Here is a 129373-nt window from a genome sequence, read left to right as displayed (position 1 = left end):
TCACTGCCCTTCTGACCCTGTGCATGTAATTTTTTTGTAGAAGGAAACAGATCAAATTGTAGGAGTTAGGAAGCAAATGCCTGAGGTTGAATACACTCTGTATTTGGTATCTGCTGGATGTTAGGAAATGGGTTTTTTTTTTGTTTGTTTTGTTTTTGTTTTTGAGACAGAGTTTTGCTCTTGCTGCCCAGGCTGGAGTGCAATGGCGCGATCTGGACTCACTGCAACCTCTGCCTCCTGGGTTCAAGCGATTCTCCTGTCTCAGCCTCCTGAGTAGCTGGGATTACAGGCATGCGCGACCATGTGTGGCTAATTTGGTATTTTTAGTAGAGACAGGGTTTCTCCACGTTGGTCGGGCTGGTCTCGAGCTCCCAACCTCAGGTGATCCACCTGCCTTTGGCCTCCCAAAGTGCTGGGATTACAGGTGTGAGCCACCTCGCCCAGCCAGGAAATGGTTTTGTTGTGGACTTCTATTTTAGTCCCCCACCCCCAGGAAGCATAATCCCTCTAACTGCCTGGACGGCTCCCATCCTGTTTATGAAACTCCAGGGAGGGAACCATCAGTCCCGTTTCAATCTATAGATTGGTGCGAAAGTAACTGTGGTTTTGGCCATTGCTTTCAATGGCAAAATCTGCAATTACTTTTGCACCAACCTTAATAGGGTTCCTAATTGTTAGGATGTATTGCAAGATACCATAGTGGCATAGCCCAGATGGGGCAAACAGAATATGTATGGTTTGTTTCCTGACTCTGAGCAGTCAGCAGTTGATGCACAGAACTCTGCACGCCCCTCCTCCTACACTGTTTATTTGGGTTCAAGTATTCCTACTGAAACACTAATTTAAATCCTTTAATTTCTACTGGTTGACCCTGATGATGTCTGTGATGTTTAGACTTTTGTGTCAGCTTGGCTAGCCTGCAGTACGCAGTTTTTTTTGTTTGTTTGTTTTTGTTTTTTAACAGAATCTTGCCCTGTCGTCCAGGCTGGAGTGTAGTGGCACAATCTCAGCTCACTGCAACTTCTGCCTCCCGGGTTCAAGCAATTCTCCTGCCTCAGCCTCCCGAGTAGCTGAGATTACAGGTGCGTGCCACCACACCCGGCTAATTTTTGTATTTTCAGTAGAGATGGGATTTCACCATGTTGGCCAGGCTGGTCTTGAACTCCTGACCTCAGGTGATCCACCCGCCTCAGCCTCCCAGGCGTGAGCCACTGGGCCTGGCCCAGTACCCAGTTGTTTAATCAAATGCTAGCCTAGGTGTTGCTGTGACAGTATTTCGTAGACATAGTTAACATCTATAATCAGTTGACTTTAGATAAAGGAGATGAATGGCGATAACCTGGGTGGGCCCGAGCTAATCAGTTGAAGGCCTTAAGAACATAAACAGGTTTCCTGTAGAAGAAATTCTGCCTTAAGACTGCAGCATCGAATCCTCTCTAAGCTTCCAAACTTCCAGCCTGCCCTACAGATTTGGGACTTGCCAGCCTATGCAATTGCATGAGTCAATTTCTTTACTCCTCCCGCCCGTTTTTTTTTTTTTTTGAAACAGAGTCTCGCTCTGTTGCCCAGGCTAGAGTGCAGTGGCACAATCTCGGCTCACTGCAACCTCCGCCTTCCGGGTTCAAGCGATTCTTGTGCCTCAGCCTCCCAAGTAGCTGGGATTACAGGCGTGCGCCACCATGCCCAGCTAATTTTTGTGTTTTTAGTAGAGATGGGGTTTCCCCATACTGGCCAGGCTGGTCTTGAACTCCTGACCTCATGCAATCCACCCGCCTCTGCCTCCTAAAGTGTTGGGATGACAGGTGTGAGCCACCGTGCCCAGCCCGATTTCTTGAAATCCATCACTTTCCTATTCATTCTGTTTCCCTGGAGAGTGCTAACTGTCCCCTTATCCTATGCCACAGATTTACTCTTCTGAGCCTTTCACTTATTTGATACTCGGTGAATTATATGAACACTAACTATGGGCTGGGCCCCATCTTGTCCAATAATTTCCCCTCTGCATATAAGCCCAGACTCAATTTAAGATCCCTAAAACATGCATCAGTGCCCAGATGTCCTTAGTGGAGCTAGGGTTTCAGGCTATTGAAGATGTTAGGAAGGGAGGACAGAAACCAAACACAGTAAGTTCTCAACACAGAATTCAGAATTTCTCTCTTATTCTATATGATTGATCTTCTGACCAAATATACAAACACATTTTGTGACAAAATATGAACACTTTTGGAGATTAAGTGCTCAACCAGTGGGGTTGCTTCATATATCATTATCTGTAGCCTCACTCCCTCAATGATTTTTCTTTTTTTTTTTTTTTTTTTTTGAGACAGGGTGTTGCTCTGTCACCCAGGCTGGAGTGCAGTGGCAGGATCTCGGCTCACTGCAACCTCTGCCTCCCGGGTTCAAGCGATTCTCCTGCCTCAACCTCCCGAGTAGCTGAGACTACGGGCATATGCCACCATGCCTGTCTAATTTTTTTTTTTTTTTTTATATTTAGTAGAGAGGGGGTTTCACCATGTTGGCCAGGCTGGTTTTGAACTCCTGACCTCAAATGATCTGCCTGCCTCGGCCTCCCAAAGTGCTGAGGTTACAGGCGTGAGCCACCGCGCCCAGCCATATACTCTTAAGTTTGGTTGAAGTTTGTTTATATATTGTTAGGTTACAGTTTGCCACATAAGGAGGCAGCTTTAGGCCAAATTTCACTTGATTTAAGCAAATGGTTTTCTCAATGCTTCAGTGAGGTGAGGGCAGAAAGGCCTGAACGCTTGATGTGTCAGGAGGGAAATGTCTTCACTAACGTAGAACCACCTGAAATTTCAATGGATCACATCTGAGAAATGAATCTGAGGATGAGTTGAAATCAAATATATAAAGTCAACTAGGAGTGACGACAAAATGCTGATCCTTGATGTTTCATAAATGCTTTCATATATACCAGGGAACTATTATTATCTCTATTTTAGAGTAAAAAAGTGGGTGTTCAGAGTGGTTAATCGTTTTATGAAGTCATGTAGCTCGTAAGTGGCAGAGCTGGGATTTGACCCCAGGCACTTTCATCCCAAGTCTATGTTTGTAGTCGGTGACTTACGGTCCCCAAAAGATACGTTCACGTCCCAACCTCTGGAACCTACCAGTGTGACCTTATTTGGAAAAAGGGTCTTTGCATATGTCATCAAGTGAAGAATCTCAAGATGAGAGTATCATTAATTACCTGGTGGGCCTTAAATCCAATAATAAGTATCCTTATGAGATAAAAAAGAGGAGAAGACACAGATACACAGAGTAGAAGGCCATGTGAAGATGGAGGCAGAGATTGGAGTGTTGCAGCCATAAGCCACCGAAGGCCTGCAGCCACCAGGCGCTGGAAGAGACCAGCAAGGATCCTTCCCCAGAGCCTCCAGAGGGAATGTGGCCCCACCGATACCTTGATTTTGAACTTCTGGCCTCCAGCACTGTGAGAGAATAACCCACGAGTGTGTGGTGGTTTGTGCTGGCAGACACAGGAAGCTAATACCGTGCTCGTTAGTTCTACATGGCCCCACTTCCTCCAGAGCTACGTGGGCCTTCCCTATTAGTTGATGTTCATCAGTTCTATTGCACAAAGCTGAAGTTGTCCAACAACAGCACTCAAATCCCACACATCCTCAGGGGACCTTGAGGGTTCTAGGCTCTCTAAGGTAAGGTGCCAGTTAGGGAGGACAGAATCCAAAAACAGTGAGTTCGTTTTTTTCTTTTCTTTTTCTTTTTTTTTTGAGAGGGAGTTTCACTCTTATTGCCTGGCTGAAGTGCAATGGAGCGATCTCGACTCACTGCAAACTCCGCCTCCTGGGTTCAAGCGATTCTCCTGCCTCAGCCTCCTGAGTAGCTGGGATTACAGGCATGTGTCACCACTCCAGGCTAATTTTGTATTTTTAGTAGAGATGGGGTTTCACCATGTTGGCCAGGATGGTCTCCAACTCCTGACCTCAGGTGATCCGCCTGCTTTGGCCTCCCAAAGTGCTGGGATTACAGGCATGAGCCACTGCACCCGGCCAACAATGAATTACTAATACAGAACCCAGAACTTCTCTCCCATTCTGTACTCTCCTCTAACCATATAAACAAAAATTAATATGCAAAACGTTTGTGGTGGGGCGCGGTGGCTCACGCCTGTAATCCCAGCACTTTGGGAGGCTGAGGCAGGTGGATCACGAGGTCAGGAGTTCAAGACCAGCCTGGCCAAGATGGTGAAACCCCGTCGCTACTAAAAATACAAAAAATTAGCCAGGCGCAGTGGCAAGCTCCTGTAATCCCAGCTACTCCAGAGGCTGAGGCAGGGCAGAGGTTGAAGTGAGCCGAGATTGCGCCACTGCAATCCAGCCTGGGTGACAGAGTGAGACTGTCACACACAAAAAAACAAAAAACAAAACAACAAACAAACATTTGCATCTGAAAGAAATCTGCAGACTTTTGTGTCATTTTCATTGATATTTCTCTCAGGTTCATCAATCTTGCCAGAAAATCTGCAGAATCTGCAGATATTCTTGCTAGAGAAGCCACAGTGAGTGTGAAGGTTTTAGCCAGGGATGGGAGGAAGGAAAAGCAGTCCTGGGGACATTCTTCGCCCCAGGGGACCGGTGATGCTCCATTAAGTGGCACTTGCAGATCAAGTTCTGTTTCTGCTTCGAACAGAATGTTCAGGCACCCAAGAGATAGAATAAAGTGCTGAACTCTGTTCTTCACATCATTAACCTTACTGACCTTCAGGTAATTCCCATCCATACACAGAGTCCTACAGATTTTTGAGATCCAAAAGGTTATTTTACTATTGTCTTACCAAATTTATAGGAGTCTTGTCTTCAGCATTAGGTAGCAGCTATGTGAATCTTCCAGGGGTAAAGGTCCACAGGGATTCTCCCACAATCCCTTCCTGGATGCCACAAACACAGCATGTCCCTCTCCCCGCAATCCCTGCACCTTCCAGGCAACATTTAATGCACTTTTTTTTTTTTTTTTTTTTTTTTTTGAGACAGTCTCATCCAGGCTGGAGTGCAGTGGTGCGATCTCAGCTCACTGCAACCTCCGCCTCCTGGGTACAAGTGATTCTTCTGCCTCAGCCTCTTGAGTAGCTGGGACTAATAGGCACATGCCACCACGCCTGTCTAATTTTTGTATTTTTAGTAGAGATGGGGTTTCACCATATTGGCCAGGCTGGTCTCCAACTCCTGACCTTGCGATCTGCCCACCTTGGCCTCCCAAAGTGCTGGGATTACAGGCATGAGCCACCGCGCCTGGCTTTTTTTTTGAGACAGAGTCTCACCCAGGCTGGAGTGCAGTGGCACGATCTTGGTTCACTGCAACCTCTGCCTCCCAGGTTCAAGTGATTCTCCCACCTCAGCCTCCCGAGTAGCTGGGACTACAGGCGCCCTTCACCATGCCCGGCTAATCTTTGTATTTTTAGTAGAGACGGGGTTTCACCATGTTGTCCAGGCTGGTCTCTAACTCCTGGACTCAAGTGATCCACCTGCCTCGGCCTCCCAGCGTGCTGGGATTACAGGTGTGAGCCACCGCGCCTGGCCTAATATCACCACTATCTAATTAATTCCAGAACATTTTCATCATCTCCCCCGAAAAACTCCCCACCCATTAGCAGTCACCCTCCGTCCCCCCAGGGCCTGGCAGCCACGAGTCTCCTTTCTGTCTGTGTGGATGTGTCTGTTCTGGACATTGCATATGAGTGGAATCGTGCACTCTGTGGCTTTCATGTCTGGCTTCCTTCACTCAGCGTGACGTTTTCCAGGCTCATCCGTGGGGTGGCAAACGGCAGAGCTGCATTCCTTTCCACGGCTGAGTTATCCTCTGTTGGATGGATAAGGCCGCACTTTGTTTGGACATCTAGGTTGTTTCTGCTTTGGGGCTGTTATGAATAATACTGCTATGAACACTCATGTACAGATTTTTGTGTGGATATATCATTTCTCTTGGGTATATACCTAGGAATGGGATAGTTGGGTTATAGGGTAATGCTATGTTTAACTTTCTCAGGAATTGCTAACCTGTTTTCCAAAATGTCTGACACTTTTATGACTTAACTGCTTGGTTCCTGAGTTTACTATGATGGGTAAAGAATATTCCTGGCCAGGCATGGAGGCTCATGCCTATAATCCTAGCACTTTGGGAGGCCGAGGCAGGTGGATCACTTGAGGTTAGGAGTTCGAGACCAGCCTGGCCAACATGGTGAAACCCCATCTCTACTAAAAATATAGAAATTAGCTGGGCACGGTGGTGCACGCCTGTAGTCTCAGCTACTCGGGAGGCTGAGGCAGGAGAATCGCTTGAACCCAGGAGGCAGAGGCTGCAGTGAGCTGAGGGCAATGGAGTGAGACTCTCTCTCAAAAAAGAAAAAAAAAAGAATATTCACGAGAAGGACACTTGGAGAAGTACCCAGCACAGTGCCCGGCTCACACTGTGTGCTCTACATTAGCTATGATTATCATCAGTTAGGGCTAGAAAAATTGTTATTATGAGTCTGAAAAGCCAGATCAACCATCAAGGGGTACTGTGAAAACTGAATGAGTTGACTGGGCACAGTGGATTACACACCTGTAATCCCAGAACTTTGGGAGGCCAAGGTGGGAGGATTGCTTTAGCCCAGGAGTTGGAGATGAGACTGGGCAACATAGTGAGACCCCATCTCATTTAAAAAAAATTTTTTTTTTTTTTTTTTTTTAATTTTTTTGCATACAAAAACAATAAACATTTTCTAAAAATACATACAAACAAAAAGATGCGTATCAAACATATTAGGAAGGTTGCACATGGGAAGTCGGGGAATAGAAATGGGGGTGGGAGTTAAAATAAATGAGAGAGGGACTTTATATGGATCAGTGATAATAACTCAATCCTCTATTTGACAAAGAAGAGGGAGAAGGAAGAGGAAGAAAAAGAAAGTGGGATAAAGGATCAGAAAGGGAGGAAAATAGAGAAAATTAGAGTATGACTCCGGGGTAGACCTGTTTTGTTGTCATTGAGTTGGTTGGTTGGTTTGTCTGTTGTATTCTTCATGTTTCGCCAAGTTGGCCAGACTGGTCTCGAACTCCTAGCCCAAAGTGATCAACCCGCCTCGCCCCCCAGAGTGCCGGGACCACAGGCGTGAGCCACCACGTCCAGCCCCCACATTGCTTCTGGCCTCCGTGGTAGACCTCCCAGACGGAGCGGCCAGGCAGAGGAGCTCCTCACTTCTACCCAGACACGGGGCGGCCGGGCAGAGGGGCTCCTCACTTCCCAGACGGGGCGGCCAGGCAGAGACGCTCCTCACTTCTTCCCAGACGATAGGTGGCCGGGCAGAGGCGCTCCTCACTTCCCAGACGATGGGTGGTCGGGCAGAGGCGATCCCCGCTTCCCAGACGATGGGTGGCCGGGCAGAGGCGCTCCTCACTTCCCAGACGATGGGCGGCCGGGCAGAGGCGCTCCTCACCTCCCAGACGATGGGTGGCCGGGCAGAGGCACTCCTCACTTCCCAGATGGGGCAGCCGGGCAGAGGCACTCCTCACTTCCCAGATGGGGCAGCCGGGCAGAGGCGCTCCTCACTTTCCAGACGATGGGTGGCCGGGCAGAGGCGCTCCTCACCTCCCAGACGATGGGTGGCCGGGCAGAGGCGCTCCTCCCCTCCCAGACGGGGCAGCCGGGCAGAGGCGCTCCTCACTTCTTCCCGGACGGGGCGGCCGGGCAGAGGCGCTCCTCACTTCTTCCCGACGGGGCGGCCGGGCAGAGGCGCTCCTCACTTCTTCCCGGACGGGGCGGCCGGGCAGAGGCGGTCCTCACTTCTTCCCAGACGGGGCGGCCAGGCAGAGGCGCTCCTCACTTCCCAGACGGTGGGTGGCCGGGCAGAGGCGCTCCTCACTTCCCAGACGATGGGTGGCTGGGCAGAGGCGTTCCTCACTTCTTCCCGGATGGGGCGGCTGGGCAGAGGCCCTCCTCATTTCTTCCCGGACGGGGCGGCCGGGCAGAGGCGCTCCTCACTTCCCAGACGGGGCGGCCGGGCAGAGGCGCTCCTCACTTCTTCCCGGACGGGGCACCCGGGCAGAGGCGCTCCTCACTTCTTCCCGGACGGGGCGCCCGGGCAGAGGCGCTCCTCACTTCTTCCCGGACGGGGCGGCCGGGCAGAGGCGCTCCTCACTTCCTCCCGGACGGGGCGGCCGGGCACAGGCGCTCCTCACTTCCCAGACGGTGGGTGGCCGGGCAGAGGCGCTCCTCACTTCCCAGACGGGGCGGCCGGGCAGAGGCGCTCCTCACTTCCCAGACGGGGTGGCCGGGCAGAGGCGCTCCTCACTTCCCAGACGATGGGTGGCTGGGCAGAGGCGCTCCTCACTTCCCAGACGGGGCGGCCGGGCAGAGGCGCTCCTCACTTCTTCCCGGACGGGGCGGCCGGGCAGAGGCGCTCCTCACTTCCCAGACGGGGCGGCCGGGTAGAGGCGCTCCTCACTTCTTCCCGGACGGGGCGGCCGGGCAGAGGCGCTCCTCACTTCCCAGACGGGGCGGCCGGGTAGAGGCGCTCCTCACTTCTTCCCGGACGGGGCGGCCGGGCAGAGGCGCTCCTCACTTCCCAGACGGGGCGGCCGGGCAGAGGCGCTCCTCACTTCTTCCCGGACGGGGCGGCCGGGCAGAGGCGCTCCTCACTTCCTCCTGGACGGGGAAGCCGGGCAGAGGCGCTCCTCACCTCCTAGACGATGGGAGGCCGGGCAGAGGCGCTCCTCACTTCCCAGACGATGGGTGGCCGGGCAGAGGCGCTCCTCACTTCCCAGACGGGGCGGCCGGGCAGAGGCGCTCCTCACTTCCCAGACGGGGCAGCCGGGCAGAGGCGCTCCTCACTTCCCAGACGATGGGTGGCCGGGCAGAGGCGCTCCTCACTTCCCAGACGATGGGTGGCCGGGCAGAGGCGCTCCTCACTTCCCAGACGGTGGGTGGCCGGGCAGAGGCGCTCCTCACTTCCCAGACGGTGGGTGGCCGGGCAGAGGCGCTCCTCATTTCCCAGACGGTGGGTGGCCGGGCAGAGGCGCTCCTCACTTCCCAGACGGTGGGTGGCCGGGCAGAGGCGCTCCTCACTTCCCAGACGGTGGGTGGCCGGGCAGAGGCGCTCCTCACTTCTTCCCGGACAGGGCGGCCGGGCAGAGGCGCTCCTCACTTCTTCCCGGACGGGGCGGCCGGGCAGAGGCGCTCCTCACTTCTTCCCGGACGGGGCGGCCGGGCAGAGGCGCTCCTCACTTCTTCCCGGACGGGGCGCCCGGGCAGAGGCGCTCCTCACTTCTTCCCGGACGGGGCGGCCGGGCAGAGGCGCTCCTCACTTCTTCCCGGACGGGGTGGCCGGGCAGAGGCGCTGCTCACTTCCCAGATGGGGCGGCCGGGCAGAGGCACTCCTCACTTCCCAGACGGGGCGGCCGGGCAGAGGCGCTCCTCATTTCCCAGACGGGGCTGCCGGGCAGAGGTGCTCCTCACTTCCCAGACGGTGGGTGGCCGGGCAGAGGCGCTCCTCACTTCCCAGACGATGGGTGGCCGGGCAGAGGCGCTCCTCACTTCTTCCCGGATGGGGCGCCCGGGCAGAGGCGCTCCTCATTTCTTCCCGGACGGGGCGGCCGGGCAGAGACGCTCCTCACTTCCCAGACGGGGCGGCCGGGCAGAGGCACTCCTCACTTCTTCCCGGACGGGGCGGCCGGGCAGAGGCGCTCCTCACTTCTTCCCGGACGGGGCGGCCGGGCAGAGGCGCTCCTCACTTCTTCCCGGACGGGGCGGCCGGGCAGAGGCGCTCCTCACTTCCTCCCGGACGGGGCGGCCAGGCAGAGGCGCTCCTCACCTCCCAGACAATGGGAGGCCGGGCAGAGGCGCTCCTCACTTCCCAGACGATGGGTGGCCGGGCAGAGGCGCTCCTCACTTCCCAGACGGGGCGGCCGGGCAGAGGCGCTCCTCACTTCCCAGCCAGGGTGGCCGGGCAGAGGCGCTCCTCACTTCCCAGACGGTGGGTGGCCGGGCAGAGGCGCTCCTCACTTCCCAGACGGTGGGTGGCCGGGCAGAGGCGCTCCTCACTTCCCAGACGGGGCGGCCGGGCAGAGGCGCTCCTCACTTCCCAGACGGGGCGGCCGGGCAGAGGTGCTCCTCACCTCCCAGACGGGGTGGCCGGGCAGAGGTGCTCCCCACCTTCCAGATGGGGCGGCGGCCGGGCGGGGGCTGCAATCCCAGCACCCTGGCAGGCCAAGGCAGGCGGCCGGGGGGTAGAGGCCGCCGCGAGGCCAGACCACGCCACCGCACTCCAGCCCGGGCAACACCGAGCACTGGGTGAGCGAGACTCCGTCTGTAGTCCCAGTACCTCGGGAGGCTGAGGCGGGCAGAGCACTTGGCGTCAGGAGCTGGCAACCAGCGTGGCCAAGATGGCGAACGCGTGCCTGCATCCAAAGGAGAAAAGGCAGGCAGCGGTGGCGCGCGCCGGCAGTCCGAGGCAGTCCGTCGCGGGCAGCAGCAAGCCGAGTAGATTGTAGTGTGGGCCAGAGAGGGAAAGAAAGAAAGAAAGAAAGAAAGAAAGAAAGAAAGAAAGAAAGAAAGAAAGAAAGAAAGAAAGAAAGAAAGAAAGAAAGAAAGAAAGAAAGAAAGAAAGAAAGAAAGAAAGAAAGAAAGAAAGAAAGAAAGAAAGGAAAGGAAGGAAGGAAGGAAGGAAGGAAGGAAGGAAGGAAGGAAGGAAGAATTTTTATATAAAAAAATTAAATTAAATTAAAAAACTGAATGAATTAATGCCAGGAGTGATAGTACCTGTTACACACTGAGCACTTAATAAAATTAGCTGTTATGATTGACAGGCATTTGACCAGTTAAGAGCATACAGTCAAGAGACAGAATGAACCCTGGTACTGCCAGTTACTGGCTGTGTGTCCATGGGCAGGTCACATAACATCTCTGGGCCTCAGCTTCCCTTTCTGTATGATGGTCATAATGACAGTACCTCCCTCACAGGACGACTGCACCAGTTGATAAACATAGACATGTAGGCCAGGCACGGTGGCTCGTGCCTGTGATCCTAGCACTTTGGGAAGCTGAGGTAGGCAGATTACTTGAGATCAGGAGTCCGTGTCCAGCCTGGCCAACATAGAGAAACCCTATCTCTACTAAAAGTACCAAAATTAGCTGGGGGTGATTGGGGGCGCCTGTAATCCCAGCTACTTGGGAGGCTGAGGCACAAGAATCATTTGAACCTGGGAGGCAGAGGTTGCAGTAAGCTGAGATTGTGCCACTGCACTCCAGCCTGGGCGACAGAGACTCCATCTTAAAGAAACACAAACATTGCGTAGTGACTACTACATACTAAGTGTTATATAAGTACCAGCTCTTAGCAGCATTATATTTTTCGTTATGTGACTTTCAGAAAACCGTGGCCCAAGCTTATCTCTTTAGAAGCTCTGGGCCCATTTCTGTCTGAGACAGGCATGCTTATGCCCATTTTGTAGATGAAGAAACTGAGATTCAGGGAAAGGAAGTGTCACAGCCAGAAAGTGGAGGTGGGAGTCCAAAGGCTTTGCTCTGAACCCCCTGATCCTGACTTGTGGGAGCCTTCTCTGGTAGGAAAGAGAGTCCTTTTGTCCTCTCTCTCTCTCTTTTTTTTTTTTTGGTGGGAGGATAGAGCAGAGTCTTGCTCTGTTGCCCAGGCTGGAGTACAGTGGTGCAATCTTGGCTCAGTGCAAACTCCGCCTCCCGGTTTCAAGCAATTCTCCTGCCTCAGCCTCCCAAGTAGCTGGGATTACAGGTGCCCACCACCACGCCCGGCTAATTTTTGTATTTTTAGTAGAGGTGGGGTTTCACCATGTTGGCCAGGCTGCTCTAGAAATCCTGGGCTCAAGTGATCCTCCTGCCTTGGCCTCCCAAAGTGCTGGGATTACTGGTGCGAGCCACTGTGCTGGGCCAACAAGATCGCTTCTTGGCATAGCAAAACAACAAGCATTCAGAGAAAGCATGCTTCTCCAAAAAGCTCTAAAGTTGCTTAATAAGCCTTCATGCTTTATCCATAATTCTGGTCTAAACTTTAATTCTTCTTGAAGTTTTCACACTCTTCTTCAAACATGGGTATCTATGGGTATCCCCACTCCCTTACTCCTCGTATGAAGTGTTATTTGTATGGAAGATTTCGAGAAGGCTGGGACTTCATGGATGTGACTCATATAATTAACATCAGCAATGAGGGAACTTTGTTGTCTCAAATAACCAAACCAAGGGAAAGGTGGAGGTAGAATTCCAGATAACCGGATTCAGAAGCATCTGCTTCATTCTCTCCTACTGCGTGTGGGCTTTTGGCTCATGGCAGAGAACAAGGCTTAAGCGTCTTCCTTTGATCTCCTGAAACTTGAGGTAACAGAAAAGTCTTCCCTTACCTCCATCATCAGTTAGAAGAGTCATGACTCTAGCTGGATCATGAGTCCATACCCAGGGGGGACAGGTTCATATGCTATGTCCTGAGTCAACTTCCAGTTCTGTGGTCTGAGCGTCTGTAAGTCACTGCTGAAGTTGAACATGCTTGAGCTTGGGGGGCTGGGGCGGGTTTTATAAGCATAGGGTAATGAAGTGTGATCTGATTGGATCTTGCAGTGAGGTGATGCCAGGAGGCATGATCTGATTGGATCCTGTGATGGGGTGATAACAGGGCTTGATCTGATTGGATCCTGGATCTTGCCTTGTAGGCTGAATGTTTAATTCAGTCCCCACTCCTCAGTCTGCTCCTCGGTCTTAGCACTTAGGCTCCCCGTGAGGCTACATAGTTGGTTCATCTGGGGATGCCCAGGTTATGGGACTTTCAACCTGGCGGCCCATGGCAACGGGAAAACAACTCACAACTTGGTTATATAAAAGTTAAGCCAGTCTGGTGTGGTTACATTTAGTTTTGAAAATGAATCTAGCTCTCATAAATGACATACACACTTAAAAAATGTAGCTGGGCGCAGTGGCTCACGCCTATAATCCCAGCACTTCGGGAGGCTGAGGCAGGAGAATCTCTTGAGCCCATGAATTTGAGACCAGCCTGGGAAACATAGCGACCTCATCTCCACACAAAAATTTAAAACATTAGCTGGGAGTCGTGGTGCATGTCTGTCATTCCAGCTACTGGGGAGGCTGAGGTGGGAGAATCGCTTGAGCCTGGGAGGTCAAGGTTGCAGTGAACCATGATCACACCATTTCGCTCCAGCCTGGGCGACAGAGCAAGACTCTGTCTCAAAAGCATGTATATTAGTGGTTAGACCAGTGGTATATCCGTATAATTGCATGTTACTCAGACAAACTAAGGAATGAAGCACTGATACACGCTACAATGTGGACGAATCTGAAAAACATGCTGAGTGAAAGAAGTCAGGAGCCAAGGGCCATCCATTTATTTATTTAGAGACAGAGTCTCGCTCTGTCGCCCAAGCTGGAGTGCAATGGTGTGATCTCAGCTCACTGCAATCTCCGCCTCCTGGGTTCAAGTGATTCTCCTGCCTCAGCCTCCCGAGTAGCTGGGATTACAGGCGCCCACCACCATGCCTGGCTAATTTTTGTATTTTTAGTACAGGTGGGATTTCTCCATGTTGGTCAGGCTGGTCTCGAACTCCCGACCTCAGGTGATCCGCCTGCCTCAACCTCCCAAAGTGCTGGGATTACAGGCATGAGCCACTGCGCCCGGCCGTATAATTCCATTTATATAAAATATTCAGAATCATCAACTTTATGGAGACAGAAAGTAGATTAGTTTTTGCCAGGGGCTGGGAGGGAGGAAGAATGGGTAGTGATTACTTAATGGGTACGGGGTGATGAGGTTTGGGAACTAGATAGAAGTGATGGTTGCATAACACTTTGTACTAAATGCTACTGAATTGTGCATTTAAAAATGGCTAAATACGGCCGGGCGCGGTGGCTCACGCCTGTAATCCCAGCACTTTGGGAGGCCGAGGTGGGTGGATCATGAGGTCATGAGATTGAGACCATCCTGGCTAACACGGTGAAACCTAGTCTCTACTAAAAATACAAAAAATTAGACGGGCGTGGTGGTGGGCGCCTGTAATCCTAGCTACTCCTGTAAACCCAGGAGGCGGAGCTTGCAGTGAGCCGAGATTGTGCCACTGGACGCCAGCCTGGGCGACAGAGCGAGACTCCGTCTCAAAAAAAAAAAAAGGTTAATTGCATCTTATGTGAACTTAAAATCAAAAAAAAATTTCAAATGCATATTCTACTTCATTTAAAAAAGTTTAAAATCGTCTGAGGGGAAGCTTGAAGTTTTCTGAGAATTTAGTTAACCTGCCGAAGATTATACTGTTAGCAATTTATCAGGATCTTGTTTTTAAATGGCAGGAAAGGTGATGAATTTGTTAATTACACTGACTTAATAATACCACATAGTAAACATACAGCAAAACATCACGTTATACCCCACAAATAGATGCAGTTACTATTTGTCATCAGGATCTTGATTTGAATGCAAGTTCTTCCCTACAAATGCCCTACTGGCTCCCCACCCCATCACCGTCAGTATTGTCTTAATCACCTTTGAGCTTTGGCTGCACCTTTTTTCTTCTTCTTTTTTTCTCTGAGATGGAGTCATGCTCTGTGGCCCAGGCTGGAGTGCACTGGCATGATCTCGGCTCATTGCAACCTCCGCCTCCCGGGTTCAAGCGGTTCTCCTGCCTCAGCCTCCTGAGTAGCTGGGATTACAGGCGCCCACCACCACGCCCAGCTAAATTTTGTACTTTTAGTAGAGACGGGGTTTCACCATGTTGGCCAGGCTGGTCTCGAACTCCTGACTTCAAGTGATCTGCCCACCTCAGCCTCCCAAAGTGTTGGGATTACAGGCATGAGCCACTGCGCCTGGCCATGGCTGTGCCTTTTTTCAATAAAAGGAGTAATCAACATGGAAAAGAGATCAAATCTTTATTGATCAGAATGGTCAGGATTGGAAAGGATAGAATTATATTTGGAGAGGAAGCTGATGAATATGTGACTTCTGTCTCTTCAAGAACACCAAGAGGTATCTAAGTACTGTGGAGGAAAAAGAAGCGTTAGAATGATGTCATAGTTTTTCACCCTGCAAAGATCCGTATCACAGTCTGTCTTTCACCCTGATAGACAATTGCTTTTCCTGCCTGATGGGAGATCTGGTCTATTCCCAAGAACTAAATAGCATGGGTAAATGGGTCAGGAGAAGGGCGGAGGAGCATGAAAGATCAGTGGCCTCAGAAGGGTATAAGTATTTCTCTTTGACTTTCAAATTAAATATACAATTACGGATTATTTTTATGACCACATTGCTAGTATTTGAAAAAAAATGTAGCAAATTGATTATTTTCAGCATTAAGAAAGTTGTTAAAAATGGACAGTCTCAGCTGGGCGTGGTGGCTCACGCCTGTAATCTCAGCACTTTGAGAGGCCGAGGCTGGTGGATCATCTGAGGTCAGGAGTTCAAGACCATCCTGGCCAACATGGTGAAACCCCATCTCTACTAAAAATATAAAATTAGCCAGGCGTGGTGGCACGCGCCTGTAATCCCAGCTACTTTGGAGGCTGAGGCAGGAGAATTGCTTGAATCCGGAAGGGGGAGGTTGCAGTGAGCCGAGATCATGCCATTGCACTGCAGCTGGGGCAACAAGAGTGAAACTCATCTCAAAACAAAAAAATAAAATAAATAAAAATAAAAAAACACAAAAACCCGAAATGCCCCACAGGAACCTTTGTCTCTGTGCCACTGATGTTATGAATAATGACTCCAAAGATGTTTCTGAATAAATGGCTCTGAGTTCTGACAAGTGCATCATGCTGTTGGGAAGGAATGAATACTGACTTTAACCACCACTGACCCTGGCTTCTGTGCGGGGCTTCATCCCTTAGAGGCTGATGGGCTAAGACATTCAGGCTTGCCATGTCCATTTCCATATACATAAAATGGCAGTTTTGATGGGGAGAGAGGTCATGAGTGAGACACTTATAATAGAGCTTATAGCAGGGGCTCATTGAATGGTGCCTATTCGTGAGTGGTCTTTGAATAACATCTCGTTAAGGCGATGGGATTTGACACCTGGGTTTGGACAGAGCCCAAGACTCTGAAGCCTGTTTCCTCATTGGCATATGGGCGTGATGATTCCTCTAGTCCCTTTCTGAGGTCATGGCGCAGGTTAAATGAGGTGCTGTGCAGGAATTACTCAGCGTGGTGGCCAGAGTTTATTGTGATCAATCAAATCCTCACTAAATAACACAGGGCATGAGGGTGCGTGGACTCTCCCATGTCTCCTGACTCTGCTTTTCTCCTTCTCTTGTGTTTTTCTTTTCTTTTCTTTTTTTTTTAGAAGGAGTCTCACTCTGTTGCCCAGGCTGGAGTGCAGTGGCGCAATCTTGGCTCACTGCAAGCTCTGCCTCCTGGGTTCACGCCATTCTCCTGCCTCAGCCTCCTGAGTAGCTGGGACTACAGGCGCCCGCCACCACGCCCGGCTAATTTTTTTTTGTATTGGTAGTAGAGACGGGGTGATTTTTTTGAGACAGAGTCTCACTCTGTCACCCAGGCTGGAGTGCAGTACCATCATGCCCACTCAGCTAATATTTATTTATTTAGAGACAGAGTCTTGCTCTCTTGTCCAGGCTGGAGTGCAACGGCACGATCTCGGCTCACTGCAACCTCCACCTCTGGAGTTCAAGCGATTCTCCTGTCTCAGCCTCCTGAGTAGCTGGGATTACAGGCGCCCACCACCACGCCTGGCTAATTTTTGTATTTTTAGTAGAGACGGGGTTTCACTGTGTTAGGCAGGATGGTCTCAATCTCCTGACCTCGTGATCCGCCCGCCTTGGCCTCCCAAAGTGCTGGGATTACAGGAATGAGCCGCTGCACCCAGCCCTTTTTTTTGTTTTTTAAATTTTTTTGTAGACATGGGGGTCTCACTATATTGCCCAGGCTGGTCTCCAACTTCTGGACTCAAGTGATCCTCTCACATTGGCCTCCCAAAGTGCTGGGATTGCTGGTGTGAACCCCCCGTGCCTGGCCTCTTTTCAATGGAAACTAAACTTATTTCTTCACCAGCCTGGGATCAAGGACTGATCATCCAAGCCAGAGGTCAGAGGTCTTTTTAGCAGGGTCCAGTGGCCAACTGTAACCCAACCCACTGTCAGTGTTTGTACAGCCCATGCCATGAGCTAATGATTTTCTCATTTTTAAATGGTTGGCCAAAAAAAAAAAAAAAAAGAACAGGCAACTAATACTTTTCCATACCTAAAAATTATATGAGATCCAAATCTCAGGATACATAAATAAAATATTATTGGACCAGGTACAGTGGCTCACACCTATAATCTCAGCAATTTGGAAGGCTGAGGTGGGAGGATCACTTGAACCCAGAAATTCAAGACCAGCCTGGGCAACACAGTGAGACCCCTGTCTCTAAAAATAAAAAAATTAGCCAAAGATGTTTCCATCTTTGTTGTAAATTTTTGTTGACGAACACAAGCTGTGTATGGCATGCGACTGTGGTCCCAGCTACTTGGGAGGCTGAGGTGGGAGGATTGCTTGAGCCTGGGAGGTTGAGGCTGCGGTGAGCTGTGATTGAACCACTACACTCCAGCCTGGGTAACTGAGTGAGTCCCTGTTTTTAAAAAAATATTGGAACACAGCCACATTTATTATTTTTCTTATTTTTCTTATTTTTTTTTTTTTCTGAGATGGAGTCTTGCTCTGTTGCCCATGCTGGAGTGTGGCGGCGCAATCTCGGCTCACTGCAACCTCTGCCTCCGGGGTTCAAGTGATTCCCCTGCCTCAGCCTCCTGAGTAGCTGTGACTACAGGTGCATGCCACCATACCCAGCTAATTTTTGCATTTTTGGTAGAGATGGGGTTTCACCATGTTGGCCAGGCTGGTCTTGAACACCTGACCTCAGGCAATCCTACTGCCTCAGCCTCCCAAAGCACTGCGATTACAGGCGTGAGCCACCACACCAGGCCTTTTCATTTATTTTTGTATTGCTTCTGGCTGCTTCTGTGCCGCAATGGCAGAGTTGAGTATTTGTGACAGAGACCACATGACCTGCTCAGCCTGAGGTATTTACTATTAGGCTCTTCACAGGAAATGTTTGGCAACTTTTGGTCTAAGCCATTACCAGTTAATCTAGGCTGCAAGTTCCCCACTCCCTCACTCCAGAGGATTCTCATTTTAAGAGATCTATACGGGGCCGGGCACGGTGGCTCATGCCTGTAATCCCAGCACTTTGGGAGGCCGAGGTGGGTGGATCACCTGAGGTCAGGAGTTCCAGACCAGCCTGACCAACATGGAGAAACCCCATCTGTACTAAAAATACAAAATTAGCCGGGCGTGGTGGTGCATGCCTATAATCCCAGCTACTCAGGAGGCTGTGGCATGAGAATCACTTGAACCCAGGAGGTGGATGTTGCGGTGAGCCAAGATTGCGCCATTGCACTCCAGCCTGGGCAACAAGAGCGAAACTCCGTCTCCAAAAAAAAAAAAAATTCTATAGGATCCCCCATTCCACCGTTCCCCAACCAGCTTACTTCTGAGGAGAACATTGCTTCCATTTCTTATCTTTATTGTAATTTTTTGTCAATGAACACCAACTCCGATTCAAAATATAGCCTTCCTTGGTGCAATTGTGAATGACTTTTTGTCTGAAGAAGAAGGGGAAGACACACTGAGGAGGATCTGCAGGGAACATGGGGGCAGAGGAAGAATTAGGAACATAAACAGTTTCTAAGAAATTGTTTAATTTTTAATTTATGTGGGTACCTAGTAGGCGTATATATTTATGGAGTATGTGGGATACTTTGATACAGACATACAATGCATAGTAATCACATCAGAGTGAATGGGGTATCCATCATCCCAAGCATTTGTCCTTTGTGTTACAGACAATCCAGTCACACTTTTAGTTATTTCAAAATGTATAAATTGTTATTGACTACAGTCACCCTACTGTGCCATCAAATACTAGATCTTATTTATTCTTTTATTTATTTATTTATTTATTTATTTATTTATTTATTTATTTATTTTTTGGAGATAGAGTTTCCCTCTTGTTGCCCAGGCTGGAGTGCAGTGGCACGATCTTGGCTCACCGCAACCTCTGCCTCCCACGTTCAAGTGATTCTCCTGCCTCAGCCTCCCGAGTAGCTGGGATTACAGGCGCCGCCACCATGCCCAGCTAATTTTTGTATTTTAGTAGAGATGGAGTTGCACTATGTTGGCTAGGCTGGTCTTGAACTCCTGACCTCAGGTGATCCACACACCTGGGCCTCCCAAAGTGCTGGGATTACAGGTGTGAGCCACCGAGCCCGGCCTATATCTTATTTATTCTTTCTAATTATTTATTTTACCCATTAGTCATTCTTCACTTCCCCACCCCATTCTGCCTTCCCAGCCTCTCATGACCGTCCTTCTACTCTCTGTCTCCATGAATTCAATTGTTTTAATTTTTAGCTCCCACAAATAAGTGAGAACATGAGAAGTTTCTTTCTGTGCCTGGCTTATTTAACTTGACAAAATGACCTCCAGCTCCATTCATGTTGTCTCAAATGACAGGATCTCATTCTTTTTTATGGCTGAATACTACTCCATTATGCATATGTACCACATTTTCTTTATCCTTTTGTGTGTTGACAGGCACTTGGGTTGCTTCTAAATCTTGGCTATTGAGAACAGTGCTGCAATAAATATGGGAGTGCAGATGTCTCTTTAACATTTGAGTTTCCTTTCTTTTGGGAATGTACCCAGGAGTGGGATTGCTGGATCATATTGAGGCTGTAGAACAGGGATTTAGGGTAACCAAGGGTTAAGGTATAAGTAAAAGAACAGCAGGTGCAGCCAGTTCTAGGCAAGATTAGGCAGCATCCAGGCCACATCCTCACTCCTATGATAACAAGACAGAAGTCTCCACTCCAGCCTCTGATTGACTGTGGGCCAGGTCTCCACTTCAGCCTCTGATTGGTCGTGGGCAAATCCCTTATAAGGTGTAACCAATTGGAGGCATCTAAAGGGGACCTAGGGGTGTTACCTAATTCTTCTAGCCTAATGAAAACCCTAGAGAACATTGTAATTGGTGTGCTTGAGCCTGTTGCTCAAGCCAGCTCCCACTCTGTGGAGTGTACTTTTGCTTCAATAAATCTGTGCTTTCATTACTCTGTTCTTTTGTTGCTTTGTCTTTTGTTTCTTCATTCTTTTGTTGCTTTGTGCGTTTTGTTCGATTCTTTGTTCAACACGCCAAGAACCTGGACAACTGACCATCAAGACCTTCCATCTGGTAACAGTATGGCAGCTCTGTTTTCAGTTTTTTGAGGAAACTCCAAACTGTTCTCCATAGTGGTTGTACTAACTCACATTTCCTGAGAGGCTTTGTTTGCTTGTTTGTTTGTTTGTTTGTTTGTTTTTGAAATGGAATCTTGCTCTGTCACCAGGCTGGAGTGCAGTGGCGCGATCTTGGCTCACTGTAACCTCCGAGTCCCGGGTTCAAGCCATTCTCCGGCCTCAGCCTCCCGAGTAGCTGTGACTACAGGCGCACACCACCATGCCCAGATAATTTTTGTATTTTTAGTAGAGACGGGGTTTCACTATGTTGGCCAGGATGGTCTTGATCTCTTGACCTTGTGATCCACTTGCCTCGGCCTCCCAAAATGCTGGGATTACAGGTATGAGCCACTGTGCCCGGCCTTCCTGAGAGTTTTAAGTGTAATCATTGATGAACTAACAGCACACCATGCTACTTTTTATGTTTTTTGAGACCGAGTCTCACTCTATCACCCAGGTTGGAGTGCAGTGGCGTGATCTCGGCTCACTGCAACCTCCTCCTCTTGGGTTCAAGAGATTCTCCTACCTCAGCCTCCCAAGTAGCTGGGATTACAGGTGTGCACCACCACACCTGGCTAATTTTTGTATTTTTAGTAGAGTTGGGGCTTTACCATGTTGGCCAGGCTGGCCTCGAACTCCTGACCTCAGGTGATCCATCCACCTCGGCCTCCCAAAGTGCTGGGATTACAGGTGTGAGCCACACTCGGCCAAACCATGGTTTTTTGACCACACTGAGCTATTTTCAAAGCAATTAAAATTTTATAAAAGAGTAAGGATTTGAACTCAAGTCTGTCTGACACCAAAACCCATGTAGCCAGCTGCTATTAAGTACTTCTTGGGTCCTGGGCATCTAGGACAGTCCAACCCAGGATACTTACCCAGCCCCGTGCAGTAGCGCCACCTGCCTTGGAATTCCTTGTCAAGAGAACACCAGTCAAAGTCACTGTGGGTGGAGATGCAGCTGTAGTGGGTGACATCACCATAGGTAAATGGGAAGACACAGGGTTCACGGGAGATCACTGGAAAAGAAAAGACACGCTGGGCCGGGCATGGCGGCTCACGCCTGTAATCCCAGCACTTTGGGAGGCTGAGGTGGGTGGATCACGAGGTCAGGAGTTCAAGACCAGCCTGGCCAAGATGGTGAAACCCCGTCTCTACTAAAAATACAAAAATTAGCTGGACGTGGTGGCAGGCACCTGTCATCCCAGCTACTCAGGAGGCTGAGGAAGATAATTCCTTGAACCCAGGAGGCAGAGGTTGCAGTGAGACGAGATCGTACTGCTGCACTCCAGCCTGGGCAATAGAGCAAGACTCTGTCTCAAAAAAAAAAAAAAAAAAAAAAAAAAAGACACGCTGAATGTAGGGCCAGCTTACAAAGTGATTTTTTTATTTTATTTTATTTTTATTTTTGAGACAGGATCTAGCTCTGTTGCCCAGGCTGGAGTGCAATGGTGCAATCATGGCTCACTGCAGCCTCAAACTCCTAGGCTCAAGTGATCCTCCTGCCTCAGGCTCCCAAGTAGCTGGGACTACAGGTGGGTACTACCACACCTGGCTAATATTTATATGTTTTGTAGAGACGGGGTTTTGCCATGTTGCCCAGGCTGGTCTCGAACTCCTGGACTCAGGGAATCCATCCATCTCGGCAAAGTGCTGGGATGATAGGCATGAGCCACTGCACCCGGCCGGACAAAGGGAATTGACTTTCAAATGTCCATCTCGATGATCTGCACCGTGCTTCTCATAGATCCCCCCATATCTGCATGTATTAGGTTGCAACAAAAGTAATTGCAGTTTTTGCCACTGAAAGTAATGACAGCGAGCTGGTCTCACTAACTGCCTTTCTTGTGTGTGGTGGAAGATACAAGTGAAGATCAAAGGAAGCCTAATTCAACCCAGGGCTGGAAGCAGGCTGGAGTTGCTGGCTTCCTTTTCATGGAAGTCCTCTAGCAACTACGCACCTGATTTCCCTAAGCCAAAACTCTGGAGTCTTTTTTTCTTTTTCTTTTTAGAGACAGGAGAGGAATGGAGATGTGGTAATCACGGGCACATGGAGAAGTCATGATGAGAAAGTGGACAAGCATTTTGTTCTAATCTTTTTTTTTTTTTTTTTTGAGACAGAGTCTCGCTGTTGCCCAGTGAGACGCTGTTGGTCTCGATCTCCTGACCTCGTGATCTGCCCACCTCGGACTCCCAAAGTGCTGGGATTACAGGCGTGAACCACCGCACCCGGCCTCTTTTTTTTTTTTTTTTTTTTTTCAATTTAAAGAGACAGGATCTCACTCTGTCCCTCAGGCTGGAGTGCAGTGGCACGATCACAGCTCACTGCTGCCTCAGACTCCTGGGATTAAGCGATCCTCCCGTTTCAGCCTCCTCAGTAGCCAGAATTACAGGTGTGTGCCACCACACCTGGCTAATTTTTTTACTTTTTGTAAAGGCAAGGTCTTGCTATGTTGCCCAGGTTGGTCTTGAACTCCTGGGCTCAAGTGTTCCTCCTGCTTCAATCTCCCAAAGTGCTGGGATTACAGGCACAAGCCACTGCACCCAGCTTATAAATTTACTAAAAATTGTTGAATGGTACACTTTAAAATGGATGAATTTTATGGAATGTAGATTGTACCTCGATAAGGCTGTTCAATTTATCAAACAAACAAGCAAACAATAAAAACTACCAATGCTTTTTTCAGAAGTTTAATTCATAGAAGTAGAGAGTAGAATGGTGGTTACTGGAGGCTGTCGGGATGGCTGGGGGCTAGGGAGATGTTAAGGCTGATAGAGTTTCAGTTAGATAGGAGGAATAAGTTTTAGAGATCTATTCCACAGCATGGTGACTGTTAAATTTCAAAATTGCTAAAGATTAGATTTTGTTTTATTATTTATTTGTTTTTAGCTGGAGTCTCGCTCTGTTGTCCAGGCTGGAGTGCAATGGCATGATCTCTGCTTACTGCAACCTCCGCCTCCCAGGTTCCAATGATTCTCCTGTCTGTCTCCCGAGTAGCTGGGATTACAGGTGCACTCCACTATGCCCGGCTAATTTTTGTATTTTTAGTAGAGACAGTTTCACCATGTTGGCCAGGCTGCTCTTGAACTCCTGACCTCAGGTGATCTGCCCACCTTGGCCTCCCAAAGTGCTGGGATTACAGGCGTGAGCCACCACGCCCGGCTGAAAAATTTGATTTTAAATGTTCTGACCATAAAAAAATAAGTATGTGAGGTGATGGATGTGTTACTCAACCTGATTTAACCATTCCTCAGTGTAAAAATACATCACAATATCCAATTCTACCCCACAAATATATACGATTATTATTTGTTAATTAAAAATAAAATAAAATAATGAACAAACAAAAAGCTGCTGCACAAATGCTGATGTTAGTTGCAATGGAGAAGACAGCAGTTTTTGGAGGGGAAAGGGAGGAAATCTTGGATAGCGAAGTGAACTGGATCTTGAAACATGATTTGGCTGCTGTGACCACGGAGAGCCTTTTTTTTTTTTTTTTTTTTTTTTTTTGAGACAGGATCTCACTCTGTTGCCCTGGCTGGAGTGCAGAGGCGTGATCACGGCTCACTGCAGCCTCAACTCCTGGGCTCAAGTGATCCTCCCACCTCAGCCTCATGAGTAGCTGGGATTACAGTTTCTCACCACAACACCTCGGCAATTTTTGTGTTTTTAGTAGAAATAGGGTCTTGCTATGTTGCCCAGGCTGGTCTTGAACTCTCGGGCTCAAGTGATTCTCCCGCCTTGGTCTCTCAAAGTACTGGAATTACAGGCATGAGTCCCCATACCTGGCAATGGAGAGCCTTTCATGCCACAAGAACAGCAGAGGAAAGGGTGAGATGGCGAGAAAGTGCAAGGGACTTTAGGAATATAATATTGCTTAAGGGGTGGGGCTAGCATGTGAGACGCTAACAAATTAAGAGATGGTCTCCTTACCTTGAGTCGGAGGCTGCAAATGCGCAATCAGTTCTGAAAGAGTAAAAAAAGGATAACATTTAGATCACCTCCTAAGTTACTCTATTCCCAGAGTAATGGCTGTGAAAAGTACCTCAACATTCACGCAGCCAACTGTTCTGTTATAAAACGCCTACAATATCATACCCATGAACACTTCTAATTTGGAGATTGTGCGTCTACTCACAAAAGCCCATTTATTTATTTTATTTTATTTTTTTATTTTTTTGAGATGGATCTCGGCTCACTGCAACCTCCGCCTCCTGGGTTCCAGTGATTCTTGTGCCTCAGCCTCCCGAGTAGCTGGGATTATGGGTGCTGACCATCAAACCCAGCTAATATTTGTATTTTTAGTAAAGATGGGGTTTCACCATCTTGGCCAGGCTGGTCTCGAACTCCTGACCTCAAGTGATCCTCCTGCCTCGGCCTCCCAAAGTGCTGGGATTACAGGCGTGAGCCACTGCACCCGGCCTGAAAGCCCATTTATTCAGACAAGGAACTCTGAGCATTCCAAAGGCTTTCTTTTCATTTTAAAAACATTTGCTTATTTATTTAATTTATTGAGAGGGACAGAGTCTCGCTCGGTTGCCCAAGCTGGAGTGCAGTGGTACAATGATGGTTCACTGCAGCTCCGACCCCCTGGGCTCAAACCATTGTCCCCTCTGGGACGGACAGGCATGCACCACCATGCACAGCTAATTTTTGTATTTTTATTTGGTAGATACGGGGTTTTGCTACATTGCCCAGGCTGATCTTGATCTCTTGGGCTCAAGAGATCTGCCCTCTGCAGCCTCCTGAGTAGCTCCAACTACAGGCACATGCCCTCACGTCTGGCGGCTCCAAAGGCTTTTCTAGGGTTAGGTGACAGTAAACTCACTCTATCAATGTTACTCAGCGTCCACCTATTTGTTGAAATTCTGCAATTCTCCAGGTCAGAGAGAATCTCTAGCTTTCACCCCCATGTCCACGTTTCAGGAAAACAACGTGTCGGTTCACTGCATTTTGCCAGAAGCCTCAGTGGGGTTTTTTTTTTTTTTCTCCTAGAAAATTGTGCTCTTTTATCATCCTTGAGACTATTTTAGGGCGTTTTAAGTGTCTGTTGTACCAACACCTCCCACAGAGCCTCTGTCTAATAACAGTGACTCAGGCTGACTTGGCCATCACCACGTTCCAGTTGCCGCCTTCATTTCGTCTTCACAGCAGCCTCAGGAGGGAGAGATGCGAATTTATAACTCCCTTCCCTCCCAGCCCCACCTCCCAAGTTTGACAGATACAAAGACGTGCTATAAAGGGAGAACTTGCCAGAAAGTCTATGGTTGGCTTGTGGGAATTAGGCATAATCTCAAGAAGTCTGACTTCACAGACTGTTCAGCACAGTTGTGCTTTGTCAGGGCACACTGCAGGCATTCAGTAGATGTTGATCTGACCTCGGAAGTGCCAGTATTCTGTGCAAGGGAATAAACTTCCCTTCCCCCTCCCCTCTCCTCCCCTCCCCCTCCCCTCCTCCCTTCCTCCCCTCCCCCTCTCCCCCTTCCCCTTCCTGTCCCTCTCCCCCTCCCCTCTCCCTCCCCCTTCCTTCCCTCCCCCTCCCACTTCCTCCCCTCCCCCTTCCTCCCCTCCCTCTCTCCCCCTCCCCCTTCCTGTCCCTCTCCCCTCCCCTCCCCCTCCCCTCCTCCCTCCCCCTCCACTCCTCCCCCTCCCATCTCCTGTCCCCCTCTCCCCTTCCCCCTTACCCCTCCCCCACTCCCCTTCCACCTTCCCTCCTCCCCCACTCCCCTCTTCCCTCCTTCCCCCTCTCCCCCCTCCCCTTCTCCCCTTCTCCTCTCCTCTCCTCTCCTCTCCTCTCCTCTCCTCTCCTCTCCTCTCCTTTCCTTTTTTACTGCTCCTTATGGAGCAGGGCTAACTCATAGGCAGGGTGCCCAGAGTCAGCCTACTTTCTTTATTTTTATTTTATTTTTGAGATGGGAGTCTTGCTGTCACCCAGGCTGGAGTGCATTGGCATGATCTTGGCTCACTGCAACCTCTGTCTCCTGGGTTCAAGTGATTCTCATTCCTCAGCCTCCCAAGTAGCTGGGATTACAGGCGCCCAACACCACGTCTGGCTAATTTTGCATTTTTAGTAGAGATGGCGTTTCGCCATGTTGCCAGGCTGGTCTCGAACTCCTGGCCTCAAGTGATCTGCCCACCTCGGCCTCCCAAAGTGCTGTGCCTGGCTGACTTTCTTTGTCTTTGATAAAAAGATGCTGATTTCTTTATCTTTGATAAAAAGATGCTAATTCATAGGTAGTTGGTATTGTTATATTATATATATATGTATATATGTGGGTATATATGTGTGTGTACGTGTGTGTATATATATATATATTTTTTTAGACACAGTCTCTCTCTGTCACCCAGGCTGGAGAATGCAGTGATGCAACCATGGCTTATCGCAGCCTTGACCTCCTGGGCTCAAGTGATCCTCTCCCCTCAGCCTCCTGAGTAGCTAGGACTACAGTTGTGGGCCACCACACCCGGCTAATTTTTGTATTTTTTTGTAGAGATGGGGTTTCATCATGTTGCCCAGACTGGTCTTAAACTCCTGGGCTCAAGTGATCCTCCCACCTTGGCCTCCCCAAATGTTGGAATTACAGGCGTGCACCCCACAACACCTGGCCAATAATGCATATTTTCATCTTTAATTTATTTTAATTTATTTTTTTTTGTAGAGACAGGGGTCTTGCTATGTTGGCCAGGCTGGTCTTGAATTCCCATCCTCAAGCAGTCCTCCTTCCTTGGCCTCCCAAAGTGTATAATGATATATATTTTTAATATACGTGTATGATCATGATCTACCATTGTGCACAGAAGTGGAGGCTTGGAGAGGGAAATTGCTTGTTCAAAGCCACAGAACTAAGAAGTAGCTCAGGTATAACAGAGTCTCTGCAACAGCCTTGCCTCATGGGGACATTGTCACAAACCTGAACCTCCTCCGAGTGCAGCTGGTGAGTGACTGTCATTTTAGGTTAAAACCACCGGTGCTAATATTTTGTATTAAACACCAGGATCCGAGGTGGTACTGGGTGACTTTTCTACTTTGTCCAGCCACGGAGCTCTGGGCTCTGCCGACATGACAGCTAATCTTTATAATCTTTCACCCTTATTGTCTTTAATCTCTATAATCTTCTAGTTTGACAGACGAAAGAGCAGAGAAATACTTTTATGTGTGTTTCGTCCACATAGCCAAAAGCAGGTGCAGCCTGGACTCAGGTTCAGCCCTGTCTGATTTCAGAGCCTGGGCTACTTCTTTCAGACTGTGGTGCCCCTGGAAGTAGTCCTTTGCCATTCCATCTACGAATATTGTTGAACACAATGAGTCCTTAGAGTCGTTGTGATTTAAGCCTCATGTTCCATCGTGTCTCTGGACAAACATGAGCATTTTTTTTTTTTTTTTTTGAGATGGAGCCTCGCTCTGTTGCTCAGGCTGGAGTGCAGTGGTGTCATGTCGGCTCACTGCAACTTCCGTCTCCCAGGTTCAAGCAATTCTCCTGCCTCAGCCTCCCGAGTAGCTGGGATGACAGGCGCCTACCACCACACCCGGCTAATTTTTGTATTTTTAGTCGAGACGGGGTTGCACCATGTTGGCCAGGCTGGTCTCAAACTCCTGACCTCAGGTGATCCGCCCGCCTCGGCCTCCCAAAGTGCTGGGATTACAGGTGTGAGCCATCGCACCCAGCCAGCGTGAGTATTTTTACCACTTAATCTTCCTTCTTTTCCAACTGATCAAATGATGGAGAGACACCACCACCACCACCACTGCCACCGCCAACAACAACAACATTGAGAATTACTTTCATGTGTGCGAGAACGTAGCCATGTGCCTGCCGTGTTCTAGGAAGGAGAAAATAGAAGGCAGTCCCTGACATCCGAAAGCTGACATGGCACTCAGAGCTGGCCAGCTTATTCTCCTATCGGACATCATCTCCCAGAATAATAATCTCTACCTTGCTCTGAGATCTTCGTACCATGAGATAAAGGAAGATCACTTCCGAAGTTTATGGAAGCACAGGCAAAAACCAGGTCTCTGTGCAACTTACACAAAACCCAACACCTCCTCCGTCATGGCTAAAGTGACTGCTACTTCTTCACTGATTAAATGTTCTTGTTCTAGTCTGTCTTCCCTATAGACAAGATTTATTGAGAGACCCATTCATAGAATGTCCCTCCTTCACCGTCTTTCTGACAGCATCCAATCTTTTTCTTTTGGATGGAGCCTCTCTCTGTCACCCAGGCTGGAGTACAATGGTGTGATCTTGGCTCACTGCAACTTCTGCCTCCCAGGTTCAAGCGATTCTCCTGCCTCAGCCTCCCAAGCAGCTGGGATTATAGGCGTGCACCACCGTGCCTGGCTAATTTTTGTATTTTTAGTAGAAATGGGGTTTTGCCACGTTGGCCAGGCTGGTCTCCAACTCCTGACCTCAGGTGATCTGCCTGCCTCGGCCTCCCAAAGTGCTGGGATGACAAGCGTGATCCACCACCCCCGGCCAGCATCCGATCTTGAGTGAATCTCTGCTTTCTTAAGCCTCCCATCCCAAATCACCCAACCAAACCCCACACGAGAGAACAGGTTCTTTCTCACACCCTGTTACTTACAACCCCTCCTGGTGCACGTTCTCCCTGGCTGCAATGAGTGATAGATCAGTGTCAGCTCCAGCGTGCTCCTGGTGGAGGCTGGCTACAGAGCATTGGCAGTTCTTTCCTACTTTAATCCTTAAACTACCATGAGAAACAAAGGTCACATGTTTTTGCTATTAGTAGATTTGATTTCTGGAGAAGTGATTCAAACGGTTGGAATTTCAAGTGAATTATGCAAGGGAGAACATCAAAGTTCTCTGAGCCATGTCTGACCTCAGTCACACTGTCATCTTCCCTGCTGGTTACTGATGTAATTCTTGTGAAATCTTGACAGATTTTTTGAATGGCCAAACAAGCATTTACTCCTTTTTTTTTTTTAAGCACAAAAGATAACTTAGTGTATATACTGTTTATTTTGTAAATTACTTTAACAACAGACCTTGAAGAACCTCCCAAAACAATACATCAAAAGCTTTCTTTCACCCTCCCCTCCCCTCCCCTCCCCTCCCCTCCCCTCCCCTGCCCTTCCCTCCCCTTCCCTTCCCTCTCTTTCTTTCTTTCAAGAGTCTTACCCTGTGGCCCAGACTGAAGTGCAGTGGTACAATCTCGGCTCACTGCAGCCTCTACCTCCCGGGTTCAAGCGATTGTCGTGCCTCAGCCTTCCGTGTAGCTGGGATTACAGGCACGCACCACCATTCTCAGCTAATTTTTGTGTTTTTAGTAGAGACAGGGTTGCACTATGTTGGCCAGGCTGGTGTCGATCTCCTGACCTCAGGTGATCTACCTGCCTCGGCCTCCCAAAGTGCTGGGATTACAGGAGTGAGCCACCACGCCCGGCCCAGCTATTTCTTTCTTAAAGATTATTATTACTATTACGTAGATGAGACGGCCGAGGCTTAGAGAGAGGCACGATCACCCATGATCTCCCAACTAACAAGAGAAAGAACAGGGGTGGAACCTGGAACTCCCCAAGTCCTCCTTTCTGCACAGAACACTGTGCTGTGTTCAAAACAGATCGTGGACAATGAACAGAATCTGTTTCCTGCCTGTCTCAACCCCTGCTCTGGCCCCTGCTCCTCCCGTCGCTCACCCACCTTGCTGCCTCACCTGTGTTCAGCCCACACATGCAGCCAGCCAGCAACACCCATCCCACCAGGTTCTGCATCACCTCCAACTGCTGCAGGTGTCATGCACCTTAGCCAGCGTCACCTGATTTTATACTCTCCCATTTCTGCCCCTCCTACTCCAGCTGCTCTCACCGACGTACTTGACAGCATTTCTCCCCTGCTCTCAATCTCAAGGTGCTCAGAAAAACTAGGAGCATCCACCTTGGAATGTCGTTTTTTTTGAGACCAAAGTCTCACCCTGTCACCCAGGCTGGAGTGCCATGGCGTGATCTCGGCTCACTGCAACCTCCATCTCCAGGGTTCAAGTGATTCTCCTGCCCCAGCCTCCCGAGTAGCTGGGACTACAGGCACCCACCACCATGCCTGGCTAATTTTTGTATTTTTAGTAGAGAGAGGGTTTCGCCATGCTGGCCAGGCTGGTCTCAAATTCCCGACCTCAAGTGATCTGCCCACTCGGCCTCCCAAAGTGGTGGGATTACAGGCTTGAGCCACCATGCCCAGACTTTGGCCGATTTAATTTTAATTTTTTTTTAGTAGAGACAAGATCTCACTATGTTGCTCAGGCTGGTCTTGAACTCCTGGCCTTAAGCAATCCTCCTGTCTCACCCTCCCAAAATGCTGGGATTACAGGCATGAGCCACTGCATCTGGCTGACAATGCATCTTTGACTTTGATTTCCTTCTTCCCTTCCCTTCCCTTCCCTTCCCTTCCCTTCCCTTCCCTTCCCTTCCCTTCCCTTCCCTTCCCTCCCCTCCCCTCCCCTCCCCTCCCTCTCCTCCCCTCCCCTCCCTCTCCTCCCCTCCCCTTTCTTTCTCTTTCTTTTTTCGTGAACACTCTTTTAACGCTCTTAATTCTAGTAGTAACTTCTCTCGAAGACAATGGGCAGTGATATTCCTGAATATTTGTGAGGTTATAGAGGCTATGATAAATCCATACAGAGCTGGTGAGGAATATTCTGGAGATTCACCCCCTACCACAAATTAAAGGCATGTTTAGGACACTGAGCCGGAGCCAGAACACCTTACCCTCTGGAAGGGCTGACGTCAACACCAGAGAGAACTCATTATTCTTTTCCTGCTCAAGGGAAGAGTCACTATACCCCAAGGCATTGGACCAACTGTGATAAAATATTTTTTCAGAACCAAAGTTGGTATCTAGCCAACGGTATGGGGTGGGTAGGTGCGGGGACGGAAGAAAAATCTTACCCGAGGTCATGAAGTGTCAGGATGGTACCTGGATTCTAGAGCTTCCCTAGGATTGCGGCTCATCACAGGCACACAGAAATTCCCGATGATTCTAAGAGACAGGACATCATTCAGGGACTCCACTGTTATCTTCCTCAAACATGAAGAGGGATGGCATTGGGTTTGGATTCAGAACGTCTACCTGCAATGCTGGCTTTAGGACCAGTGGAAAATAGAGGAGCATTCACATCAGATGGAGTCACGTTCAAATCCCGGATTTTCCACTTATTAGTTGAGGATGTTAACTAAATGCCTTGACCTCGGTCTGCGACAGGGGTTGTTGAATGTCGTGTTTCACAGACGCATGGCACAAGACCAGTGGCAGGCATTCAAGCTTCACGAGTATTTGTTGCTTTTAAGAGTTGAATAAGGCCGGGTGAAGGCCGGGCGCGGTGGCTCACGCTTGTAATCCCAGCACTTTGGGAGGCCGAGGTGGGCGGATCACAAGGTCAGGAGATCGAGACCACGGTGAAACCCCGTCTCTACTAAAAATACAAAAAAATTAGCCGGGCGTGGTGGCGGGCGCCTGTAGTCCCAGCTACTCGGAGAGGCTGAGGCAGGAGAATGGCGTGAACCTGGGAGGCGGAGCTTGCAGTGAGCCGAGATCGCGCCACTGCACTCCAGCCTGGGTGACAGAGCGAGACTCCGTCTCAAAAAAAAAAAAGAGTTGAATAAGGCTGGGTGGCTCACGCCTGTAATCCCAGCACTTTGGGAGGCCGAGGCGGGCGGATCACCTGAGGTCAGAAGTTCGAGACCAGCCTGGCCAACAAGGTGAAACCCCGCCTCTACAAAAATACAAAAATTAGCTAGGTGTGGTGGCGGGAGCCTGTAATTCCAGCTACTTGGGAGGGTGAGGGGGAAGAATTGCTTGAACCGGGAGGTGGAGGTTGCAGTGAGCCAAGATTGTGCCATTGCACTCCAGCCTGGGCAACAAAGCGAGACTCTGTCTTGAGGAAAAAAAAAAAAGAGTTGAATAATTGTAGTAAAGACACACAGATCTTCCTGAACCCTGTGCATCTGCAAGGGCTGCCATAAAATGCCACAGGCTGGGGGTGTTTTCTCATAGTTCTGAAGGCTGGAAGTCCATGGTCAAGGTGCTGGCAAACTCCGTTTTGGGTGAGGACTCTCTCCCTGGCTTCTGCCTTTCCACTGTGTTCTTATGAGACATTTTCTCTGTGTGCATGGAGAGAGGAGGGCAAGAGAAAAAGAGTATCTGTAATCCCAGACACTCGGGAGGCTGAGACAGGAGAACGGACTGAACCCAGGAGACGGAGGCTGCAGTGAGCCGAGATCGTGCCACTGCATTCCAGCCTGGGAAACAGAGCGAGACTCCATCTCAAAAAAATTAATTTTAAATTTATATATATATTTTTTAATAGAGACAAGGTCTGACTATGTTGCTCAGGCTGGTCTTGAACTACTGGGCTTAAACAATCCTCCTGCCTCGGCCTCCCAAAGTGCTGGTATTACAGGAGTAATTACAGGGGCGAGAGAGAGAGATCTAATATCTCTGTCTCTTCTTATAAGGACACCATCCCTACGGGATTAAGGCCTCGCCTTTGTGATCTCACTTAACCTTTTCCTTCCTTCCTTCCTTCCTTCCTTCCTTCCTTCCTTCCTTCCTTCCTCCCTCCCCTCCCAGAGCATTGGCAGTTACTCTCTTTCTTTTCTTTTCTTTTCTTTTCTTTTCTTTTCTTTCTTTCTTTCTTTCTCTTTCTTTCTTTTCTTTTCTTTCTTTCTTCCTTTCTTTCTTACTTTCTTTCTTTCTTTCTTTCCTTTTCCTTCCTTTCTTTCTTTCTTTCTTTCTTTCTTTCTTTCTTTCCTTCCTTCCTTCCTTCCTTCCTTCCTTCCTTTCTTCTTTCTTTCTTTCTTTCTTTCTTTCTTTCTTTCTTTCTTTCTCTTTCTTTCTTCTTTCTTTCTTTCTTTCTTTCTCTCTCTCTCTCTCTCTCTCTTTCTTTCTTTCTTTCTTTCTTTCTTTCTTTCTTTCCTTCTCTCTCTCTTTCTTTCTTTCTTTCTTTCTCTCTCTCTTTCTTTCTTTCTTTCTTTCTCTCTTTCTTTCTTTCTTTCCTTCTCGGCCTCCCAAGTAGCTGGGATTACAGGCATGTGCCATCACGCCCAGCTAATTTTTGTATTTTTAGTAGAGACGGGTTTTCACCGTGTTGACCAGGCTGGTCTCAAACTCCTGACCTTGGGTGATCCGCCTGCCTCGGCCTCTCAAAGTGCTGGGATTACAGGCGTGAGCCACTGCATCTGGCCAAGAAAGGGCATTTAAGAAAGGCACCAAAACAACAAAGATAAGGCAATAAGAAAAAGACCAGAGTCACAGACACTGTGGTCGCAGTGGAAGACTGCATACATAATGCGTGTTCCTGAGAAAGAAGATCAAACAAAGGAAGAAACATAATATTTGAAACTGTAATCAAAGAAAACTTTCCAAAAGTAAAAGAAGACTGAATCTATGTCTTAAAAGAACCCATGAATTGCTTTGAAAATTTTACCTGGTAATTACAACTTCTAGACATAGAACTAATGTAATTATTAGACTTCAAAAGTAAAGAAAAAAGTCTTCAGGGCCTCAAAACAAAAATAAAGCATACTTTAAAGGAACAAGAAAATCAGGCTGGCCTCAAACTCCTCAAAAGCAAGCAACAATAATGTAGCCGTTTGAAGAAACTAAACTGTAAACAAATATTGATCGAGCCATTATACGACGTATACGTGCATCAGAAATCAGGTTGCACTCCATAAACACATACAATTTTAAGTTGCCAATTAAAAAATAAAGGCTAGGAGAAAGTATACGAGATACATAAAAACGAAGAAAGCAGGGCTGGCAATTTTGGCATCAAAGTTGAATTCAAGCCAAAAAGCATTAAGCACGACAAAGATGGTCACTCTCCAATGTCAGGAGTTGCTGTTCACAATGAAGGTATGAGCTATATGCATCTCTGCATCAAATTATCAAATTACAGAGTGATTTTTGTTTTTTGAAATGGAGTTCTGCTCTTGTTGCCCAGGCTGGAGTGCAATGGCATGATCTCGGCTCACTGCAACCTCCACCTCCTGGATTCAAGCGATTCTCCTGCCTCGGCCTCCTGAGTAGCTGGGATTACAGGCATGCACCAACACACCCGGCTCATTTTGGACTTTTAGTAGAGACAGGGTTTCTCCATATTGATCAGGCTGGTCTTGAACACCCGACCTCAGGTGATCCGCCCACCTTGGCCTCCCAAAGTGCTGGGATTACAGGCGAGATCCACCATGCCCGGCCCAGAGTGGTCATTTTTGTAAAGCAAAAACTACAGAGGATGTAAGGAGACACAGAAACATTCCGACAATGGGAGATTTTAACACAACACTCTCAGTACAAGACATATCAAATTGGACCCCAAATAGATAAGAATTAGGATACCTAATGGGTGTAAGACAGGATTTATGGGTCTAGGCCAGGCGTGGTGGCTCACACCTGTAATCCCAGCACTTTGGGAGGCCGAGATGGGCGGATCACCTGAGGCCAGAAGTTCAAGACCAGCCTGGCCAACATGGTGAAACTCTGTCTCTACTAAAAATACAAAAATTAGCCAGACATGATGGTGAGTGCCTGTAATCCCAGCTACTCGGGAGGCTGAGGCGGGAGAATCGCTTGAATCCGGGAAGTGGAAGTTGCAGTGAGTCGAGATGGCACCATTGCACTCCAGCCTGTGCAACACAGCGAGACTCAGTCTCAAAAAAAAAAAAAAAAAAGGAAAACAGATTTATGGATATACATTAAGCACTATATTCTGATCAACAGAGTAGTCACTATCTTTTCAAGAGCATATGGGACATTTACATACACACATGTACACACATCATCTATTTGTTTAAAAAAAAGCCTCAGTAAAAATCTATAAAATAGAATTATTGAAAAATTGCAAGTAACTCTAATCACAATTCAATAAGGCTAGAAAGTAATAAAAAAATTAAAAGGGTCTCCACCCAGAAATTTAAAGATATTCTATTAGACAAGTCTTGGCTGAAAGGGGAATTACAAACTGAAATTACAGAATTTCTAAATTTTGCAGTAGAAATCAGAATATGTGGGTAAATGCAAAGCTGTGGTCAAAAGAAAATATAGGGTTTTAAACATTTCTATCAATAAAGATGAAAGGATGAAAATCACTGAATTAAATGCCTTCATAATGCCAGAGAGAGAATAACAAGGTAAATAAAAAAAAAGAAAGCGAAAGAAAGGAAATAATACACTGTGTGTGTGCATGGGGACCCACTGCCACCTTGTCAGCATGTGTGCGTGTGGGAATTCCCGTTACCCTGTTGGTGTTCACTTCCCTGCAGCCCCTCCCAGCACAGCACACTCTCCCTGGCCCTTCCACTGTCCTTCCATAATGTTTTTGCCCACAGCCCCCACTGGGGTGTTGTTTGCCCATGGATTTGGAACACTTCAGTCCCTCCAGTGCGGCAGGTGCTTGACCTTGAGTGCCAGAGGACAAAGCTGTGGGCCTGGTCCCAGACCCCCAGGGTTAAAGCACACAGCCCAGGAGCACGGAGCTAAACCTTGACCCCCTTAAAGCATCGAGAAGTCAAGCCAATAGACTATATCCAACTCACATCACAGTCAAACCCTGAAGGGCGTCAAAGATATAAAAGCGAAAAGCCCCATCCAAAGGACAGCAACTTCAAAGATTAAAGAAACGCCAGCCCATTAGACAAGAGAGAATCAGTGCATGAATTCTGGCAACTCTAAGGGACAGTGTGTCTTCTTCCCTTTAATGACTACACTAGCTCCCCAGCAATGGTTCTTAACCAGATCCAAATGGCTGAAATGACAGACATAGAATTCAGAACCTGGATGGCAAAGAAGCTCAATGAGATACAGGAGAAGGTTGAAACCCAATCCAAGAAAAGCAGTAAAATGATCCAAGAGTTGAAAGTTGTTGAAAGATGACATGACCGTTTTAAGAAAGAACCAAAGTGAACTTTTGGAAGTGAACAACTCACTACAGGAATTTTGTAGCACAATTGGAAGTATTAGCAGCAGGATAGAGCAGGCCGAGGAAGGAATCTCAGAGCTCAAGGACCACTCCTGTGAATCAACACAGGCCAATAAAAATAAAGAGAAAATAATTTTTAAAAATGAGCAAAACCTCTCAGAAATATGAGATTATGGAAAGAGACTGAACCCGTGACTCATTGTCATTCCTGAAAGAGACGGAGAGAGAACAAGTAATTTAGAAAACGTATTTGAGGATATTGTCCACAAAACTTTCCCCAGCCTTGCCAGAGAGGTCAACATGCAAATTCAGGAAATTCAGAGAAGGCCAGGGAGTCACTATGCAAGATAACCATCCCCAAGCCACACAGTCATCAGATTCCCCAAGGTCAAAACGAAAGAAAAAATCTTAAAGGCAGCTAGAGAGAAAGGGCAGGTCCTATACAAAGAAGACTCCATCAGTCCAACAGCAGACCTTTCTGCAGAAACTTCACCTGCCAGAAGAGATTGGGGGCCCATATACAGCATCCTTAAAGAAAAAAAAGTGCAACTGAGCGTGTCATTCTCAGCCAAACTAAGCTTCATAAGTGAAGGAGAAATAAAAACCTTTTCGGACTAGCTGGGATTATAGGTGCCTGCCACCATGCCCAGCTAATTTTTGTATTTTTATTTTTATTTTTTTTGAGACGGAGTCTCGCTCTGTCGCCCAGGCTGGTGTGCAGTGGCGCGATCTCGGCTCACTGCAACCTCTGCCTTCCGGGTTCATGCCATTCTCCTGCCTCAGCCTTCTGAGTAGCTGAGACTACAGGCGCCTGCCACCATGCCTGGCTAATATTTTATATTTTTTAGTAGAGACGGGGTTTCACCGTGTTAGCCAGGATGGTCTCCATCTCCTGACCTCGTGATCCGCCCGCCTCGGCCTCCCAAAGTGCTGGGATTACAGGCGTGAGCCACCGTGCCCAGCCTTTTGTATTTTTTTTTTTTTTTTTAAGTAGAGATGGGGTTTCATCATGTTGGCCAGGCTGATCTTGAACTCCTGACCTCAGGTGATCCACCCACCTTGGCCTCCCAAAGTGCTGGGATTACAGGCATGAGCCACTGCCACAGCCTCATGTAGCAACATTAACCTTGACTGTAAATAGGCTCAACACCCCACTTAAAAGGCACAGAGTGGCAAGTTGCGTAAAGAAGCAAGACTCATCAGTCTCCTGTCTTCAAGAGACCTATCTCACATGCAATGACATCCATAGTCTCAAAGTAAAGGAATGGAGAAAGCTTTATCAAGCAAATGGAAAGCAAAAAAGAGCAGATGTTGTGATTATTATTTCAGACAAAATAGACTGCAAAGCAAAAATAATCAAAAAGGACGAAGAAGAGCATTATGTAATGATAAAGGTTCAATTCAATAAGAAGATTTAACTATTCTAAATATATAAGCCCCAACACAGGAGCATCCAGATTCATAAAAGAAGTCCTTAGAGACCGATGAAGAGACTTAGATAACCACACAATAGTAGGAGACAGATTTCCACACCTGACTAACAGTGTGAGACAGATCATCGAGGCAGAAAACTAATAGAGATAGTCAGGACATAAACTTGACACTTGACCAAATAGACGAACAGACATCTACAGAATACTCCACAGGACAACAACAGAACATACATTCTTCTCATCTGCACAGGATATATAATCTAAGATTGGTCACCCGCTCAGCCATAAAGCAAATCTTAACAAATAGAGAACAAACAACAACAAAAAAAAACAAACAAACAAAAAAACTGAAATCATACCAACCACACTTTTGGACCATAGTGCAATAAAAATAGAAATTAATACAAGAAGATCTGTCAAAGCCACGCAATTCCATGGAAATTAAACAACCTGCTTCTGAATGACTTTTGAGTAAAGACTGAAATTAAGGCAGAAATCAAAAAACTATTTGAAACTAATGAAAACAAAGACACAACATCCCAGAATCTCTGGGACATAGCTAGAACAGTGCTCAAAGGAAGTTTATAGTGCTAAATGGCTACATTAAGAAGTTAGAAAGAGCTCAAATTAACAGCCTAACATCACACCTAGAGGAACTAGAAAAACAACAGCAAATCAACCCCAAAGCTAGCAGAAGAAAAAAAAGAAAACAAAATCAGAGCTGAGCTGAATGAAATTGAGATGTAAAAAACCATACAAAAGATCAATGAAACCCAAAGTTGATTTTAAAAAAAATTTATTTATTTACTTATTCCATAAATTATTGGAGTACAGGTGGTATTTGGTTACATAAGTTCTTTAGTGGTGATTTGTGAGATTTTGGTGCACCCATCACCCGAGCAGTATACACTATACCCTATTTGTTGTCTTTTATCCCTCGCCCCCCCAACTCGTCCCCCTAAATCCCCAAAGCCCATTGTATCATTCTTATGCCTTTGCGTCCTCATGGCTTAGCTCCCACATATCAGTGAGACCATATGATGTTTCGTTTCCCATTCCTGAGTTACTTCACGTAGAATAATAGTCTCCAATCTCATCCAGGTCACTGCAAATGCTGTTAATTCATAAAAAGTTGATATTTTTGAAAGAATAAATAACATTGAAAGACCACTAGCTAGATTAATAAAGAAAAAAAGACAAGATCCCAATAAACACAATCAGAAATGACAAAGGTGACATTACCACTGACCCACAGACATACAAGAAACCCTGAGACTATTCCACATGCCTCTATGCACACAAACTAGAAAACTAGAAGAAACAGATAAATTCCCGGAAACGTACAACCTCTCAAGATTGAACCAGGAAGGGATGGAAACCCTGAACAAATCAATGATGAGTTCCAAAATTGAATTAATCGTACAAAACCTACCAACCAAAACAAAAAGCCTTAGACTAGACGGATTCACAGTCTCTAACTCATTCTATGAGGCCAGAGTCATTCTGATACCGAAACCTGGCAGAGACACAATGAAAAAAGAAAAATATGTAAAGTAATACATATGTTAATGATCTCGATTTAGCCATTCTACGGTATATACATATTTCAAAACAATATGTACAATTTGTCAATTAAAAATATATAAAAGGAATAGGAAAAAAATTCAAATGGCACAGAATTTGAAAGGAGAAGATACGGAACAAACTCTAGTGTCTTCTTTATTTAACTAACTTAAGCACTTATTTAAATAATTAACTATTTAATTAATTAAAATTTATTAATTAAATTAATAATAAATTTTAATTAAATAAGTTAATTATTTAAATTATTTAAACAAGTGTTGAATTGCTTTAGTTTCTGCTAATTGTTCTAAATAAACAGACATAGAATATAAAAATCACAAAATGTGAAATTTCTTTTCACAAATATATAACAAAAACTTAGCAATAATTAATGTAGTAATATAGACTGGGTTTGTGTCTTACATGTGTGAAGAACTTGTGAAGAGAATTTGATTCCTCAGTTGAATATTGGTTCTAGAATTTCAGAATCATTATTCATTCTGAACAATCAAAGTTTAACCTAAAGTTTAAACAGAAAAATATTTAACTTAAAGGTAGTCCCAGAACAGCACAGCTAACATCACACTTAATTGTGAAACCTTTTCCTCTAAGATCAGAAAGAAGACAAGCATGTCCACTTTTGCCACTACTGTTTTTTTTTTTTTTTTTTTTTTTTTGAGACGGAGTCTCGCTCTGTCGCCCAGGCTGGAGTGCAGTGGCGCAATCTCGGCTCACTGCAAGCTCCGCCTCCCGGGTTCACGCCATTCTCCTGCCTCAGCCTCTCCGAGTAGCTGGGACTACAGGCGCCCGCCACCACACCCGGCTAATTTTTTTGTATTTTTAGTAGAGACGGGGTTTCACCATGGTCTCGATCTCCTGACCTGGTGATCCGCCCGCCTCGGCCTCCCAACCACTACTGTTTAACAGAATAGTGGAAGCCCTTGCCAGAGCAATTAGGCAAGAAAAAATAGTAAGAGGCAACCAAACTGGAAAGGAAGAAGTAAATTATCTCTGTTCACAGAAAACATGATCTTGTGTATAGGAAACTCTAAAGATTCTACACACAAAAAATGTGTTAGAACTAATACATGAATTCAGCAAAGTTGCAGGATATGAAATCAACACGTAAAAATCAGTTGCATTTATATACTAACAACGAAGAATCCAAAAAAGAAACAATTCCATTTATAATAACACCAAAACCTCCCAAAGCTTAGGAATAAATTTAACCAAGGAGGTAAAAGACTTGAAGTTAAATAAGATATAAATAAATGAAAAGACATTCCGTGTTCATGGACTGGAAGATTTAATACTATTAAGATGTTAGTATGGACCCAAAGCAATCTACCAATTCAATGCAATTCCTACAAAAGTTATAAAGATTCTTTGCTTTGTTTTGTTTTAGCAGAAATAGAAAAATCCATCCTAAATTTCATATGGAATCTCAAGAGACTCAGAATAGCCAAAACAGGCCGGGCATGGTGGCTCACGCCTGTAATCCCAGCACTTTGGGAGGTTGAGGCGGGCAGATCACCTGAGGTCAGGAGTTTGAAATCAGTCTAGCCAACACGGTGAAACTCTGTCTCTACCAAAATACAAAAATTAGCCAGGCATGGTGGCACATGCCTGTAGTCCCAGCTACTTGGGAGGCTGAGACAGGATAATTGCTTGAATCCAGGAGGTAGAGGTTGCAGTGAGCTGAGATGGCGCCACTGCACTCCAACCTGGGTGACAGAGCAAGACTTTATCAAAAACAAACAAACAAACAAACAACAACAACAACAAACGAATAGGCAAAAGAATCTTAAAAAATAAGAACAAAGTTGGAGGCTTCACATTTCCTAATTTCAAAACTTAACTACAAAACCACAGTAATTAAAAGAGTGCAGTGCCAGCATAAAGACAGCCACATAGACCAATGGAACAGAATACATTGAAATTTTCTAAAGGACAATTTTTTTCAATTTCCAACTTTTATGTGGTTTAACATTCGTAAGCAAGTTTGTGTTCTTTGAATCATTGAGAGCTTTTGAGCATGTAGCAATATCCTGCACAAATTTTGCATGACTGTGTTAAAGATGGGTAAGTATTAAATGTCTCATGCAGCCGGGCGCAGTGACTCATGCCTATAATCCCAGCACTATGGGAGGTCAAGGCAGGTGGATCACTTGAGGTCAGGTGAAACCTCGTCTCTACTAAAAATACAAAAAAAAATTTAGCCGGGCGTGGTGGCGGGCGCCTGTAGTCCCAGCTACTCGGAGAGGCTGAGGCAGGAGAATGGCGTGAACCTGGGAGGCGGAGCTTGCAGTGAGCCGAGATTGCGCCACTGCACTCCAGCCTGGGCGACAGAGCGAGACTCCGTCTCAAAAAAAAAAAAAAAAATTAGCTGGACGTGGTGGCGGGGGCCTGTAATCCCAGCTACTTGGGAGTCTGAGACAGGGGAATCACTTGAATCTGGGAGGCAGAAGTTGCAGTGAGCCGAGATCGCACCACTGCACTCCAGCAGTGACAGAGCAAGACTCCGACTCAAAAAAAAGAAAAGTCTCACGGAAGAAGTCAGTTCTGTAGAATGACCCCACTGCAAGACGCTATTCCAGTGCCAGGAAGTGGATTATGTTCTAGGAGCCATGAAGGAGAGTTTACAGAAGTCCATTCTTCCCTTCATCATCATTGTAACACAATGGAAGCTGATGACATGGCTGCCTGGCTACACTGTATTTATCAGTTTCTCCTGCATTTAGACGGGGCCACGTAACTATACACTCTAAGTAGGTGCTTATCCAGGACCAGAGTCTCCAGGAATAGGATCAATGTAGAAGAGCAGCTACAGAAGGTGTCGGTTGACTTGATTGACACAAAAATAAATCATGGTAATGGTTTAAGCCTCAGCATTTTTTTTTGTACTGTCCCTTTAGATAAATGAATAGAATTTGACAACAATTTTTCACGTCTTTGTTGGTGCCACCAAGCTCTGAAATTCCCAAGGAACATAATGTTTCTTCATGCGCATCATTCTCGTAGGAGGCTAACTACAATGACGTGCGATGTGACTTTCCCCTATCTTAATAGCTGGGCCCGAGGGTCTGGGAACCGACATGAGCCATACACCTTTCTGAAAATATTTTTTTCAAACTGTATTACTCCTGGGCCTGCGGAAATAATTGCAGAAAGTATTTAGTATCACACTGAGCTAACACAGAGAAGTGAATTTAACTTAGGACTCTATCTCATGTTCCTATAATCTTCCACTCTAATCACTGGATATCAGTGGTATTCCTAGTCCTTGAAAACTAGTCTTTGCTCAAAACCAGTATTCAGTAGGCTCTGGAAAGTTTATGTATTTACCTTTGTAATTTCTTTCTTTCTCTTTCTTTCTTTCTTTCTTTCTTCTTTCTTTCTTTCTTTCTTTCTTTCCTTTCTTTCTTTCTCTTTCTCTCTTTCTTTCTCTTTCTTTCTCTTCTTTCTCTCTTTCTCTTTCTTTCTTTCTTTCTTTCTTTCTTTCTTTCTTTCTTCTTTTCTTTCATTCTTTCTTTCTTCTTTTTTTTCTGAGAGACTAGAGTTTCACTCTAGTCTCTCAGGCTGGAGTGCAATGGTGCGATCTCAGCTCACTGCAACCTCTGCCTCCCAGGCTCAAGCGATTCTCCTGCCTCAGCCTCCCGAGTAGCTGGGATTACAGGAACGCGCCACCATGCTCAGCTAATTTTTGTATTTTTAGTAGAGACGGGGGTTTCACCATGTTGGCCAGGCTGGTCTTGAACTCCTGACCTCAGGTGATCAACCCCCCGCCTTGGCCTCCCAAAGTGCTGGGATTACAGGCGTGAGCCACTGCGCCCGGTCCCTTTGCATTTTCTTACTGTGTCTACCTATGGCCTTATAGCAGTGCCTGGTTACCTAGCCTTGCCTTCACTCAAGGGGCACTGAGTTGGTGAACTGTCCTGTGCCTGGAACTGGGAGAGAAACCATGACTCTAGCGTGGTGGTTCCAGTCTGGCTGTTATACTGTGGATCTTCTGTGCAATGAACGTCTTTTTTTTTTTTTTTTTTTTTTGAGACAGAGTCTTGCTCTGTCGCCAGGCTGGAGTGAAGTGGTGCAATCTCAGCTCACTGAAACCGCCCCCTCCCGGGTTCAAGCAATTCCCCTGCCTCAGCCTCCCAAGTTGCTGGGGCTACTGGTGTGTGCCACCACGCCCGGCTAATTTTCTGTATTTTAATAGAGACGGAGTTTCACCATGTTGGCCAGGATGGTCTCGATCTCCTGGCCTCGTGATCCGCCCGCCTCGGCCTCCCAAAGTGCTGGGATTACAGGCGTGAACCTCTGCACCTGGCCACAATGAATGTCTTTAAGCGAGCTGCCAGTTGAATTCATTTCTGAAAATCCTATGATTAACTTTTCACCACCAGATGTCGCTCTTGCACCAGCCATTCCCTATTATCTGATTAGTAATTATACCCTGTTGCCTGGTATCACTTTGCTTCTTAGGGATTAATTGCCACCACCTGGGCTCAATCACATCGGGCTCTGCCTGTCTCCACCGGAACCCTGAAGCCCTCTTCAAAAAGCGTTGCTTTCTGCCAGCATTCCTAGACTGGAAAAACAAGTCAGCCTTATTCTTTACAAAAGATTTCCTATTCTTTGCGAAAGATTAAGATGAGATTTCTGGGTTCACAAAGACAAGGTTTCCATTTTTTTTTTTTACCATAATCTATAGAAAGAATAGACTTTAAAATATGAGCTGACATCTATCTATCATCTATATCTTTCTATTTAGGCATCCCTATCTATCTATACAATCTCTAAAACCTTTTTAGAAATAACTCATGCCATACACATGAAACACTCTGTGTTTTTCCATCCACATTTGCAGTATTTTTAATTTAAACAATGCTGGTTGTGCTTTGATAAATGGAAGATATGACTCACCATTCGAAAAGAGCTGGCCTAAGTGTCTTTCTTCCTTCCTTCCTTTCTTCCTCTTTCTTTCTTTCTCTTTCTCTTTCTTTCCCTCCCTCCCTCCTTCCCCCTCTCTCTCTTCCTTCCTTCCTTCCTTTCTCTTTCTTTCTTTCCTTCTTTCTTTCTTTCTTTCTTTCTTTCTTTCTTTCCTTCCTTCCTTCCTTCCTTCCTTCCTTCCTTCCTTCCTTCTTTCTTTCTTTCTTTCTTTCTTTCTTTCTTTCTTTCTTTCTTTCTTTCTTTCTTTCTTTCTTTCTTTCTTTCTTCTTTCCTTTCTGATGGAGTCTCGCTCTCTCGCCCAGGCTGGAGTGCAGTGTTGCTATCTTGGCTCACTGCAGCCTCAGCCTCCCAGATTCAAGCAATCCTCCTGCCTCAGCCTCCTGAGTAGCTGGGATTACAGGCGCCTGCCACCACGCCTGGCTAATTTTTGTATTGTTAGTAGAGACGGGGTTTCACCATGTTGGCCAGACTGGTCTCGAACTCCTGACCTCAGGTGATCCGCCCGCCTTGGCCTCCCAAAGTGTTGGGATTACAGGCGTGAACCACCGTGCCCGGCCCTAAGTGTTTTCTAACATGAGCATGGATAGGTTTATGAGTGCAGGGTGTGTGTGTGTGTGTGTGTGTGTGTGGTCATGGGGCCTCTGGACATTGCCATCCCCCTTCACCTCTGCACCTGCCTAATTGTCATTAAACTATCGGGACCCAGCCTGGATGATGTCCCTTGTCCCTTCCTAGAAGTGATCCCTGATCCCGCAGGCTGAGCAAGGGTCCCGTTCTCTGGACTCCTCTTACCTCTGGAATCTCTGTTTTTTAAATTCGTTAATTAATTAATTTATTTTTGAGATGGAGTTTCACTCTGTCCCCCAGGCTAGAGTACAGTGGTGCAATCTCAGCTCACTGCAACCTCCACTTCCCAGGTTCAAGTGATTCTCCTGCCTCAGTCTCCCGAGTAGCTGGGATTACAGGTGCCTGCCACCATGCCTGGCTAATCTTTGTATTTTCAGCAGACACAGGGTTTCGCCATGTTGGTCAGGCTGATCTCGAACTCCTGACCTCAGGTGGTCTGCCAGCCTTGGCATCCCAAAGTGCTGGGATTACAGGCGTGAGCCACCGTGCCCAGCCAGAATCTCTGTTTTAGAATAGCCTCTAGATGTGTTCTGCGACTTTAGAATTTATGTTTGTGTGAGAGAGAGAGAGACTTTAGAATTTATGTTTGTGTGTGTGAGAGAGAGAGAGACCTTAGAATTTATTTTTGTTTTATTTTATTTTTGTTTTATTTTTGAGATGGAGTCTCACTCTGTCACTTAGGCTGGAGTGCAGTGGCGTGATCTTGGCTCACTGCAACCTCTGCCTCCGGGGTTCAAGCAGTTCTCCTACCTCAGCGTCTGGAGTAGCTGAGATTACAGGTGTGCACTAACACGCCCAGCTAATTTTTGTATTTTTAGTAGAGACTGGGTTTCACCATGTTGGCCAGGCTGGTCTCAAACTCCTGACCTCAAGTGATCCACTTACCTCGGCCTCCCAAAGTGCTGGGATCACAGGCATGAACCACTGCGCCTGGTCAACTTTAGAATTTATAAGACCAATGTCTTATTCTTCTCTTTTTCAGATACGTGGGTTGGTTGTTATCCTATTTCTGTCCCAAAATTGTATCATTATATGTTGGGGAAAAGGACTAAAATGTGTATTTTTAGTTCACAAGCCTCCAAATAAGGATAGTACAAAGGTTGACTTGACGCCGATCACCAGATCCTAATGCTGCGACCCGATGAGATTTGGGCACTCTTGGGATGTTGGCTAGATTGATTGGCATGTGGAAGAAACCTGAATGATTGTGATGAATAGGTGGGCTGTGATCATTTTGGTTATTGTTTACCAAATACCCTTCTCCTCTTCCTACCATGAGCAGAATGTACTTCCCTGTCCTATTAATAGTGGACCCGTTCATGTGCTGTGATGTGACAATAGGGTGTTAGCAGGATTGATACAAGCAGTCATTTTAAATGGGTTTCTTCAGTCCTTGTGCTTCTGCCTTTAGTCATGAGAAGGGGATGGCTCAGGTAGTCGCTCCTTACGGGAGGATAAAAAATCTGCATTTTAGAGCCAAACTAAGCCTAAATCAGACAAATCCTAGCTGACCCATGAATGTATGGTTACAAAAATAATGCTTATTATTTTGAGGGTGGTTTGTTATGCAGCAGCATTGTGAATAGCTAACTGATACAGGGAGAAAAATAGGGTGGTGGCTCCAATGGATTCAGCAGTGGCATCTTCCTGACTTCTGAACCACAGCCACAGTGTTGGGATCTCTAAAGCATTATCACTGGGAGCGTCCTTGCTTTGGCTCTTCCTACCTTTGCAGTGATTTTGTGAGCCACTAATTCTCTGTATTTTATCTTTTAATTAGTTAATTAATTATTTTTTGAGCTGGGGTCTTGCTCTGTCTTCCAGGCTGGAGTGCAGTGGCATGATCTTGGCTCACTGCAACCTCCGCCTCTTGGGTTCAAGCAATTCTCCTGCCTCAGCCTCCGGAGTAGCTGGGATTACAGGCACATGCCGCCAAGCCCAGCTAGTTTTCATACTTTTAGTAAAGATGGGGTTTCACCATGTTGGCCAGGCTGGTCTCGAATTTCTGACCTCAGGTGATCTGCCCACCTTGGCCTCCCAAAGCGCTGGGATGACAGGCGTGAGGCACCGCACCCAGCCTGTATTCTATCTTTTAAAATAAAGAGATTTTATTGTCTGCACTGACTCATCAAAGGTCTTCTTTGACCGAATCCCTCTCACTTTTTTTTTTTTTTTTTTTGAGACAGAGTCTCACTCTGTCGCCCAGGCTGGAGTGCAGTGGCGCGATCTCGGCTCACTGCAAGCTCCGCCTCCCGGGTTCACGCCATTCTCCTGCCTCAGCTTCCCAAGTAGCTGGGACTACAGGCACTTGCCACCACGCCCAGCTATTTTTTTGTATTTTTAGCAGAGACGGGGTTTCAACGTGTTATCCAGGATGGTCTCGATCTCCTGACCTCGTGATCCGCTTGCCTCGGCCTCCCAAAGTGCTGGGATTACAGGCGTGAGCCACCATGCCCGGCCCCTGCCCCTCTCACTTTTTTTTAGTATAGCCATATTTCTCTTGTTCTAGTCCTCAACATGCCACACCTGTTCCTGCGTTAGGAACTCTGACTTGATGTTCTCACTGTCCCCAGACAACCTTTCACTGGATCTTCACGTAGCTGGCCTACCAATCTGAAACAGACTGTTTGTCACTTAATATTTTATTACCCTAATTTTTAGCATAGCATCCATTCATACTAAATAGCTCCTTTCTTATTAGTTGAGAGCACTCCTAAGAACACACGTCTTGTTTTATTGTGCAAGAAGGAGATTTATAATAACATTAATATCTGTTACCAATTTGTCTTGTTCATTGTCAAAGCCTTGGAAATATAATTTGAATAAAAAGGTTTTGGAATACTGAAGTCTTTAGAAATTTTTGTTCTGTCCTATGTTCATAGCCTTTGAAGAAAAAGTTATCATTCTGTCTGTTTTTCATACTTGTTCATCTGCTTCACTGGTTGTAATTGATGTCTCTGCATTCCTAAACAAGATAAATACCTGGGGTTTGCTCTATTAAATCAGAAGATAATTGGCACTTCCCTCTTGTTCAACACGCATAAATGATGAGTGGAATCTAAAATCTGCTAGATTTCACAATTTAACAAGGGAGTGCTGTTAAAAGTCTTATCTCGTTTATGTTGACAGACTGAATACTTGATTCCAGTTGTCCCATGCTAACCTTGATATTCTTTTTTTTTTTTTTTTAAACTTTTAGGTTCAGGGTACATGTGCAGGTTTATTATACAGGTAAATTGTGTGTCACAGGGCTTTGGCGCACAGATTATTTCATCACCAACATAATAAACATAGTGCTTTATGAGTAATTTTTGTATTATCTCCCTCCTCCCACTCTCCACCATCAAGTGGGCCCTGGTGTCTGTTGTTCTTTTCCTTTCTCCATGTGTTCCCAATGCTCAGCTCCCACTTGTAAGTGAGAGCCTGCAGTATTTGGTATTCTGTTCCTGCATTAGTTTGCTTATAACCTTGATACAGTTACGTGAACCAAATATCTTACTGTATTCTTTTTTTTTTTTTTTTTGAGACGGAGTCTCGCTGTCGCCCAGGCTGGAGTGCAGTGGCGCGATTTCGGCTCACTGCAGGCTCCGCCCCCCGGGGTTCAAGCCATTCTCCTGCCTCAGCCTTCTGAGTAGCTGGGACTACAGGCGCCAGCCACCTCGCCCGGCTAATTTTTTGTATTTTTAGTAGAGACGGGGTTTCACCGTGTTAGCCAGGATGGTCTCGATCTCCTGACCTCGTGATCCGTCCGCCTTGGCCTCCCAAAGTTCTGGGATTACAGGCGTGAGCCACCGCGCCCGGCCTCTTACTGTGTTCTTTAAGGTAGTTATATAGAGCTGGATTTTAAATAGAAATTGGAAATAGAAAATTCTTCACCATGGTTACCTCGGATGTGTGGAATTAGAATATTGAAGCTGAGGTGGAGAGAGTGTTTATTTTAATATATTAAAATAGCATAGTATTTCTTTCTAATGTAATTTTAAAAAAATTAAAAAATTCCCAGTTTTATTTTCTTCCTATATATGCGTGTTTGTGTGTATGTATACACACACACGCATCCCCACCCCCACCCCCACCCCCACACATATATAATAGAGAGCATATCCAGATTTGATAAGTCTTTCTATAAGAATGTAGGCGGCTGGGCGCGGTGGCTCTGCCTGTAATCCCAGCACTTTTGGAGGTCGAGGCGGGCGGATCACGAAGTCAGGAGATCGAGATCATCCTGGCTAACACGGTGAAACCCAGCCTCTTCTAAAAATACAAAAAATTAGCCGGGTGTGGTGGCGGGCGCCTGTAGTCCCAGCTACTCGGGAGGCTGAGGCAGGAGAATGGCGTGAACCCGGGAGGTGGAGCTTGCAGTGAGCCGAGATTGCGCCACTGCACTCCAGCCTGGGCGACAGAGCAAGACTCCGTCTCAAAAAAAAAAAAAAAAAAATAATAATAATAATGTAGGCAGTAACATGCCAGAGCCAGTAGTTTTTACATGATTCTGTGTTTTTCATAAAAAATTTGGAATATTTTACTCACTTCTAGGGAACAGTCTCCCGTCATTTTATTGGTACCATCTCATCAATCATCAGCACGCTCAATTCATTTTAGGACAACCCATCCATCTCTACGGTCCTTCCACCTCCATGGGGATCCGTATGTGTGCACACAAACACGTACACTTCTCATTCATAGCCTTGCCTCTCATCTGTTTCACAACGACAATAAAAAGCACAGCTCCCATTTTATTCTGCAAATATTTTGAGGTTAAGAGAAAGGGGAAGCTGGTTGAAATTCTGGTTCAACATTTGAGAGTTGCTGGTTGCTACAACAGTTGGTTGTTGAGAGATTGGACCCTTCAATTCAGCCAAAAAAGAAAGATAATGTTTGCCTGGAGGCTCTTTATTGGATATCACAAGAGAAATAAGCAAGCGAAGTACACGCGAGGAGGGCGCCATCTTGTTCTTGTTCTTATTCCCGACACGGCTCTGACGCAGCAAGAAGAAGTCAAAATCAGTTGGGGCTTCCAATCTACTGAGCCTCTACTTTCTTCTCCTTTTATTCACCGCCATCTTTTCTTTGCTGCTTGTTCACTTCTGGCTGCATGTTTATCCTTATGATCTTTCTTTAGCACATACTCGATCCTCTCAGCACTCTGTTCTTCTCCCACACCCACCAAACACCCACTTGGAAATAAACCCAAACATCGCCGTTCTCGGTGTGATCCCATGAGCAGGTATAGCTGTGGTGAAATCTCATAATTTAGTTTGGTGGGATTACAAACTCATGTTCCCCAGCCATGCTGAGTGCTATCTGCATGCACCTCCCCGCTCACTCTCCACCCCTCATTCTGCTCTGAGCTCCTTTCCTTTGCTTCCTACTTGGGCTTGACCAATGGGATGCACTGGCAGGAGATTAAAGGGAAGAAGGTTGAGGTATTAATTCCCTTGGGTCCCATGGATTGGTCACTTCCACAGCCACTTTCTCTCTCTCTGTCTCTCTCTCTCTTTTTTTTTTGTCTTGCTCCGTGGCTCAGGCTGGAGTGCAATGGCACAATCTCGGCTCAATGCAACCTCCACCTCCGGGTTTCAAGCGATTCTCCTGCCTCAGCCTCCCAAGTAGCTGGGATTATAGGTGCCCGCCACCACGCCTGGCTAATTGTTGTATTTTTAGTAGAGACGGGGTTTCGCCCTGTTGGCCGGGCTGGTCTCGAACTCCTTACCTCAGGTGATCCTCCTGCCTCAGCTTCCCAAAGTGCTGGGATTACAGGTGTGAGCCACTGTGCCCGGCCTCTCTCTTTTCTACCCGACCCTCTCTCCTCTCTCCTTTCCATTTTCTCCTATTCTGTCTCTCGCTTGCTCTCCAGCTCTGTCCTTTTTCTTCCTCCCTTGCTCTCCCACGCTCTCAATTCCAGGAATTTCTCTTCCCCTCACTGTTTAGGTATTGCTCTTACTATCCCTGAATACTGCACTATTATTTGTAGTTTCCAGTTTCGTCTAACTACTCAATTTGAGCGTGCGCTAAGCTTCCTGACTGACACATTTACCTCAACCAAACCCCCTACACTAGCCAGACGTCTTCCAACATTTCTCTGGTCACCTCACTCTCCACTCTCTTCAATGACCATGACGCACCTACCCCACTATACCCATCCTTCTCATTGTCACAAGATAACTTTTCCTACTACTTTCCTGAAAAAATACAATAAAAAAACTCTCTCACATATGAATCCCCTCAAATCTACAACTCTGCTTATATCCGCACGCACTCACGTTTTCTTATACCTTGCAACAATGGAAGACCTGTTTCTACCGAAGGTGACTCCACTTCCTCCTCCTGGGATCATCCCATCTCTTCCTACTTTCTCAGGGCCTTCTATCAGATATTTCCTCTCTACTATTCTTTGTTATTTTCTTTCATTTTTTTTTTCCTTTTAAGATGAGGTCTTGGTATGTTGCCCAGGCTAGTCTCACACTCCAGGGCTCAAGCAATCCTTCTGCCTCTGCCTCCCAAAGTGCTGGGATTACAGGTGTCAGCCACCGCTCCTGGCCTCTATAATCAAATTGGATTGTATCCAGATTCTGCTTACCGAACGATGCTATGTGGCTTCTCTTTGGACTTAGCCAGCTCTCAAGTGCTGACTTGCCCACTGCCTGGCTCCCAGGGCACTCACCATGGACCAGCCCCAGTGGCTTTCCCTCACTTTGTACAATGCACCCAGCTTTGTTGCCTTTGTTCGTGTGGTTCATATCTAACCCTTTTTAAACATCACTCTGATACTTTATCTCCATACCTATATTCCTACCTCAGGTATCACCTCAGTTATCACTTTTTTTCATTTTAGAAATATTCTTTATTAAGGTAATGCATTTTTTTCTTTTTTTTGAGATGGAGTCTCCCTCTGTCACCCAGGCTGGAGTGCAGCGGCGTGATCTCGGCTCACTGCAAGCCCCACCTCCCGGGTTCACGCCATTCTCCTGCCTCAGCCTCCCGAGTAGCTGGGACTACAGGCACCCACCACTGCGCCCGGCTAATTTTTTGTATTTTTAGAAGAGACGGGGTTTCACCGTGTTAGCCAGGATGGTCTCGATCTCCCGACCTCGTGATCCGCCTGCCTCGGCCTCCCAAAGTGCTGGAATTACAGGTGTGAGCCACCGCTCCCGGCCAAGGTAATGCATTTTTAATACACGTTATTTTTTTAGAGCACTTTTAAGTCGCAGAAAAATTGAGTAGTAGGTACAAAAATTTCCATGTACACATAGGCACCGTGTTATCAATATCCTCCACCAGAGTGGAACATTTGTTACAATTGATGAATCTACACTGACACATCACTATCACCCAAAATCCATAAGCTTGTTTTACTTCATTTATTTTATTTTAGAGGTGGGTCTCTCTTTCATCACAGCTCACTGCAACCTTGAACTCTTGAACTCCGGTGATCCTCCTGCCTCAGCTTCCCAAGTAGCTGAGACTACAAGTGTGTGCCACCATGCCTAGTTAAATTTTTTAATTTTTGTTTTGTAGAAATGGGGTCTTGCTATGTTGGTCCAGGCTGGTCTTGAACTCCTGGCCTCAAGTAGGCCAGGAGTCCTTTTTGGCCTCCTAAAGAGCTGGGATTATGGGCATAAGCCACCACGCCTACCCCATAGACTTAATTTTTAAAAGGGACTAATTTTACACAGTTAGCAATTAAAGTGCTGAGGCTAAACTACAGATTTCCATATTAAAACCCCATAATCCTTAATCAAAAACCTCTAGTTATTTATAGTTAGATCACCTTCAACTCACATCCCAGAAAAAAAAAAAAAAAAAAAAAGAAACCCTCTCTAATGAGAAAGGGTTCTCCTCTGCCAACAAAAACTATAGGTTCTTTCCAAGGAGAATGATTAAACGTCTTCATCCCCCTCCCCTCGTAAATCTCACCATCATTCACAGTATTTCCAAATTCGGTCCTTGTTAAAATTCTTGGTCAGTGAACACCATTTTTTCCCAAATGCATCCCCATGATCCGTACACTCCCAGTAGATCAAGCGTCTGTACCAGAAGGGAAACACACAGCTTGCAAAGTCTGCAGAGGAGGAAGAGGAAGAAGCAGTGAGAGTAAGAAACCTTTCTAATTTGCACCCCCCTCCACCACACCATGCACACACATGCACACACGTGCACAAGCGCACATGCGTGCACACACATGCACACGTGTGTGCATGCACGTGAACAAATGTGCACACATACACATGCACACTCACACTGACATACATATATGCACACATGTGCACGCGTGCACACACACACACGCAAATACACACTTTGCTTCCTATTCAGTATCATCTGCTCTGCCCTATTTCACCAAAGGCACATGGGAACAATATTGGTGAGAGATTCAGATCCCATATTACTTTGATGTTCTACTAAAAAGTTTCTTTTCAAAATAATGTAGTTGAAATGCGCATAACATGTCTATGGTGCAATGTGATTTTTATATCGTCAGAAATTGAACATCCTTTATTTTCACAATTCAATTGGTTATGGATTCTATTTTCAGAACCCTCTTGTGTTTCACCTCAGATCCCAGCCTCAGAGACCAAGATTACTGCTCTGAGGTATTTAGAGGCAGGACACTCACCTTCTGCACTGCAAAACTTCCAGTATCCTTCGTAGGTCTTGTTCAACGAGCACCACTTGTGTCTTGCCTTGGACTTGATGCAGTCATAGTATGTTCCATTTTTATAGCGGAATGGAAAGACGCACTCCCCATCTAGAGAGAACACAATTCTTCCTCTGTTTCTGGATGTGTTAGGAGAGAGGTTATCAAGCGACTGTCTTCCTAGGAGCTGTTGCCCTTTGAAATCAGAATCATTGGCTGTGGCTGTAGTAAATGTTATTGTGCCACTCAATAGCAGAACTTTGGCTCTCTAATGACAAAGGTCTTTTGTTTTATATTCCTGCCCCTGCCCTACTTTTTTTCCAGGGTATAAACCGTCTCAAAATTTTGTTTAGCATTTGCCCCAGTTTCAGAAATCTCTCCTAAACATAGAAACATAAATGTGGGCATTTATCTACCAAACAATTCTTCCCCCCCGTCCCTGGATCTCTTATTTTTACCTCCTTCCATCATCTCTCTTTCTCTGCCTCTCCCATACAACTATACATGTGTGTATGTGCGTCACCTGGGTATATCTATGTTGTATGGTTTTATATATATACTTATATATGTTATATGGTTTTGTATATATGCTATATGGTTAATACAGGATATACATATATATATATAGTTATATGTGCATACACACATACAGGCACACATACGTAATTTTTTGCTACACTTCAAAATGAATCATATTTTATACTTGAGTTTCCAACTTAACACATCACAGAAATCTTCTTAGAGTGATCGTGTAGCTCTAACTTCTTCATGGTTCACTGCAGCCTTATCCTCCTGGGCTCAAGCAATCCTCCCATCTCAACCTCTGGAGTAGCTGGGACTGCAGGTGCGTGCTACCATGCCCAGCTAATTTTTAAATTTTTTGTAGAGCTGAGATCTCACTATGTTGGCCAGCGCGGTCTCAAACTCCTGAGCTCAAGCATCCTCCTGCCTCGGCTTCCAAAAGTGTTGGGATTACTGGCATGAGCCACTGAGTCCGGCCTTAACTTCTTTCTAATGCTGATTCATGTTCTGTGATACAGATTCACCACAATTTATTTAGTATTTCCACATTCAGATTTTTCCTACTGTAAATACAGCTGTAGTAAACATTTCACGAATTTAAATCCTTATGTACTGAAGCATTTGTTTCTATAGAATACCCAAAGCAAGGTTACAAGGGCAAAGTGTATATACAATTTTAGCATTGATGAATATTGCTTTGTCAAAGGAAAACGGCAATTAGTCTTTCCCACCAATTGTGCTCCTTTACCTGAATTTTCATTAGCACGAAGCATTTACACACTTTAAAAATGTTTACCTGTATTACAGAAGATTTCTGCCTTGCTTTAAAAGGTCTGTTGGTCCTTAGGCCATACATATATTTTCCATTTTTTCTTCTTAAACAATTTTGTTCCTTTTACATTTAAAATTTGATTAAGCTGGAATTTACTTTTGTATATGATGCCAAAGGGCAATGCAACTTTATTTTCTTTCAAACATATTTAGTAATGACAGATTGATGATGAAATAAATCACCTGTACATTTAAACGATCATGTTTAAAACCATGGATTATTCTAATATATCCTGGGATCCATTCTATATTTTCTATAAAGTTCCTTGAAATTATTACAGAGGTAACGACGCATGGTGGTAAAATGAGCAGGCTCTGGAGTCAGCAAGCATCACAAAATATTTCTTCTTTTCTTCTCTCCTCTTCCTCCTCCTCTTTCTTCTTCCTTCCTCCCTCCTCCTCCCCCTCCTCCTCCTCTTTCTTCTTCCTTCTATCTTTCTAGGCTGATTCCATGTTGTTTATATTACAATATTTTAGTATGTCTAAATATCTGATGAGACAAAATATTTCTCTACTCCAGCACTTTGTTCATATTTCTAATTATTATTGGATGTTTTTTCTATATAAATTTTAAAATCTATTATTTCCTGTTAGATTGGCAGAAATTAAACAGTAGACACATTTAGTGCTGATGAAAGTTCAGAGTGACTTCTATACCTCTGTTTTCTTTATCTGTTTACAAGGCATTTATGTTACATTTTATATATGGAGAAAAAATGATTTTTTTTATGGGAGAAACATTACTGATTCCCCCATTTTTACAAAAGTAAAAGAATATATACATTAATAATCAAAGTTTTCTGATCAACTTACCTTTAACTTCTGGAAAATGAGTTATAGTTTCTGAAAAATAAAATTTAGAGCTGACATTTATTTCACTATTATTAGGCTTTAAAATAGGCTCTTACGTAAAATAAAATTAAATAAAAACGTTAGTTTGGGAAAAAGTGATATTGTTATGGCATTATGTTTTCCATCCAAGAACATGGCATCATCTCTTTTTCAAAATGTATTTTTTTGCTCTTCAATATGATTTTCTTATTTATTCTATGTAAATCCTACACATTTATCACTAATTTAATTCCAAAGTGCTTTTTTATGGTCACTGATGTTAAACAGAATGTTTTCCATTTCCATCAATGTCCAGTTGGTTCTTACCAGTATAGAGAAAAACTATTGACTGTTGTATGTTTATCTTGTATCCAGCCATGTAGCCATATTACTTTATTAAAACTAATAATTTTTATTCATGTTCTTAGGAATTTAAAGTACACAATCATAAAATAATTTTGCCTGTTATTTTATATAATTTTTTTCCTTTTTACAAATCACTTATGTTAGAACCTAAAATAGTGTTAATGTAATGCCCCTGTGCTTTCCTAGTTTTAATTGGAATGACACTTAGATTAAGAATGTTTATTTCAGCATGATTAGTATTAGTTTAAAAAATAAGAATTAATTAAAAAATATTGATCCCTGAGGGAATTTTTAAATGAAATTGGCTTTATAATATCAAGTAGGCATTAATAAAGATGAGCATATAAATAGATATGGAAGAATTTGTACTTCATTTTTAGGTGGCAAAAGGAATTTTCTTTCATTATTTTCCATAATACTTGATTTTTGCTAAAAATCACATTATGAAGTTACATGTAATGAAATGTTTAATCACCCAAAAGTAAAATTAACAGTAAAATTATGATTTATCTCTTCTTCTTTTTTTTTTGAGACAGAGTCTCACTCTGTCACCCAGGCTGGAGTGCAGTGGCGTGATCTCGGCTCACTGCAAGGTCCGCCTCCTGGGTTCACGCCATTCTCCTGCCTCAGCCTTCCCAGTAGCTGGGACTACAGGCACCCGCCACCACGCCCAGCTAATTTTTTGTAGTTTTTTAGTAGAGACGGGGTTTCACCATGTTAGCAAGGATGGTCTCAATCTCCTGACCTCGTGATCCGCCTGCCTCAGCCTCCCAAAGTGCTGGGACTCTTCTTTTTTCATAACACTTTTGACATGAAATTTACTTTATATATAAGTAGGTAAAATAGTAATCTTTAATGAAAAATATGATTTCTTAGCAGGAAAGGGAATATTCAGTGGTTTCACATTTTATTGCAAAAATTTGAAACAAAACTCTAATAAAAGTTTTTTGATCAACTCACCCACAGTTGATGATAATTCATCTGAAAGACACAATTTTGAACAAATATTTATGTCACTTTAAAATAAAAGAAATGAAAAGATTTCACCAATTTCTATTCTAGTAAGAATAATACTATTTTGAAAGTTAGGCATCAAAGTTCAATAGAGCTTATTTTTAGTTGTGTGATTGTGGGTGATTTCTTATTTTCCTTTTGCTTTAACTGTATTTTCCAAATATTATTAAAGGATAGGAATGATTAAAATTATTCTTAAAACAAAAAATTCAGCAGGCAAAGGAAATGATTTACTTTTCTCACATTTTTCTATAAAATAAACCACTTCATCATAGGTTTCTGATGTGGAACATTATAGGTTTTTATTTCTGTCACCACTTCTCACTGAATACCTGAATTCTACTATTAGAGATTCATGTCTTTGGAGTTGCCACTTTCAGAATGGAAACTTCTTCCTCTAGGAGGGAAAAATAAGAATGATACCTCTGAGGTATGTAGGAAATGCAAATAAATGCTCTGAGCATCTCTATCCTGGGAACTATATTTTATTTAACTTATCAGAACAATTTTGTGAGGCAGGCACTGTTTCCATCATCTTAGAGACAAAGTGCAGAAATGTTAAGTTCCATTAAATTAAGAAAGTGAAGCATGTGGCAATTCAATTCGAATCCCCCCGGAGGGGTTGGTTCAGTAGGAAGTAACGGCCCAAATCCTGGCACCGGCTCAACCACTTACCAAGCATCTGCCCTCAGTTTACTCTGCTGTAAAATGGAGAGAGAACATTAGGACGTCAAGTCCTCCCCAGTTTGAATATGCTAATATTCTTGGAATGAAGGAAACTGCCTGATAGCTTTACTTTTTTTTTTTCTTAAAGCAGCATTTTTATTTATTTATTTATTTTTGAGACAGCGTCTCATTCTGTTGCCCCGGCTAGAGTACAGTGGCGCGATCTCGGCTCACTGCAACCTCCACCTCCCAGGTTCAAGCGATTCTCCTGCTTCAGCCTCCTGAGTAGCTGGGACTACAGGCACGTGCCACCACGCCCGGCTAATTTTTGTATTTATAGTAGAGATGGGGTTTCACCGTATTGGCCAGGCTGGTCTCGAACTCCTGACGTCATGATCCGCCCACCTCAGCCTCCCAAAGTGCTGGGATTACAGGTGTGAGCCACCACGCCCAGCTAAAGCAGCATTTTTCAACCATTGTTCCTTCATGAGCCATTAAACCTGTAATATTTACCTCCCCCTCTTTAGAACTTGAATTTTTTGTTTTGTTACTTTGCATGGTTCCTGATGAAGTGATTTTATGCAAAGGCTATTTGATTTAAAACCAGCATGTGTTTAGTTAAATATTAAATAACTGTTACAAAGTTCACTTAATTGAGGCTTTAAGATCAGTCATAACTTCAGGATGAAATATAACATAGAACGAATTGTAGAATAAATATAGAGTGAAAAATTTGATTTTTTCCCAAATAGCCCATGATAGATGATGCTTAATAACCATTAAAATGATGTCAGATAGAAAAGCGCAATTTACCAACAAGTAAATTTACAAATGTCATGTTTGGTTAAGAGACCATACACATACTATAATGTAATTTGCAGATATCTCTCATATTAAAGCATTAGAACTCAACATAATCTGTGTTCAAAACTAGTTCATCAAATTTGTAGATTACACTTAAAAGAGCAATGACTTAATTTTTTTTATTTTTTGAAAAGATTTTTGCAAAAGCAATGATTTTAATTCTGAATTTGTTGTGTATATTTTATTTATTGCTGACTATTTTGCTATTTGCTCATGTTTATTCATTCCACAGTTTGTTTTTCAGCTAAATTGTCCTGGCTGCCATTGTGGCTTGAAATTAAAATGTTTTTCCTTAGGCACATCTTATTTAAGAAACAGTCATAATGGACCAGCACAATGGTTCACAAGCTTTGTTGCATATTAGAATCACCAGCTGAGTTTTTAAAAACCCAGATCCCTTCCACTTCTGGGTATATATACAAAATAATTGAAAGCAGAGACTCAAACAAATATTTGTAAACCCATGTTCATGGTAGCGTTATTCACAATAGCTAAAAGGTGGAAATAACCCACAGGTCCGTGAGCAAATGAATAAATAAACAAAATATGGTAGACACATACAATGGAGTATTATTCAGCATTACAAAGGAACAAAATTTGAATAGATGCCACCACGTGGATACACTTTGATAATACTGGGTTAAGTAAAATAAGCCAGACACAAAAAGACAAATATTGTATGATTCTACTTATATGAGGTAACTAGAGTAGTCAAATACATAGAGACAAAAAGCAGAATGGTGGTCGTTAGGAGCTGGAGGGAGGGAGGAATGGGCAGTTATTATTTAATGGGTGCAGAGTTTCAGGTTGGGACAATGAAAGGCTCTGGAGATAGATTTCACTATTTGAATGCATTAAATGCCACTGAACTGTGCACCGGTTCCAGTATGTAGGGAAGATCTCACGATGAAGGGGTCTGCATTTATTCAGCCAGTCCTTCAGCCCACTCATGTAGGCGACAAATATGGATTGAATGCCTACTATGTGCCCAGCCTAGTGCTAGGTTCTGGGCTACCCAAAAAGGGAGTGGCTGGAATGGTAGACTCTGGACTACAGAAACCATGAGACTCAGGCGGGAATCCAAGATCGATGGACTCATCAGGAGTTAAGCTTGTCTTTCTCTGAAATATAGGGATTATAATTGTATCTACCTCCTGGATTTGTTGGGTTCATTCAGTATGCATTCCACAATGAAACTGTTAGGAAATGGATTTTGGTTTTGAGGATCATCATAGGCCTGATCTCATGAATGGGGAAATACAGACGAACGAGTCCAACACAGTCTGTCTGCTAAGCACTATGATCTTAGAGCAGGTATCACCAGGTAAGCCTCAGAATGCAGCATCATCGTGTCATAAACATAGTGCACCATCCTTGGTGCTATAAAATTATGAGTCCCCACTCAAAGGTCCCACTCTGATTAACACCAGAAATTCTTTCTGCCATCTCCCTGGTGGATCATTTGTTGTGAATGTTGGGATGCTTTGTTTCAAAAAATATCTTGCAAGTACAGTGCAGTTGCAAAGAAAGTGGACTACAAAATGAAGCCGGTCACTTTGTGAAAGATGCAAGAATGTATGAATTTAATGACAGTGATACAAAAAAGTTAAAATAGCACATATTGTGACTCCATAAGGGCTTTGAACAGAACTTTTTTTTTTTTTGACATGGAGTCTTACTCTGTCACCCAGGCTGGAGTGCAGTGGCACGATCTCATCTCACTGCAACCTCTGCCTGGTGGGTTCCAGGGAGTCTTCTGCCTCTGCCTCCCAAGTAGCTGGGACTACAGGTGTGTACCACCACACCTGGCTAATTCTTATATTTTTAGTAGAGATAGGGTTTTGCCATGTTGGCCAGGCTGGTCCCAAACTCCTGACCTCAGGTGATCCACCCGCCTCGGCCTCCCAAAATGCTGAGATTACAGGTGTGAGCCGCCGTGCCTGGCTTGAAGAAAAAAAAAATTATATATATATATAATATAAATATATATAATATGTATATTATATATAAAATATAAATATATATAATATGTATATTATATATAAAATATAAATATATATAATATATATATTTTTAATTTCAAAGGATTAAGAAGGACCCTAAAAATTAATATAGTCCTAGAATTAGTCTTAGAATACTTATACAAAACTGGCTTTCTTTATGACCCTTTGAGGAAAGTGTAGAATGGAAGAAGACAAAGCTATGCACTGGAAAATCGTAACAATTTTGTCAGGAAAGTCCTGCATCCCAATTCTTTTCATTCTCAAGAATTCACCTTTGGTCATAATTCAAGCTAAATTCTGTTATAATATATAAGGTTTTAAAGATACCCTTATTTGAAATAAAAATGAGTCTCACTTTTTCAGATAAACCCAAATCGAAATTGCTTCACACAGCCATAACAAAGAACAAAATCATGTCCTTTTTAGCAACATGGATGCAGCTGGAGGCCGTTAGCCTAAGCAAATTAATGCAGAAACAGAAAACCAAGTACCACATGTTCTCACTTATAAGTGGGAACTAAACATTGGGTGCACAGGGCCACAAAGATGGGAACAATAGACACTGGGGATTACAAAAGTGGGGAGGTAAGGAGGGGACCCAGGCTTGAAAACTGCCTATTGATGGCCGGGTGCAGTGGCTCATGCCTGTAATCCCAGCACTTTGGGAGGTTGAGGTGACGGATCATGAGGTCAGGAGTTCCAGAGCAGCCTGGCCAACATGGTGAAATCCCGTCTCTACTAAAAATACAAAAATTAGCCAGGCGTGGTGGTGTGTGCCTGTAGTCCCAGCTACTCGGGAAGCTGAGGAAGGAGAATCACTTGAACCTGGGAGGTGGAAGTTGCAGTGACCTGCGATCACACCACTGCACTCCAGCCTGGGCAATATAAGACCCTGTATCAAAAAAAAAAAAAGAAAACTACCTACTGGGCCTACGTTCATTATTTGGGTGATGGCTTCACTTGAATCCCAAACCTCACCATTTATGCAACGTACTCATGTAACAAATCTGCACATGTACCCCCTGCATCTAAAATAAAATTTTTTAAAAGAAAAATGTTTTGAAAGAAGCCAGAGGGAGAAAAATACCTTACCTATAGAGAAGCAAAGATAAGAATTATACCCAACTTCTCTCCAGAAACCATGCAGCTAAGAATGAAGCATTTAAAGTGTTGAGAGAAAAAAATCTTCAATCTAGAATTCTGTACCCTGCAAAATTATTCTTCAAAAGTGAAGGACAAAGAAAGACAAAGATTCTCAGACAAACAAACATTGAGGGAATTTGCTACCAGAAAACCTGCCTTGAAAGAAATGTTAAAAGTTCTTCAGAGATATGAAGAGAGGAAGCACATTAGAAAAAGAGTGAGTGGGCCAGGCATGGTGGCTCACACCTGTAATCTCAGCACTTTGGGAGGCCGAGGCGGGCAGATCACCTGAGGTCAGGAGTTCGAGACCAGCCTGGCCAACATGGTGAAACCCTGTCTCTACTAAAGATACAAAAATTAGCCGGGCATGGTGGTGTGTGCCTGTAATCCCAGCTACTCGGGAGACTGAGGCAGGAGAATCACTTGAATCTGGGAGGTGGAGGTTGCAGTGACCTGAGATCACACCACTGCACTCCAGCCTGAGTGACAGAGCAAGACTTTGTCTAGAAAAAAAAAAAAAAAAAAGGAAAAGAATAAGTGAATGTAAATAAAATGAAAGCATGTGAAATGTGTTCAGGAGCTTACGAAGTCCCCTGAACCTGATCACTTTTCCAGAGGATGAGCAGTGAATTTCAGCATCTTCAACAGCAGATATTGGCATTCTCGCAGTTGCCCACAGGAGGATATAGTTTATCAGACTTTATTGTTCCAAGCTACGGAGCCCCAGAGGAGGGAGCTTGGGGAAGCTGGTTGAACAGACTAGGGAAAAAAAGCTGCAGTCACCTCACTATCGTGGGGAATTGCTGTAGCCTGCTACATGGTAGTCCTACGATCCTAACTTGGCCAAGATTCTTGTTTGGGTTCAAGACCTGGGTCAGGAGTCTTCCCAAAGTTCTGCACTTGCTCTTCCATTCTATGTCAAAGACCAGGAATATAGCACAAGATAGAAGTCAAAACTTACGAATCTAGAGAATGTCAGAAGGCCTGGAAGAGCACTAGTGAAGAGCAGTAATGATGAATGGGGACGAGTTGGGGTCCTCGGGTACCAAACCATGGGAGACTCATCCCCCAGACAGGAGAGACACGTGGCCTCTGTGATTGCTTCTTCCTTGGTTTTGTGTTGTAGAATTTTACTGGTCAGGCATGGTGATTTATGCTTGTAATCCCAGCACTTTTGGAGGCTGATCCAGGAGGATTGCTTGAACCCAGGAGTTTGAGACCAGCCTGGGCAACACAGCAAGACTCCATCTCTACAATAAATAAAGACACAAAAATTAGCTGGGCATGGTGGCATGCACCTGTAGTCCCAGCTACTTGGGAGGCTGAGGCAGGAGGATCACTTGAGCCTGGGAGGTCAAGACTGCAGTGAGCCATGATTGTGCCATCACACTCCAGCCTCGGTGACAGAGTGAGATCCTATCTTAAAAAAAAAAAAAAAATCCAGACAAAGTACCATAGACTGTTTGGTCTAGAGCAATAGACATTTATTGTCTCACAGATCTGGAGGCCAGAAGGCCACAATGCCAGGGTTGGTTCCTTCTTAGGAGCTCAGAGGCAGAAACTGTTCCGTGCCTCTCTCCTTGCTTTTGGTGGCTGCTGGCAAGCTGTGGCATTCTGTGGCTTGTGGCAGCATCACTTTAATCTCTGCTTGTGACTATGCTTGGTTGTCTTCCCTGGATGTGCCTGTTTCCTCTTCTTATAAAGATACCAGTCATTGAATTAGGGCCAACCCTTATCCATTATGACTGCATCTTAATTAAGTACATCTACAAAGACCTATTTCAATTAGAGTCATACTCACAGATCTCTGGTAAACATGAAATTTGGAAGGACACTATGCAATGCAACCCCAGACAGTGAGGATGAAGATGAAGAATTTGAGTATCACTGGACAATACAGTTTGTGGAGGCTGAAACACCTCTGTGTTGGATGCTAATTCGCTGTGTTGGTTTCTGATTAACCCCATTCGCGGAATGTCCCTAAAATTTCTATTTTATCTACTGTTCTTTGTGTAAGAACATGTGCTACATGTACTTACTTTTTTTTTTTTTTTTTTTTTTTGAGACAGAATCTTACTCTGTCACCCAGGTTGGAGTACAGTGGTGCTATCATAGCTCACTGCAGACTTGACTGCCCAGGCTCAAGTGATTCTCTTGCTTCAGCCTCCCAAGTAGCTGGAACTACAGGCATACACTACCATACCTGGCTAATTTTCAAATTTTGCTATAGAGACATAGATCTCACTACCTTTCCCAGGCTGGTCTCGAATTCCTGGGCTCAAGCAATCCTCCCACCTTGACCTACGCCTGGCCAGAAGATGTCTTTACTATTGATCCTGCCGTTAGGTCAAAACAACCTTGATCAAAGAACCTTTAGGCAGGGCTGGGTGTGGTGACTCACAGCACTTTGGAAAGCAGAGGTGGGCAGATCGCTTGAGCTCAGGAGTTTGAGACCTGCCTGGGCAACTTGGCGAAATCTTATCTCTACCAAAATTACAAAAAAATTAGCTGGGCATGGTGGTGTGCTCCTGTGGTCCCAGTACTAGGAGGCTGAGTTGGAGGATTACTTCAGTCCCGGGAGGCGGAGGTTGCAATGAGCTGAGATCACGCCACTGCACTCTAGCCTGGGCAACAGAGTGAGACCTTTTCTCAGAAACAAATAAAATAAAATTAAAAATTAAAAAATCAAAAAAAATTTAAAAATTAAAAAAAGAGAGGCCGGGCGCGGTGGCTCACGATTGTAATCCCAGCACTTTGGGAGGCCGAGGCGGGCGGATCACGAGGTCAGGAGATCGAGACCACGGTGAAACCCCGTCTCTACTAAAAATACAAAAAATTAGCCGGGCGTGGTGGCGGGCGCCTGTAGTCCCAGCTACTCGGAGGCTGAGGCAGGAGAATGGCGTGAACCCGGAAGGCGGAGCTTGCAGTGAGCCGAGATTGCGCCACTGCACTCCAGCCTGGACGACCGAGCGAGACTCCGTCTCAAAAAAAAAAAAAAAAAAAAGAGAAGATCCTGCCATTTTCAGTAACATGGATGAACCTGGAGGACATTAGGCTAAGAGAACCAAACCAGTCACAGAAGGACAAATATTGCCTGATTCCACTTGTATGAGAAGTTTAAAGTAGTTAAACTCACTCTGTGAGTATCGACTACTAAATCCAAACCCTTATCCTGCCTCTTTAATAATGTAATAGTACTTTCGGTACTGTAATAGTAGTAATAATGACATAATGATAACAATTCTGTTCTGAGCGTCACGCATGCTAACCCATTTCATCTTCCAGCAACCCTGGGAGGCAGCAAGAATCATGATCCTCCTGTTTCAGATGTGGGAACTCATAGACATCCAGGGCTCAAAGTCTTGCTCGAGGCCACAGGCTGAGCTTGGTTGGAACCCAGAGATGCTGGAGGGAAAACTGGTCTCCTGAGCTTGCCAGGAGCAGAGTCAAGTGGGACAGAGGAGGCGAGAGGAGCCTTCAGTTCTTGGTGAGTGGGGATGCATGAGAGCTCTTAGCCGTGGTTCCTCCTCATCCTCTTTAAATAATAATGGCTCTTGCAATGCAAGATTCACATTTTAGCACAAACCGTTGTTGACATCAAACGATTGGTTGGCGGGCAGTCCTACTGCACCAAAGCCTGAACTGGCAAAAGTGAAAACCCCAGAGTTCTGGGTTCACGAAGCATGTCCGGTATACACACCTGGACAGTTCTCCCCGCAAGGGACCCCACTCCCATGTAATCCCTTAGACAACCCATCAACTTGGAATAGTAATTACATGTTGGACACAGCAAATTCCTAGCCCTGGAACAAGATCACTCAATCAAGTCCTCGGTGAAGTCTTGCCAATTCAACTACTTTTTCTTTTTCAGGCCAGGCGTATAGCCGATTTAGCATGTGCCACACACACGGTCTGTTTCCTTGTCTGTCTTCCCACTAGATCGTGCACTAGTGGGAAGAGGTGGAGGTGTATATCGCATGCTCATGAGTGGAGATGCTCATGCTGTTTAGCCTCTGCATCCTGTGCATCTAGCAAACCTATCATGTCACTGTTTGTTTTTTTTTTTGAGACTGAATCTTGCTCTTGTCGCCCAGGCTGGAGTGCAATGGCATGGTCTCAGCTCACTGCAACCTCCGCCTCATGGGTTCAAGCGATTCTCCTGCCTCTACCTCCTGAGTAGCTGGAATTAAAGGCACCTGCCACCATGCCCTGCTAATTTTTTTTTTTTTTTTTTTTTTTTGAGACGGAGTCTTGCTGTGTCACCCAGGCTGGAGTGCAGTGGCGCGATCTCGGCTCACTGCAAGCTCCGCCTCCCGGGTTCAGGCCATTCTCCTGCCTCAGCCTCCCGAGGAGCTGGGACTACAGGCGCCCGCCAACACGCCCGGCTAATTTTTTGTATTTTTAGTAGAGACAGGGTTTCACCGTGTTAGCCAGGATGGTCTCGATCTCCTGACCTCGTGATCCGCCTGCCTCGGCCTCCCAAAGTGCTGGGATTACAGGCTTGAGCCACCGTGCCCGGCCTTGCCCTGCTAATTTTTATATTTTTAGTAGAGATAGGGTTTTGCCATGTTGGCCAGGCTGGTCTTGAACTCCTGACCTCGTGATCTGCCCGCCTTGGCCTCCCAGTGCTGGGATTACAAGTGTGAACCACAGCGCCCGGCATGTCACTGCTTCTAAAACACTAAAATGCAATGCTCCTCTGATGAGGATGAGGAAGAACCACAGCTGGGAGCTCTCATACATCGCCACTCATCAAGAACTGAGGACTCCCTTCGCCTCCTCTGTCCCATTTGACTGCTCCTGGCAAGCTCAGGAGTCCAGATTTCCCTCCAGCATCTCTGGGTTCCAACGAAGCTTAGCCTATGGCCTCGAGCAAGACTTTGAGCCCTAGATGTCTATGAGTTCCCACCTTCCCCTTATTTGTGATGACATCTTATATTCTGCAAGCCAGATTGCTGTGGGGACCCAGTTGTTATTGTCTGTATTGAATTCAACCAGCATCAAAAACTTGCAGTTTGCTACTCAGTAGCTCAAAAGAAACTCTTAAGAGACAATAGGCTGGGTGCGGTGGCTCCTGCCTATAATCCCAGCACTTTGGGAGGCTGAGGTAGGTGGATCACCAAAGGTCAGGAGTTCGAGACCAGCCTGGCCAACATGGTGGAACTTGGTCTCTACTAAAAATACAAAAATTAGCCAGGCGTGGTGGCACGTGCCTTTAGTCCCAGCTACTCAGGAGGCTGAGGCAGGAGAATTGCTTGAATCTGGGAGGCTGAGGTTGCGGTGAGCCGAGATCACACCACTGCACTCCAGTCTGGGTGACAGAGCAAGACTCCATCTCAAAAAAAAAGAAAGAAAGAGAGAGACAATAAGTCCAGGAGGCAGATGCTCACAAGGGGAGAGAGAGGGAGATAGTGAATAGGCAACGGTTCTGCAGATCAAAAGTAGACTAGCACCACATCATTTAAAATACAGGCCAGAGAGCCCGGGGCCCATGAGTTTTTATTCTCTGATGCATTATTAAGAGAAATGCTTCATCGCTAAGGCTCTGAATAGCACAAGTATTATGTGGAAAAATATGACATCCGTAATTCAGGAGACCAGACATTGACAGTGGAGAAGCTTTAGGATCATCTTAATTAGCTTTTTTCCACTTATCTATATTCCTTTTTATGTATCTACAAACATGATGTCTGATTTAAAAAAAAACCTGTGGCCAAGTACAGTGCTATTTTTCCATAAGTATAAAATAATTTTAGTGGATAAGAAAGCAGTGGTCATATTACATTGGGAGTATCTTTTTCTTTTCTGTTCTTTTAAAAAAAAATTAGCAAGCACAGTGTTTTTTTTTTTTTTTTAATGCAAAGATGTCCTGAAGAATACTTAAAAGAAATATCACAAGATCATTCTTCTTGGTCATTCCATAAAAAATTGTTTTCGAAACTATGCTTAGTCCTCATCAAACGTGCCAGATGCATCCATAGTGAATGCCTTTCTTATTTTTCTATTTTTCCTTCATAATTGCTACAGGCAACACGACTTTGGAAAAGGAATAAAATCGACTTTATGAAAATTAGTCTCATTTTCAAAACCTCTGCATGAGGCATTTAAAATCTCCTAGCATGAAGGGAGGAGACACATGGTTTTCAAGTAACATGTCACCAGGATTTTCCAGTTTACATTCTTAGTCTTTCATTATGTTATTAGCTGAACTTTCTTATTTTAAAAAAAATCTTTACCCATAGATTGTGTTTCTGACCTGAAAGGGAGAGTATTTTTTTCTTTCTTAAGGTACCTAAAGCAAGGGAGACTGTCGCGCTCCGTGGAGACTGGGATTTGATTACATACAGCAGCCGATGTGCAGGACTCCGTCCCAGCCAGGGTCACCTGTCTCCTCACCTTCTTCTAGAACGTTGAATAGAGCACCGACCACACCACCGACCACACCACGAATCAGGCAGACCCAAACCAGCAGGAGCCCCATGTGCCGGGCCATGCTCCTGTCAGACACTCGTGGTCGACCAGCTGATGTCCACGATTTCATGGCCCCTGGAACTAACCACAACCACTTCCCCTCCCTGTCCCTCCTCCTCACTTCCCCTCCCTGTCCCTCCTCCTCACTTCTCCTCCCTGTCCCTCCTCTCTTTCCCTCCTCCCCACTTCTTCCTTGTCCCTCCTCCCCACTTCTTCCTTGTCCCTCTCTTTTTTACCTTCTCCTCCTCCTCATTCTTTTTCTCCCTTCTTGTTCTCCTCTCCTCCTCCTCCTTCCTTTCCTCTTCCTTCTTCTTCCCTTCCTTCTCCTCCTCCTCCCCCTCCTCTTCCTCCCCTTCTCCTTTTCTTCTTTCTTCCCCTCGTCCCCCTCATCCTCCTCCTCCTCCCTCTCCTTCCCCTCTGTATCCCCCTCCTCCTCCTCTCCCTCTTCCTCCTCTTCCCTCCTCCTCCTTCCCCTCCTCCTCCTTCCCCTCCTCCTCCTTCCCCTCCTCCTCCTTCCCCTCCTCCTCCTTCCCCTCCTCCTTCTCCCCCTCTTGCTCCTCTTCCCTCCTCCTCCTCCTTCCCCTCCTCCTCCTCTGCCTCTTCCTCCCCTTCCGTCCTCCTCCTCCCCCTCCTCCTCATTTCCCTCCTCCTTTCCCTCCTCCTCCTTCGTCTGCTTCTCCTCCCCCTCCTCCTCCTCTTCCTCCTCTTTCTCCCCTCCTTCTCTCCTCCTCCTTCTTCCTACTCTCCCTCATTCTCCTCCTTCTCTCCCTCCTCCTCCTCTTCATTCACCTCCTCCCCCTCTTCCTCCCCCTCCTTTCCCTCTTTCTCCCCCTCCTCCTCCTTCCTCTTCCACCTCCTTCCCCACCTCTTCTCCCACCTCCTCCTTCCCCTCTTCCCTTTCCTCCTCATCTTTCGTCTTTCATCCCCACCTTCTCCCTCCTTCCTTGCTCTTGCTCTGCGCCAAAGTTAAGCTATCTACCTTGCATAGGGAGAAATATAGAAAAAGAAATACTTAAAATAACAGACAGGGAAGATGCGGGCTGAGGAATTTCACGTCGTTTCCATGAAGAGAAGCATCAGGGAGCCCATGAGCAGTCCCAGGCCTACCGGTATCTCAGATCTTCCTGGTCTTGAGCCAGGGCTCAAGAATCCCCTGGAGAGGCCCAGGGAGGCTTCTTGGAAAAGCAGGTTTGCTTCCCTAATATAAGCACCTTTGTTGATGCTCCACAAAGCTTCAGTGTGGGCCACTGTTCTCTGGAGGCCCTTGGCGATTAACCTAATGGGCTGCAGATGGCTTTGAAGTTCTGAGGAATAAGCGGTGCAGCATTATGGACACCTACGTTTCCAACTACGAAATAAATAAATAAATAAAGTATCAAAAAAAGAAAAATCAGATTAATCATGAATTCTGAAACAGCGTGTTCTTAGCTACTGTTCCTTTTTTTTTTTTTTTTTTGAGACAGAATTTTGCTCTTGTTGCCTAGGCTGTAGTGCAATGGTGCAATCTTGGGTCACTGCAACCTCCGCCTCCCAGGTTCAAGCGATTCCCCTGCCTCACCCTCCCGAGTAAATGGGATTACAGAAGCCTGCCACCACGTCTGGCTAATTTTTGTATTTTTAGTAGAGACAGGGTTTCACCGTGTTGGTTAGGCTGATCTCGAACAAGGTGATCCACCCGCCTTGGCCTCCCAAAGTGCTGGGATTACAGGTGTGAGCCACCGCGCCCGGCCCTTAGTTACTATTCTTAGAAGAGGGGCTGGGCACAGTGGCTCACGTCTGCAATCCCAGTGCTTTGGGAGGTTAAGGTAGGGGGATTGTTTGCAACCAGGAGTTTGAGACCAGCCTGGGAAACATAATGAGACCCCCATCTCTACAAAAAAAAAAAAAAATTGACAAATTAGCTGAGCATGGTGGCATGTGCTTGTTGTCCCAGCACTTTGGGAGGTTGAGGCAGGAGGATTTTTGAGCCCAGGAGTTTGAGGCTGCCGTGAGCTATGATCGCACCACTGCACTCTAGCATGGGCAACAGAGTGAGACCCTGTCTCAGAAAAAAATTGTGGAAAACGGGCTATCTTTTCATCTCCATTTTTTTTTCCTCAGTAAGATGGAATCTCCTTTGGAAAAAAGTGGCAAAAGAAAGCCCTCCCCCCAACTAAACTGTCAAAAATGTCAACAACTGTCAAATTAGAAGCTCTTACGAAATAAAAGCCTGTCCAAGACTTTAAAAATACCTTTGAAGAATCCTAGTTTTTGGAAATGAATGACTCTTGCCTTCACTTGTTTCTAACTTTTTTTTTTCTTTTCTTTTCTTTTCTTTTCTTTTCTTTTCTTTTCTTTCTTTCTTTCTTTCTTTTTTTTTTTTAGATGGAGTCTTGCTCTGTTTCCCAGGCTGGAGTGCGGTAGCATGATCTCCGCTCACTGAAACCTCCACCTCCTGAGTTCAAGCGATTCTTCTGCCTCAGCCTCCCGAGTAGCTGGGACCACAAGCGTGTGCCCACAGACCCAGCTAATTTTTGTATTTTTAGTACAGATGGGGTTTCACCATGTTGGCCAGGACGGTCTTGAATTCCTGACCTCAGGTGATCCGCCAGCCTTGGTCTCCCAAAGTGCTGGGATTACAAGCATGAGCCACTGTGCCCAGCACCTCTTTCCTTCTTGTTTGAACATCTTTTACAGATCTTGACTATATTCTACAACATAATGGGTGGTCTCTGGCACACTGCCTTTTTGCTATTATTATTGATACTTTATGAAGACCAAGTGTGCTAAGACATTGTACATTTGCGGAGCCACCCATTCTCCCCTTTAACATCTTTGTTTCATGTCACTCATCACTGCATTGCGTGTCATCAGTTTCCCATTCTGCAAGTATTTCTTCAATCAGTTTCCCTTTATTATTAGCCATACGAGATGCAAAAATCCCTTAGCAGGTTAATGTGGGCTGGGCGCAGCGGCTTATGCCTGTAATCCCAGCACTTTGGAAGGCCGAGGTAGGTAGATCACCTGAGGCCAGGAATTCGACACTAGCCTGGCCAACCTGGTGAAACCATCTCTCCTAAAAAATACAAAAATTAGCTGGGTGTGGTGCCATGTGTCTGTGGTCCCAGCTACTTGGGAGGCTGAGGTAGGAGAATTGCTTGAACCCGGGAGGCAGAGGTTGCTGTGAGCTGAGATCATGCCACTGCACTGTAGCCTGGGTGACAAGGCGAAACTCCATCCTCTGACTCAACAAAAAAAGAAGAAGAAGAAGCAGGTTGATGGATGAAGAGAAAGAGAGGAAAACACACACACACACACACACACACACACACACACACATACATCAATATACAATGAGACATTCAAACAGAAAGACAGACACTGAACAAAACCCAAAGACAGAGAAAGGGCTTCAAAGAGGAAGGAAAAGGAGGCAAGGACAGAGGGAGAAAGAAAGAGGGAGTGGAGAGATGGTGAAAGAGAGACTGAGGAAGAGAGTGATGGGGAGGGCCAGAGAGACAGTCAGCAAAAAGAAGTGAAGGCAGAGACAGACAGAGAAGTCAGGGCAGAGGAGGCTGCCATGTGAGAAACCGCCAGCTTGCGAGCCTCTTATTCTGAAAACACCCAAGCCTGGGACATGAGGATGCAGCACCAAAGAATCAATAAAACAAAGAGCCCCAGACACCCTGGGTCAAACCGTGCTCTCCCCAACAATTTGCTGTATGAGGTGCAGTAAGTCCCTGAGCCCAGCTGTGCCTCGATTCCCTTATCTGTAAAACCAATGAGTCACACTAGGGTCAGCTGTAACATGTGGCCAACTCTGAAAGATCCCAAGAGAAGGCTTGTGGACTTCTTCACAAAATCCCAGGATGGTGGAGAATCATTTAAAAATGATAGCCTGTACTCCCAGCACTTTGCAGGGCTGAGGCAGGTGGATCACCTGAGGCCAGGGGTTCAAGACCAGCTTGGCCAACATGGTGAAACCCTGTCTCTATTAGAAATACAAAAATCAGCTGGGTGTGGTGGTGGGTACCTGTAATCCCAGCTACTCAGGAGGCTGAGGCAGGAGAATCACTTGAACCCAGGAGGCGGAGGTGACAGTGAGCCGAGATCACGGCTTTGTACTCCAGCCTGGATGACAGAGTGAGACCCTGTCTCAGAAATAAAATAATAAAATAAAATAAAATGACGTATTTCAGAAGGCTAGTTTCAATTATCCCATGCTTGCCTTTTCACTAGAAAATTCTAGGGCTTGGCCGGGCACGGTGGCTCATGCCTGTAATCCCAGCACTTTGGGAGGCTGAAGCGGCCAGATCACCTGAGGACGGGAGTTCGAGACCAACCTGACCAACATGGAGAAACCCCATCTCTACTAAAAGTGCAAAATTAGCGGGGCGTGGTGGCGCATGCCTGTAATCCCAGCTACTCAGGAGGCTGAGGCAGGAGAAAGGCTTGAACCCAGGAGGCGGAGGTTGTGGTGAGCCAAGATCACACCATTGCACTCCAGCCTGGGCAACAGAGCAAGATTCTATCTCAAAAAAAAAAAAAAAAAAAAAAAAAAAAGAAAGAAAAAGAAAAGAAAAGAAAATTGTAGCACTCTTTCATTGTTCAGCTGAAACCTCTCCAGCTCCTCATTGCTGAATTTCTGGGAACGTTCCCTCCTCTGTTTATTAATATTCTTGTCCCTGACCCCAGCCCCCGCAAGGCCCCGTCCATGTACACTTGACTGAATTTTATGGGCCTCGTGGATATGCGTAGGCTTATCTCCAGACATCATACATTAACCACAGCCGATCTCATCCAAACTGTCTTCTGACAGTAACCACTGATGAAGAACCCTCCTTTGAGAAGCTGCCGTTGTGTCCTACAGACAGGCTGGGGCCAAAGCCATTCAACCAATCCACAGATAATCCAGAGCTCTTGGGAGCAGAACCTTAAAGAGAGATCGTGGAGAGAGCTAGGGCCCAGAAGAACTCTCTCAAAGGTACATTTTGACCTGGAAACTTGGGAGGGTGTGAGAAGTGGGGTCTTGAGGCCCCCATAACAAAGAAGGAAGGTCTAGAGCATCATGGTGCACTAGAAATATAATGTGGGCCACATAAATCATTGTAAGTTTTATAGCAGAAGCACTTTAAAAAAGTAAGAAAAAATAAGTGCAATTTATTTTAATAATGTGTTTTGTGGAATCCATGGGTATCTAAACGATTATCATTTCAACACATAATGAATACAAATGATTATTAATGAGATACTTTACATTTTTTTCCTATACTTTGTCTTCAGAATCAATAAGTATTTTACGCTTACAACATAGAACAATTGGAACTTTCCCATTTCAAGTGCTCAAGAGCCAGAAGTAGCTGGCGGCTGCCATATTGGTTCTGGAAGGGGAAAGCCAGAGAAAGTAGGGAAGGGGGTCTTGTGGGTGAGGTCCTTTCTCTGTTAATAAACTCAAAGAAATGGGTTAAACCAGATTATATGAATGATGTAATGCTGAGGAAGGTTGCCTGAATCCCAAGTTTAGGGAAGAAACTGAAGAAAAGGGAACAAGTTACTTGTTAAGAGACTGGGTGAATTACTTATTAAATTCTTAGTAGTGGATTAAAATCTTCATGGTTCTATCAGTTTTTCACCATTTCTCCAAGGTAAGGCTTACTCTCCCTATTTTAGGAAAAAAGAAAGTTGAGATTCAAAAAGAGCTTACTGAGATCCTGTTCCTTCTCCCTCCAAAGGCAGCCTAAATATGTAATAGAAGAGGTGTGTGTCTGCGCTTAGAGGTGGAGGGAAGGCTTACACTGAAGTTTTGTTTCAGATCTGGGGTCATTTGCTGCTGAGAAGCAGGACTCATTATATTGAAGGTACACTATGCTTCAGTGACTTCACAGCCCCATGTGTGCCTGTAATTATCACAATGGCTCCTACAGTTGAGATTTTATCTCCACTAAACAGATAGGAATATTGACTTGGAGTCCAGAGAGGTGAAATGACCTGCCCAAGGCCACCCAGTTGAAACATGGAAGACGTAGGATTTGAACCCTGGTTTGTTGGGTGCTATTATCTTCTCACCACTCCACTGTGAAATTGTTTTGGCTTAAGAGAACGAGAGGGAAGAGGCTGTGGGCTAAGCTGCCTCTTGAGCACCCTATCAGTGCCTTAATACTACCAGTTGCGGCTGCCATTATTTTCCATGTTGGGTGGTAGATATTGGTGCCAATGTCTTATCTCTAGCTGTTTGAAGACAGCTATCATATCTGGTTCCTCTTGGTACCCACCACATTTCCTTCTAGATGATAGAGTTCTTGGATACTCATTGGATGGGTGGTGGATTGATGGAAGATTAGAGAATGAAGGGAAGGATGGGTGGATAGAAGAATGGATGAATGGTGAAAGAATGGATGGATGGAAGGATGAATGAGGAGTGGATGAATAAATCGAAGGATGGATGAGACGATTTATCTCTGATTGTTGAGGGCAGAAATCATGTATGGTTCCTTTTGGTACTTGACACAGTTTCTTATGGATGGTGGGTTTCTTAAATACTTATCGGATGAATGATTGATGGATGGATGATAAGGGGATGGATTGAGTGAATAACGGATGAATAGAAGGATAAATGAATGGATAGATGAGTGGATAGATAGATGGCTGGTGAAAGATGGACAAAAGGATGGGAGAATTGATGGATGGAAGAATGGGTGGAAGGATGAATGGGTGGATGAATTGATGGGTGGATGAATGGATGATGGAAGAAGATAGATGAAAAGATGGATAGATGGAGGAATGGATGTAAGAATGGGTGGAAGGATACATGGGTGGATGGGTGGATGGATGGATGGATGATGAAAGAATGGTTGGTAAAAGGATGGTTGATGGATAGATTCATGAGGGAATATTAACAATGAAGAGTATCATTAAGCAGGGAAAAAATTTCTCAGAAGGTAATATTTTCAGGAAAGTTTGAAAGCCAATAAATAACAAAAGTAAAAGAAGAGAATTAGAACATTCTCAAAATGTTTGCTTAATTAATTATTACTGCAGGTCTAGCATGGTGAATGAATGTTATCATCATCATCATTAATGGCCATCATTTATTGTGAATTATCTCTATAGCACACATTGTCTTAAGCATTTTGTATCTTTCATCTATTTCAATCCTCCCAACAACTCTATGAAGTAGATCTGCTTATTAGCATCCCCATTTTATAGACGGGTAAGCTGTGAAGTACCTTATTAAATGTCACTCTGCTGGGCACCAGTGAAACATCCACACAGGCTTTTAATCACTGGAATGCCAGTGGAATTGGAATGCCAACACCAAGAGGCCCCTGGCACCGCACCTTGCTCTATAGATGTTCAATAAATTTGGTAAGTCAATAACTACCCCATAAAATTAATCCATTCCTAAGACAGCCATCTCATTGTTGTAGATTTTTCATTTTGTGATTTTAAACTGCCTCCTATTGCTTTACCCAGGATGTTCTATCTTTTTTAAAAACCATTTTAACTCTGCATGTTTTCATGTGAGTTATGTGCATGCATATACCTGTATATGTGCACATATGATGTGTGTATATTATGTATACATATATACACATCTATAATGTATACAGGCATGTGCACGTATACATATACACACATTATGTATGTGCATAGATATACATGTATAATTACTGTTTTTAAAATGTTTTATTGATACACAACAATTGTATATATCTATTGAGGTACATGTGATTTTTTTTCTTTTCCTTATTTATTTATTTAATAGACATGGTGTCCCACTATGTTGTCCAGGCTGGTCTCAAATTCCTGGTCTCAAGTAATCCTCCCACCTCAGCCTCCCAAAGTGCTGGGATTACAGGTGTGAGCCACTGATGTGATATTTTGATACATGCATACAATGTGTAATGATCAAATCAGGGTATTTAGGATATCCATTACTTCCAACATTTATCATTTCTTTGTGTTGGGAATATTGCAACTCTTCTCTTCTAGGTATATACAAAATTAAATCGTTTTTAAAGACATTAAGTCACACATCTGTAATAAAAACTTAATTGGAAAGAAGTCTCCTATTTACCCCTGGTTCCCACTTCCAGAGGTGATTGATATCAGTGGCTTCTCACATGCCCGCTCAGGAAAACACTCTGTGCATGTATGTGCATGGGGAACACAGATGCAGTGCCTTGCTGAGAACTACAAGGCTCTGATTTAGGTTTGCGAGTGTCACCATCTTTTCGTTCCTCTGCACTTATCCCAAAATTGGTAGTCAGCAGCTTCCAGTAAAATCTCAGGGATGGCCTGGGCGCGGTAGCTCACGCCTGTAATCCCAGCACTTCAGGAGGCTGAGGTGTGTGGATCGTGAGGTCTGGAGTTCAAGATCAGCCTGGCCAAGATGGTGAAACCCCTTCTCTTCTAAAAACACAAAAATCAGCCGGGTGCAGTGGCAGGCGCCTGTAATCCCAGCTACTTGGGAGGCTGAGGCAGGAGAATCGCTTGAACCGGGGGGCAGAGGTTGCAGTGAGCTGAGATCATGCCGCTACACTCTATACACTCTAGCCTGGGTGGCAGAGTGAGACTCCGTCTCAAAAAAAAAAAAAGATCAATCAATCAATTAATTTCAGGGATTAGGCGAATGAGCCCGGGCCTGAGCATTAAGAGACAAAATGGCAGAGTCTGACCTTTCGGGGGACATTTCACTGGAAAGGGAAGAAAGTCTCAGACGAGCTTGTGTACAATTCCAGTAAACACACTGCGCATGCTCACCTCCCAAGCCTAAAGGAGGCACTGCGCATGCAGGAGGCCCACCCTAAGGGGAAAAATGAAGGGTCCAGCCATGTGGCCCTCCCTTCTATGTGTCAGAACATGTCACGCTGTTTCCCACATCAGCAGCTTTGCCCTCACTGATCCCTCTGCCTGGAATGCTTGTTCTTCAGACTGTGTGTGGCTGACTGTAGGTTTTGGTTCAAATCTCACCTGCTCAGAGAGCCCTTCCCTGACTATCTAAAGGAGACATCTGTCAGGCACTATCGTTTACACTCCCCTGTGTTTTATTTTTTTTCATTGCACTTTTGATATTCTGAAATGATTTTGGTTTTGTTTACTGTGGTAGAATACACGTAAGATTATGATTTTAACTATTTTCAAGTGCACAATTTGGTGGCCATAAGTACATTCACAATGTTGCACCATCTTCACCATTATCTATTCCCAGGAACTTGTCACCACCCCAAACTGAAAGCCTCATTTCTTTTTTTTTTTTTTTTTTGAGACCGAGTCTCGCTCTGCCACACAGGCTGGAATGCAGTGGTGTGATCTCGGCTCACAGCAGCCTCCGCCTCCTGGCTTCAAAAGATTCTTGTGCCTTAGTCTATGGAATAGTTGGGATTACAGGCATGTGTCAGCATGCCCGGCTAATTTTTGTATTTTTAGTAGAGATGGGGTTTCACCATGTTGGCCAGGCTGGTCTTGAACTCCTGGCCTCGAGTGATCCACCCACCTCGGCATCCCAAAGTGCTGGGATTACAGGGGTGAGCCACCACGACTGGTCAGAAAACCTCATCTGTATTTTGTCTTTCCCACCCTAGTAAAATATTAGCCTCATGCAAGAAGGTATTTCACCTGTCCAGTCTACCGACAACTCCGCATAGTAGGAGGAACACAACAAATATTTATCACATAAGCAAGTGAATTTTTTTTTTTTAGGAAATGGGGTCTTGCTCTGTCATTCAGGCTGGAGTGCAGTGGTGCAATCATAGCTCACTGCAGCCTCAATATCCTGGGCTCAAGTGATCCTTCCACCTCAGCCTCCTGAGTAGCTGGGACTACAGGTGTGCACCATCTTGCTCGGCTAATTTTTAATATTTTTTAGAGATGGGGGGGGTCTCCCTATGTTGCCCAGGCTGGTCTTGAACTCCTGAACACAAGTGATCCTCCCATCTTGGCCTCCCAAAGTGCTGGGATTACAGGCCTGAGCTGTCACGCCCAGCCCATGTTTACCATGATTATTTGTTGAGCACTCAGCATGTGCCAAGAACTCTGCTTACATTGTGTCATTTCATTCTTTCCCCACCCCTCCTCGGCTGCCCCCCACCCCGCACTACCCTGCCCCCGACTCCCGCAGTTGGAATCTCACTCTGTCGCCCAGGCTGGAATGCAGTGAGCTGAGACTGGTGGGATCTTGGCTCACTGCAACCTCTGCCTCCTGGGTTCAAGCGATTCTCCTGCCTCAGCCTCCTGAGTAGCTGGGATTACAGGCATGCACCACCACGCCCAGCTAATTTTTGTATTTTTAGTAGAGACGTGGTTTCACCATGTTGGTCAGGCTGGTCTCGAACTCCTGACCTTGTGATCCGCCCACCTTGGCCTCCCAAAGTCATTTGGGATTACAGTCATTTCATTCTTAAACAATCCTATGGGATAGATTTCAGCTGTCTCATATATAGAAAAGAGCTGAGAGTCAAATACATTCCATAACACTCTGAAGGTCACACGGATGAGCAGAAATTCGTATACAGGCCACCCTTTTCCGAAGCCACAACCACGTACGTATTTGTCGATTGTGGAGGTGAGGACTCCCAGCTGTGCGTGTGTCCCATGGAGCCACACAGCTGGCTTGAGAGGGATCCTAAGGTTAGACACCTTTGCTCTGTACCTCTTCCAGGATGGCTGATTCACATGGGACAGTGATAATGAAAATGATAACGATTAATATTTACAAAGCACGTTTTATGTGGCAGGCAGGGTTTTCAGCTCTCTGTGTGTGCATTAGTTTCCTGCAGCGGCTGTAGCAAATCCCCACACACCTAACCAACTTAACACAAACTTGTTCTCTTACAGTTCTGTAAGTCAGTCTCACTGGGGCTAAGATCAGGGTATCAGCCAGGCTGCGTTCCTTCTGGAGGCTGTAGGGGAGAATCTGCTTCCTGGCTTCTTCCAGCTTCTAAAGGCCGCCTGCATTCTTTGGCTTGTGGCCTCTTCCTGGCATAACTCTAACCTCTGCTTTCTGTTGTCAGTCACACCTGGTTTTCTGACTCTCCTGCCTCTCTATCTTTTTTTTTTTTTTTTTGAAATGGAGTCTCACTCTGTCGCCAGGCTGGAGTGTGGTGGTGCAATCTCGGCTCACTGAAGCCTCTGACTCCCAGGTTCAAGCAATTCTCCTGCCTCAGCCTCCTGAGTAGCTGGGATTACACCACACCCAGTTAATTAATTAATTTATTTATTTATTTATTTATTTTTTAGTAGAGACAGGGTTTCACCATGTTGGCCAGCATGGTCTCAATCTCCTGACCTCATGATCCTTGTGATCTGCCCGCCTCGGCCTCCCACCACCTCTCTTTTATAAGGGCCCTTTTGATGACTTTGGGTCCATCTGGGGAATTCTGAATCATCTTCCCATCTCAAGATCCTTAGCTTTATGACATCTGCAAAGTCTTCCACACTCCTTTTTTTTGAAACGGGGTCTGGCTCTGTCACCCAGGCTGGATCATAGCTCACGGCAGCCTCAAACCCCTGGGTGTAAGTGATTCTCCTGCCTCAGCCTCTTGAGTAGACAGGACTGCAGTCATGTGCCACCACGCTAGATTTTTTTTTTTTTTTCTAAAGATTGTTTGTAGATAGGGTCTCACTGTGTTGCCCAGGCCAGTGTCGACCTCCTGGGCTCAACCAGTCCTCCTGCCTCAGCCTCTTGAATAGCTAGGACTGCAGGCATGTGCCACCATGCTGGCTATTATTTTTTTTTTAATTTTAAGATTTTTTGTAGATACGAGGTCTCACTATGTTGCCCAGGCTGATCTCAAACTCCTGGGCTTGAGTGATCCTCCTGCTTCAGCTTCCCAAAGTGCTGGGATGACAAGTATGAGCTACCATGACTGGCCTGCAAAGTCCATTTTACCATGCAACCTAGCATACTCACGGACTCTAGGAATTAGGACATGGATAGATTTGTGTTGAGTGGGCATTATTCTACCCACCAAGCTTCTATGAACGACACTAACATTCTGTAACAGCAACAGTGATCACCATCCCTTCCACTGTATGGATGAGGACTGAGACCCAGGAAACTCAGTATTTTGTTGGGGTCACAAAGGTAGTAAGAGGACAGCATGGAAACCCAGGCGGTTGGGCTCCAGGGCAGGCTCTTTCTGGCGTTATAATCTTCTTCCTGTCTGGATCTTAGCATCTAAGCCAAAAATTATTCATTGAATTTGAATCTTGGGGAGAAGGGTCAAAATGAAAGCTTGAGGTTAATGAACAAATTAAGGTGTAGGAATTGGGGTTTGGGGCCAGGCAGGAATATAAGCCTGATGCTGCAGGTAGTCAAAGTTTTAGAGGAGGTGGCAAAATTTGTCTCTCCTCCATTTCCATAAATAGTAATTAAAAAACATCTCGCTTGTGCCGGGTGCAGTGGCTCATGCCCGTAATCCCAGCACTTTGGGAGGCCCAGGTGAGCGGATCACTTGGGGTCAGGAGTCCGAAACCAACCTGGCCAACACGGTGAAACCGTGTCTCTACTAAAAAGACAAAAAATTAGCTGAGTGTGATGGCTCATGCTTGTAATCTCAGCGACTCGGGAGGCCGAGGCAGGGGAATTGCTTGAACCGGGGAGGCGGAGGTTGCAGTGAGTTAAGATCGTGCCACTGCACTCCAGCTTGGGGCGCAGAGCAAGACTTCATCTCAAAAACAAACAAACAAACAAACAAACAAAAAATCTAGCTTGTATGCTGTCTCCATAAATACTAATGAAAATATCTGGCTTGTATGCCCCCTCTGACATTTACCCAGTGCTTTCCAGCATCTGCTGCATGTGTAAGATCCGAAGGTGGAGTTTCTTCTCCCTCGTCTGATGATTGGAAAAACTACCCCCATATTTGCCTGTGGTTTGACTCCAAAGCCACAGCAACCCTTTTTCCGACCAGCCAAGAAACAGTGGCGGTGGCAGGATGCTGGTCCCAACCACCCCAGGGCTCAGAACAGAGGGTTCTCCAAGCATCTGAACCTGCCAGTGCCCAAAGCATAACTTGGTCCTCACCTGGATGTTCCAGACGAGACGTGGGTGTCTGGCTATTAGGGCTTGTTTTATAGTTGAATAATTATTTTGAATGGCCCCTAAAATATTTTCTATGAATATCCATAACTTGGTCTGTGCAGAGTCATAAACCTTCCAGACCATCAGTTGCTACCAATTCTTCGAATTTGCCCAGAACTCTTTATTGCACAAGGAAGCAAGCCATGCAAATAGCTGGGGATGGAGGGATCATCCCTGGCCAAGAGAAGAGCGAGTGCAAAGGCCTTGAGGTGGCTTCTGCAGGAAACAACTAAAAGGCAGATCGAGGGAGGGGAAGGAAGATAAGAAATGAGCTTTGCGGGAAGGCATGGTATGGACTATGGATTGTATTCTAAAGGTGATGGAGGATTTTGAATTAATAAATGCCACCCCTCCTCACTTTTTTTTTTTTTGATGGAGTCTCTCTCTGTCACCCAGGCTGGAGTGCAGTGGCATGATCTCAGCTCACTGCAACCTCCGCCTCCTGGGTTCAAGCGATTCTTCTGCCTCAGCCTCCTGAGTAGCTGGGACTACAGGCACCTGCCACCATGCCCAGCTATTTTTTTTTTTTTTTTTGTATTTTTAGTAAAGATGGGGTTTCACCATGTTGGCCAGGCTGGTCTCGAACACCTGACCTCAGATGCTCACCTCATCCTCCCAAAGTGCTGGAATTATAGGCGTGAGCTACCATGCCTGGCCCACGCCTCCTCACTTTAACCCCTTCCGTGGTTTCTGGTTGCTTCTATTCTATTCTATTCTATTCTATTCTATTCTATTCTATTCTATTCTATTCTATTCTCTTTTGAGACAGAGTCTTGCTCTGTTGCCCAGGCTGGAGTGCAGTGGTATGATCTCGGCTCACTGCAATCTCCGCCTCCTGGGTTCAAGCAATTTTCCTGGCTCAGCCTCCTGAGTAGCTGGAATTACAGGCACGCACCACCATGTGGAGGGAATTTTTGTGCTTTTAGCAGAGATGAGGATTTACCATGTTGACCAGGCTGGTCATGAACTCCTGACCTCAGGTGATCTGCCCGCCTCAGCCTCCCAAGGTGCTGGGATTACAGGCATGAGCCACCACACCCGGCCTTCTGGTTGCATTTAGAATCTGAGGGAGGCTCTACAGGATCGGGTCCCATCCACCTCACCATGCATCTCTGTGGCCTTGCTTCTCCTCACTTTTTGTAGAGACGAGGTGTCACTGTGTGGCCGAGGCTGGTCTGAAACTCCTAAGCTTAAGCCATCCTCCTGCTTAGCCTCCCAAAACACTGGGATTATAGGCATGAGCCACTGTGCCTAGCCTGGGCCCTAGCCATGCGGGTCCCACTTGCTTCTTGAGCATAACTAGCTTTTTCCATCTCAGGCCCTTTCCACATCGGCTTCTCCTGCCTGGATGCACCCCCCACCCCCATACCTCCAGCTCCTCTCACGTCTCCCTCCTCCATCTGTTCCTCCAGGTGTCAGCTTACCTGTCATTTCTCAGAGGACCCTCCCCTGACCTCTCAATCAAAAGTGACCTTGTCCTAGTTATTCCTGAGACTCGCCCACAGCAATGATCACAGCAAAGAGTTGTATTTGTTCTGGTTTCTTCGCCTCATGTCTGTCTCCTTGGTAGACTCAGCCCCACGAAGGCAGGGCCTATGCCTGCTGCATGCTCACCGTGTAGCCCTGGCCCCACATCTTGTAAATGCTCAATAAATACTCATTGCTGAGTGGATGCATAAAGCATGCGTCAGGAAAGGGCCCATCCTGGGCACAGTGGCTCATGCCCGTAATCCCAGTGCTTAGGAGGCTGAGCAGGAGGATGGCTTGGGCTCGAGAGTTTGAGACCAGCCTGGGCAACATAGCAAGACCTCGTCTCCACAAACAATAATAATAGTTTAAAAATTAACTGGGTGTGGTGACGTGTGCCTGTAGTCCCAGCTACTTGGGAGGCTGAGGTGGGAATTTCACTTGATGGGAGATGGAGGGTGTAGTGAGCCATGATGGCGCCACTGCACTGCAGCCTGGGGGACAGGGCAAGACCTTGTCTCAAAAAAAAAAAAAGGCCAGGCGCGGTGGCTCACGCCTGTAATCCCAGCACCTCGGGAGGCCGAGGCAGGCGGATCACGAGGTAAGGAGATCAAGACCATCCTGGCTAACATGGTGAAACCCCGTCTCTACTAAAAATACAAAACATTAGCTGGGTGTGGTGGCGGGCACCTGTGGTCCCAGCTACTCGGGAGGCTGAGGCAGGGGAATGGCGTGAACCCGGGAGGCAGAGCTTACAGTGAGCGGAGATCATGCCACTGCACTCCAGCCTGGGAGACAGAGCAAGACTCCATCTCAAAAAAAAAAAAAAAAAAGAAAGAAAAAGAAAAAACAAAAAGAGAAAAAGAGCTTAGCCTTGTAGAGGAGAGAGGCTGGAGGCTCCGTATCAGTGAGGGAACAAGACAATAGTTGAATAGTTGAGAAGAGAGATGAAAAAGGCCTTCCTTTAGTCTGTAACAGCAGAGGCAGGAAAAGCGGATAGATTCAAGAGCTTCAGAAAGTAGAACCAACTGACTGATAGAACACAGCAAGAGACAGCGACAGCAGATCTACACTGGGGGCTACAACTCAGGTGGTTGGGAAGAACATAGTGCAATTAAATGAAGTAACATGGGGGAAGGATAACATACTTTGGGCTGTATCTCAAAAGCCAAAGCTTGGAATTTGAGATGCTTGAAAGACATCTAGGTGGACATGTCTGGGAGGCAGTTGAAAATACAGTTCTGGCTCTCAGAAGTGAAACAATACTATATGAACAATACTATTTTGGATAATATTTATGAGTTCTTAGCACATGTCCAGTCCTGTGTTAAGCCTGGAGGCAGCACTGTACATTGGTTAAGAGCTCAAATACTCTGAGTCAGATTGTTGGGGTTCACCTGCAAGCTCCCCAACTTACATGATCTGTAACCCTCAGCAAGGTGCTTAAGCTTACTGTGCCCCATCTGTGCATATCTGGGGTAGTAATGGTACCTACCACGTTGGGCTACTTCCTATCAGGATTAGAGTGAATTTAGAATAGTGTGTAGCACTCAATGAATTTTATCTGTTTTTTTGTTTTGTTTTGTGTTTTGAGACACAGCCTTGCTGTATCGCCCAGGCTTGAGTGCAGTGGTGCAATCATAGTGCACTGCAGCCTCGACCTCCTGGGCTCCAGTGATCCTCCCACCTCAGCCTCTTGAGTAGCTGGGACTACAGGCACGCACCACCATGCAAGGCTATTTTTTTTTTTTATTTTTGTGGAGATGAGGTCTCGCTATGTTGTCCAGGCTGATCTCAAACTCCTGGCCTCAAGCAATCCTCCCATCTTGGCCTCCCAAATCTGTTATATTTTTATGATTGTCATTAATCGTCATAACAAGGCTGAGTGGTAGATAGGATTAGTATCCGCATGTTTTGACATGATGAAACTGAGGCTTAGAAAATGTAAGGTCGGGCACAGTGGCTTACACCTGTAACCCCAGCACTTTAAAAGGCCAAGACGGGTGGATCATTTGAGGTCAGGAGTTTGAGACCAGCCTGGCCAAGGTGGTGAAACCCTGTCTCTACTAAAAATACAGAAATTAGCCAGGCTTGGTGGCACATGCCTGTACTCCCAGCTACTTGGGAGGCTGAGGCAGGAGAATCGCTTGAGCCTGGGAGATGGAGGTTGCCGTGAGATGAGATGGCGCCACTGCACTCCAGTCTGGGTGACAGAGTGAGACCCTGTCTCAGAAAAAAAAAAAAAAAAAAAAAAATTTTAAGTAATTTTCCAGAAGTCACCAAGCTGGCAAACGGTGGAGCTGGGATTTGAACCTGACTCATTCATCCTTCACTGTCAGGTCTAAGTCCTGACTCTGAGCCACTAGCCAAAGAGAATTAGAGTCCTTCACAAATAGTGAATGTGACATCACTCAGAAAAAGCCTGTTTGAGGCATGGTGCTGAGGTTAAGAGTAAATGCTTCAAGGAAGAATAACAAGAAAAAGGGAGAAAGACGCTTTCATCTGTAGCAGGAGAGCCAAGCACTGTTGAGAGAGGAAAAAAGTGTTGTGTGGCTCAGATACTCAGTGGTGCCACCTACCTGTGGGAGGACTTTAATCAGTAACTGGGATTTTGATTCCTGGCGGTATCTGAATTTGTTGCTAAAAGTTGGTTCCATCTGATGTCTTTCCGAGCTATCCTGACCTTGGCTTTAATAATTCATAAATGCCACTAACAATCAACAAGTAAAAAGCATTTTCACATCAAGGTCTAATTGGACCCTCGTGGCCACCCAGAGACACAGGAATGACTAAATACATTCTGCAGATGAGGAAACAAAGGCTCATAGAGGGGAAGGGGTTTACGTTGCCTAAGAACTCCGACACTGGTGTAGACAGGTCCGCGTTGACTCTGAGATATGTCACGTACCAGCTGTGGTCCTTTGGTAAGTTACTTAACCTCCCAAGCCTCAGTTTCCCTTTTCTGTGAAGTGGAGATGATCATGCCTACCCTTAGATTTTTAGGAGCAAATTGGACTGTGGATACAAAGCTTAGGACATCCGGTATACAGTAAGCAGTCAATAATTGGGGGCCAGCCATAGAAGCGGTAATAGTAGCTGAGCCTCAAGTCAAATCCAGACCACCAATTCCAAACTGTGGGTTCTTGTTGCTGCTGAGAATGGCATGGTCGCCTGTCGTCAAGGAAACAACACAAAGGAAAATAGAGCTAGCAATAATTATGGTTGATGAGGATGGTAAATGCTAATCACTGAAGGACTTTCGTATCCAGCTAAGGAGATGAGTGTGATTCATGGGGAGGATTTAAGGCTATTGGTAAGGTTCCAACAATGAGAAGAGCCTTTGCAGTGGTTAATATGGGTTAGAACCCAGACCCTGCCCTTTCCTCCCTGGGTAACCAATCCAGGTCTGAGTGTTAGTTTCTGCATCTGTAAAATGGGGATTAAAACATGTATTACTTGATTTATGAAAGCCAAGTGACATAAAGTGTGTCGAACATCGAGCCTGGAGTATAGTAAGTGTTCAATAAGTGTTTCATTTTTTTTCTTTCCATCACACTTTCCTAAGGACAGTACATGACAGTAGAGTCACACATTGCTTAACGGCAGGAATACATTCTGAGAAGTGCATTGTTAGGCAATTTTGTCCTTGTGTGAGCGTCATAGAGTGTACTCACACAAACCTAGATGGCAGAGCCCGCTACACACCTGGGCTATATGGTACAGCCTGTGCTTCCAGGCTACAAACATGTACATACACACATGTAGAAACACATATGTGTGTGTCTCTAAAAATACACACACATATAACACACAAGTAGAAACACACACATATCACACACATATGTAGAAACATGTGTGTGATATACGTGTGACACATGTAGAAACACACACACATCACACACGTGTAGAAACATATATGTGTGTGTGTGTGTGATGTGTGTGTGTGTGTGTGTGTGTGTGTGTATTTAGAGACAGGGTCTCACTCTGTTACCGAGGCTATAGTACAGTGGCACAATCATAGCTCACTGCAGCCTTGACCTCCTGGGCTCAAGCGATCCTCTTGCCTCAGCCTCCTGAATAGCTGGGACCACAGGCATACACCACCATGCCTGGCTAATTTAAATGAAAATTTTGTAGAGATGGGGTCTCACTATGTTGCCCAGGCTGGTCTTGAACTTCTGGCTTTAAGTGATCCTTTGTCTTGGTCTCCCAAAATGCTGGGATTACAGATATGAGCTACCATGCCTGATCTATTTTTTAAGTTACTGTGGATAGAAAGAAAAATGGCATGTATGACGTCAAGTCTAGGAGCTAGTGGGAAGAGGAAGGGGACTTGTGGGATGAAAATTTTTGTCGTCTTTTCCAGAGAGAAGAGGGCAGCCAAGATGACCCGATGTTCCAGTTACCTGTTGGGATGGACGACCTTCCTTCTCTATTCCTATGAGTCAAGTGGAGGTGAGGACACTCAAAATGATGGGGAGGATTTAGAAGCTGGAAAAGAATGAATGGGGCAAAGCAAAGATTCCTGGAACTAAGTAGGGAGGAGATGGCTTAGCAAAAATCTCAGAAGAAGCTGGGCACGGTGGCTCACACTTGTAATCCCAGCACTTTGGGAGGCCAAGGCGGGCAGATCACTTGAGGTCAGGAGTTCCAGAGCAGCCTGGCCAACATGGTGAAACCCCGTCTCTACTAAAAATACAAAAATTAGCCAGGCATGGTGGTGGGCACCTGTAATCCCAGCTACTCAGGAGGCTGAGGGAGGAGAATCGCTTGAACCCAAGAGGTGGAGGTTGCAGTGAGCCAAGATCGCACCGCTGCACTCCAGCCTGGGTGACAAGAGCAAAACTCCTTCTCAAAAAAAAAAGAAAAAAAAAAATCTCAGAAGACCTGGGGTTTGGACCCTGGATCTGCCACTTCTTTTCTCGGTAAATTTGGTCAAGAAACGTAAGCTCTCTGAAGTCAGTTTCCAGACTGTGAAAGAGAAATAACAGCATTTATCTCATGGGGTTATTTTGAAGATCAAATGAAATAATGGGCACCAGCATCTTTCATACTGCCCAGCACATGGTGGGGGTAAAAGGCAGGCTATATAATTCCAATGAACAGAACCCTCAGACCCCAACCTGGACACCCTAATTATGTCTTAACGTATCTCAGAATCTAAATTAACCACTAAAAGACTGTAGGCTAAGCATGGAAACAGAACAAGGGGAAACCTTGCCTACATGTCATTCACTCAAGCCTTGGTGAGTCATTCTTCACAATTAGAACCCTTTTCTGCCTGATAAATGGTTCTCCTCTGGATAAGGCTCAGGAACCATTTGCATATTGATGCACCTTGATCCCACATTCTTTATTCCAGAGATTCCTAACCTGGGATCACTGAGTGAGGATTAGAGTCCATGAGAACTTGAATTTATATTTAAAAAAATGTGTATTTATGAGGGTAGTCAGAATAGCTATTGTAACAAGCAAACTCCAAACTATGAGCAGCTTGACACAATAACGTTTTGTTTTTTTTTTTTTTTTGGTTCTGCAAAGTCCCAGAAGGGTACATCTGGTCAGGAAACAATGCTCCACATGGTCATTCAGGGATCCAAGCTTCTTCCATCCTGGGGCCCCACCATCCCCTAGGGTTTCAGAGTCTGCTGAGGTTTCTTTGCTTTTAGCTCGTAGACAAGGATCAAGAGAGTCTGGAGGATCTTGGAGGAGAGGGTTTTTTGTTTGTTTGTTTTCTTTTGGCCAGGACAGGAAATGAGATTCATCACTTTCTCCTACTTCCACTGGCTGGAACTGATATGGCTCTTAGCTGCAAGCAAGTCTGAGAGATGCAGTGTAGCAATGCATTTGGGAGGAAAGTGAAACTGATTTCGGTGAACACACAGCCATCTCAGCCATAAGGGCATATGAATATTCTCCTAGAGAGAAGTTCTGGGTTCTCAAAGAACTGACAAATTCCTAAAAGATTAGGAACTCACAGTTTATTCAGACAAAGAACAATGTACTTGATGGGGTATCCACTTTTCTAGTTATAATCTCATTTTTGTCATGCCTCCCTGAGACCACACCCACATACTTGTGGTGAAACTCAGTATTCCAAGTTCCCTTTGCGTGTATTTACAGACAAATTATTCAGTATACACTTACTGAGTGATCTTTAAGTTCCAGGCATTGTGTTGTGGACCAGAAGTGCAGAAATAAACAAAACCTAAACCCACCACTCAGAGAGTTCACAGTAATTGGGAGTTATAGACACATAAATGAATTATTTTTAAAAAATTGGCAACTGCATTCATTTATAGAGATTGACTCTGAGTATTGTAAGTGTGAGGAAGAGTATTGACCCAGACTGAGCCAAGTCTTCATGGATGAATAGCAGGGACTAAAGCTGGGAAGAGAGGAAAGGCATTCAGGGCAAGATGAAGGGCAGGAGCAAAATCCCAAAGACGAGAAAGAACATGGAGTAAGGTCAAGGGAATGTTAATCAGGGAGTGAGAACAGGCGGGTCAGCAGGGTCTGGATTATAGAGGATTGTAACTCAGTTAAGAAGATTAGGCCATCTGCTGGATTACTTTGCAGATGGCTAATAGTATTCATTATGTGCTGATTCTTACTAACAACTCCCAAAGATAACCTTAATTCCGCCTACAGGGGCATCTGCCCTCCCCCTCAACACAGTATCCTATATACTCAGCGGTGTTCGTGACTAAGGCAAAGCATTGATAATGACAATAATGACAGTGAAGATGACAATGATAATGATGAGGATGATGATGGTATGACAATGATGACAATGATGATAATGATGACAACAATAATAGTGACAACGACAGCAATGATGGTGACAATGATAATGACAATGATGATGATAATGATTATGACAATAATGATGTGATGAAGAGGAAAGTAATTATTACAATACTGATGACAATGATGATGAGAATGACAATAATGGGGTTGATGATGATGATGACAGTGACTGATAATGATGATGACAATGACGATGATGATCATCATAATGACAATAATGAGGTTGATAATGATGGTGACAATGACTGATGATGATGACAATGATGACGATGATGATGAGATGGTGGTGACGATGATGACGATGATGATGATGATGCCAATAATGATGTGATGACGAGAATAACGACGATCACAATGACAAGGAAGATGATAATGACAATGACAATAATGAGGTTGATGATGACAATGACTGACAATGATGATGACAATGACGATGATCATCATCCTATGATAATGACAATCATGAGGCTGATTATGTTGACAATGATGATGACAATGACGATGATCATCATCCTGTGATAATGACAATCATGAGGCTGATTATGTTGACAATGATGATGACAATGACGATGATCATCATCCTATGATAATGACAATCATGAGGCTGATTATGTTGACAATGATGATGACAATGACGATGATCATCATCCTATGATAATGACAATCATGAGGCTGATTATGTTGACAATGATGATGACAATGACGATGATCATCATCCTATGATAATGACAATCATGAGGCTGATTATGTTGACAATGATGATGACAATGACGATGATCATCATCCTATGATAATGACAATCATGAGGCTGATTATGTTGACAATGATGATGACAATGACGATGATCATCATCCTATGATAATGACAATCATGAGGCTGATTATGTTGACAATGATGATGACAATGATGATGATCATCATCATGATGACAATGACAATAATGAGATTGATGATGGTGACAATGACGATGATGATCATTGTGACGATGCCAATAACAATAGTGTGGAGAATGATGATGATGACGGTGATGGTGATGATGATGATGATGATGATGACAATGCTGATCATAGCTAATATTTGTTAAGCAGCAGCCATGCTCCAGGTACTCTTCTAAGCACTTTCCAGATTTAAACTGGTTTAAGTTTCACAAAAATAAATACCAGACAGTTCTGAGAGACAGAGATGAAAAATGCAATGATATTTAAGTACTTCTAATTGCATCAACCCATTGGTGCAGCTCAAAGATGGAAGTCTGCCTTCTCCACACTCTCCCAACCCATCCCTTGTCCCCATAATGGCCTATGTCAGGTTGTACAGGACAACAATCTGATCCACAACGAGGGCCACGGCTACCATGTTACAGACCTTGAAGACAGACACCATGTCTTGTCTGTCTGTATTAGGAGAGGACTAACTATTGTAACTACACCCAAATGTCAGTGGCTCGACTCAATAGAGGTTCATGTTAAACTCATCCTACAGTCCAGTGTGGATGTTCAGTGGGAAACCTTTATATGGTAATCCAGAGAACAAGATCCTCTAGTTTGTGGCTCCACTGTCCCCCAGGCCCTCAGTATTCTCTGCCCAGCCCTCAGAGTTTCTCAGCCTTGACACTATTGGTGTCTGTGGCCAGATAGCTTTGTTCTGGGGAGCTGTCCTGTGCATTGTAGGATGTTTAGCAACATTCCTAGTCTCTCTCTGGCAGATGCCAGTAGCAGCCACTGGCTCCTTTCCCCTATAAGTTGTAACAACCGAAAACATTGGCTAATGCCCCCTGGGAGGTCATAATTGCTCCTCCTTCTCTATTGAGAATTGCTGCTCTATATTCAGCTGGCTGGCAGAAGAAGAAAATAGCATGGAGGATTGCTTGGGACTTTTTTAAAGCCAGGAAATGGTGAGCATAATTTCCGCCCATAATCCACTGCACACAAATCTCCCACTAGAGTATCTCACTCATAGTATTCTATCATTATATCTTTGAGGGAGGGAAGGAAGGAGGAAAATGAAGGAGATTAGAGCAAGAAGGGGAGCTATGACTCTGAACTAACAGATGAGCAAGTTGAGCTCTCATCCCAGTTCTACTCAAAAAAAAGGATCAACTTTAATTAGTCCTTATTGTACGTGGGTTTTCATGTAATGAGGAATTTGGGATAGAATAGCATTTCTTTCTTTTTTTAAAAAAATTTACACATCAAAATTCTGCAGAACACCATTTTTGTTTTTTGTTTGTTTGTTTTATTTTGTTTTCAGACAGGGTCTCACTCTGTCACCCAGGCTGGAGTGCAGTGGTGCAATCATGGCTCACTGTGGCCTCAACCTCTCAGGTTCAAAGGGTCTTCTTCCCTCAGCCTCCCAAGTAGCTGGGATTACAGGGGCACACCACCATGCCCGGCTAGTCTTATTTGTTTGTTTTTTGTAGAGATGGGGTCTCACTTTGTTGCCCAGGCTGGTCTTGAACTGCTGGCTTGGAGCGATCTGCCCACCTCAGCCTCCCAAAGTGCTGGGATTACAAGCATGGGTCATTGTGCCTGGTCGAGAACAGCATTTCTTGATATATTTCAGGGACCATTAGTCTCTAGTGCTATTGAATTGTGAAAAAAAAAAAAAAAGAAGGACAACTCAATATACTGTATACATCAATTCTCATTTTCATATTAACTTTTTTGATGAGTCCTTCATTAGAGAAACCTGTTTAACTTTATTTCACGTGGCACTTTCCAAACTTATTTTATTCTTTCTGTTGTTTCTTGAGCAAGTAACTGTTCTAGGTTCTGTGGATGCACTGCACAAAAAACAAAGTTCCTATACTCATCGAGAAGAATAAGGACATCGAAAGTTGTCATCTCAATATTTGCCACGTCTGGGTGCCACCAGTACTATTATTTACTCAACATTTTTCTTTAAATTTGCTCACTTCTCTTCACTTTAAAAAATTCATTTTAAGAGATTGGTTAACATCAGTATTATAATATAAAAAAGCACTACCACTTTCCATAAATAGGAAGTATGACCAAAAAGAAATATTGTACTATGAAAACAAAATCTTATTATTAAATTCTGCTAGACTATTGTCCGAATAAAGCTTTGAGTCCGAGTCCTGCCCCCCACCCCCGCTCTCTTTTTTGTTAAAATGGGAGATTATTAAGTATTAGAGATGCAGTAGAGAAATACTAGTATTAAATTGAAGCTTTCTCTTTTGCGTAAGCAGAAGGACTAAAAGGACCACTGGAAAATGATTTTTTTTCCAGTCTATATTTCAAAATTATTTAATGTGTGTCCCTACATAAACTAATGTGATCTTGTGATCCACCAAAAATATTTTGTGTCATGTCATTGGCCCCCCATATTATGCTCTGAGAAACAGTGGTCTCAAGGAACAACACACCACCGTTGTCTTCTTCCCCAGTGCTCCTGGCCACGACATGAACTGGATATGCCCTGACATGTCATTAGGAAGTTGGATGCTAAGCCTAGGTGTGTAGCCTTCAGGCCACCATGAGAACTGTCTCAGTCCATTTGGGTTGCCATAACAAAATACCACAGGCCAGGCATGGTGGCTTACACCTGTAATCCCAGCACTGTGGGAGGCCAAGGCGGGAGGATCACCTGAGGTTAGGAGTTCGAGACCAGCCTGGCCAACATGGCGAAACCCCGTCTCTACTAAAAATATGAAAATTAGCCAGGTGTGGTGGCGGGCACCTGTAATCCCAGCTACTCTAGAGGCTGAGATGGGAGTATCGCTTGAACCCAGGAGGTGGAGGTTGCAGTGAGCTGAGACCAGACCACTGCACGCCAGCCTGGGTGACAGAGTGAGACTTCATCTCAAAAAAAAAAAAAAAGTAAATAAAATAAAATTTAAAAAGTACCATTGACTGAGTAGCTTATAAACAATATAAATTTCTGTCTCCCAGTTGTGGAGGCTGAGAAATCCAAGGGCAAGGCACCAGCAGTTTCAGTTGCTGATGAGGGCCTGCTTCCTGGTTCATAGATGGTGCCTTCTTGCTGTATCCTCACATCGTAGAAGGGGCTAGCTAGCTCTCTGGGGTCTCTTATAAGGGTTCTTATCCCAATCATGAAGGCTCTGCCCTTACGACCTAATCACCTTTCAAAGGCCCCTCGTACCATGACCGCGGGGGTTAGGATTTTAAATATGAATTTTGTGGGGGGTAGGGGGGGTGGGGGGGTGGAAACGGACATTCAGATCAAAGCAAGAGCCAAACCAAGACTCATCCTTTGCTAATTCATTGTGATTCTTCCCCCCTCCTGTTTTCTCCTTCTGCCCTTCAGGGATGCATGAGGAATGTGTCTTTCCTTTCACCTACAAGGGATCTGTTTACTTCACTTGCACCAATATTCATAGCTTATCCCCTTGGTGTGCCACCAGAGCGGTGTACAATGGCCAGTGGAAGTACTGCCAGAGTGAAGGTGAGTGGTATCACATTGTCCCTGGCCAGTGGCCTTCTGATAGGGTGGATTACAAAAGAGAATGTGTGACTGTCTATGACATGATCACATTTTTGCAGACAAATTGTAGTACGTATGCGTGCATAGAAAAGGCTCTGGGATGCCAGACGATGAATGCTAATAATGGGTAATAATGTTAATAATGACAGTGTAAAAAATGGTGCTCTCTGGATGAGGGTCTTGTGATATTGTAAGACTAGTTGACCCAATAGAACCATCCCATCTTTATGTCTTTCTTAATTTTCTAAGTTAATAAGGAAACAAGAAACAAAGTGTAAGAAAAGGGATTTGAGGCTGGGCGAGGTGGCTCATGCCTGTAATCCCAGCAAAACTTAACTACTAATAGCCTACTATTGACGAGATGGCTTACCAGTAACATAAACTGTCAATTAACACATATGTTTTATGTCTTATATATTATATACTGTATTATCATAATAAAGGAAACTAGAGAAAAGAAAATGTTATTAAGAAAATTGTAAAAAGGAGGAAATACGTCTCCTATCCATGAAGTGGGAATGGATCAGCATAAAGGTCATTAGCATCATCTTCATGTTGAGGAGGAGGAGGAAGAGGAAGCGTTGGTCTCACCATCTTGGGATGACAGAGGCAGAAGCAATGGAGGAGGTGGAAGGGGAGGCAGGAGAGGCAGACACATTCAACATAACTTTTTTTGAAAAACACCCATGCCTGCTGGGCACAGTGGCTCACGTCTGTAATCCCAGCACTTTGAAAGGCTGAGGCGGGTGGATCACCTGAGGTCAGGAGTTCAAGACCAGCCTGGCCAACATGGCGACACCCCATCTCTACTAAAAATTAAAAAAAATTAGCTGGGTGTAGTGGCAGGCACCTGTAATCCCAGCTACTCGGGAGGCTGAGGCAGGAGAATTGCTTGAACCCGAGAAGCAGAGGTTGCAGTGAGCCAAGATCTCGCCATTGCACTCTAGCCTGGGCAACAGAGTGAGACTCTGTCTCAAAAAAAAAAAAAAAAAAATGGTTACCAGGTGTGGGGTGAGAGGATAGGGTTATGCAGGCCAAGGATACAAAGTTGTAGTTATATAGAGTGGATAAGTCTAGAGATCTAACGTACAGCATGCAGATTATAGTTACAAATATTGTATTGTATACTGGAAATTTACTAGGAACATATAAGTACTTTACCCCCCACCCCCATACACATATACACAAGGTAGTTACCATGTAAGATGATGCATATGTTAATTTGCTTGACTAGTAATCACTTTAATAAAATATACATCAAAACATCACATTATACACCTTAAATTTGTACAATGTTTAAAGAAGATAATACATTAAAATTTCTTTTTAAGTATTTTAAAAAAAAAAGAAAAGAAAAGAAAAGAAACTCATGTATAAGTGGACCCGAGTTCAAACTCGTGTCATTCAAGAATCAGATGTATATGGCATAGGCAAATGCTTGATGAAATAATACATAAAGTCTCTTCTGAACCTTATGTCTGTCCTGTCCTGTGATGGTTGATTGATGATTAAATGACTCTGTCCTGTGAATGACTAGAGGAAGTCAAGCCACTCACGAACTCCGTTCCTAACAGATTACCCACGCTGTATCTTCCCTTTCATCTATCGAGGAAAGGCTTATAACAGCTGCATCTCCCAGGGCAGCTTCTTAGGCAGTTTGTGGTGCTCAGTCACTTCCATCTTCGATGAGAAACAGCAGTGGAAATTCTGTGAAACGAATGGTGAGCCCCTGTAGCAGGGATGGGATGTGTGGTGGGAGGGAGAGTGGACAGCAAGGATCCTTCTGAGGGGAGGCTGGGCAAGATAGAGACCAGAGCACCCAGGGGGAAGTACTTACAGGAGCCAAGTGTCTGCTCAGAGAGTTCACTATGACAACGACAGACAGGGGTATCCCGAGGCCATTCGCCCAGTCCCCAATCCAGCATGAAAAGACAGGTGTCCTGAGAACTGAAACAATGAGCTGAAGTCCTGATATTGGCTTCTGAGTATTTCTGTTTCTAGAACTGACAGTAGTGAGATTCACCCACTGATGGACCCAAACTGCCTCTTCCTTCCTTCCTTCCTTCCTTCCTTCCTTCCTTCCTTCCTTCCTTTCCTTTCCTTCCTCCCTCCCTCTTTTTTCTTTCTCTTTGTTTCTTTCTTTCTTTGTTTCTTTGTTTCTTTCTTTCTTTGTTTCTTTGTTTCTTTCTTTCTCTTTCTTTCTTTCGTCCTTCCTTCCTTTCCTTCCTCCCTCCTTTTTCTTTCTTTCTTTCTTTCTTTCTTTCTTTCTTTCTTTCTTTCTTTCTTCTTTCTTTCGCTTTCTTTCTTCCTTCCTTCCTTCCTTCCTTCCTTCCTTCCTTCCTTCCTTCCTTCCTTCCTTCCTTCCTTTCTCTCTCTCTCTCTTTCTTTCTCTCTCTCTCTCTCTTTCTTTCTTTTTCTTTCTCTCTTTCTTTCTTCTGTTTTTTTCAGGGTCTTGCTCTGTCACTCAAGTGGGAGCACAGTGGAGTGATCTCCGGTCACTGCAACCTCTGCCTCCCGGGTTCAAAGTATTCTCCTGCCTCAGCCTCCAGAGTAGCTGGGATTGCAGGCACCCACCACCACACCCAGCTAATTTTTGTATTTTTAGCAGGCACGGAGTTTTGCCCTGTTGGCCAGGCTGGTCTTGAACTCCTGGTCTCAGGTGATCCATCCACCTCAGCCTCCCAAAAAGCTAGGATTACAGGCATGAGCCACTGTGCCTGGCCCCGACCTGCATTTCAATGCAGCCTAACATCTTATTAAGTCTACACATAATCTCAGGTGAATAATGACCAAAATTCATTCAATGCCCTCTACACTGATCCAAGAGCTTTGTATACAATATCCTGTTGAATCTTTCCATAGCAGCTCTATGAGCTGCTGCTCGCCACCACCTGTTCGATAAATGGTCCCAGTACAATTGATCCCTTCCCAAGGTCACAGTCCTATGCTATATTAGAATTAGAGCTTGAGTTCTAGTCCATAGAGTTCCAAAGCCCATGCTCTCTCCTTAAGCATTGTTGCGTCCACAGAGACAAAGATGTGTGAAGGCACTTATTCGTAGGCACGCTTATTCTTGCATAAAAATCTTAATTCTGTTCTTCCCTTAGCACTCGACAAATCCTAATTCCATCTAAACCTTAATTTTATTCTAGCCCTAATCATCCCCCATTTGTGTTCTTTACTATAAACCAATCTTAACCTTAAATCTCACTATAGCTTTGTCCTAGTAGTTAACCTAATTTTTCATCCCAAGTCCAACTCTTTCTCCGTTTCCATTCCTGACTGTAAATTGTATCATTAATACATACATTCCATCATTAATAAATACATTAATAATATACTCTGTCATTAATACATCATTAATTCATAACCTTAGCCATTTCTTAACCCTAAACCAAATAGATGAATTAGGAAAGGTATCAGTTAGACCAGGCTCAGTGGCTCATGCCTATAATTCCAAAAGGGATTGGGAGGCTGAGGCAGGAGGATTGCCTGAGGCCAGGAATTTGAGACCAGCCTAGGCAACATAGGGAGACCCACTCTGCAAAGACAAAAATTAAAAAATTAACTGGTCATGGTGGTGTGTGCCTGTAGTCCCAGCTACTTGGGGAGGCTGAGATGGGAGGATTCCTTGAGCTCAGGAGTTTGAGGCTGCAGTGAGCTATGATCGCATCATGGCATTCCAACCTGGGCAACAGAGTGAGATCTTGTCTCAAAAAAAAAAAAAAAAAAAAAAGAAGGAGGAAAAGAAACATCACTTTTATGGTAATATAACCTTAATATCTAAGCTCCTGTTTATCCTTAAAACTATCCAATCTCCTTAGACCCAGTTTTGATGGAGTAACAGATTCAAATTTGCATAAATCACCAAACGGATGTCCAAGAAGAGATACCTTTTAGCTTTGGCTTCCCCATTAGGTTAAGAAAGTTGTTGGTTATTTCCTTTCTATGGATAAGTGAGAACCAAGACGACCCATGCCTGCACAGCTTACTGTCTCCATGAACATAGCTTTACCCTTTCACAGTCATCATCAACTTGACTCTACTAACCCGGGAAGGTCGTGCCTGGGAAGTCACTTTTATTATCTGCAAAATGAGAATGCTAAGGCTGGCATCACAGGGTTTTTGTAAAGACTGGAGTTTATTTTCATGAGGGATTGATGGCGGTGCCATACCAGGTACCCAAGAAATGTGAGTTTTCTTCTGCTATCATTTGAGACACTAGGCAAAAAAATAGGCTTTGAAGTTAGACCCGAGTTGGAATTCTGTTTTTGCCCCTAACATCTATGTGATCTTGGACATGTTAGACAATAAAAGTAATAATTATCATAACATAATGAACTTTTAGTAAGCGTTTTCTATGTGCCAGGCAGTGTTTTAAATGCTTCACATGAAATAACTCATCTATTCCATACAACAACCTCTATCCCATACAACAACCTCTATCAGGTAAATGTGATTATTAACCCAGTTTTACACATGGACAAACTGAGGTTAATAGAAGCAAAGCTGTGATTTTGATCCCAGGAAGTCTAACCTTCAGAATTTGTGCTCTTAATCACCAGTCATTACTGCCTGAAAACCCCAACCCCTTAGTCAAATTCCAGCTCCCCATAAAAGACCACCAAAGGAAAAAAAAAAAAAGCCTGCTAATTAGGCAAGACTGAGTTTATTGCTCACTTCTTTGACAGGGTCTTAATAATGTCTTGGGCTGGGCATGGTGGCTCATGTCTGTAATCCCAGCACTGTGGGAGGCCAAGGCAGGTGAATCACCTGAGGTCAGGAGTTCAAGACCTGCCTGGCCAACATGGCGAAACCCCTCCTCTAATAAAAATAGAAAAATTAGCGAAGCATGGTGGCGCATGCCTGTAATCCCAGCTACTCGGGAGGCTGAGGCAGAAGAATTGAACCTGGGAAGTAGAGGTTGCAGTGAGCTGAGATCGTACCACTGCACTCCAGCCTGGTTGACAGAGAAAGACTCCATCTAAAAAAATAAAAAATAACATCTCGAAGTGGGGAGGGAATACTCAGCATATTGATGAGGTCTTGGAGTCTCGTCTAAGGTGTGTCTTTCAAAGGGGGATGTGATTTGGATTGTGTAATGATCATGATATAATCGTTAGGGTTGGTGGTCACAGCAAGGTGAAATGACCAAAGACGAGGTTTCAGAGTCTGGAAGAGTAAACAGTGTTTTGACACAATCTACTGAAAAAGTTGAACTATCTGATATTTATGTAAATAGCTTTTCTGGAGGCTTCTGGAATGAATAATAAGGCTATTCGCAACTCTTATCTTCCCGGGCAAGAATTTCCTAGCTTAGTAGAGTCAAGGTGATGGCGACCACAGAACCGTGAAGTCGTGTTAATAGAGACAGTAAGCTGTGCACGGGTTGATAGTTTTGGTTCTCACTTATCCGCAACATCGAGATAATAACGTCATCCAGAAGTTGCTTGGAGAATCCAATGCTACGTTGCCTTTCATGGGATAAAGCATGGCACAGTTTGTGTGTCATAAATGGAAGCTCTTTTCATCTCCTCTTCTTGACCTGCAACCTTTCCATAATCATTTTCAGAGTATGGGGGAAATTCTCTCAGCAAGCCCTGCATCTTCCCCTCCATCTACAGAAATAATGTGGTCTCTGATTGCATGGAGGATGAAAGCAACAAGTTCTGGTGCCCAACCACAGAGAACATGGATAAGGATGGAAAGTGGAGTTTCTGTGCCGACACCAGTAATCTGGGGATGGGGGTTGGGTGGGTGTGGGTCGATTCTTTCTTTCGTTTGCCCAACAAACACCTCCTGAAACCCCACTGTGAGCCAGGCACTGAGTTGGGCACTGAGGATCTGGTGATGAATCCGGCAGACAGAGCTCTGGCCTCGTGAATAAAGTCAATGATGTGATATGCCACAGGCTTTAAAATCCAAGAGAAAGGTGCCAAAATGAAATGCTCAAAATGTTAAACACCTAACCATGATGCAAATACAGAGTAAACACACGCCAGGAGTTTTTAAAAACCCTAGTGTGAGCCAGGAATGGTGGCTCACGCCTATAATCCCAGAACTTTGGGAGGCTGAGATGGGAAGATCACTTGAAGCCAGGAGTTAAGGCCAACCTGGGCACACAGTGAGACCCTGTTTCTACAAAAACAAAAGAAAGAAAGAAAAAGAAAGAAAGAAAGAAAAAGAAAGAAAGGAAGAAAGAAAGAAAGAAAGAAAGAAAGAAAGAAAGAAGAAAGAAAGAAGGAAGGAAGGAAGGAAGGAAGGAAGGAAGGAAGAAAGAAAAAGAAAGAAAGAAAGAAGAAGAAGAAAGAAAGAAAGAAAGAAAGAAAGAAAGAAAGAAGAAAGAAAGAAAGAAAGAAAGAAGAAAAGAAAGAAAGATTAGTCAAGTGTGTAGCATGTGCCTGTAGTCCCAGGTACTTGGGAGGCTGAGACGGGAGGATCACTTGAGCCTGGGAGTTTGAGGCTGCAGTGAGCTGTGATCACACCTCTGTACTCCAGCCTGGGTGACAGAGTGAGACCTTGCCCCTAAAATAAATAAATAAGCAAACAAACAGTGAAATCACCCAACAAAAGGCTCAAACATTAGGAAAACATAATACTAGACTGCTAAAGTGCACCTGTTCACAGTACAAGAGCTGAAATGAGCCAGAAGAGCATCCCCTTGTTCCCCTTCGGGTGAGAATATGTGTGTTGGGAGACTCAGACTCAAACTTCTTCTCTGTGTGTGTGTCCACAAATAACCACAGAAGCGTCACAAGTGTCGATTTCGTCAGTGACAAAGTTTAGCGAGTAGACGCATTTGCACCTGTGGAATCCATGAAAGATGAGGACACTGGAATTGGTCCTCTGAGACAAATCCTCTATCCGCCAGGTCCTCCTGGTGACCAGCGTTCTCCTCCCTCCTTCTTCCAGGGTCCTCTGTGCTTCCACTCCGCCCTTCTTCCCTATTCCAGTGCCCTGCCCTATCTTCCAGCCTTTCTTAAGTCCTACACTCTGATAGCTTCTGAGGGAAGAAAATACCCAAGACCCAGTGGAAAGGAAAGGGAAGTCCTTGGGCAAAGAGGAACTAGAAGGAGTTACAGTTCTGCACCACTCCAGGCAAGGGGTCAGTCCGAATAGCTGTGGTGGGGGTGTGTGTTTTTGCAACAACTTGGGACTTTCCTAAATAAAATAAATTGTTTCTCAGCTGGTCATGGGAGAAGACGTGACAGCAAAAATTGAAACCCATTTACCCTCTGTTGCCTCAAGCTGCTGTGGATAGAGCCTTCCCGTTTGTACCATTTATGGGGTCATCTTTCATGAGGACATCATTTATGTCCTCATCGTTCCTAGATTCCACAGGTGCGAATGTGCCTACTCACTAAACTTTGTCACTCAGAAAATTGATACTTGTGGTGCTTCTGTGGTCATTTGCGGACACGTACAGAGTTAGCAAGTTTGAGTTTGAGTCTCCCGACACTCATGTTCTCAGTCAAGGGGGAACAAGGGGGTGCTCTTTCGGCTCATTTCGTACAAAATTCTTCTTTTGCTTAGGTTTAGGTCAGCATTCTAAGCAGTGCCCAGGCAGTGCCTTCATGTGTAGGGTTTACCCAGATTTTATTTTTTAGTTATTTTTTTTTATTTTTTTTTTACTTTTTATACTTTGTTTTATTTTTTTTTTTTATTTTTGAGACGGAGTCTCACTCTGTCACCCAGGCTGGAGTGCAGTGGCGTGATCTCGGCTCACTGCAACCTCCACCTCCCCGGTTCAAGCGATTCTTCTGCCTCAGCCTCCCAAGTAGCTGGGATTACAGGTGTTCGCCACCACACCCAGCTAATTTTTGTATATATGTATTTTTTTAGTAGACATGGGGTTTCACCGTGTTGGCCAGGCTGGTCTCAAACTCCTGATCTCAAGTCATCTGCCCGCCTCAGCCTCCCAAAGTGTTGGGATTACAGGCATGAGCCACAAAGCCCAGCCACATTTTATATTTTAGAGACAGGGTCTCCATCTGTCACCCAGGCTACGGTGCAGTGGTGCAATCATGGCTCAATGCAGCCTCGACCTCCCAGGCCCCAGCAATCCTCCTGCCTCAACCTCCTGAGTAGCTGGGACTACAGGCATACATCACGCTCAACGAATTAAAAAAAAATTTTTTTGTAGAGACAAACCCCTTTTTTTGTAGTGAAACCCCTTTCACTATGTTGCCCAGGCTGGTCTTGAACTCCTGGCTTCACATGATCCTCCTGGCTCAGCCTTACAACATGCTGGGATTAAAGGCACAAACCACCACACTCAGCCCCAGTTTGAAATCTAGGGTGGGCCTGAAGCCCACGCCTCTTCAACAGTGTGAAGCCTGGGGAGTAACCTTTGTCTTATCCCCTTCTGCTTCCTAGGAATTTCCGTGTTGGTCCCTGGCTTTCCTTGCCACTTTCCATTCAACTATAAAAACAAGAATTATTTTAACTGCACTAACAAAGGATCGAAGGAGAACCTTGTGTGGTGTGCAACTTCTTACAACTACAACCAGGACCACACCTGGGTGTATTGCTGATACTGAGGTGAGAGCAGGGATCAACAGTGGTCATTTCACGGATGCAGGGGTGAGACAGGTGCACACCTGGTGCGTCGCTGATGTGAAGGCGAGATCTGCTTTTTCCAGCGTGTCTGATTAGTGTCGCTGATGTGAAGGTGAGATCTGCTTTTTCCAGCGTGTCTGATTAGCGTCGCTGATGTGAAGGCGAGATCTGTTGTTTTTCCAGCGTGTCTGATTAGCTGAGGTTCCCAGCAATGCGGGCTCTGTTGTCAAAGATAAGGTGGAGTTGGGGAAGACTGGAACAACTCCCCAGATTAGAAGGATGAAAGAAATTGGGATTTCTCCCAGAAGCAGGAGAGCAGGGGGGGATTGGCAAACCTTTTCAGACCCGGAAAGGTATTATTCCAAGTTTCAACTCTGGGATGCTCTGGGTGTGGACGATTAGGAAAGAGGAACTTCTGAAAATGGAGTGTGGTATGAAAAAACAATCCAGAAAAGGGGGATAACTGACCAGCCATGGTGACTCACACCTGTAATCCTAGTGCTTTGGGAGGCCAAGGCAGGAGGATCAGTTGAGGCCAGGAGTTTGAGACCACCCTGGGCGATGTAGCAAGACCCTGTCTCTACAAAAAAAAAAAAAAAATTAGTTGGGTGTGGTAGCACACATCTGTAGTCCCAGATACTCAGGAGGCTGAGGTCAGCGGATCCCCTGAACTCAGGAGTTGTAGTGAGCTACGATTATACCACTGTACCCCAGCCTGGGGAACAGAGCGAGACCTTGTCTAAGAAAGAAAAAGAGAAAGATGGAAGAAAGAAAGGAAAGAAGGAAGAAAGATGAAGAAAGGAAGGAAAGACAGAGGGAGGAAAGGAGAGAGGAAGGGAAGAAAGGAGGGAGGGAGAGAAGGAAGGAGGAAGGGAAGGAAGAAAGAAGGAAGGGAGGGAAGAAAGAAGGAAGGGGGAAGGAAGGAAGGAGGGAAGGAAGGAGGGAGGGAAGGAAAAAAGAGGAAAGAAAGAAAGGAGGGAGAGAGAGGCAGGAAAGAAGAAAGGAGGGAAGAAAGGAAGGATGGAGAGAGATGGAGAAAAGAAGGAAGGAAGGAGGGAAGAAAGGAAGGAGGGAGGGAAGAAAGGAAGGAGAGAGGGAAAGAAGGGAGGGAGGAAGGAAAGAAGGAAGGGAGGAAGGAAGAGAGGAAGGGAGGGAGGAAAGAAGGGAGGAAGGGAGGAAGGAAGGGAGGAAGGGAGGAAGAGAGGGAGGGAGGGATGGAGGGCGGGAGGGAGGGAAGGGAGGAGAGAAGTAATGGAGGAAGGGAGGAGGGAAGGAAGGGAGGAAGGGAGGGAGGGAAGGAAGAGAGGAAGGAAATAAGGAAGGGAGGGAGGAAGGAAGGAAGAAAAGGGAAGGGGAAGGAAGGAAGGGAGGGAGGGAAGAAAGGGAAAGAGGGAAGGAAGGAAGGAAGGAAGAAAAGGGAAGGGGAAGGAAGGAAGGGAGGGAGGGAGGGAAGAAAGGGAAAGAGGGAAGGAAGGAAGGAAGGAAGGAAGGAAGGAAGGAAGGAAAGGAAGGATAACCCAGAAGCCAAGGCACCACGGCGTGCATCCATTGCCCCCATCACTGAATAGCTGACCAGGGGAAAAATGGGGTTTACTTCTCTTCCTTCGCCATTTGGGCCTCCTGCCCCACCTCAGCCCACTGGTCATCAAGTACCTCCACAGAACCAACTTTATCCCTCTTTTCTTTTCTCTTTTTTCTTTCTTTCTTTTTTTCTTTTTCTTTTTTTTTTTTTTTTTTTAGACGGGGTCTCACTCTGTCGCCCAGGCTGGAGTGCAGTGGTGCAACCTCAGCTCACTGCAGCCTCTGCCTCCTGGGTTCAAGAAATTCTTCCACCTCAGCCTCCCGAGTAGCTGGGATTACAGGGGTGCACCACCACGCCCAGCTATTTTTTTTTTTTTTTTTTGTATTTTTAGTAGAGACGGGGTTTCACCATGTTGGCCAGGCTGGTCTCAAACTCCTGACCTCAGGTGATCCATCCCACTCGGCCTCCGAAAATGCTGGGATTACAGGTGTGAGTCACTGCACCCGGCCTATGCCTCCTTTTCTTCTTGTCTTTTCCTCTCTCTACATTCTTCACAAAGGACCAGCTGATTGAAGCAGGTGGTGCAGAGGGTATTTCTTTTTTTTTTTTTTTTTTTTTTTGAGACGGAGTCTTGCTCTGTCCCCCAGGCTGGAGTGCAGTGGCGCGATCTCGGCTCACTGCAAGATCCGACTCCCGGGTTCACGCCATTCTCCTGCCTCAGCCTCCCGAGTAGCTGGGACTACAGGCGCCCGCTACCACACCCGGCTAATTTTTTGTATTTTTAGTAGAGACGAGGTTTCACCGTGTTAGCCAGGATGGTCTCGATCTCCTGACCTCGTGATCCGCCCTCCTCGGCCTGCCAAAGTGCTGGGATTAAAAGGTGGTTATTTAGGCTTGAAAGATGTTCTCCAGCCTGTAGAAATGCTCTTTAATTCTCTCGCATGGATCAACTGACCTCGCTGCTCTGTGACTTCTGGAATCTAAAATAAAGAGAAGCCCTTTCATCAGATGTGTAGACAAAACCCCATCCCTCCTCCCTTTGGGGTGGAAAACCCTGGTGGTTCTAGCAATGTCTGTCCTTACAATGCACGTGGCTTACGGATGACACTAAATTAGTGGGCCCCTCCTGAATTTTGCCTGGGTAATGAAAATCATCTTCCTGGAATAGATGAGAGGGAAAGGAGGGGGTTTGGAACTCTGGGCACCATCTTAACAGGGTAGATATTAAAAAACACCCACAGCGGCCTTCAGTCTGTGGCTAGGACTAGGAACAGTGTCCAGCCTCTGACTTCTGTCCATCACAGCAGAACTGGCTCTTTGCAGGTCCCCTTCCCCTTAGCATAGAGGTGAGGTTGAGGGACTCATTTTTCATTGATCTCCTTGCTCCTATGAGCCAGGCGGGGATGTGGGGGTGGGAGCGTGGGATTCCTCTCAGCTCAGCTGCTTCCGACTAAGTCTGGAAAACCAACACAAAGTCATTTTTAATTCACCTTCCTCTTTGAGCCAATGCCTACTTATTCATTAAGCTCAGATCTTTGCTTCTATTTTCAAGGAGAGGAGAAACATCTTCAGAGGATGACTGCCATACTGAGGCTGAGCACGGATTCGTCTTTTTCATTGCATCTTTCCAGCTTAAATAACCACCTTTAGAAACACCCTCTGCACCACCTGGTTCGATCAGCTGGTCCTTTGTGAAGAATGTAGAGAGAATGAGGCATAACTACCAATAAAGGAGTCTTGATTGAACCCTGGGATCTGCCTTTTCTGCTTCCTGAGATGAGACCGGTGGTGAATGTGTGGGGAAGGAAAGATTGGTAGCCAGGCTGTGGAGTCTCATAGTGTGGAGAGGTCAGACTCTCAGGCCGGGGACCTCTAGGAGTCATTATAGCCTGCTCTCTCTTCTGAGGGAAATCACAGATTTGGGTGGGGTGTTTGTGGATACTTATTAAATTATTAATGAATAAATTAGGAAGTACACAGAGGGTAGAAACTTCACCGCAAGACTGCCTCAACCATTCCTTCCCTGTGCCAATGGCAGATACCATGAACTGATTACAGAATCTGATTCCCTCTCAGCCCAGATGGAAGCTCACATTGTTATTCTTGTTCTTTCTTGTTCTTCCTTTCACTCGTCTCCTCCTCCCTCTCCTCCTCCTCCCTCTCCTCCTCCTTCTCCTCCTCCCTCTCCTCCTCCTTCTCCTCCTCCCTCTCCTTCTCCCTCTCCTCCTCCTTCCCCCGCCTCTGTGTCTTCCTTGTGCTGGAATTCTCTTACCCCTTGTCTTCCTGCAGTCTCCTCCTCCCTTCACTCATTGTCCGTGGAACTGCCGCTGTGATGGAGAGGGACGTGGGCTTCCTAGATCCCCCTTCAAGAAAGGACTTGCTGCCCAGCTCCAGCGAGTGTTGTCTGCAGGCAGCCTTTGGTGTTCAGCCCAAATCAGAGATGGTCTCAGCTTCAAAATGACCTCCCTCACCCAAACCATGCCCTTCCCAGGGCAGGCCACAACCAATGAATGACCAATGCTGAGTTTAAAGGCCTGGCTATTCCAGTCCAAGTGAGATAACTCAAAAAGAACTACATCCAGAGCTCCTGTGGGTTCAGCTGAGGTTGTAGAGCCTGCACCGTGGCACCTCTCCCTCTGTCCAATCCCAGTTCCTTCCCTTCCCTTCCATAATTGATCCCAAGGAAACTCCCAGATAAGCCTCCAGCCTGCTGTCTCTGCTCTCAGACAGAGGAGGAGCCCTGGGTAACCCAACCTGAGACAGCTCATCTTTAAGAGATGCCCATTCTGGCAGGGCGTGGTGACTCATGCCTGTAACCCCAGCACTTTGGGAGGCCAAGGCAGGAGGATCACTGGAGGCCAGGAGTTTGAGACCAGCTTGGGCAACATAGCAACACTTCGTCTCTACAAAAAAATACAAAAATAAGCTGGGTGTGGTGGCTCACACCTGTAGTTCCAGCTACTTGGGAGATTAAGGCAGAAGGATTGCTTGAGTCCAAGAGTTTGAGGCTGCAGTGAGCTGTGATTGTGCCACTGCACTCCAGCCTGGGTGACAGAGCAAGACTCTGTCTGAAGAAAAAAAATAGAGACATGTCCCTTCTGACCGCTCTGATTAAGCCCCTTCCCCAAATTATCTTTGTATCTAACCATCCCACTTTATCCTCAAAGTATTTATCCCAATCTGAGCTGCTTCTGATGGATTTAATTTTTTTCCTCCCCTGGCACTGGAATGTAGCCTGCAAGAAACCAAAAGACCTTATTGCTGGGCACATTCCAGGACCCAGAATAATCCCAGGCGTATAGCATGAAATTGTGATGTCCAATACAGTAGCCACTAGCCATAAGGAGCTAGTTACATTTAACTTAAATAATTAATAACATTCCTTTTCGATATGGTTTGGCTATTTCCCCACCCAAATCTCATCTTGAATGATAGCTCCCACCATTCTCATTCCATCTACACATTCACCCGTCTGCCCTTTCATTTCTTCAGTCACCCATTCAAAAGAGATTTTCTAAGTACCTGGTCTATGCCTGGCATTGTTCCAGGTAATGGAAATAGTGCAAGGACAAGGTATTTGGCCTCAACAAGCTTATATTTTGAACCATGCAATTCAATAGCATCTTCTGCGAGGATGGAAATATGGTTTGGCTATGTCCCCACCCAAGTCTCATCTTGAATTGTAGCTCCCATAATTCCCATGTTACCTATTGATGTGGTTTGGCTGTGTCCCCACCCAAATCTCATCTTGAATTGTAGCTCCCATAATTCCCATGTTACCTATTGATGTGGTTTGGCTGTGTCCCTGCCCAAATCTCATCTTGAATTGTAGCTCCCATAATTCCCATGTTACCTATTGATGTGGTTTGGCTGTGTCTGCACCCAAATCTCATCTTGAATTGTAGCTCCCATAATTCCCATGTTACCTATTGATGTGGTATGGCTGTGTCCCCACCCAAATCTCATCTTGAATTGTAGCTCCCATAATTCCCACACGTTGTGGGAGAAACCTGGTGGAAGATAATGGAATTATGGGGGCGGTTTCCTTCATACTGTTCTCATGGTAGTGAATAAGTCTCACAGATCTGATGGTTTTATAGGGGGAAACCCCTTTCTCTTGGCTCTCATTCTGTCTTGCCTGCTGCCGTGTAAGACATGCCTTTCACCTTCTGCCATGATTGTGAGGCCTCTCCAGCCACGTGGAACTGTGAGGCCCATTAAACCTTTTTTTCTTTTTCTTTTTTTTTTTTTTTTTGAGATGGAGTTTTGCTCTTTCACTTGGGCTGGAGTGAATTGGCATGATCTCGGCTCACTGCAACCTCCACCCTCTCAGGTTCAAGTGATTCTTCTGCCTCAGCCTCCTGAGTAGCTGGGATTACAGGCATGCACTACCACACCCAGCTAATTTTTGTATTTTTAGTAGAGATGGGGTTTCACCATGTTGATCAGGTTGGTCTCGAACTCCTGACCTGAGATGATCCACCCACCTCAACCTCTGAAAGTGCTAGGATTACAGGCCTGAGCCACCATGCCTGGCCTCTTTTTCTTTATAAATTATCCAGTCTCTGGTATGTCTTTATCAGCAGCGTGAAAATGAACTAATACAATTATGTATTCATTAATAAAACTGTGCTTACTTGATACAATAAAAATAAAATAAAATAAAATTTAGTTTCTCAGCCTTGCTCACACATTTAATACTCAGTAGCCACACTTGGCTACCATAATAAACAGCGTGGGTCTGGAATATTTCTATCCTCGCAGAAGGTTCTATTGAATTGCATGGTTCTAAAATATAAGCTTGTTGAGGCCAAATACCTTGTCCTTGCTCTATTTCCATTACCTGAAACAATGCCAGGCATAGACCAGGTACTTAGAAAATCTTTTTTGAATGGGTGACTGAAGAAATGAAGGGGTGGGTGGGTGAACGTGTTGATGGAATGGGATGGAGCTGAGGAAAGAGATTGAGGTTAGGAAATAACATTATTCTACTTCCACTTTTTCTTTTTTAGAGACAAGGTCTCACTCTGTCACCCAGGCTGAGTGCAGGGCACTATCTTGGTTCACTGTAACCTTGACTTCTGAGCTCAAGCAATCCTCCTGCCTCAGTCTTTTGAGTAGCTGGGATCACAGGCACACACTGCCATGCCTGGCTAATTTTTTTTCTTTTCTTTCTTTTTTTTTTTTTTGTAGAGACAGGGACTCACTATATTGCCAGATTGGTCGTGAACTCCTAGCCTCAAATGACCCTCCCTCCTCAGCTTCCCCAAGGGCTCCACTTTTTCTTAATTTTTCTATTTTATAAAACAAAGCTATTGGCTGGGTGTGGTGGCTCACACCTATAATCTCAGCACTTTGGGGGAGCTGAAGAGGGTGGATAGCTTGAGTCCAGGAGTTTGCAACCAGCCTGGGCAACATGGCAAAACCCTGTCTTTACCAAAAAATAAAAAATTAACCAGGCATGGTGGCATGCACCTATGGTCCCAGCTGAGGAGGGTGAGGCTGTGGTGGGTGGATGGCTTGAGCCCGGGAGGTAGAGGTTGCAATGAGCTGAGATCACACCACTGCACTCCAGTGTGGACAACAGAGTGAGACCCTGTCTCAAAAATAAATACATAAATAGGCTGGGTGCAGTGGCTCACGTCTGTAATCTCAGCACTTTGGGAGGCTGAGGCAGGCAGATCACATGAGGTCAGTTCAAGACAGCCTGGCCAACATGGTGAAACCCCATCTCTACTAAAAAAAAAAAAAAAAAAAAAAAAATTAGCCAGGTGTAGTGGCACATGCCTGTAATCCCAGCTACTCTGGAGGCTGAGGCATGAGAATCGCTTGAACCCAGAAGGCGGAGGTTGCAGTGAGCCGAATTCGCACCACTGCACTCTAGTCTGGGTGACAGAGTGAGACTCTGTCTCAAAAATAAATAAGTAAATAAATGCATACATACATACATACATAAATACAAAAATAAAATAAAATAAAACAAAGCTATTGAACCAGATGACTCATTTTAAACATTTAATTCATGGACTTCAAAGCAAGAAAAAGTTGGAGGAAGGCATGAAGCTAATTCTTTATTTTGACTTTATTTTAACCTTTGCATTGCTGGAATGTCTTGCTTTGGGCGGAGGTCAGGAGGAATCTCTCTTTTCTGTTTCATGGCACAGATTGATATCAGGACGTGAGGGACGGAACAGACTTCCCATCTAACAGAGACACAGCCTCTGGGTGGCCCAGGACAGACCAGCGTGGAGGTAGGAGGCTTCTAGGAAAGACTTTGCAACAACCTGGCTGAACTGGGGATTTGGGGGATCCTGTCATCTCTCTCTTTGCATGATGACATTTTTTCAGGGGATTAATTCCCCAGGGATCAGCTTGCTCTAAACCTTGATAATCCAGATTTGTGGTTTAATTCAGTCCCCTGAGTATCTTACACAAAGAAAGGGATGTGGGAGGAGAGAGAGAGAGAGAGAGAGGGAGAGAGAGAGAGAGAAACCAGACAGTGCTTCCAGGAAATCAGGAAAAGGAAGGAGTTGACTTTGAATGCCACTTGCACGAGCCATTCCCAAGCCCAGCCTCAACAACAACTCTGTTTCCAGCTCTGTGATTGATTTGCATCCTTTTTATATCATTTTGTATTTCTATAGATTTAGGGAGTACAACTGCGGTTTTGTTACATGGATATATTGCGTAGTGGTGAAGTCTGGGCTGTTTGTGTAACCATCACCTGAATAAAGTATAATTTGCCTCTCTCTTACCGGGAGAGAGAAACAGGGGATTTGCAACAGTTAATGCAGGCAGGGGAAGAGTAGAGACTACTTGCTGAACCTTTTGATACCCAACAGGAGAAGAGACTATTTTCACCCAAGGGGAAGCTGGGGAAGAGACTCAGGCAGGACACAGGGACTTAGGACTACATGAAGCGAAAAGACGTCAAGAATCATTGGAAGTTTTGGGGGTGGCAACTGGACCCTCCCACCCTTCCTATTTCCATCAATAGACTCTTTCTTCTTAATCTAGTTCTGCGGACGCCCCCATCCTGGCAAAGCTACCGCTCTGGGTCTCACCCCATGCGTAGCGCTGCATGCCAATCCCCTCCCTCCCGCCTGCCCTCCCTCTCTGCTTTAAGGGGATCTGGGGCTTTGGGGCTTTGGTTCTCCACAAGCGCTTGCTCCATGTTGACCAGGTGGAGAGGGTCTGGGGCTTCCAGGACCTCCTCAGCGAGACATCATCTTCACAAACTCTGCAAAGAAAAAACAAAAAATCCCCAGTAAGGCGTCTTGTTGTAAAAGCCTCCAACATTATTTTTTGAGCCCTTCCTATGTGGCAGGCACTGCTGGTGATCCCCAGGAAATTAATTAATCCCTCTATGCTTCCATTTCTCCATCTATGAAATGGGAATCAGATCTCTTTGGCAAGTTACTTAACCCTGTGCCTCAGTTTCTCATCTGTCAAGTTGGTATGTTTAATAGATCTACCTCATGAGGTTGAGATAAAATTGGCTTAGAGGCTGGGCTCAGTGGCTCACGCCTGTAATCCCAGAACTTTGGGAGGCTGAGGTGGGCAGATCGCTTGGGCCCAGGAGTTCAAGACCAGCCTGGGCAACATAGTGAGACCCCCAACTCTACAAAAAAATAAAAAAATTAAAATAGGTAAATAAAATTTGCTCAGAACCATGCCTGCCATCACAGTCACCCCATGTAAACTACTGTGGTTATTATTATGATCCTACTTCTGAATGACTAATTTCAATACGTTGCAATTCATTTCTGTTATGAAAATAATCTTGCACGTAAATAAAACATTAAATTTAAAAAATGGGAATCCTAGTATTGCTATTTCCTTATATGGTTAATGGCATAATGCTCATAAAACAGATTAAGTATCCCATAAACAGCTATTGTTGGCTGGGCGCGGTGGCTCATGACTGTAATCCCAGCACTTTGGGACATCAGGGAGGGCGGATCACTTGAGGTCAAGAGTTAGAGACTGGCCTGGCCAATATGGTGAAACCCCATCTCTACTAAAAATACAAAAATTAGCTAGGCATGGTGGCAGGCGCCTGTAATCCCAGCTACTGCAGAGGCTGAGGCAGGAGAATCGCTTGAACCCAGGAGGTGGAGGTTGCAGTGAGCTGAGGTTGCGCCACTGCACTCCAGCCTGGGCGACAGAGCGAGACTCCATCTCAAAAACAGAAACAAAAACAAAACCCAAAAAATTCATGATTGTCGGTATCTGATTTCATCTTCTCAACCACCCTGGAGGAATAAGTGTCATTTTACAGATAAGGAAACTTAGGCCAGTGGGGGTCACCAACGTGCCTGAGGTCACATGGACACTGAATGGTGAACCCTGGAAAGAATGCAGGTTGCACCTGACTTTGCTGTGGCTCAAGATGACCTTGCTGCTTACCCGGGTCTTGAGGTCGCCCTGACCTTCCCTTGCCTTTGGTTGGCCGGAGGATCATCTCCCACCCCCACCCCCCCTTCTTCAGATGTCCCTTCATGTCCACTACGCACCTAATCCTGGCTAGATCCAGCAGGTGTCCAATCAGCCTCTACTATGTTTCCATACTGGGACATAGAGCACATATGGTTTAGAGAAGGGCCCTCCCTCCTCTCTATCTAGGATGGAGGCCTTGGAAGTTAATACTACTCAACACAGCAAGGTCTGCTGTGATAACTTCCATGGAGAGGAACAGAAAAACTTCTGTAAGACTTCACAGCTGGGAGGAAGACATGAGGGCAGGATGCGGAGAAGCTTCCTGACAAAGGTTGCCTTGATGTGAGTTCCCGAGGGATGGATGAGACTGAAAGATGTAGTAAGTGGATAGAGCATCTGGTGCCAAGGAATGGAGGTTGGAGAACATAAAGCAGGCACCGAGTTTGTGCCAGAACTTAAAAGTTCAGAGAATGGCTACAGAGATACAGGCTGGGTGGGTGGGTGAGGCCAGATGGTGGATAGACTTGGGTATCAGACAAAGAATTTTTTTTTTTTTTTTCTGGAGACAGAGTCTGGTTCTGTCACCCAGGCTGGAGTGCAGTGGGGTGATTTCACAGCAACCTCCACCTCCCAAGTTCAAGCAATTCTCCTGCCTCAGCCTCCCAAGTAGCTGGGACTACGGGCGCACGCTGCCACCCCTGGTTAACTTTTTCTATTTCAGTGGAGACGGGTTTCATGGTGTTGCCCAGTCTGGTCTTGAACTCCTGAGCTCAGGCAATCTGCCCGCCTTAGCTTCACACAGTGCTAGGATTACAGGCGTGAGCCACGCGCCTAGCCTTTTTTTTTTTTTTTTTTCTTTGAGATAGAGTCTCACTCTGTCACCCACGCTGGAGTGTAGTGGTGACTCACTGCAACCTCCACCTCCTGGGTTCAAGCAATTCTCCTGCTCAGCCCCCCAAGTAGCCTGGGATTACAGGCGTGCACTGTCATTCCTAGCTAATTTTTGTATTTTTGATAGAGACGGGGTTCACCAGGTTGGACCAGGCTGGTCTCGAACTGCTGACCTCAGGTGATCCGCCAACCTCGGCCTCTCAAAGTGCTGAGACTACAGGCATGAGCCACTGAGCCCGGCCAGAATTTTGGACTTTTGTCCATAGGCAGCAGATAGGTGCTGAGATCTTTGAACCAAAGAATGTCACAATTAGAACTTGACATGCCACCTTTTTTTTTTTTTTTTGATGGAGTCTTGCTCTGGCGTGCAATGGTGTGATCTTGGCTCACTGCAACCTCTGCCCCCAGCGTTCTAGCAATTCTCCTGCCTCAGCCTCCCGAGTAGCTGGGATTACTGGCACCTGCCATCACATCCGGCTAATTTTTTTGTATTTGTAGTAGAGACAGGATTTCGCCATGTTGGACCAGGCTGGTCTCGAACTACTAACCTCAGGTGATCCACTCGCCTCGGCCTCCCAAAGTGTTGGGATTACAGGCGTGAGCCACTGTGTCCAGCCGACATGTCCTTTCTATGCCTCACATAAAAAAGAACCCCACCTCTCATCCATGTAGAACCCCAATCCTTTTCACTTATTCGGTGATCCAATATACTCATGCTGGGTTCTGTGCTAGGATTTGGGGATATAGTGATGACGAAGCAATTGGTCCACGGTCTCAGAAGGAAATAGGCAATAAACTCTGGAGATGCCACGAATCCGTATTACTGCAGAAGCAAGCATGGGGTATTACTGGGGAGCCAGAAGAGGGACACTGAGCCCAGTAAGAGAGGTGAGAGGCACCTTCCAGGAACATAACTAGGAGTTAGCCAGGGGAGAGGGGAAAGGGTGTTCCAGACGGAAGGACAACTTGAGCAAAGACAGGGAAGGAGAATTTTTTTTTTTTTTTTTTTGAGACGGAGTCTCGCTCTCTCACCCAGGCTGGAGTGCAGTGGCGCGATCTCGGCTCACTGCAAGCTCTGCCTCCCGGGTTCACGCCATTCTCCTGCCTCAGCCTCTCCGAGTAGCTGGGACTACAGGCGCCCGCCACCACGCCCGGCTAATTTTTTGTATTTTTAGTAGAGACGGGGTTTCACTGTGGTCTCGATCTCCTGACCTCGTGATCCGCCCGCCTTGGCCTCCCAAAGTGCTGGGATTACAAGCGTGAGCCACCGCGCCCGGCCTGGGAAGGATAATTTAAAAATACAGTGGTGCTTTGCGCATGATTTATTGTAGTTTTCTCCAAAAGGCGTCATCATTCACCTCATTTTACAGATGGGAAAACTGACCCTTAAAGAGAAAAAGGGAGTGGAGCATAAGCCACATGCTGAGTCAGCGACGATCCTGAATTTGAAGCCCCTGAACCTGACCCCAGAGCTCCAGCTGCTAGCCAGTCCAGTCTCTTTCTGATAGGACAAGTTCTTCCTAGGATAAAAGGTTCCCTGCAAACTAAGAAGGAATGGGTAAGGCGGAAGGGGGTCCTGAGCATGGGAAGGAAAGGGCCTTGGCTGAGGTGTTCCTCGGAGCCGCCAGAAGTGAGGGACACCCAGCTCTTTGAAATGAATAGCCTGGGAAGAAAGGGACGGAACAAATGCTTCCAAAACCTGCCACCCGCTTCCATTCTCAAACTTGGAGAGGAGTGAGAAGGAGTGGCCAACGTGGAAAATCTGACAGTGAGTTGGAAGTGGATTCCTGCGGTGGCTGCCCCCGCTCCCCACCATGCGCCGTCAATGTCACCTTCAAAGTCAACGGTGCCATCTCCATTAACATCAGCCTCCCGGACAACCTCAGAGATCTCCCGGGGGCTGAGCCGCTCCCCCAGGAGTCTCTGCATAGCCTGCTGTAGCTCCGCCAGGGTGATCTCCCCATCTCCATTCGTGTCAAACTGAAGAGAAGCAGAAATAGATTATGTCAGCAATGACGATGATGACAGCCACGAGATGATGGAGTTAGCTCAAGTACTGAGCTAATAAGAACTTTGGAAATGTGAGCCGCTAGAATGTCAGCTCCAAAAGACCGTTTTGTTCTGTTTTTTTTTTTTTTTTCTTTTCTTCTTTTCTTTTCTTTCTTTTTTTTTTTTGAGACAGTCTCACTCTGTCACTCAGGGTGGAGTGCAGTGGTGCAATCTCAGCTCACTGCAGCCTTCACTTCTTGGGTTCAAGCGATTCTTGTCCCTCAGCCTCCCGAGTAGCTGGGATTACAGGCGCACACCACCAAACCCGTCTAATTTTTGTATTTTTAGTAGAAACAGGGTTTCACCATGTTGGCCAGGCTGGTCTTGAACTCCTGACCTCAGTTGATCCACCTGCCTCAGCCTCCCAAAGTGCTGGGATTACAGGCGTGAGCCACTGCGCCCGGCCGAAAGTTGTTTTTTTAATGACACGGGGTCTCACTATTTTGACCAGGTTGGTCTTAAAATCTTGGCCTTAAGCAACCCTTCCACCTTGTCCTTCCAAAGTGCTAGGCTTACAGTCGTGAGCCAAGGTGCCCAGCGATACATTTGAAACTTACTTTCTAAGTGATTTTTGAAACACATTCTTATTTACTATAGTTATCCTGCTGTGCAATAGATCTCAAAAGTTATTCCTCCTGTCTAACCAAAACTTTGTACCCTTTGACAAGCAACTGTTCATTCTTTCTCCCTGGCTCCCCAGACTCTGCTAACCACCTTTCTTTTTATTTGCATGAGTTCAGTTTTTTAAGATTCTGCATGTAAGATCATGTGGTATTTCTCCTTTTGTGCCTGGCTTATATCGCTTAGCATAATGTGCTTCATGTTTATTCATGTTGTTGCAAATGACAGAGTTTCCTTCTTTTTTAAAAGCTGAATATGCCAGGCGTGGTGGCTCATGCCTATAATCCCAGCACTTTGGGAGACTGAGGCGGGTGGATCACCTGAGGTCAGGAGTTCGAGACCAGCCTGACCAACATGGAGAAACCCCATCTTTACTAAAAATACGAAATTAGCCAGGCGTGGTGGCATGGTGGCACATGCCTGTAGTCCTGGCTACTTGGGAGGCTGAGGCAGGAGAATCGCTTGAACCCAGGAGGTGGAGGTTGTGGTGAGCTGAGATTGTGCCATTGCACTCCAGCCTGGCAACAAGAGCAAAACTCTGTCTCAAAAAAAGAGAAAGAAAATTTAAAATGACCTATGCTGCTTGCATTGTATTTCTTTTGGACAACGCTGCTGTAGGCTGAGAAAGCTGCAAGTTTACAAGTGCTATAAGGCAGGAAGGTGTACTTGAGGAAGAGGGAGAAGCAGGCAGTGTTTCGGGAGGCTTGAGCTGGGGAGAGATGAGCATGAAACAGACAAGTTCTCAGTGTTGCAGAAGGCCGGGCCCAGGTACATAGGGGCTTGTGTGTCATGGGATGCTGTCAGGATTTTGTTCTGAGTAAGACAAGAAGCCACTGGAGAATTTTAAGCAGGGGAGTGATCAGATCTGATATATATTTTAAAAGAATGTGAGCACGAAACCGTGTTGCGTAGAGAACGGACCACAGTAGGACCACGATGGGAGCCAGGAAACCAATTAGAGGGCCGCCATGATCATCCTGGTAGGAGATGACTGTGGTTTGAGCCAGTTAGCACCAGCGGAGCTCAAGAAGGAGAGCTCGCTCCCCGATGTTTTGGAAATTGAATGTACTAGACTTTCTGGTAGACTGGTTAAGGGTGTGCAGGGCACAGCTTTGGAGGCAGTTCATTAATTCAACACATATGTATCCATATTGCTAAAAAAAACATGTGTCAGTAGTGCCCATGTGGAAGGCACTGTTCTTGAGACTGAGCATGGAGCAGCGAGCAAGACACTTAGAAATACTTGTCTTCTGTACTTTCACCCAGCATGCTGTCCTCCAGGTTCATCTGTGTCGTTGCATGGGGCAGGATTTCTCTCTTTTGTAAGGCTGCATATTGCATTTAAATATATACCACACATAAGGAGAAATACTGCATGATTCCACTTACATATGAAGTACTTAAAATAACCAAACTCACAGAAGCAGAGAGTAGAAGGATAGTTGCTGGGGGTTAGGAGGACAGGGAAATGGGGAGATATTGTACCGTGGGTATAAAGTTTCAGTTCCGCAAGGTGAATAGGTTCTAGAGATCCGCTGTGTGACATTGTGCCTATAATTAATAATACTGCATAATGACAAGTATTACTTTTAATGGCAAAACCACAATTACTTTTGCATCAACCTAATAACTATGGGCAAAACATGTGAACAGCCGTCTCTCTAAAGAAGACAAATGGGCAAAAGACGTGAACAGCTATCTCTCTAAAGAAGACAGACAAATGGCAAACAAGTTCGTGAAAAAAATGCTCAGCATCACTAATCATTTGGGAAATTTAAATTAAAACCACAACAAAATATCACCTCACATCTGTTAAGATGGCTACTGTTAAAAAGATGAATAATAACAAGTGTTGGTGAGGATGTGGATAAAAGGGAACCCTGGTACACTTTTGCTGGGTATGGAAATTAGCACAGCTATTATGGAAAATGGTATGGAGTTTCCTTAGAAAATTAAACCTAGAGCTGCCATATGACCCAGCAATACCACTTCTGGGTGTGTACCTAAAGGAATTGAAATCAGTATGTCAAAGGGATGTTTGCACTCCCCTGCTCATGGCAGCATTATTCACAATAGCCAAGGTATGGAAGCAACCTGTGTCCATCAAAACAGAAGAGTGGATAAAGAAAACATGGCATAAGTACACAATGGAATACTATTCAGCTTTTTTTTTTTTTTTTTTTTTTGAGGTGGCGTTTCATTCTTGTTGCCCAGGCTGGAGTGCAGTGGTGCCATCTTGGCTCATTGCAACCTCTGCCTCCTGGGTTCAAGTGATTCTTCTGCCTCAGCCTCCTGAGTACTTGGGATTACAGGCATGTACCACCTCGCCTAGCTAATTTTGTATTTTTAGTAGAGACTGGGTTTCTCCATGTTGGTCAGGCTGGTCTCGAACTCCCGACCTCAGGTGATCCACCCACCTCAGCTTCCCAAAGTGCTGGGATTACAGGCATGAGCCACTGCACCTGGCCTTAAAATTTTCTAGTAGTGACGTTTAAAAAAAATGTTAAAAGGAACAAATGAAACTAATTTTTTATATTCTCTTTTATTTAACCCAATATATCTAAAGTGTTATCCTTTCATCATGTAATCCACTTAAAAAAATTAATTAGCTATGTAAGTAGCATTCTTTTTATGCACATTGGATTTCACAAGGCAGTAAGTTCTAAGTTCTTAGTAGGTGCTTAGCATGCTTAATTAGGATACTTAGCATAGAAGTTTACTTAAGTATACAAGTATGTTATGCTAATTATATTAGCATACTAAGTCTTAATCCAGTGTTCACTTTACACTTACAGCACTTCTCAATCCAGACAACTTTTTCTTTTTGTTTTGAGATAGAGTTTCACTCTTATAACCCAGGCTGGAGTGCAGTGGTGCAATCTCAGCTCACTGCAACCTCTGCTTCCCAGGTTCAAGCAATTCCGTGCCTCAGACTCCCAAGTAGCTGGGATTACAGGCGCCCACCACCATGTCTGGCTAATTTTTTTGGTATTTTTAGTAGAGACGGGGTTTCAGCATCTTGGCCAGGCTGGTCTTAAACTCCTGACCTTGTGATTCACCTGCATCAGCCTCCCAAAGTGCTGGGATTACAGGTGTGGGCCATTGCGCCCGGCCAGCTGTAGATCTTTATAAGAAGCTGGGAGAGGCACTTGCACAGCCAATAGGTGGAGACCTCCTAGGATTTGAACCCATGTTTGCCTGGTTCCAAATCCTTTGCTTCCAAACACTCTACTGTTCTTTATTTTCACCTTGTGTTGCTGAAAGCTCTCAGAATGAGAAGGTATTTTATCAGCGGATATAAGCAAGTCTGTTATTTTCACTGGGTCTGATATTTTTTAGCATCTCTGCAGCAAGTGGCTTCTGTCAGATGATTACTTTGCATTCTCTTCTGGGATCTCAAATTCTTGGATTCTTCCTGTTACAGGCACTAAGAATAGAGGCCCTGGCCAGGCATGGTAGCTCATGCCTGTAATCTCAGCACTTTGGGAGGCCGAGGCAGGTGGATCACTTGAGGTCAGGAGTTCGAGACCAGCCTGGTCAACATGGTGAAACCCTGTCTCTACTAAAAATACAAAAATTAGCTGGGTGTGGTGTCAGGCACCTGTAATCCCAGCTACTTGGGAGGCTGAGACAGGAGAATGGCTTGAAGCTGGGAGGCAGAGGTTGTAGTGAGCCAAGATTGCACCATTGCACTCCAGCCTGGGGACAACAGTGAAACCCCATCTCAAAAAAAAAAAAAAAAAAAAAAAGAAAAAGTCCTTACATTTATTTTAGAGATGGCAGGATCTTGGATAAGATTTATAATCTTCATGAGCCTCACTTTTCTCATCTGTTTAATTGGGATACATGACTGCTTGCTTACTCCTAATGTGTTTGTGTGTGTGTTTTTGTTTTTGTTTGTTTGTCTGAGGATTAAATCAGATAAAGTATACAGAGGCATTGATCCATTGCAGGTGTTTGGAATACATTATTTTTCTTCCCTATTTATCGATCCCACCATGGCTGGAAAAAAAAGGGTGGGGGCCTGGTTGGTGGGTGCTGTCCATGGTATTGGCTAATTATAGGCAGACCCCAGAGGGTCTGCCTCTACCATCGCCAGCACCATGACACTGTTAACTCACCTCCTTGAAGGCATCCCGCATCTCCTGGACACCAATCATCCCAGCTGTTTCTGCAAGCAATTTGGGGGTCATCAGCTCCACAAAGTCATCAAAGTCTACACGGCCACCCACTGAGGAAGATGGCACAGGGTTAGCGAGACCCCACAAGCCCTGGCCTTCCATTACCTCACTTTGCGCTTTGAGTCAGTTCCAGAAATAGATCAGCTCCCTTCTCCCTGCCCTGTAAGAGCTGTCTGACTTCCTCCCTCCAGCAGCCAACTCCAAGCTCTCATATCCCTCTAGCCTGAACAGGAGTGGACAGGGTGTGGTATGGTGGAAGTAACTGTCTGTGTGACTTTCAGACAGTTGGTTAAGATGTTTCTCCTCCTCTGTAGACCCGTAGAAAGAGGAGCATGAATTAAATGAGCATCCAAGTTTTTTTCAGATATGAATACTATCATTACCTTGAATTCAACCTTGTTTAGTCCATTACATGCCCAGAAGCAAACCCAGTAGCTTTTTTTTTTTTTGAGACACGGTCCCACTCTGTTCCCAAGGCTGGAGTGCAATGGTGCAATCTCGACTCACTGCAACCTCTGCCTCCCAGGTTCAAGTGATTCTCATACCTTAGCCTCCCAAGTAGCTGGGATTACAAGTGCACGCCATCACGCCTGGCTAACTTTTTGTATTTTTAGTAGATACGGGGTGTCACCATGTTGCCCATGCTGGTCACGAACCCCTAACCTCAGGTGATCTGCCCACCTCGGCCTCCCAGAGTGCTGGGATTACAAATGTGAGTCACCCTGCCCTGGCCCAATAGCAATTTTATTCTAGCTAAAATCTCAAAATCAGTTATGATCTCCATCCAAAAATCCATCCATCCTTTTTGCAGCTGTATTCACCAACATTAGCTCCAGCTCCAAGTTTGTTTCCAACATCCAATACAGCTCCAATCTTGTGCTCCACTGATGAATCTTAGTGGTGATAGTAATAACTACATTTAATAAGAATTTACTGGAGGCCAAGCCTTTATCTGCATCAGCATCTTTATCTCTTCCTTTCCACAGTCCCATGAGGTAAGGAGAGAAGCATCTTCCTCTATAGATGAGGAAATGGAAACTCAAGAGTAGCAGATAACTTCACTTTTCAAAATGATTGTAATTTGTAAATAATAGAACTGAGATTTGAATCCAGACCTATCTCTAAAAGCTTTTAACCACTTCAAATGCTGCCTTCCTGAGTCAAATCTGACCTGTTTTCTTCCAGACTTCTAGTCCCTCTCATCATCCTCTCCATCCCCAACTCTACTCTCAACCTCTACATCCTTCCCAATTCTGCCCTGATCCCTTCCCTAACCCCGGCCATCCCTCCCATTCCCTGGACTCACGGTTCATGCGGATTTGCTGGCCGAGCTCAATCAGTTCCATCTCCGTGGGCATGTAACCCATTGTCCTCATGAGATTCCCCAGATCCTTACAAGAGATGAACCCATCTCGGTCCTTATCGAACTCAAGAAATGCTTCCCGCAGCTCTGAAAGTTAAGAGAGAAGAACTTCGGGGGAACTTGAAGCAGTCAGTGGGGAAGAGTGGCATCTCTTGAAGCTATCAATGAGGGTCTAACTAGAGACTCCTTAAAGGATCATACATTAAAAACAAAACAAAACAAAACAGAAAAACCAAGGCCAGGTATGGTGGCTCACGCCTGTAATCCCAGCACTTTGGGAGGCCGAGGCGGGTGGATCACCTGAGGTCAGGAGTTTGAGGCCAGCCTGACCAACATGGCAAAACTCCATCTCTACTGAATACAAAAAATTAGCCTGGCGTGGTGGCGCATGCCTATGATCCCAGCTACTAGGGAGGCTGAGGCAGAAGAATCGCTTGAACCTGGGAGGCAGAGGTAGCAGTGAGAGGAGATCGTGCCATTGCACTCCAGCCTGGCAACAAGAGCAAAACTCTGTCTCAAAAAAGAAAAAAAAATTCAAAAAGGAATGATGCATGAAATGTGTTAGCAAAAGAGGCATCATTCCTGAGACCACTAAATGAGAGCACTGGCATCCTTCAGATTCTTGGGTGAAGTTACGGGGAACCTCAAAGCCACCAAGAGAGAAACTCATTTTTTTTCATTCCTGAGTCTTGGAGACACTTGAGGATGGATATGCCTTCAAAATACTTTGGGAGGTCCTTCAACTGCCACGAGAAAGAGTTCCACAAAATTACAGTTGAGTGGGAAGAGAGAGGGATTGTAAAAATTCCATGTAATGGAATTTATCCAGAAATGCACAAAGGGACTGAGGGCAGGTCAGGTGGGTGGATGGCAACGTGGAAGCAATTGGGGAAGACGGTGTTACCTTCAATCTCATCTTGTCCCAGTGGTCTTTCCTGGAAAGGAATGCAGATGAGAGGGAATTTGGAGAGAGGGTCACCCATTCTCCAAAGGGTCTCCTTGCTCTCCCAAGCTCCTCCCCACTCTCTCGTGGTTCTCTTTCCGTTCTCTCTCTCCTCCTCCATCCCTCCCATTGCTTTTCCCATCTCCTGACTCCTGTTCCACAGTTCTTAGCTCCCCACCCCGCTCTCGATTTCTCTCTCCCACCCTTGAATTCCAATCTCCCTTTTCCTCCTTTTCTTAGACAAACACCCATCGCATTTTGTCAAAGGGGGTCTTAAACACTGGGGAGTCCAATCTCCTCCATCTCCAGATGAAAAAAGTGAGACTTCACAACAACAGCTAACTCATTCAGAGTGCTGACTCTGTGCCAGGCAGTTTCCACAATCATTTCATTTAAACCTCAGAACTGCTCTGTGATGCAGATCTACATCTCGTTTCCATCTTACCCATGAGAAAGCTGAGGAACAGAGAGGTTAAGGAACCTGCACAAGGTCACACAGCTCACAAGCGGCAGATCCCCTCCCAAGGGAGGAAGGCATTCAACTGCTCCCTGGAGGTCATGGGGCAAGTCAGACACAGCATTGGGATTTGAATTCAGGGCTCCTGACTCCCAAGTCAGGATTCTTCACACTAGCCCCCATTCACTCCTTTCTCACCTGCCTCCAATCTTCCTGCCAAAGGATCTCTGTGCATGGAAACAGCATTCAATGGCTTTCAGGCAGGAGGGTCAGGGCCAGCATGACCAATTCCTAAACACTCTGAGAATGTCCAGTTATTGCTGCCCCACCTACTCCCGCACACACCTAAAGGGTTGAGCTTAGATATACATGGCATGTTAACAAGGAAATTTTACTGACCTCTGGCCTTTTTAACCTTCCCATCTCCCTTTATCCCTGGAGCCTTTCCCTCAGCTTCTCTTTTATCTGATCCCCTCCTTGTGATCCCTTATCACCCTTTTTTTTTCATTCTCTCTCTCTCTCTCTTTTTTTTTTTTTGAGACACAGTCTCACTCTGTTACCCAGGCTGGAGTGCAGTGGCGCGAACTCGGCTCACTGCAACCTCCGCCACCCAGGTTCAAGCAATTCTCCTGCCTCAGCCTCCCAAATAGCTGGGATTACAGGCGCCTGCCACCGTACCCGGCTCATTTTTGTATTTTTAATAGAGACGGGGTTTCGTCATCTTGGCCAGGCTGGTCTTGAACTCCTGACCTTGTGATCCATCCACCTTGGCCTCCCAAAGTGCTGGGATTACAGGCGTGAGCCACCCGCTGGCCTTTTTCATTCTCTTTTTTTGTTGATCTTAAAGCCTAACAATGAAAAGTATGCCCACATATCTGGACAAGTTGGTATATATGGAAAAATAAAAAATAAATTAAAAAATTTTAAAAAGCATGCCCACAGGAATCAAGCAGACCTGACCCTGTCACTTACTTTTTTTTATGAGACAGAGTCTTACTCTGTTGCCCAGGCTGGAGTGCAGTGGCATAATCAGGGCTCACTGCAGCCTCTACTTCCTAGGCTCAAGCGATCCTCCTGCCTCAGCCCCCTGAGTAGTTGGGACTGCAGATGCATGCCACCATGCCTAGCTATTTTTTTTGTGTGTGTGTATTTTTAGTAGAGATGGGGTTTTGCTGTGTTTCCCAGGCTGGTCTCAAACTCGTGGACTTAAGTGATCCTCCCGCCTCTGCCACCCAGGGTGCTGGGATTCAGGCATGAGCCACTGTACTTGGCCAACCTTGCCACCTACAACTGTGTAAGCTTAAGGCAAATGACTTCATGACTCAGAGCTTCACTTTCCTCACCTGTAAAATGCAAAGGAAAGTCACTGACCTCATGAGCTGTTCTGAGGTGTAAATAACATCAGGCATGCAAATCCCTTTGCACAGGGCTGGTCACAGAGCAATGACTTAATAAGTGGCAGCTATTGTTATTAACATCATCATTATCATCACCACCATCATCACCATCACCACCATCATCATCACCACCACCACTATAATCATCACCATCACCACCACCACCACCATCACCACCATCATCATCACCATCATCACCATCATCATCATCATCACCACCACCATCACCACCACCACCACCATCACCATCATCACCACCACCACCACCATCACCACCATCATCACCACCATCACCATCATCACCACCACCACCACCATCACCACCATCACCATCATCAACACCATCATCACCATCATCACCACCATCATCACCATCATCCCCATCATCACCACCACCACCATCATCACCATCATCAACACCACCACCACTATAATCATCACCACCACCATCACCACCACCACCATCATCATCACCATCACCACCACCACCACTATCACCACCACTATAATCTTCACCACCACCACCACTATCATCACCATCTCCACCATCATCACTATAATCATCACCATCACCACCACCACCACCATCACTATCATCAACACCATCATCATCATCACCACCACCACTATCATCACCATCACCATCATCACCATCACCACCATCATCACCATCATCACCATCACCATCATCACCACCATCACCACCATAATCATCACCATCACTACCACTATAATCATCACCAACACCACCACCATCATCATCACCACCATCACCATCATCATCACCACCACCACCATCATCATCACCACCACCATCACCACCACCACCACCACCATCATCATCACCACCACCACCATCATCATCACCACCACCATCATCACCACCACCACCATCATCATCACCACCACCACCATCATCATCACCACCACCATCATCACCACCACCACCACCATCATCATCACCACCACCACCATCATCACCACCACCACCATCATCACCACCACCACCATCACCACCACCACCATCACCACCACCACCACCATCACCACCACCACCACCACCACCACCATCACCATCACCACCATCACCACCATCACCATCACCATCACCACCATCACCACCATCACCACCACCACCACCATCATCACCACCACCACCATCATCATCACCAGCACCACCATCACCACCACCACCATCACCACCACCACCACCACCACCATCACCACCATCACCACCATCACCACCACCATCACCATCATCACCATCACCACCACCACCATCATCACCACCATCACCATCACCACCACCACCACCATCATCATCACCACCACCACCATCACCACCACTACCAGCACTATAATCATCACCATCATCACCACCATCATCACCACCACCATCACCACCGTTATCACAATGAGCATCCATAGAAAAAATGATGGTAATCTCAACAATGACATCATCCCACTTCCCTTTTCATTTTTCTTCCTTTTCTCTCCTTCTCTTTGCTCCTAACTTTTGATTTTACCCACACCCATTTATCTCACTGGCTTACATGACCCCACCAGGGTCCTTGGAATTTCTTATACATTCTCAGCTCCTGCTCTATCCACCTGTTCCCCTGGTTCTGTGGCACCATCATGTCCCCTTCTTTGTCCCACACCCCTGCTCCCTTTGCCCTGCCCACCACCCTTCCCCCTCACTCCCCACCTCACCCGCTGTTTCTCAGCAATGCCTTTTCTCAAGAAGATGCAGGCGGGGCCCATGGGGAACTGCATGGAGGGGTGGGGTGGAGCTTGCAGGGCACGAGTCTCAAGATGGCCCCTCCTCCCTGCTCCCTGTCGGAGCTCAGCCTCCTTATCTTCTCTAGCACTCCTTTGCCACCTCTTCCTGCCTCTCTTGGCTTCTCCTTCGGTCCCTGTGTCTTAGAGCTGTGACAGCTGGGCTGGAAATCTCTACCCGGGTTGGGGAGGGATCAGAGCTGTCCCTGCCTCCCCATCTGGCTTGAATGATATGGGTGGGGAAAGCCAGAGTCAGGATCTGTGACTTCTTTATCCCCAGAGTGGAATTGGAAAGTGCATTTTATAAATGGGGATTAGAGGCTGGATGTGGTGCTCATGTCTGTAGTCCCAGCGCTTTGGGAGGCTGAGGTGGGAGGATTGCTTGAGCCCAGGAGTTTGCGACCAGCCTGAGCAACATATGGAGAGGCTGTCTTTACAAAAAATAAAAAAATTAGCCGTGCATGGTGGTGCACACCTGTAGTCCCAGCTGCTCCAAAGACAGAGATGGGAGGATCGCTTGAGCCCAGGAGTTCGAGGCTGCAGTGAGCTATGATTGCACCATTGCACTCCGGCTGCAGTGAACTACGATTGCATCATTGCACTCCAGCCTGGCTGACATAGTGAGACCCTGTCTCGAAAAAAAAAAAAAAAAAGAAAAAAAAGAAAAGAAAATGGAGGATTAGAGCAGACAGCATCATTTATTCAATGTTCCAACAAGCATGTGAAGGGTCACTCCAACACTGGCCTCTGGGCAGTGAGATGGAGAGCACAGTGCCCCTGGCCTCAGGGAGTTTTCCTGGGTGAGTCGGGAATGTGTGCAAGTGAGCAGGATGCAAACATGGACTTCAGGAAGTGGGCGTACACGGTGACTAAGAGCATGGCATTTGCTTTTCCTCTGTTCATCTCTTTCCTTCTGTCTTTCCTGAATGATTTAGAGGGAAAAAGCAAGGTGGGGGTGTCAGAGAGGGTGTGAAGTTATGGTGGTGTCAAAGCCCAAAGGAGTTTTGAGACTCCACACTAGGTAGGGTTCGGGGAGTAGGGGGCTGGGGGCCATCTGGCGTGGAGAGCCAGCATTCCAGTGGGGTAGTGGGTGAGGAGGAGTCCACATAGAGGGGCAGCATGACCCAGGGTGTTGGGGCTGGAGATGGTGGGGATAAATCCACAGATGGGCAGCTTGGTGTGCAATGTTGGAACATGGGCTGAGTGGGGCGGGGGCATTTATATGCAGGCATTGTCTGGGGTGGGGGTTTGCACTGTAGGCGATTAGGAAGGAGGCCACATAGAGGGGATCTGGCATGGGTTGTCATAACCCAAGCAGAGAGAGAAGGATGTCCACTCGTGGGAATAGCATGGTGTATGGTGTTGAAGCCAGACCAGGCTGGGAAAGACATCCCCACAGGGGTGAAATGGCAAAGGAAAAGGGAAATTGGCTACACACAGTGAGTAAGGGAATGGGGGTCAGGTCTCCCACTGTTGGAAAAGGGAGTTACTAAGACAGAAAGGAGGAAAATCGAATGAGCCCTGTGGTGTTGGATTATAACTGGAGATGTTGGTCTGTCCTCATGGATCTCAATTACACATAGAGAGATAAAAATCAACACATACTTTCAGTGTGTATAGGAACATTTGTATACATATTCTCTAGCGCTCTCCACTAAGAGAACATAGAAACAGTGATGGCCCATACGAATGAGCACCGCTAGCATCCAAATCTTGACTTCTATATACCATTCTCCACCAAATGGAACCAGAGTGCCTCAGAAATTTGGCCGATTCCATGTCTAGGGCAAAAAAAAAGAACAAGATGAGCCTACAAACATCCTATGCTTAAAGCAAGAAATTGCTCAAAGAGTTATGAGAACATGTGGAAAGAACACAGGAGTCTGCTTGAAGAAGCTCCATTGGCCATACTGGGCAGTTTGAGAGTCAAAATAAATAATGATAGTAACAAATTATACAGGACCACAGAAGAAACCAGGAGTCCATACTCAGATAAATAAAAAGCTAAGTGGGAAGTTTGGTATTCACAGAGCTCAAAACACCTCCCTGCAAAATACCAATTTCAAAGGAGTTACTTTATAGTGGAGAAACGTGGCAAACACCATCTTAGTCAATGAAAGTGGACATCATCAGTAACGTGACAAGCTGGAATTTCACATCACCTGACGGGACGTCACGAGAACACAGCATCGCTTCTGCAAGATTCCTGAATCTCGTCATAATCAGACATCAGACGAACCCAAATGGAGGGATGGTTTACAAAATAACTGGCCTGTAAGCTTCAAAAATGTCAAGGTCATGAAAATCAAGGAAAGATTGAAGAACCGTTCGAGATTGGAGACTAAGAAGACATGGCCTAGGCCGGGCACGGTGGCTCACACCTGTAATCCCAGCAATTTGGGAGGCTGAGGTGGGCAGATCACCTGAGGTCAGGAGTTTGAGACCAGCCTAACCAACGTGGAGAAACCCCGTCTCTATTAAAAATACAAAAAAATTAGCCGGGCGTGGTGGCGCATGCCTGTAATCCCTGCTACTCGGGAGGCTGAGGCAGCAGAATCGCTTGAACCCAGGAGGCGGAGGTTGCGGTGAGCCCGAGATCATGCCATTGCACTCCACCCTGGCAACAAGAGCGAAACTCCGTCCAAAAAAAAAAAAAGCTACGACTGAATGCAACACAGAATTCTGAACTGGATCCTTCTGCTATCAAGGTCTTCTTTTGGATGACTAGTGGTTTGCTGGCAATAGTTTGGCAGCCCTTAGCCTGTAGAGCCTCACCCCACTCCCTACCTCATGTTCACATGGTATCCTCTCTGTATACATGCCTGTCTCTGTCTTTAAATCCCCTCTCCTTTTTTAAAAGAATTTTATGTTAAGTCTGGGATACATGTGCTGAACGTGCAGGTTTATTACATAGGTATACATGTGCCATGCTGGTTTGCCGCACCTATCAACCCGTCATCTAGGTATTAAGCCTGCGTGCATTAGGTATTTGTCATAATGCTCTCCCTCCCCTAAATCCCCCCCTTGTTTTTCTTTTTTTTCTTTTCTTTTCTTTTTTTTTTTTTGAGACAGAGTCTTCACTCTGTCACCAGGCTGGAGTGCAGTGGCATGATCTTGGCTCACTGCAACCTCCACCTCCTTGGTTCAAGCAGTTCTCCTACCTCAGCCTCCCGAGTAGCTGGGACTATAGGTGTGTGCCACCAAGCCCAGCTAATTT

The 129373-nt window shown here is 45.6% G+C and overlaps 4 protein-coding genes and 1 long non-coding RNA gene across 12 annotated transcripts; 1 reads left to right on the top strand and 4 right to left on the bottom strand.

Annotated features, from left to right (window-relative positions):
- Window positions 1-6685: 6685 nt before the first annotated feature.
- On the bottom strand, window positions 6686-10459 carry LOC134732098 (uncharacterized). Its single transcript, XR_010115020.1, has 2 exons — window positions 9905-10459; window positions 6686-7178 (listed from the first exon to the last, which is right to left on the bottom strand). It is a non-coding gene; the product is annotated as an uncharacterized lncRNA (long non-coding RNA).
- Window positions 10460-14921: 4462 nt separating this feature from the next.
- LOC129459210 (binder of sperm protein homolog 2-like) lies at window positions 14922-31242 on the bottom strand. Of its 2 annotated transcripts, XM_055235601.1 has the most exons (4): window positions 31204-31242; window positions 24240-24272; window positions 21184-21324; window positions 14925-15015 (listed from the first exon to the last, which is right to left on the bottom strand). In XM_055235601.1, the coding sequence occupies exons 1-4, from the start codon at window positions 31211-31213 to the stop codon at window positions 14945-14947; spliced, it is 255 nt and encodes an 84-aa protein (XP_055091576.1). In that variant the 5' UTR covers window positions 31214-31242; the 3' UTR covers window positions 14925-14944. The 2 variants fall into 2 exon arrangements, 1 of the variants encoding a protein (XP_055091576.1); XR_010115266.1 differs by lacking the exons at window positions 21184-21324; window positions 24240-24272; window positions 31204-31242 and adding an exon at window positions 18520-18584 and having other exon boundaries at window positions 14922-15015.
- A 21473-nt stretch (window positions 31243-52715) lies between these two features.
- Window positions 52716-68222, bottom strand: LOC129460169 (binder of sperm protein homolog 1-like). The gene is made up of 5 exons (XM_055237829.2): window positions 68078-68222; window positions 56952-56972; window positions 55608-55637; window positions 53421-53552; window positions 52716-52865 (listed from the first exon to the last, which is right to left on the bottom strand). The coding sequence occupies exons 1-5, from the start codon at window positions 68220-68222 to the stop codon at window positions 52723-52725; spliced, it is 471 nt and encodes a 156-aa protein (XP_055093804.1). The 3' UTR covers window positions 52716-52722.
- Window positions 68223-72935: 4713 nt separating this feature from the next.
- On the top strand, window positions 72936-105788 carry ELSPBP1 (epididymal sperm binding protein 1). Its single transcript, XM_055235616.1, has 7 exons — window positions 72936-73115; window positions 87051-87137; window positions 93779-93916; window positions 95530-95676; window positions 99528-99686; window positions 102332-102496; window positions 105589-105788. The coding sequence occupies exons 2-6, from the start codon at window positions 87068-87070 to the stop codon at window positions 102487-102489; spliced, it is 672 nt and encodes a 223-aa protein (XP_055091591.1). The 5' UTR covers window positions 72936-73115; window positions 87051-87067; the 3' UTR covers window positions 102490-102496; window positions 105589-105788.
- A 4303-nt stretch (window positions 105789-110091) lies between these two features.
- Window positions 110092-129167, bottom strand: CABP5 (calcium binding protein 5). 7 transcript variants are annotated; one of them, XM_055235615.2, is made up of 6 exons: window positions 126091-129166; window positions 122485-122515; window positions 121524-121667; window positions 120158-120267; window positions 115199-115346; window positions 110092-111276 (listed from the first exon to the last, which is right to left on the bottom strand). In XM_055235615.2, the coding sequence occupies exons 1-6, from the start codon at window positions 126151-126153 to the stop codon at window positions 111251-111253; spliced, it is 522 nt and encodes a 173-aa protein (XP_055091590.1). In that variant the 5' UTR covers window positions 126154-129166; the 3' UTR covers window positions 110092-111250. The 7 variants fall into 7 exon arrangements, 6 of the variants coding, with proteins under 6 accessions (XP_055091590.1, XP_055091589.1, XP_055091584.1 ...); XR_010115265.1 differs by lacking the exon at window positions 126091-129166 and having other exon boundaries at window positions 113507-115346; window positions 122485-124583; XM_055235614.2 differs by lacking the exon at window positions 126091-129166 and having other exon boundaries at window positions 122485-124583.
- Between the last annotated feature and the right edge of the window lie 206 nt (window positions 129168-129373).

Source organism: Symphalangus syndactylus, chromosome 13 (genome assembly GCF_028878055.3).
Source record: "Symphalangus syndactylus isolate Jambi chromosome 13, NHGRI_mSymSyn1-v2.1_pri, whole genome shotgun sequence".
Lineage (NCBI taxonomy): Eukaryota > Metazoa > Chordata > Mammalia > Primates > Hylobatidae > Symphalangus > Symphalangus syndactylus.
The sequence above is the reverse complement of the archived record's forward strand: the minus strand, read 5'-3'. Positions and strand labels throughout refer to the sequence as shown.

Excerpts from the sequence above, each read along its gene's own strand:
- LOC129459210 (XM_055235601.1), bottom strand. Across the intron at positions 21,325-24,239 it reads TTTGCAGCCTCCGACTCAAG|TGATCTCCCGTGAACCCTGT; the intron begins GTAAGGAGACCA and ends TTTCTTTTCCAG. Across the intron at positions 15,016-21,183 it reads GCGCTACTGCACGGGGCTGG|TACTTAGATACCTCTTGGTG; the intron begins GTAAGTATCCTG and ends TTTCCTCCACAG.
- LOC129460169 (XM_055237829.2), bottom strand. The coding sequence starts at position 68,222 with ATGAAATCGTGGACATCAGCTGGTCGACCACGAGTGTCTGACAGGAGC. Across the intron at positions 55,638-56,951 it reads TGAATTATCATCAACTGTGG|AAACTATAACTCATTTTCCA; the intron begins GTGAGTTGATCA and ends TTTATTTTTCAG. Across the intron at positions 53,553-55,607 it reads TCATTTTCCAGAAGTTAAAG|ATGGGGAGTGCGTCTTTCCA; the intron begins GTAAGTTGATCA and ends TGTTCTCTCTAG.
- ELSPBP1 (XM_055235616.1), top strand. The coding sequence starts at position 87,068 with ATGACCCGATGTTCCAGTTACCTGTTGGGATGGACGACCTTCCTTCTC. Across the intron at positions 87,138-93,778 it reads TTCCTATGAGTCAAGTGGAG|GGATGCATGAGGAATGTGTC; the intron begins GTGAGGACACTC and ends TCTGCCCTTCAG. Across the intron at positions 95,677-99,527 it reads GAAATTCTGTGAAACGAATG|AGTATGGGGGAAATTCTCTC; the intron begins GTGAGCCCCTGT and ends AATCATTTTCAG.
- CABP5 (XM_063615929.1), bottom strand. The coding sequence starts at position 122,665 with ATGGGAAAAGCAATGGGAGGGATGGAGGAGGAGAGAGAGAACGGAAAG. Across the intron at positions 121,668-122,484 it reads GGGACAAGATGAGATTGAAG|AGCTGCGGGAAGCATTTCTT; the intron begins GTAACACCGTCT and ends CTTAACTTTCAG. Across the intron at positions 120,268-121,523 it reads CCAGCAAATCCGCATGAACC|TGGGTGGCCGTGTAGACTTT; the intron begins GTGAGTCCAGGG and ends CATCTTCCTCAG.